We start from the raw sequence: 101,767 nt of genomic DNA on the forward strand, positions 1-101,767 counted from the left end.
GGCACTTGGTCATCATCACTCTCGCTTTCGGTTTCCACATTTCCATCAACACGTGCTATCATGACCCTCTTAGTTGGACATTGTGAAGCTATGTGACCTACCCCTAAACAACGAAAACACTTGATATCACGATTATTAGTTTGGGATTCGATTTTACCTTTGTTGACATTGGGGACTTCATCTCTCCTTTTTGGTGGTTCGGTTTTGACCTTTAAAATAGCTCCTTCGTCATTAATCCAAATTGACCTCCATGAAGTAGAGGAGCCCAAATTTTGAAATGACCGAGTTCCTTTCCTAATGATTCGTGGGAACTAACCTGCATCATATGAGCCGATGGTTCCCAAGTTTGAACCTTATAAACTACAACACAAGTCAAAAATGGGATTCAAGGAGCCTAAAATGTGGATTATGCATGTTCTTCTAAAAAACGAACTGCTGCCACCGCAATTGTAAGTAAAACAACCCATGGGAACTAAACCTGCATCAAATGCCAACGGTTCCCAAGTTTGAACCATATCATTTACAAAATGAGTCAAAATGGGGTTCAAGGTGCTCAAAACGCAGAATATGCTTATTTTTGTCACAAACTAACTACTGCCCCCGCACGCGTAAGTAAAATGATGTGTGGGAACTAAACCTACATCAAACGAGCCAATGGTTCCCATGTTTGTACCATATGAACTAAAAAATAAGTAAAAAAAAATGTGGTTCAAGGTGCCCAAAACATGGAATATGATTTTTTTTTTTTTTTGCAAACCAACCACCGCTACCATGATCGTAAGTAAAATGACCCGTGAGAGCTAAACTTGCGTCAAATGATGGTTTTCAAGTTTGAACTGTATAACCTACAAAACAAGTCAAAAATGGGGTTCAAGGTGCCTAAAACATGGAATATGCTTGTTCTTGTCACAAACCAACTACCAACGTTGTGCTCATAAGTAAAATGACTTGTGGGAACTAATCTTGCTAAAAAAAGAGCCAATGGTTCCCAAGTTTGAACTGTAGGACATAAAATTAGTCAAAAAAATGGGGTTTTAAGTGCCTAAAACGTGAAATATACATGTTTTTGTCACAAACGAACTACCACCACCATATTCTTAAATAAAATGACCCCTTGGGAACCAAACCCTACGTCAAACAAGCCAATGGTTCCCCAAAACATGGAATACGTATGTTTTTGTCACAAACAAACTACTGCCATTTTTCTAGTAAGTAAAATGACTCGTGGGAACTAAACTTACGTCAAACGAGCCAACGGTTCCTATATTTGTACCGTATGACCTACAGAACAAGTCAAAAATGGGGTTTAAGGTGCCAAAACATGGAATATGCATGTTTTATTTACAAATGAATTACTATCACCGTGCTTGTATATAAAATGACCCATGAGAACTAGTCTTGCATCAAACCAGCCAACGGTTCCCAAGTTTGAATCGTAGGACGAAAAAACAAGTTTAAAATGGCGTTTCAGGTGCTAAAAACATGAAATGTACATATTTTTGTCACAAATTAACTACCACCAACATACTCATAAGTAAAATGGCTCGTGTGAACAAACTTGCATCAGTTAAGCCAATGGTTCTCATGTTTCTACCGTGTGACCTACAAAACAAGTCAAAAATAGGGTTTAAGGTGCTCAAAACATGGAATATGCATGTTTTTGCCATAAACCAACTCTTACTGCTTTACCTATAATTAAAATGACCCGTGGGAACTAGTCCTGCATTAAAGAGCCAACGGTTCCCATGTTTGAACCGTATGACCTACAAAACAAGTCACAATGGGGTTCTATAGGTGCCCAAAATGTGAAAAATGCATGTTTTTTTCACAAATCAACTAACGCCACTGCACTCAAAGTAAAGTGACCATTGGGAACTAAACCTAGTCAAACGAACCAGCGATTCCCAAGTTTGAGCCATATTATGTAAAAAAAAAAAAAAAAAACAAATAAAAATGGGGTTTAACGTCCCCAAAATGTAGATCATGCTTGTTCTTGCAAATAACCAACTGTCGCGACTGCAATCGTAAGCAAAATGACCTGTGGAAACTAAACATAAGTCAAACAAGTCAAAAATTGGGTTCAAGGCGTCCAAAACTTGGAATATGATTATTCTTGTCACAAACCAACTACCACCACCACACTCGTAAGTAAAATGACCTGTGGGAACTAAAGTTGTGTCAAGCAAGCCAACGGATCCCATGTTTGTATCATATGACCTAAAAACAAGTCAAAAGTGGGGCAAAACATGGAATATGCATGTGTTTGTCGCAAACCAACTACCACCACCATGGGCATAAGCAAAATGACCCATGGGAACTAAACTTGAAAAAAATGAGCCAATGGTTCCCAAGTTTGTATTGTATGACCTACAAAATAAGTAAAAAATGGGGCTCAAGGTGCCCAAAATGTGAAATATGCTTGTTCTTGTCACAAACAAACTATTGTCACCATGCTCATATGTATATTGACCCATGGGAGCTAGTTCTGCATTTAATGAGCCATCAGTTCCGCAGTTTGAACCATATAACGTACAAAACAAGTCAAAAATGGGGGTTTAAGGTACCCAAAATTTGAAACATGCATATTTTTGCCAAAAACCAACAACCACCACCATACCTCATAAGTAAAATGATCTGAGGGAACAAACCTATGTGAAACGAGCTATCGATTCCCACATTTGTACTGCATGTCTTACAAACAAGTCGAAAACATGGAATATGCATGTTTTCGTCACAAACCAATCATCACCACCATGCTCATAAGGAAAATGACCCATGAGAACCAAACTTGTGTCATACGAGCCAATGGTTCCTATGTTTGAACTGTATGACCAACAAAACAAGTCAAAAATGGGGTTCACGGTGCCCAAAACAAGGAATATGCATGTTTTCTTCACAAACAAACTACCGTCACTGTGCTTGTAAGTAAAATGACCCATGGGAACTAGCCCTGCATCAAACAAGCCAACGGTACCCAATTTTGAACCACATGACTTGCAAAACAAGTAAATAAATAGGGTTTCAAGATGCCCAAAACATGGAATATACTTGTTCTTGTCACAAACAACCTACCCCCACCATACAGTAAGTAAAATAAGCAGTGGGAACTAGTCATGCATCAAACAAGCCATCGGTTCCCATGTTTGAACTGTAAAACCTAAAAACAAGTAAAAAATTGTGTTCTAGGTGCCCAAAACATGAAATATGCATATTTTTGTCACAAACCAGGTACCGCCACCATACTTGTAAGTAAAATAACTTATGGGAACTAACTTGCATCAAACGAGCCAACGGTCCCCAAATTTGAACCATTGTACTTTTGTTTGTTCTCCTTTAATATATATATCCCCAAAAAAAAAAAAAAATCTTTAGTTTGCCTGAATATTGGTAATTATCTGACCACAAAGCTTCATTTCCAAGTTCATGTGCCAAGTCTCTGCGCTGGTGTTTTGGATTCTTTGGCAATTGAATTAAAAGGGTCAAAGGATTTTTCCAAATTGTATGCAGGCATTGCAATACTTGGATACATTGCTTCAGTTTCAGACACCATTAACACCGAGGCCTTCTCTCAACTTCTCACTTTCCTTGCTCATCGTTACCCCAAGGTCTGCAATTCACACTTCTTTTGCAGAATAGTAAATGAATTAGTGCTGCTTTGTAGTTATATTTGCATCAGTTGTGCTTTGAAAGTCTTCACTTGTGTGACTGTAGTTTTGAACTCATTTTTCCGCATGGTCTAATTGGGAATTGTATTAGATTTTGTCTTAATATTCATTATCATCATCATATAACCAGTAAGACACACCATCAACATCATTGTCTTATCGCTTGCAGATTCAGAGGGCTTCTTCTGAAACTGTAGAGAAAGCACTTGAAATTGTATCTGAAACTTGGTGGAAAGGTGACATAGGAAGTGGCAAAGTACCGGAGACTACAATGGTGTGATATGGCTGGAATTGAAACATTACTACTTTCCAAAACTTACCAGCATACATCTAGCAATGATGAAAATGCATCATACTCGTTAGTCGGCTCAAAATGGCCATTTGGCTATTTTGTTCAAATATCCCATTGCTGTCTTGAATGCCCCTGGCTCAGTCCATGTTTGTAAATACCCCGGTATCCTCCAGTGTTTGGAAATTCAATTTCTCCCCTGAACTAATTCACCAGCCCCCTAAACTCCACCCCCCACACGTACTTTTCCATGTATTCCCCTGCCAATATAAAAAAACCTGCTGCACCACGTTAATGCAGGAGATTGTCGGGCCTAGTTGTGTGCCTTGGGCACTTTCATCTATCTAAATTCAAACCGGCATATTCATTGGTATCAAAACAATAATCTTGACACGTACCCAATTGTGATTATTCCTTGTTCTTCCTTTTCAGCGTTAAGTTTTGTTTAAGTTTACAATGTAAATTAAGGTTTGAAATTAATATTCTCAATGTAGCATCAGTGAGTTATAATTTAACTAAACGATAAACCTGTTTTTAAATGCCCATATAATACTAGGATTTTTTAATGTTAAGAATTAAACTTTTGAGGGTTTCTAAATCTTAATCTTAAAAGACTTTCTTCCCTAGTTCAACGAGTCATCTACATAGTACAAATACTTTGTGTAATTCTTCCCTAGTTCAACGAGTCATCTACATAGTACAAATACTTTGTGTAATTCTATTTTATCTAAAGATAATTATCCAAAATGTTCATACATACCACCAAATTTACAGTACAAATTGAAATGCTTTTATCCAAAATAATTATCTAAAGATAAGATGACTTACCATTGATTGTTTCAATGAGTTTTTTTTTTTTTTTAATGAAAAATATTTGAAAATATTATTAATTGAACTTCATTTTCAAAATTATGTATTTTGGATGAATTTGTAATTTTTAATCAAATTTCAGTGGACCAATTTAGGCAGTCGAAACTAGTATGATTTTTAAACAATTGGCTGATGGCGGCACTTCTTTCTTCTCCCTCTTGCTTCTTCTTCCTTCCCATGTCTCGTCCACTCTCCGGAGGCAACGGCAACGGCAATAGCAATTCCGACGAGTTTAGGAGTTGAAGCTCCAAGCATTTTCCAGCAAAGGAAGGCGAAAAATGACTCCCAAAAAAATGGCATACATGTCATGTGATGTATGCAAAAACGTCTTGAATTAAATTGAAGGCACGGTCCATACCCATCAGCAACATATATATTATTATTATTATTCAACACATGCAGTGGAGCTTTCATTAAGAAGCTCCGGCACCTCACCGCCTGCCATCTTCACCCTTCCTCTGCCAGTACTCGCGTCATCACCCAATTCACTGGCCATCGGCACCTTGGACCTTCTCCCCATCTCCGTTGAAAAATCCATCACTGCCGATTGAAATATGCGCGCGACTTGATATCGACAGGGCGTTGCGCAGACAGATGTAGGGAGGGAGACATGAGCAGGAAGAACTATGTGGAGGAAACAGATAAAGAAGAAGGAAAATCAAATGATCCCACCACTTAAAACTCAAGATTTGATTGTGTGAAATTTATCCACACAAATCTCACATACGATATTTGAATTCAAAATATCACAAGTCCACGTAGCATATTTTTAAGACACATTATTTTTAAAAATAAAGTTTTAATTAATATTATTTTAAAATATTTTTATTCTTTCAAATATCATGTTTCAACTAGTAATCAACTCTTCCAACAATTGCACATTAGGGGGAAAACACCATATGGACTCTGACAGGTAATTCATCAAAATTATAAATATTTATACGATGGATGTACCTCTTTGCACTTATGTTGATTCATTTGACAGTTGACACCATCAGAATTGCACCTTTCAACTTCATGTTAGAAAATCAAGAGCATCAATTAGACAAATGGCACAATTAGAAATGCACCTCCATTGGTAATGTTCTTATTCAGATTAATTTCCACATAATATTTGAATATTTCTCACCTTCACGCATTTCAAACCTACAATATCTAAGCATTTTGTTCTAAAAGAATCATATGCTCCCCCAAAGCACTCTAATATACAGCTAGAAAGTGGTTTTTTTTTTTTTTTTTGGTGCGTCCACGTGCAACAACAATAAATGAATAGTGAGGAATTAAATGTGTTCCCAAAACATCATGCATTTGTATCAAATTTTTGCTATGAAAGACACTGTCAACCTCCATGAGCTTTCAAAACAAATTAAGTCCTGAATGCAATGGAAAAATGCAGTCCAAAAAGACCATCCAAAAATTTGGAAAAAAAAAAGACCAAAAGTTAAAAAGTGTGGTTCTCAAATTTTAAAAATAAAATGTTACACCTCATGAACTTTCAAAACAGTATTGTACTACAATAATTCTTAACAAATGCATTGCAGCCTAGCTAGTAGAATAATCCATTCTACAAATCCAAACACTTCAAACTTGATTCAATAATTAATGTCATACAAAATTTAGAACATGAATTTTTTATCATCTAATGAAAGGTGTAATGCAAATGAATCCAAATGCAATAATTTGTGATCTATGTTACTCGGAGTATAGTGTTTGAATGGATAAGTGCTCTCATCCATCAGCACTAAAATAGGCAGGCTGCTCATGCATCTAGCCAGGGAAACACACTTGGGGATGAAGGAAATCGTGCTGTAAGAACCTCAACCCCAGTTTCAGTCACCTGCATGGAAATGTATTCATGAACATTGGAAAGAAATACATAGAGATGTGCATTAAAGCTGGGCAACCACCCAGTCCTGAGATACAAGAAAAGTTGAACACAAACCAAACCACCCCCTCCCCACCCTCTTTTTTCCTATAATTTTCTCACCAAGAGTTTCAAAAACAAAATATTAGAAAAAATAACGACATTCACAATTCCTAAAATGATGCATCATTTATGTGGATTGGGTCCCAAATCAATTCTAAGCATTTAGGTTGGTGTCAGAAACTTTGATGGGAAATGTTAACATAAGAAAATTGGATGGTTAATTGGTTTTGCAGTCTGTAGAGTTCACTCACAGACAAACTACTGAAAATAATCATTCCAGGACCCAAAGAAGTATAAAGAGATGCAGATAAGGATAATCCTTTCTACAAGTTGAGGAAAAGTTCAAGCACAAATTCCTCTTTACCCCCACTCTCGGCTTCTTACCTTTTTTTTCCCCACGGGAAGCTTAAAATAAAAATATGAGAAAATTATGTGAAAGCAACTTTTTTCACAGCTTCTCTACTACATGCATCATTATGGATTAGATGGATTAGATCCTACGGCAATTCTAAGATGCATTAAAGCTTCTATGGTCTTCTATATGATAAACGTTTAAACTAGATTGAACCATTAGTTAAGCAGTCTGTAGAAATTATTACACGAGTCATTGAAAAATAATTACTCCAGCACCTTCTAAGTGGTACTTTAAGTGACCACTGAAGCAGATGCTTGGCATGCCTGTTAAATTTTCATACAATAACTTCAGCAATTAAATTTGGTTATCTTATCATCACTGTAGTTTGTGGAAGTGCAGTTTTACCAGAAGGGTATGTTCAAACTGGGCACTGCGTTTGCCATCTGCAGTAACAACAGTCCATCCATCAGGCCACATCCGATCACGCCAAACCCCTATTAAGAATTTCCCATCAGAAGTAGATGGAAAAGTGAAGAAATTGTGAAGTCAATCACGTAAATCACCTAGAATACCTGCATTAATCATTGGCTCAATTGTAAAGGTCTGCCCAGCCTTCATTACACCAACTGCTTTATTTCCTGCTCTTTGAGTTAAAGCTAGCAATAAATTAATAACCAAAAAAGAACAGCTAGCAGGTTAGGTCTTGGTGATTTTGTAAAACATCAGGAAAATATGGTAGCCAATTCATGTGATATGCTGCATGATTCCATTCGTCATACATAGCATTACTTCTACATAAAAGAAATTTAGGGTTCAAAATCGACTTTCTCAAGGATACTTGCATAATGGGGGATATTTGGTGCACAATGAAAGAGCTCTCCAATACCATGACCACAATATGATCGCACCTATATATGTAAATGAGACGAGGGTAAGATTTTTCTGGAATGTTGCTAGTTAAATAAGCATAAGAATGGTCTATAATTAAAAGCATTAAAGTTGTGTTTGGGAGCAATGATTTCAGGCCATGAATTTGTAGGGATCAGGTGGAAACTCAATACAATTTGCATTAATTAATTAATTTATTCAATTTTAAATCCACACACATCCAAATCCAAGGTCCAAATCCCAAGCTCCTAAACAAATTATAAGTGACACATTACCACAGAGAACCCAGACATTAATGCATGTCGATTAATAACTTCCCCAATTTCACGAAACCGTCCTCCAGGTTTTACTGCACATGGAAAAATACGAAGCAGGAATCAAAATTTTGGTCCTAAAACTATTGAGAATTAAACAAAAACTAATCAAAAGAAATGTAATAAAGTTCTAAACAAACTAATTGTCCCTTGCAAAATCTGCAGAATCAGATCAATACAGTACTCCACATGAAATTTGATGTGCTTATTAATGAGAAATAATTTTAATGAATAAAGGATAAGAAATCTTCCTAGAAAGAAGCAGAAAACAAGAAAACTATAAAACGATTACATCAAAGCAGCCTTCAAACTTCTTGGATAACGGACAGAGTTAAAGACTCCCCAAAACCCCAAAAGAACATGCTCAAAAATAAGTGAAAAAATAAATTTTTCCCAAAGAAAATCTAGAGAAGTCTTTTGATCTTTGAAGATTCTAGCATTCCTTTCGAGCCAAAGCACCCACAGCATTGTAAAAACTGCAGTGTCCCAAAAAATCCTTTGTTGTTTATTCTTACCAAAACCTCAAAACTTCACAATCAGAAAGTAAAGAATAGTTTCCGGAGCCACCCGATCCTCTCCAAAATATGAAAACGAATTGTTCCATATATATCTCTAAAATATGGTGTACTTATGGGTATTCTTGTCTTTCAAGTATTATTAATATATAAAAGGGGAGACCTAGAGCTGAAACATAACTCCAGAAACTGCTGCATCCTCCTTCCTCTTTCTTCTTCTTCTCCTCTTCTACTCTTCTTTTCTTCTTCTCATCTCCATCTCTAACTTTACAACAGTAGTCTTGGGTGAGCAGTTCAGCAATACAATGTAGCAGCAGTCTCGCATAGAACCATGAGGGGATTTTGTTAGGTGTATCAGTAAGTGTTGCAAAAGTCTCAATATCTTCAAGAGGTCTCATGTTCAAGGATGTGGAGAATGATGTGACCCGCAGAATAATATAATTAATAACAAATAGAAAACAACAAAATAACAAGGAAGTTGTTCTCTTGGTTCATGAGAAGAAGGCATCCCCAACTACAGTCGTTACTCCTCATTTCTAATCTCTACCAGTAACTAAGGTCAGAAATACAGACACATAGTTCTCCTGGTCCATGAGAGGAAGGCATCCCCAACTAAGGGTCTCTCCACAAGGATTATCTTTACTTGTAACTAAGGTAAGAGGCAGACCCGCAGTGTACCCAGAGCTAACATATAATAAAACAAGCATATGAGAAAACTTTGAACTAATTCCATACCCACTCTAACCCAGCAATCCAATTACAACGTAACTCCAAGAATTTAAAGAAAACTATGGGTTATCGATAAGAAATTAAAGAATTTTCTAAATGACGCCAAGTATTTGGCATTAGCTTGTTTTGGATAAAAAGAGTTAGTTATATGCATGAAACTACCTTTGAAGTTATAGTTTGTTGCAAACTCTTCAATTGTTCAAGGATTCTTTTGGGAGACAAATGGAATACAATATCCACTTGAGGTCACTTCACCATAAATTTTGCATGGACATCATTGCTGAGATAATTCCTTAATAAAGCAGGCACTACCTAATTTTACCAAGATTTTAAGGGGGAATGATCAACCCTAGAGGTGGCCAACAAACACTTCCTAAAATTTAAATTCCAAAGCACAATATTTTCTTCTAAAAATATTTGGCTACAAAAAAAAAAAAAAAAAAATCCAAAGATTGTAAAATTTCCTACTCAAACATAAGATGAAATTTCTAATTATAAATCAAGAGCCTGTATTTGGAATAATTTTACCATTTTAATACATGTAAAATAGTAATCACTTGCAATGTGATTAGGTGCCAAGAAATTAGTAATTGGTGTAAAAAAAAAGTCATTCAGGAGCTATCAAGAGCCATTTTTTCTCACTGTTGGCTACTAAAAAATTCTAAATGAATAGAAAACCCAAAACTCTTAGGTATAAAAAAATTAGTGAGAAGAGAGAGAGAGAGAGATGACACAAGCACTAGCCAGACAAATCAAATACGAGGGAAATTAGTCCACCACATACCAATGGATATTGCTTTCTCCAAGCACTCGTAAGTGCATCGGACAAGGTGTCTAGATGCTTCATCAACATTTCCCACAAAGTACGTTTCGTTAAGGTCACCTGCACATTGAGTTAACATGTACAACAATAGAGATTCAAATCATGTACAAGAGGTATCCTAGTGAAATGGATAAAAGCATCTTACCATGGACACCTTTGTAGTACACAGTCACATCAATATTTACAATATCACCATCTTCTAGTTTCCTGAATCAATTAATCAGTTAGATATAATTATAAATCTTAGAGAAAAAGTACACTTTAAAATCAAACTATGGAGAATATAGGTTAATTGTCTTTTGGATAAGAAAAAAATTTATTATAGAACAAGCAACAGCAACAAAACAACAAAAGAACCCAGCCTTAAGTCTCACTAGGTGGGGTCGGCTACATGAATCCTTTTTTGCCAATTTATGCGATCATGGATAATTTCTTTCGACAAATTCAAGGCTATTAAATTCTTACTCACTATCTCATTCCAAGTTGTTTTAAGTCTACCCCTACCCCTTCTACTATCCCTCACAACAATTCACTCTTCCTCATTAGCGAACTATGCGGTCTACATTGCAAGTGCCCAAACCATCTAAGTCGTTCCTCTCTTATCTTATCTTCTACAGGAGCTACGCCTAACTTATTTTGAATATATTCATTTTTTAATTTATTTTTCAGTTATACCATTCATCCATTTAAGCATTCTCATCTCGACAACTTTCACTTTTTTGATATGTTGTTTCTTAGTTGCCCAACATTCTGATTCATATAGCATAGCTGGTCTTATAGCCATCCTATATAACTTTCTTTTAATTTTAAAGGTATTCTATGATCACAAAACACACTTGAAGCACTTCTCCATTTTATCCAACTTGCTTTAACTCTATGCATTACATCCTCTTCAATTTCTCCTTTAGTTTGCATAATAGATCCAAGTTATTGAAATCTACAAGTGTTATTTATTTCTAAATCATCAAGTTTAACTTTGTCTCCAATATTCCTCCTATTATTATTGAAATTACATTTCATATATTCTGTCTTATTTCTACTTATCCTAAAACCTATAGATTCTAAAGCTTCTCTCCATAATTCTAACTTAGCCGCTACTCCACCCCTAGTTTCATAAATCAATATAATATCATCTACAAACAACATACACCATGGAACCTCATTTTGGATACTCCCAGTCAGTTGATCCATCATTAAAGCAAAAAGATAAGGGTTCAAAGCAGATCCTTGATGTACACCTATTGTGATTGGAAATTCTCTAGTCTCTCTACTTATAGTTCTTACACTAGTCATGACACCATCATACATATCCTTAATGATATCAGTATACCTACTACATACACCATTTTTTTTTTCTAAAACCCACCATAGAACTTCTCTAGGTACCCTATCATATGATTTCTCTATATCAATAAATACCATATGCAAATCCTTCTTCTTTTCCCAAAACGTTTCCTTTAATCTTCTTAAAAACATATAAATTATGTAGTAAATCTCCTAGACATTAAACCAAATTGATATTCTGAGACCTTCGTTTCTAACTTTAATCTTTGTTTAACTACCCTTTTCCATAGTTTCATCGTATGACTCAATAAGTAAAATTCCACGACAGTTACTATAATTTTGAATACCTCATTTATTTTTGTATATAGGTATTAAAGTATTTTTTCTCCATTCATCTGGCATTTCCTAGGTTGTCGCCCCAAACCGACGTAATGTCTCGGCGTCCGGGTATGTTGTCAAATATGTGAAGGTTCCTGCATCATTCTAGGCATAGGTGGGCAAAGAAGTTAGTTCAGAAGACTAGAATTAGATTAGCAACTTTGGAATATAGGAACATTTACAGGTATAATGGAAATTGTGGGCACGATGATTAGAAGAAAAATTAATATAATTTTCCTTAAAGAAACTAAGTGGGTGGGGGAGAAAGTTAAAGAAATTGATAAATCAAGATTTAAACTTTAGTACACTAGAAAAGGAAAACATAAGAATGGGGTAGGATTTATTGTAGACAAAAACTTAAAAGATTGCGTTGTAGATGTAAATAGAGTAGGGGATAGAATTATAAAAATCAAGATGGTCTTAGGCTAAGAGATAATAAATATCATCAGTATTTATGTTCCTCAAATAAGCTTATTAGAGAATCTTAGGAGACAATTTTGGGAAGATATGAATAGTTATTATACAAGGCATATCAAAGAATGAAAAAATATACATAGGAGCATATCTGAATGGACATATTGGAAGGGATAATAAAGTTATGAGAGGATACATGGAGGATATGAATATGAAGAAAAAAATGAGTCTGGGGAGATGATCTTAGACTTTACTATGTCATATGATTTTATTACAATGAATACTTGCTTTAAGAAGAGAGAAGAACACTTATTAACCTTCAAAAGTGGACAAAATAAAAGTTAAATAATTTTTTTCTTAACTTGGAGTCTAGATCGTTTATCATGTAAGGAATGTAAAGTTACTCCAGGAGAAAGCTTAAAAATGGTAAATATAAAATGATCAAATATGGTAATTGGACTATAGAGGATGGTGTAGACACAAACACTCTTTGGAGTAGGATATCTATCTTTATTTAAAAAAACAGCAAAATAGATTTTGACTGAGTCAAGAGGAAGATTCTTGAATAGCACAGAAAGTTGGTGGTGGGATCAAAATGTTCAAAAAGCCATAATGACAAAGAATTTGATATTAAATGTAGCAAAAATGTAGAAACATGGATAAATTAGAAAAGTATAAAACGGCAAGAAAAGACACAAAAAAAGCCATTAGTGAAGCTAAACATAGAACATGTAATAATTTGTATGCTAGATTAGATACAAAAAAAGGAGAGAGAGATATATTTAAACTTGTTAGAGCTAGAGAAAGAAAAAGTAAGGACTTAGGTAATGTAAAATGTATAAAAGGTGAGGATGTTATTGTCTTAGTTAAGGAAGAAGACATAAAAGAAAGATGACACAATTACTTTAGTAAGCTATTTAATGAAAACCAAATAGAAGGCTTAAACTTAAAATTAACAAATGAGGAAAAGATTAAAAATATGAGATTAATTCTCAAGATCAGAGTTAACGAAGTTAAATTTACACTAAAAAAGATGAAAAATGGAAAAGCTATGGGACCAGATAACATCCTCATTGAAGTTTGGAAATGTTTAGGTGATAATGGAATTATAGAACAAGCAAGGTACAATAATATGAGGACAAGATGTCCTCCAAAAAGCAAAGAGCAAGAACAAAAAAACAATTACAAAAGAGCTGTCTTGCAATCCCTTTAAAGGTCGGACAGTGACAAACCCTCAAAAAATCAAAACAAATGGCTCTAGAAAGATGCCAAGAACACAGCTCTGTCCTATAATAAATTATGAGAGTTTATGCGATCCTTACGTTCCTCTCTATCCAATGGCTACACAAGATAGGGAAGGCTACTATGCCATAGTTACAACCTTTCCTACTTGTGCCAAATCCCTAATGTCTCATGAGCAAGAAATATCCCACATTCCAAGGAGCCACAGAAGCTTCACCGAAACAAGAAAAGAGAGATTCAAAATGTCGGTCGCCACTTGACGATGAAGGAAAAGGTGAGCCTTGTGATGCAAGAGCACCATCAAAAGGACCTGCAAGCATGGAAGAGAGAAGAAGAAATTGAAGAGGATGGAGAAGAGAGGAGATACAAAGGGGAATCACATGTTCAACTCAATTGAAATGCATCAACAATTGCCTACGACATGGCTTTCACACTATTTATAAGAAAGCCTCTTCACATGAAAGTACACATATACCCCTAAAACTACATTACATTACAATCATGCCCCTATAATATACAAATATTACAAACAATCCCCCAAATACACATAATACTATACTAATTACACTAAACAAAATAAGCTACTAACTAAACCCAAAGAAACCGTTAACCAAATCCTTCTTAATTATTCTCCAACAATATCTTCCCAAGGTCTCACTTCTTGTCCTACATCACCCTGTTTCATTGGGGACTTGTAGCACATCAAGCACATATCAAGACTGAGAGACTTGTAGGGTCCTTTTGTTTGTAATGAATGTGCATGTTAATTCTATTGAGAGTCAAAAGTTAAAATGAAGGTCCAAGTCTTAAAAGGAACCTCTACATTCCAAATCATGTTTTTAAGATGTGGAGGAGAAAAGATTTACGAGAAAAGAGGCCAAAGGAATCACTATCCAAAACCGTCGTCACCCTTGTTGAAAGAAAAAACTACCCAATGCAGTAATTAAAGGGGTAGGCTTGTCGATCTCTATTTCATTGATATTCCTAAAAAAATAGAAATCCTAAGCAAAAGAGCTCCCCCTTAGAATAAAAGGAGTTGATACACGCATTATGAAGAGTAGAAAGCTCAAACAAATAAGGCACTATCAACCCCAAACAATTCTCACTTACAGAAGTATCCTCCCAAAAACAAACCCTATTGACATTACCCACTCAAAAATGCCTGGGAGGAAAGAATAGACATGCAACCTTTCAAGGGCTGCTTGCATGAGAAACAATGGCTCTACCTCTCGTCTCCCACCCATTTAGATGAACTCCATATTCAATTTTTATTACCTTGTTCCATAGGCAATTAACCTACAATTTTCCAATAAAAGAGATGTTTCTAAAAACCACGTTACCAACCCTTGAGATTTAGGTCATTTAACAACCTCCCAATTAATAAGGTATCGCTCTTATTCTCCCGAAAACTTAATTAGAGAAAGTCACATTACCATTCACCAATTAGAGAGACGTTGTTGGAAACCCCATTACCAACCCTTTAGATTTAGCTCTTCTAACAACCTCCCAATTAATGAGGTGGTCTCTCTTATTCTCCCCAAAACCCAATGATAGAACGTCAAGCATCAACCTTCTCAAGAGCCCTGGCTAAACTCATGGGGCCTCTACAAAGCGATAAGAAGTGTTGATGCTTGAAAGTAGATCATCGCTTCAAAAGTCGATCAGATTGAAGGTTGGCGAAGAATCCTTCTCTCTTCTAATCTGCAAAATCAAGAATGGACTCTTGGGAGATCTCGGTGGCCTTTAGGAGATCTCTTTGATGCCTAAGTTAGGCAAGACACTCCCCAAATCAAAGTGTGAAAGGGAGAGAGAGGAAAAGATATAAGGGAATAGAGAGTGTCCATCGCCCCCCTCCGTAAACTTACCTTCCTCCTATTATTCAGCATCTTTTTCATAACTGTCTAGGAGACGATATCCCCACTTTCGACATGGTTAACTCCCCCCCTCCCTCCTAATTGTGGGGGACATGGATTACTTTGTAAAAGTGGGTAGCTAACCATTACCCTCGTGAATACATGGATTGCCTAGACAGTCAAAGTGATTAATGTGTTGGATAGATAAGATTAGCACCAAGATTGGTTAGCTTGGTTTTGAGCTTGAAGAGGGCAGCTCGGTTGGTAGGGCCTAAAAGCAACTTGATTTTGAGCTCTGTAAAGGGTGGCTCGATTGGTGGCCCATGGGCAGTTCAATTTTGAGCTTGAAAAGGGCAAATCGGTCCCGGGGGGGGGGCATAGGCAGCTCGGTTTTAACCTTAGAAGTGGTAGGTCATTCGGTCAAACAGCTTGATTTTGAGCTTACAAGGAGCAGTTCAATTGATGGGTTCCCATAGGCAGCTTGGTTTTTGACTTCGAAGGGGTAGCTTAGTCAAAACCCCAACAGATGCCCCCTCTTCTGTAGCTTAGTAACTTGAACCAATGTGTAAGCTTTTGAGTTTTCCACAAGGACATGTGTCACCTCCCCATTGTCTAGTTTTTTGCGCCAAATTTTCCCGCCAAAAAATAGTCCATGCTCTCCTATAAATTTGCCTATATTCCTCCCTTCATTTGCCACTTTCTATTTGCTCTCTCACTTAGACTCTTTGGAGTGCTCTCTTTTGAAGCTACTACTTCTTCTAGTCGTCAACTTTCCTCATCGTTGTCAACTTTTCCAATAGGTACGTCTTCTTTGTCTCCTTTGGTGTCCTTGTTGAGGGTAACGGGTTGGTATGAAGGATCATAGTTGGAGCCATCAAAGGGCTGATTTGGCTGAGCTCTCACAAGGTGGGGTTAGCTCTGTAGAGGTAAGGATTCTAGATAGAGTCTTAAGTCACCAACTTGCCCATTTTTTGTCCCACAAAGCCAATCTAAAGATGTGCACCTTGTCTAGGGAGTCTATACTCAGGCTAAAGGGGGTACTCCATATACCTTCCTCAGTTAAATTTCGGCTCCTAGGTAGCGAGGACCAAACTCACCAACAACGATCTAGGGAAATGGTCCCACATGAGGACTACTTTAGAAACGGGTTGTGGCTCCCTTTAAATCCTCTTCTATTTGAGGTATTCCAATTCTACAGGCTCGCTCCAAGTCAGTTGGCTCCTAATTCTTACTTGAGCCAAGTCAGTTTTGTTGCCCAGGTAAAGCTGATGAGGTACACACTCATTTTAAACTTGGATAGGGTTTTCTTCCAACTCAAAGCTCATTCCCAAGAGTCCAAGTTGTGTTACTTCACCTACTGTCCTAAAAAGAGTTTGGCCCATGCCAGCCCCTCACTTCATGAGTGGAGAGAGAAATATTTATGCCTCCGGAGAGCTCAGTTGGAGTGGGAACACTTGGTGGAAGGACCTTGACCTTGCTTTGAATAGGAACACTCCCTAACACGACCTTTTACAAGATAGCCATATACAAGCATTTCTTGGATTCCATGAGTAGGCATGTGGCGGTATATTATAAAGACCTCCTTGGGGAGCCCATACTAACTAGATGTGGGCTAAGCCCATGTATCCTTCCCCCTACTGGAATGATTTGTTATTGGCTGGAGTTTGTTCTTAATTAGCTTTGAATCTAATATACATTTTCCCTTTTTGCAAACATGGAAAGTTCAATTGACTTGAGCAAGTTTAGGAGGCTGAGCAAGAGTGGCTCCCAAGTCAAAATAGTAGGAAAGAATTGAGCTCAAGCGCTCCTCATGTGGCTGCTTCTCCATCCAAGGAGGACTGGTCTCCTTCAACCTAGCAGGTTCCAGCTCCCCCAAATGCCACTCCCCACGAGCCAACAAGCTCTTCTCGATCTTCCCAACCCACCTCTTGTTTGACACCTTCCCAATGCTTTGAGGGAGGCAGTGCTCTTTCAATGGAGATTGATCCTTCCCGGCATTCCAGCCTCCTATATCCTAACATAAAGTCTCCAGCTCGGTGTACATCTTTCTAGTATTCGCTTCCCCCATATAGTTCAGCTTCTCATGATGCTACTCTAGCCTGCCAGCTCACCAAAGTGCATAGTTGTTCCCGAGGACTGGTAAAGGCTAAAGGAATACTTGCCCAAGGTCCTCACCAGCAATTTGTCTCATCAAAATTATAAGGTTTTAGTTTCCCTTCCTTATTGTTTTCTCCTTTCTCACTTTCCTACTAGCACCCTAACTTCTCTTCTTCTTTTCTATCAGATGCTAGTGCTCTCCCATTTGCTAAAGGAAAGGCGGCTATTTGGAACTTAGATGACTATTATGGCAAGCTCTCCTCCACTCGAGAAGCTATTCAACAAGAAAAGGAGAAAATTCGGATGTTCCAAAGTTAGGCCCATGACAATTCCATCTAGTGCGAGAAGTTGAGTAACCAGGTAGCCAACCTCAAGTAGCAACTAGCTCTTGCTACAAGGAGGGTTGAGCAGTTGAAGAAGGAGCTAGCTAAAGTTAGGAGCACTGAGGAGAGGATGAGGGGTCAAATTGAAAAGCTCAAGGCAAAACTGAGCAGGTTGTTGAAGCTTATTGCCAATTAGAGGACTATCAAAATCATTCCTGAAGTATTAAATTGCTTTTGAAAATTGCAAGCTTCAGGTTTTGCAAAAATACCCTAACTTGGACCTAGCGAGGGATAGCTCAATTGGCCTTGGGGAGTAGAGCGATGAGAGTGAGGATTAATGATTTTCTGCTTGTTGACCTATTGAACCTTTGTTTTCTTTGTTCAGAACATTGGCCACTCGAATCTCTCTTTTTTTTTTTTTTTTGGCCATTTTGTACCTTCTTGCCATGCATCAATGAAAGGAATTTAGGCCCCAACTTTTTGAAAAATTGTCTTAGTAATGAATGATCCTTGTGTTGATTTACTTGCCCCCTAGAGGGTTTCTTTGACTAGCCTTCTTTTCCCCTTTATGGAGATGTTTAGGCCTTGTTACCTCAATCAAGTTGCCTTGGGTTAGCTTGGCCTTTTCTTCGGTTATCTTCATGTTCCTTGAAATTTTCAAGTTATCTTTAGCGGACTTGGCCTGGGGGAGGCCTTTTGTGGCTCTTGATCTTAGACGGCTACCTTAGGTGGACTTGGCCTCCACTTGGGAGGTCTTTGAGCCTCTTAAGCTTGATCAAGTTGCCATTGGCGAACTTGGCCTCCTCTTGGGAAGTCTTTGTGCCTTTTGGGCTAATCAGGTTGCCTTGGGCAAACCTAGCCTCCTCTTGGGAGGTCTTTGTGCCTCTTGGGTTGATCAGGTTTCCTTAGCCAGACCTAGCCTCCTCTTGGGAGGTATTTTTGTGTCATGGGCTCATTTGGTTGCCTTAGACAAACCTAGGCTACTCATGGGAGGTCTTCGTGCATCTTGGGCTCATTTGGTTGCCTTAGGTAGACCTAGTCTCCTCTTGGGAGGTGTTTGTGCCTCTTAGGCTATGCAGGTTGGCATGGGAAGAACTGGCCTCCTCTTGGGGGGTCTTTGTGCCTCTTAGGTTGATCAAGTTGCCTTAGGTAGACCTGACCTTCTCTTAGGAGGTCTTTGTGCTTCTTTGGCTTGTTGTTCACTACTATAAATATTCATAAGCACAGGACATTGCTGTTTATGATCATATACATACTACCAATATTTACAATGGCATCTGCAACATTGATATTTACAATTATGTATGCAACATTAATATTTACAATGCCATGCAATGCTGATATTAACAATGACATACACAACACTAATACTTACAAAGTCAAATATTCACAAAGGTACAGGCCACTCAGTTCTAATGATAGCAACTTTCTAGGAGGTATGCATTCCTGTTTTTTTCGAGCAACATGCTTTCTTCATTTTCCAATCTTTAAGTTCCCGATTTATCACATCTACAATTTCATACGGACCGTCCCATTTCATCCCTAGCTTCTTATGACCTAGTTCTACCATAGTGAAATCAACTCTATGTAGCACAAGGTCTCCCATGTCGAAGAGCCTTTCTTTGACCTTGGCGTTGCAGTATTGCGATAACTTTTGCTTGTAGACTTTAGCTCATAATCTAGGTTTGCTCACGGACTTCTTCGGGCAGGCCCAAGTTTGCTCGCCTTAACTCTTCATTTTGTTGCTCATCAAAAAATTTAATTTGATGGCTTGGCATTTTGAGCTCTACAGGTACCACTGCTTCCGTATTGAAGGCTAGGCTGAAGGGTGTCCACCCAGTTGCTATCCTTAGTGGTCATGTGGTATGCTCATAAAATGTGGGGTATCTCCTCCACCCATTTGCCATGAGCTTTCTCTATACGTGCTCTAAGGCCTTTCAAGATTATTTTTTTCATTTTTTCCACTTGCCCGTTACTCTTTGGATGAGCAATTGAGGAGAATGTCAACTATGCTCCCAGCTCTGAATAGAATGTTTTGAACTTTATACAATCAAATTGCTTACATTGGTCTATGATGACAAAATTCTCAATACCCATATCTGCAATCCGTTGATTTCAAAAAGAAGGTGGTGGTGCTTGTTTTTAGTGATGTTGGCCACTGCCTCTACCTCTACCCATTTGGTGAAGTAGTCAATTGCCAGATCAAGTACTACCTCCCTTCTGTGGCAGCTGGCAATGGTCTTAGTAGTCTAATCCCCATTGGGCAAATGACTATGGGCTCATGAGTGTTGTAAGTTTAGTAGTTGATCTCCTTGGGATATTAGAGCAACTTTGGCACCTATCACACCTCTATACAAACTGCTCGACGTCGTCTTTCATAGTTAGCCAGTAATAATCTAGCCTCATAGCTTTATGTGCTAAGGCCTTGCCTCCTTGATGGCCATCACCTACCCCTTCATGCATTTCCCGAAGGACATATTCAACCTCTATTGGTCAAAGGCACCTCAAATATGACATCGTGAAAGACTTGCGTTATAACATGTCATCTATTAGCACATATCTTGCAGATTTCTTCCTTAGGTTTAAAGCCTCTTTTGGGTTGTCTAGGATTCATAATTGGAACTCAACACCTACAAGGTTCACCCCTTCGGAAGTGAAGGTTGAGTGACTCGGACGTTCATGATATATGGTTGATTTTTCTTCACCTATCTAGTTAGATGCTATGTTTGCTACTATGTCCATCTCTTGATTGTCACCCAATTCACTTGATGTAACTCAAATTTATTAAAGTGTTTTGCTAGTTTCTTCAGTACCCTTGCATATAGGGTCATCCTCTCTTCTTTTGTTTCATAATCTCCTTTTACTTGAGCAACCACTAGCTGTGTATCACTAAGACTTTGAGGTACTTTGCTCCCATTTCTATAGCTAAAATCAGCCTAGGTATTAGGGCTTCATACTCGACATCATTGTTTGTTGCTTCAAACTCGATTTTTAGTGCACACCCAATCTTATCTCCTTCAGGCAAAGTAGTAACCCAATTCCACTACTTTGGGAATTCAACGATCCATCTACATGAAGAATCCACACCCTTTACTCATCACCTTCTGCTTTTGTAGTGGTAAACTCTGCAATAAAATGGGCCAAGACTTGGGCTTTATAGCTATTTGTGGTTGATAATGGACGTCAAATTTGTTGAGCTCTACTGATCACTTCATCAACCGACTAAGGACTTAAGGGCGAAGGAAAATCTGCCCGAGTGGTTGATCAGTCAAGACTACTACCTTGTGCGCTTGAAAATAAGGTCGTGACTTCTAAACAATGGAGATTTATATGAATAGATAATTGTGCTCGACTCCTCAAAGGACCCTACTCATATAGTATATTGGCTTTAGAGTCCCTGCTTCCTATTTCAAGAGCACCAAATCCACAACCTCATGGTTGCTACAAGGTACAAGAAAATAACGTCCTCGTGCTAAGGCTAGGTCAGGAGAGAAGTGGGGCCCATGTAATCGTTTTGGATCACAAAAAGCCTTCTTTTGTTTGTCACCCCATCCAAACTTCTTTGCGCCCCTCAGAGCCTTAAAGAAAAGTAAGAATCTCTCAACTAACCTAGCAACAAATCGGCTAAGAGTTGTGACTCTCCCTATTAACTTTTGAACATCTCCTTCAAACTTTGAGGACTTGATGTATATTAAAACTTGAATTTTATTTGGATTCACCTCAATCCCTCTTTGGGTAACCATAAAGCCCAGTAACTTCCCCAATGCTACACCAAAGGCGCACTTGGCTACATTCAATTTCATCTGGTGCTCCTTTAACACTACAAAGGTTGTTCTGAGGTTGCTGGGGTGGTCACTTGCCTCCTTGCTTTTTACTAGCATATCATCCATATAAGCTTCCATGGTTTTACTGAGCTGCTTTTTGAATATATGGTAGACCAACCTTTGGTATGTCGCACCTTCATTTTTCAGGCCAAAGAGGCATTACACAATAGCAATATAAGGCCTCAATCCGTTACAAACGCGGTTTACTCTTCATCCTCTAGGCTCATCATAATCTGATTGTAACCTGAAAAGGCATCTATGAAGCTGAGGAGTTGATGTACTGCAGTGGAATCAACCAATTAGTCTATGTGGGGCAACGAGAAGTTGTCTTTTGGGCATGCCTTGTTTAAAGATCACTGTAGTCTATACAGGTTCTCCATTTATTAGTCGACCTCATTACCAAGACTACATTTGCCACCAATTCTAGGTATTTCACCTCCTAAATAAACCCTACATTTAGAAGTTTCTTTACCTCTTCCTTTATCACCTCTGCTTGGTCAATAGCATAACTCCTTTTCTTATGCCGCATTAGTTTGAAGGTCGGTTCTACGTTCAGTCTATGTGAGATCATCTTCAGATCAATCCTAGGCATATCATCTATTGTCCAAGCAAATATGTCTCATGTTCTTTTAATAACTAGACGAGAGACTTCTTCAACTTAGGAGCCAATCCTTTTTCCTAACTTTGACCTTTTTCTCAAGATCTTCCTTCCATGGAAAGATTGATTCTAGCTCCTCTAATGGGGAGATCCCCTCTTCAGATTCTCACTATCTCAGACATCCAAATCTTCTACCACGAAATTTTCCACAACTCGAGCTTTTCCTTTCAAGGCTATCATATAACACCTCCACGTAACTACCCGATCTCCTCATACCTGGCCTACCCTTGATCGATTGGGAACTTAACCAAGAGATCGTCGATAGAGGTGACCGCTTGGATCTCATTCAAACTTGGTCTTCTGAAGATTACATTATAAACTAATGGCTTAACCACGACCTAAAAATTCACCATCTTTGTTACCTATTGAGGGCTAGAGAATACAGTCATTAGGACTTGGATGGTGCCTATTGGTGTAACAGCTCCTCCTCCAAAGCTAACTAATGGTGCCTTGGTCATTCTTAGTTGGTCTTTTGGGATTCTCATCCCCTTTAAAGTCGAAGAGAAAAAAATGTTTGCAAAACTTATGTTGTCAACGAGGACCCTTTGCACACAATAATTCACTAATATCAAGTTGATGACTAGTGCATCATCATGTAAGGTTTGGATGCCTTGAAAGTCTACCTCTGTTAAGTTGACTTCTTGCCCCCATTTTCTCCTCTACATTGGTGGCTTGTTATTGACATGAAAAAATTGCCAAGTATATCTTTTTCTAGTTGAGCTGCTTTCTCCTCCACTCGCTGCTCCACTGAATATCATAGAGATCTCCACTACTAAACTTTCTTCCATTGTTCGTACCACCTTTCTATCTTCTCAGTCTCAAGTTGCTTCCTCCTCTACATAGCTTTCTAAAGAACCTCTTTGTACCAAGTTTTCTAGAAATCTTTTGAAATAAATGTTGTCTTCAATATCGTGCCCATGATCTCTATGGTAGCTACAACTAATCTCGTTGTTCTAGGGGAGCTTTCATCGGGGTCGGCCATTGAATAAAATCTACCCTTGATCTACATTAACACCTAGGTTCGAGGCATATTCAGAGGAGTGAAAATCAAACTCACATTTGTGCCAGGTTCGGCTTTTTTACTTCTCTCCTCACGAACACCTAGTCACCTCTTTGAACTACTTTGCTCGACATTCTGACTATCTGACATCCTCCTTTTTGTTTTGCCCCTTTCCTTTCTATTAATCTATCTCTATCGGTACTTGTTTTCCTAATGATTAGAGAGACCTAGCTTTAGCGCACTAATAAGAGCAGTGAGGGCGACTCAGAAATTCGAGTTTCTTACCTCTACTACTGCGGTAATGAAGTGCTTCATGAAGTTCTTCAAGGTTTCTACATCCCCTTCGACAGAATTCATAAAGCTGGCAATGGTTTTTGTCATCTTCCTACCAAAATTCTTGCTAAACCCAGCAAAATTGCTAATTGTGTGAGGCTTCAAGCCCTGGTACCACGATCGTGCAAAAATCTTCAAGGTTGTTACAAAAGCTCTATACATGATCGGATCTAGGGCACCCTAGAGGAGCATGAGTGACCTAAAGGTGTCGAGGTGATCAATAGGGACTCCAGTTCTCTTTCCTTTCTCCTATTTCCTTAGTTATCTTCTCAAAGCATTCGTTCATCTCTATTAATTTTTCATTGATGGGTTGAAGAATGATCTATTGCCATGCTCATTTCGTCAAAAGGCTCTCCCATAGGAATAGTAGTCACCTTAGGAACTGAGCTGCCAAACAGTTCCTCTTCTCGCCCAAGGGCTATTATGGTCATGTGATGTGTTAGTCATGGTGTTTGCTGGTCATGAAGAATCTCCTTAACGATCCCTTCTATCCTCCTCTAGAATAAGGTGAATTGATCATAGGTCACTGGTTCGAGTGGTGTGGGTTACAGGAGCCCACATGTACCTTGACTTCAAGTGACTCAGCTAGAGGGCTAGTTGGCTTCTTCGGAAGCAACTCTCTTCAACTTTGTCAATGACATATCCAAGGTTGCAAGGATGGCTATGTCACCCCCGATGGAGTTGCCATTTATGTTGATGCTTGAAAGTATACCACCACTTCAATAGTCGATCAGGTTGAAGGTTGGCAAAGAATCCTTCGATCAAGTTGAAGGTCGGTGAAGAATCCTTCTCTCTCCTAATCTGCAAAATAAAAAATAGGCTCTTAGGAGGTCTCGGTGGCCTCCAGGGGATCTCTCCGATGTCTAAGTTAGCCAAGATGTTCCTCATATCAAAGTATGAAAGAGAGGGGGAGAGAGAGATACTAGAATGGAGAAAGTCCATCTCCCCCCTCTGTAAACTTACCTTCCTCCTATTATTCGGCCTCCTTTTCCATAACAGTCTAACAGACGTGGATATCCCACTTTAGACATCGTTAACTCCCCCCACTTTATTGCATGGGACATGGATCCCTTTGTAAGAGTGGAAAGCTAGCCATTATCCTCATGAATACATGGGTTGTAGATAGTGTGACTAATGTGTTGGATGGATGAGATCAGCCCAAAGATTGGTCAGCTTGGTTTTAAGCTTGAAGAGGGCAGCTTTGTTGGTGGGCTCCACAAGCAACTCAATGTTGAGCTTGAAGAAGGCAGCTTGGTTGATGGGCCCCATAAGTAGCTTGGCTTTGAGCTTAAAGAAGGCAAGTTGGTCGGTAGGCCCCATAGGCAGCTTGGTTTTGGGCTTGGAAGGGGCAAGTTGGTCAGTGAGCCCCACAAGCAGCTCAATTTTGAGCTTAAAAGGCGCATGTTGGTCGGTGGGTCCCTACAAGCAGCTCAGTTTTGGGCTTGGAAAGGGCAGCTCAGTCGAGACCCTTGCAAGAAGTAAATAGGGATGTTGGTGAAAGAGGCACCAATGAATATAACATGGTCCCAAGAGGAAAACTAAGATAAGAAGGCAGCTAGTCTAAGGAACCACAATTTGACGAGGGTCTAATATGCCACTACTACCAAGTTATATATATACATATATATAATCAATAATAATAAATTTATTAAAGGGCATCAAAGGAATGCCACCCTAAGTCAAACAAAACAAAAATCTTCCACAATATATGGTTTCGAAAAAGTCAACAAGAGAATCATTCAAAAGCACCTTACTATGCCAACTCATTATATTAGCAATTCGATGGTCTTCACTAATATATAAGGGCATAGCCAATCCTTCAAAAGCTCTGGTATCCCCCCCCCCCCCCCGACACAAACCAAATGATGGCAAGGGGAATTAGTAACAAAGCTTTCCTCCTTTCCTTGTTGGATCCAAAATGTTTCCAAGCACGCAATTCTTCCCCCATTGATATGGCTGACCTCACTATTGCCTGGTCAAAGAAGTGGGGCTAAGTCCCAAAAATTCCTAGTCTAGGAGCAGTGCAGAAGGGCATGGTCAACATATTGAAAACTACCCAAACATAAAAAGCATCTATTAACAAGGAGCATCAGCCCCCCTTCTTGCAACTTATCAATGGCTAGAATCTTCCCAAGCATCGCTTCCCATGCAAAGAAAGCAAGCTTTGTGGTGGTTTCTATTTTCTAATGAGGTTCCAAGGGAAGTTGTGGCTGGTTGTTTCCGATGGAGTAAGGTTCCTATAAAAGGATATGGCCATAAATGTACCATTTTTATCCAAGATCCACTCTGGATCATTAGTAGTGTTCCAATAATTAAACATGTCCAAGTTCCCGTGAAAGTTTCAAGATGGTCAATTTCCCAATTAGAGACTCTTGTAACCAAGGGAATGGTCCGAAAAAATTTCCAATCTATAACTCGAAGATGTATAAGGGCATCCTTATAGCAAACCAAATTGAAGACGGAAGGGAATTTCACACTAAATGGCACCAAATATCATGCCAAAAGAAAATGCTATCCCCATACACTACTTCAAAACTGATGGGGAAGAATCATCCTAATTTTTCTTGATGAATTTTCAAACTCCAACTTTATAGGATCCTCTCACAAAACTAATGATCAAAATTATTGTGTAAAAGACCATATTTATAAGAAATGATTTCCTTCTAAGGTGGTCCATTTTCTTCATGAATCTCCAAAGACTTTTCCCCAGGAGGGTTTTGTTGCAAGTAGAGAGGGATTTCCCAAGCCTCCATCTCAAATAGGCTGTTTAACGAACTCCAATTGACGAGATGATATTTGAATTCCTCCTTTTAGCTCCCCTTTGATGAATCCCCTTTGAATTCCTTCAAGCCTTCCAGCTTCTAAGCAATGTGTAGTGAAGATAAGTCTCCCACCTTTTTGACAAATAGTCCTTCTTGAGCCTTTCCATTATAGGATCCTCAAAGGGAGAAGAAGGTAGGTAATGAAAAAAGTCCCTAGTTTGCAACTCAAAAGTCCAACAAGGGGAGCCCCCCCCCCCCCCCCAACTCAAAAGTCCAACAAGGGGAGCCCCCCCCCCCCCCCCCCCCACCCAAAAAAATGCTGTCCCCAACTGGAATGACTCTTTTTTTACCAATTTCATTTTCAAACCTAAGATTGACTCGAACCCAAGCAAAATGCATCTAAGATTTAAGGATTTGCTTCCCCTTCACAGAAATTGATGGTGTTATCCAAAAAGAGAAGATGGGAAACCTATATGGAGGCATTTGAGATGGCCATCTTCAATGACTTTATTCAACAAGAGGCTCAACACTTCCATTACCCAGATAAACAGAAAGGGGGAGAGGGGATCATCCTATATTAGTCCTCTAGAAGAATAAAAAAGGTTAAGAGGGTATCCATTGATATGAACCAAAAGGTTGGGGTAGTAACACATTTCTCGATCCATCGACACCATAGCTCCCCAAAACCCAATCTTCTAAGAATATAAAGTTGAAAGTTCCAATTAACATGATTAGAAGCTTTCTACATTTCAAGGTTACCAACAACCACCTTTTTTATCCTTACAATAGGCATCCATAACTTCATAGTGATAAGGGCTGCATCCATGATTTGCTTGTCTACCATGGGTTGTCCAATAACTTCTAGAATGGCCATTTTAAGCCTCATAGCTAAGTCTTTGGACAAAATCTTGTAGATACTTCCAACTAAGCTGATTAAGTGAAAATCTTTGATGTTGCAAGCCCTATCTTTCTGGGGAATTAGGGTGACAAAGGTAGAACCAATGCAACTGATAAATCTGCCTTTTTGGAAAGTCATTAAAAATGCTTAGTACGTCCTACAAAAGAAAGCCCTAATTTTCTTGGTAAAAATCTACACAGAAACCTTCAAAAATCAGCCATATCATCTTTACCATCCACGGGAGCTTTATAAATTTCATCTCTATCATAGGGCCTTTCAAGCCACCATGCTGTGGCAGGATTAAGGGAGATGAAAGTGATGCCATCCACTACTGGCCTCTAGCTCTTCGGTAAAGGTTCTAGTAGAAATTGTAAATGATCCTTAGTTTGAGTCCTTCCTGTCGCTTGAATCATCCCAATTTGCAGGTATACACACGGCGACTCAAGGGGGGAGTGCCTCCTCTAGCTTCTACTACTGTGCCACTAGTTTCCTCGTCAAATGATCTTATTTCTCATGATGTTGATCCTCAAATAGCTGTTTGCAAAGGTAGATGCACTTGTACCTGACATCCGATCTCTAATTTTGTTTGTTATGTTTTCTTCTCAGCTCTTAATACTGTTTTGTAAGTATTATGTCTTCTATTGCTCTTCGAAGATCTATTTCTGAAGCACTATCCCATTCTGGGCGGAGGACAAGAATGGTTGAGGAGATGAGTGCAATACATGATAATGATACTTTGGATTTGGTACATCTTCCTCCTAATAAGTCTGTGGTTAGTTGTCGCTGGGTGTACAATATGAAAGTCCATCCTGATGGTTTTGTGGCTTGTCTAAAGACCTGCCTTGTTGCTAGGGGGTATACTCAAGTGTATGGTTTTGATTATTCAAACACATTCCCCTGGTTGCTAAACTTGCCTCAGTACGTTTGTTCATTTCTTTAGCAACCACTTGTCATTGGTCTATACATCAATTAGATGTGAAGAATAATTTCCTACATGATGATCTTCATGAGGAGGTATATATGGAGCAACCCCTTGGGTTTGTTGCTCAAGGGGAGTCAGACTTAGTATGTCGGCACAAGAAGTCATTGTATGGATTAAAACAATCTCCAAGAGCATGGTTTGGCGGTTTTAGTGTTGTAGTAATTGAGTTTGGCCTTCATCGGTGCCTCGAAGATCACTCTGTATTTTATGATCATGCTCCATCAGGTAGTATTTTGCTTATCATATATGTGGATGACATTGTGATCACCGGTGATCATGATCGTGACATCTAGGACCTAATTTTTTTTTCCCTACAAAGTTAGTTTCAGACCAAAGATTTGGGACAATTGAAAAACTTCTTGGGTATAGAAGTATCAAGATCTATAAAGGACCTGTCTTGTCACAAAGGAAGTATGTTCTTGATCTTTTAGAAGAGACGGGGTTGTTGGGATTCAAATCCGTTGATACACCCATGCATCCCAATAGTAAGTTAATGCCAGATATGGGTGATTTGTTGCCTAACCCAGGTTGGCACTGGAGACTTGTTGGAAAGTTGAATTATCTCACAGTCGGTCACTCGACTAGATATATCCTTCACAACAAGTGTTGTGATTCAATTTCTCGATTCCTCGAGAACAAGTCACTGGGATGGAGTAATTCGCATTTTGAGATATCGCAAAGGTTCACCAAGGAGAGGTCTCTTATACCAAGATCGAGGTCACACTCATATTCAAGGATATACAGATGCAGATTGGGTCAGATCATCATTCGACCGAAGATCCACAACCGAGTATTGTATCTTTGTCGGTGGTAATTTGGTGTCTTGGAAAAGTAAGAAACAAACTGTGGTTGCAAGGTCGAGTGCTGAGTGAGAGTATAGGGCGATGGCGCACACTACATGTGAACTTGTTTTGCTGAAAAACATGTTGAAAGAACTAGGTTTTCCACATTCTCAGCCTATGGAGTTGATGTCTGATAATTGAGCTGCTATTCATATTGCCACCAACCCTATCTTCCATGAGAGGACAAAGCACGTTGAAGTTGATTGCCACTTTATTCAAGAGAAACTTCTACAGAAGCTCATTACGACCACTTATGTGAAGTCTGAGTTTCAGCTTGCTAATTTGTTCACTAAAGCCTTGCGAGGTGCTCGTGTGAAATTCATTTGTAACAAGCTAGGAGCATATGATACATATGTGTTAAGAGTTTTGTTAGTAATAATTGTGAGTCAGTAAGGGTATTATGGTCATTCCCATTGTACTTAAAATATATATATATATTATAAATAGAGGGAGAGGGCTATCATTTAGTTTAGGTCTTTCCTTTTACCCAACTACTCAATAGTATTCACCCTTTTTTAAACTCTTTTTACTTGGAGCCCCAGCTACGGCAAGTGAGTTCAAGGGCTACGAACCTAGTTGCATGAAAGAAGAAGACTGTTTTGAAGGTCATCTTCATGAAAACCCTAAAGGAGTTTGAGCTTCATCTTCAAAGGTCATCTTCTTTGAAGGATCTTGCTCAGTTGTTCTTTAGTTATTCTTTGAGGATCATCTTCTTCAAAGCTTTAGTAAAGTTCATAGCTTCATCTTTGGAGGTCATCTCAAAGGCTCTTGCCCAGTTACTCTTTGGCCAAGTGAGTCTTCTTTCTTCTTACATTATCCAAAAGGACCCCAATTTACCATATCATAAGCTTACTCAAATTCTAGCTAAAAAGATAAGCCCCCCAACCTACCTCTCCTCCTCACATCTTCTGCTTCTTTAGCCACAAGCACATCTAAAATGGGTCTACCTCGAATAAATGCCTATTGAGCCATGGTCACTACATCCAACAAAAGCTCTCATCGCCTCTTTAGCTAAGACTTCAGAAACAATCTTGTAAAGAATAGAGACAAGACAAATGTGTTTGAAGTCCCTCACTATTATTAATTTTTTTTTTTTAAATTTTTTATAACAAAAAAATTTCATTGGTAGAAAAGAATGTACAAGGAGGGTGTAAAGCGTCTCCTTTCAACATTTTGGGTAATCCCAGGAAAATAAAGAAAGAAAAAAAAAAGGAACATTAGAGACGATCCAAAGATATCAGCAAGCCCTATCATTTCAACAAGGAAAGCCAATAACTCTTTAACATCCGAAAAAAGCATCCCCCTGAAGTTCCCATTACCCACACACCAAAGAAAAGCCAAATGTTGAATCTTCTCGCAAACAATAAAAGAGACAACTTCTTCCCAGCAAAAATGTGTGTTTCATTCCATCCACATGCCCCAATGGACCGCAATTAAGGCACAAATCCATAACTCCTAACCCTCTTTTTTCCTACCAAAACCAACAACCTGAATTGCCAAAAACTCCTCCACTATCTTTGAGAAAACCAGAGTTCCCCAAAATAATTAAATAACTCATTCCAAATCCTCTGAGCAAAATCACAACGTAAAAAAAGATGCAAAGCAATTTCAAAGCCATTAAAACAAAGCACACATATGTCCAGAGATGGAGCTTTTAAAGGTCTTCTAATCTGTAGCAAGTTATTGGTGTTGATCCTATTAAGCACGACCAGCTAGATAAAAGCTTTGATTTTAGAGGGAACTTTAGCCTTCTAGATAGTTTTATAGAGGAAAAGGAAGATCAGTGGTAGTCAAAAACTCACAAAAAGATTGTAGGAATAAAACCCCAAGGGATCCAAGGACCAAGAACAACTGCCAGCTTCCAAAGAGACTTGACAACCTATTCAATGAGACTAACAAGGAGGACCACCCAATTCCACAATGAAAGAAGAAATAGATCCATCCTATTTTCAGCTCAATCGAAATAAGTGAGGAAAAGAGGTGGACAAAACAACATTCCCCAACTAGGTCTTTCTAAAAGCGAATATTATTAGCCCCTACCCAATATAAATTTAGTATGGGGAATAAGGAGGAAATAAATCTAAGAGATGGCTTTCCACGAACTCTCCAAAGAACATCTAAGACCTGAATTGGTACCCTACCTGTCCCATCAAGTCCAAATTTATTTTTTATAACTTTATGCCACAAGGAAGAGACCTTTAAAGGAAACCCCCAAAAAGCCACTTGGCCAAGAGAGTTGTGTATTTAGAGAACAAATTACCAAGACCCAACCCGCCCTCCTATTTAGGCCTACAGACCACCCCTCAACTCACGAAATGATCCACATCCTAACCAAAGAAAATCTCTCATGATTCTTTTGACCCTACTAGCCACACCCACAAGTATTTTGAAAATAGACAAAAAACATAGTGGGAAACTAGAAAGACAGGCTTGAATGAGAGTAATCCTACCTCCTAAAGAAAAAAGTGCACCCTTCCAACCATCTAATCGCTTAGCCACGCTCTTGATAATAGGGTCCCAAAAACAAGCGAACACATCCTACCTCCAAGGCTAACTCCCTACCTTGCTCCTTTGAAAAATTAATAGTGGCAATACTGCTCTTCCCCATATTGATTGTAAGTCGAAACCCTTCCAAAAATATGAACAATCCCTAGAATATTAGAAAAGGATGACTTATGATCCTCTAACAAGAAGATACTATCGTCAGCAAACAAAAGATGTGAAACCATTACCTCCTTCCTCAATTGCAAGCCTTTCACTATACCTCTAACCACAGCTCTATCAACCATCAACCTTAAGGCATCAACCACTAAGATGAACAAAAAAGGGGAAATAAGGTCTTCTTGTCTAATCCCCCTCGTAGCTCTAAACCAAGATTTAGGTTCCCTATTCACAAACATTGAATAAAACAATTTAGACATCCAACCTTTCATCCATCTCCTCCATCTCTCACCAAAATCCTTCTTCATAAAAATCTTGTCCAAGAAATCCCAACTCACCCTATCATAGGCTTTCTCTAAATCCAACTTAAATATTAATCCCTTCTTCCTTCTCCTAATATACTCAACGAATTCATTTGCCATCAAAACCACGTACATTATCTGTCTCCCCCCCACCCCCCGGCGCCCAAGAAAGCGCTTTGGGCCTTTTTAACAGTCTTATCAAGAACCTTCTAGCTAGTACTTTAGTGATTAGTTTATAAACAATGGATACTAAACTAATAGGTCTATAATCGAAAATCTTGATAGACCTGCTTTTCTTAGGAACCAAATTTATGAAGGTAGAGTTAATACTCTTGCGAAAAATTTAGTTACAATTAAATTCATTTAAAGACCTTCATCAAGTCATCCTTAACCACTGCCCAGCAATCTTGAAAAAAAGCCAAATCAAAGCCATCGAGCTCTGGAGCTTTATCCCTATTCGTTGCAAAGACGGTAGATCTTACATCCTCTTCCTCAGAAAATCTCTCTAACCAAGCTATCTTATCAACAAACAAAGGGTCCCACTCAATCCCTTCCACCATCGATCTATAATCATCTTCCTCAAAAAACATATTATAATAAAAATTAGTGATCTTCGAAGCTATCCTACTATTATCCAAGATAATCCCCACCCCCCCCCCCAAAAAACCAACTCCAACTCCCTAATAGAATTTCACCTCAAATTCCAGCTCGCTAACCTATGAAAAAGTCTAGTGTTACAATAGCCCTTTTTACCCATTTAAGCTTTGCCTTTTGCCTCCAACTTTTCATTTCCTTTAAAATTACCTCTTCCAACTCATTCGTTAAGGATGTTCTTTTCAGCTTCTACTCCCCCGAGAGGTTCAAAGCTTCTTCCCTACCATCTAGCTTAGCCAACTCACCTAAAATACGGGTCTTTTTAAGCCTAATGTTCCTGAACACCTCCCTATTCAACCCTTTCAATTTTTCTTTCATCCTATTCAATTCCCTCATGAATTTAAAGCCTTCCCAACCCCTATCCACCTCCTCACTCCAAGACTCCTTCACCAAAGATTGAAAGGTTTCGTGTTCCAACCACATATTTTCAAATCTAAAAGGGGTAGGACCCCAAGACACCTTTCTACATTCTAGAAATAAGAAAATGGTTAGAAGTGGCTCTAGGAAGGGTGACTTGCAAAATATTACAGAACTCATCCTCCCACTCATTGGAGAAAAGGAACCTATTGAGTCAATTAGCCACAACCTGAGCCTTGCCCACCAACCAAGTAAACTTTGCGTTAATGGAATATCCCTCAAGCCACTCTCCCTAATAAATAGATCAAAATTTTGCATTGTTGGAGTAACCCTGCCTATTCCCTTCTCTTCCCGAGAATCTCACCACATTGAAATCACCCCCAACCCCCGCTACCCACTTAGGGGAACAAAAAATTTGAGACATAATTTAGCTCATCCCAAAAGGAGCTCCTTAGAGAAGGCCTAGAAGAACCATAGACTGAAGAAACCCACCATTGGCCCCTGTCTCTCACCCTTAACAAGACAAAAAGAGGAAAGAAACCCACTAGGCTGTCCACTATGGATACGGTACAAGTATCCACACCACTAGAATGCCCCCCACTGATCCCTAAGGGGGTAAAAAGACCCAATCCTCATTGCGCCCTTACCAAATCCCCCTAACGACCTTCCCATCAACTGATTCAGGCTTAGTTTCCTAAATCAAAACAATGTTAGGAGAACTCCTAAGCAAAACCTCCATTACCAAGCTTCTCTTCCTAACATCCCCAAGACCCCTAACGCTCCAACTTACAATCTTCATAATTTAACTCATTTACCCCATCTCCCTGTTCCCTTTCCACCCCCATAAATGATAGAAGAAATCATAATTTTAAGTTCTTTATGAACTTTCTTCTTCCTCGTCTCGTTAGTTTAAGACTTAAACCCAATCTAACCTTAAAACCACCAGGACTCACAAGTTTCAAACCTAGATCATAAAAGAGTTTGTTTAAATTTTTGCAGATCTTTGTTACCCCCTCTAGACCAAAAGGGTAGGCATTGCCCTTAGCAAGAACTTCCTTGTGGAAAACACCATCAAAAGAAAGAGCTAATCACCTAGAGGAATAATTACCTCTTCATCAATACCCCTCCCAGCATCGTGAGGATTTTCAACAAGGCCCACCTTTTCAACAGTATGCTTAGGAATAAGGGGCAAAGGACCCTTTTCAATCAATGCTATGCTCTGATCTAGGTCGTGCTTTATAGTGTTTACAACCTTTAGCTCAATGTCAAAAGACAAATGAAGAGTCTTATCTTCTAGATGTTGAGTGTCTTGGGAAGGAAATAAACTCATCTTTGGTAACTCCTCATCTTCAGTAGCGAGGGTTCTCTCTAAGAATTGGTCCCAATCACTCTCCTTCCATATCTAAATTAGTCCACAGCTAGTCAACTAACAAACCATTTTCAAAGCCACAAAATTTGCTCAAATCATCTTTCAAATCCGATAGCTTTTCCTCAACTTCGTCATCCCCAACTTCTTTTGCTATCTCACGCATAGAACTTGTTAAAAGGAGAATGCCTGCAACTGCAATAGCACCACCCTCAAATCCTTTACTGTAGTGTAGGACCTCTTTCGGTTGGTTGTTGTCTACCATAAGAGCCTTCGCTACCTCTTCCTCTTTGGACTCCCTACCCCACATGAAGTTGGGGACTTAGTCAAGATTACCTTTTCATTATGTGGATAGTTCTTTAGGAAACTGTTTAGTTGGTTGTCACTTTCCTTGTCTGCAATGACTAAAGGATATGAAGCGTCAATTCTATCTCCATCCACACATTGTTTCTCATTGGGCTAAGAGTTAATGGCCCCAGTTCGAACAGGAGGAGTATGCCACGCTAATGTGCTTTGGATGATCCACATCTCAGGGTCAAGCGTTGATGAGCACATTGAACTATCCATGTGGCTGAGAGCCCTCACAGCCCATGCACAATGACGCAATTATCAGGAAAGCGCTCTACCACTGAGCTAATAGCCCATCGTGCGGGCCTCCCACTGGGGCCCGCTATGCCAAAAGCCTTAATTCTAGAGATTCCTTTTGAGTAGGAGTGGACCCAACCCCCATATTTTGTTTTAACAGCCCATTTTGCCATAGTTCGGGGTGATCTACCGTACCTTGATCTGAACTTCTCCTTCCCGTGCCCAAAATTAGAATTAAGGTCAAACTAGGAAAGAAAGTTATCCTTCTCCCCTAGAAATCAGAGGAACAACCTCTCTCAGTCAATCTCCTCCACCTCGCTGGCACTATTCTAATGATGTCGGCAAAGGTCAATTTTTCCAATAACCTCCGCTCCCCACTCCACTTCTTCAGATGTGACTCATGACCAATGAGGTTCAAAGAGCCACATTTTGTGCACCAGAATGCAGCTCCCCCAGTAGGTTTAGTCGTAAGCTCCAGAATAGCTTTGAAGAATTTTTCTCTACCCTTCGTTGTTATTAACTTCTAGTACAAATAGTTATTGAAATCTTCCACCTTATCATCCCCTTCTCCATGCATAGAAAATCTCCCCATCTCATCACATCGCAGCTCAATGGAGATCCTTGCCCCCCAATTGCTGAGATTAAGACCTCCTCGAATCAACTCTTCGGTGTCTCGTGAATGTTCGTAGATTAGCCCCAAGACCTTAATGATCCAATATAACTCCACAATCTTTAGAAGAATGTAAGAGAAGCGCTTTCTGAGGAATTCCAATATCCTGACAATCAATGGGGTGAGGCCACTAGTGCAGAAGGTTTTGCGCTCCACCTTGAGAGTTGAAGGACCTTCCTATGCAAACTCTAGCATCTCTGTGGTTATTAACTCGAACTTCACTTGTGCCCCTGTTTTCGGTGCTCTCCTTAGGCAATGCTAGGTACTTTGCACTCCATAGACGGAAGTCGAACGCACCCTGATGGCTAACGATGGCTTCTTGAATGTGGGCGAGAGATTTTGATATGAAAGGACAACAATGTTTGATAGGAAGATTTGTTCGTTTCTGGTGTGCATGATAGATTCTGATACGAAAAGACGACAGTGTTTGACAGGAAGATCTTAGAAGGCTGTTGATCTCTTTTTACACCTGAGTTCCATCTTTTTTGTATGGCATTACAAAAAATAATTTCAATCATTGAAGTGAAATTTCATCTTATTCCTTACTTGCTAATAAAATTTGGGTTCCATCCAATTCAATGAGCAAGCTAGGCATGAATCGCATGATATGAACTTTGACTCCAATGGTTGAGACCACTTTTTGTGGCCTCAATGAGCCCTACAAAAAAGGTGTAACCAGACTTGGTGACAATTAGGTGTTAGTGGAGTTTTACCATATGTGTGTGCATGTGTGTGTAGTGGGCCACTGGGCATTAACTTAGGGATTATCAGATAAATAAACAAATACACACCTAGCATCTGGAATTCCATGGCAGATTACTTCATTAACTGACCTGTACAAAACAAAGTGAAATATATTTAATCAACCAACAAGCTAAAATATAAAAAACCATGTACACAGAAAAAATACCTACGTGCAGCAAGACTTAGGGAAGAAATGATAATTGAGAGGAGATGGATAACCTCCTGCAGGAAAATTCAGAGAAGAGTTAGCAATGCAACCATCTGTTATAATGGCTAATAGCACACAATACCATGACTTCAAACCCCAAAGATCTAAGTCAAACAAATAGATGCAGTGCATAGAATTATATTCAGATGGGGGGGGGGGGGCCACAGTGAATTATAAGCACAACTACAGGAGAGGAAAACTGATGTGTAACTAACAGATCTTACTAGGTAAACATAATAACAGACATGATTCATGCTCACAAGAAATCATTGAAAAGGAAACCCCAAAAAAGCCACATCATTAATTCATATCTACCAAAGTTAAGTGCAATATAAAGTCAACATCTCTATCACGAGGAGCCACTAACAAAAATAGTTTTGAACTCAGTACCATGCTCAAGGCATGCTGTTACATATTGCATTGAAAAGAATCAAACATATAAATATATAACAAGCTAAACATCAAATCAAAGTTGTGAATATCAACCCAAACTTAGCCCCTACCCCACACCCCACATAAATGATAACAATAAACACAGGAAAAAGGAGAGAACTGATGATAACACACTATCCAAAGGTTGCACCAACAGTGTAATTTAGAGGAATGCCTATAGCAGGAGTTTTTTCACACACAAAAAATTTAGTAAAAATTGGAAAAGTTCCCACTCCATTGTAGTTCAAAGCTGATTTACTGAAATAGGTTACTTGCACAAATTGAGTTTATAAACTCGATTTAGTTAAAAGAAAACTAAAATTTATCTTGTAATAACGAATATGTTAAATTTAATTTTTTAGTGGAATTTTCAGGTGGGTGTGATTCTGCTGAAAAGGACATGCACCTAATGCTTAAGCCCACTTTGGTATGTGAGCTGGGTCTGACAAAAGAAATTGCCACTTGACTCGTCGACACACAGAATCCAACATGGTTCATTTATGAGTTGCAAGTGTGGAGTGAGAAAAAGCAATGGGAATCACAATTTTCTCCTATTCCATCAGTTGGATCATTCAACTTGCAGGATGCTGTGATGCAATGCAACCATCTGTTATAATGGCTGATAGCACACAATACCATGACTTCAAACCCCAAAGATCTAAGTCAAACAAATAGATGCAGTGCATAGAATTATATTCAGATAGGGGGGGGGGGGTGGGACAGGAGGAGAGAACAACAAACAACATCAACAAGAAGCCTCAAGCCTCACTAGGTGGGGCCGGCTACATGAATCCTTTTCCGCCAATTCACTAGATAGAGAGCATTTTCCTCTAACTTAAAGAGCTATTAAATGCTTCCTCACAACCTCATTCCAAGTTATTTTATGTCTACACCTACCTTTTTTTATACTAGAAATAAACTAACTCATTCCTCCTCACAGGTGCGCTACTAGGCCTATGCTTCAAATGTCCAAACCATCTTAGCTAACCCTCCCTTATCTTATCTTTGACCAATGCTATGCCTAGTTTATTGCATATATGTTTGTTTGTTAATTTATCTTTTAATGTCATACCCACTCACCTTAACTTTTATTTTTTGTACATGTTTCAAAAAGTAGTATTGCATGGTTTTTTTTTTTTTTTAATTTCAGTCTAGCTTGGATTCACACCCAACATTGAATGCTTTAGATTTTTCAAATGCATTGTGTTGTTTGTGTGGTTTCTACTGGTTTTAGGGTGTGATTTAAAAAAATTTTATGTGAATTAAGTTTGCATTGAAAAAAAAAAAAAAACTCCCAAATATGTTCTTCGCCTGTGTAACACAAATTTTTGTACACAGCTGATCTCAAGCACAAATAAACGATTAGGGTTGTGTTAGGTAACTGACAGCCAACCTAAAATTGTGTCAGATCATAATATCATGAATTCTTACCAAATTCACATAAATAAGGGAATAGATGGGGTCAGTATAGAAGGGAGAAGGCTAATAAGTTAGCATAAGAAACTAAGATTAGATTAGCAACTTGGAATACGGGGATTCTTATGGGAAAAAGCATGCAAATAGTGGAAATAATGTTTAGAAGAAAAATTAACTTAAATTTGCCTTCAAGAGACGAAATAGGCAGGAGAGAAAGCTAGAGAAATCGAAAAAATCATGATTTAAACTTTGGTACACTGGAAAAGAGAAACGCAAAAACAGGGTGAGAATTTATTATAGACAAAGACCTAAAAGATAATATAGTAGATGTTAAAAGAATAGGGGATAGAATCATTAAAATTAGGATAGTTGTAGGCATGGAGTTAGTAAACGTCATTAGTGTGTATGCCCTAAATAGGCTTAACAAAAAATTTTAAAAGACAATTATGGAAAGTTATGAATAGTATTTTACAAGAGATACCAACGTCTTATAAGATATTCATAGGAGCTGGTTTGAATGGACACGTTGGAAAGGATAATATAGACTATTATGAGAGGATACATGGAGACCATGGATATGGAGATAAAAATGAGGCCGGTGATACAATCTTAGAATTTGCCATGTCTTATGATTTGGTTATATTAAATACTTGCTTTATAAAAAGAGAAGAACATTTAATAACTTTCAAGAGTGAGCATAACAAAAGCCAATTAGAGTTCTTCTTAACTAGGAACGCGGATTGTATATCTTGTAAGGATTGTAAAGTTATCCCAGGTAAAAGTATGGCTAGATAACATAGAGTCCCATTATTAGATATACATATTAAAAAATGGAAGTGAAACAGTGACATAAATCAACACAAGAGGACAAGATGGTGGAGCTTGAAGAGAGATAATATAGTAAAATTCAAAGATAAAATGATCAAAGAGTGAAATTGGACAATAGGGGCTAACATAGATGCAAATATTGTATGGAATAAAATGACTAATTCTACCATAAGGATAGCAAAAGAGGTTTTAGGTGATTCTAAAGGAAAATACTCAGGTAGTAGAGAAAGTTGGAAATGGAATCAAGAAGTTCAAAAAACCGTTAAGACAAAGAAATTGGTCTAAAATATGGCAAACTTGTATAAATATAGAAAATTTTGAAAAACATAAAGAGGCGAGATAAAATGCAAAAAAGAATATTAATGAAGCTAAACATAGAGCTTATGATACTTATATACTAAACTAGATACAAGAGAAGGAGAAAAAGACATTTATAAACTTGCTAGAGCTAGAAAAAGAAAATGTACAGATTTAGGTGATGTAAAATGTATAAAGGATGAGAATGATAATGTCTTAACTATAGAAGAAGACACAAAGGAAAGGCGGAAAAGATACTTTGATAAGTTCTTTAATGAAAACAAAAATGAAAGGGTGAACTTAGAAGTGACAAGTGAGTACTAAAAATAAGAGATTTATTTGCAAAATTAGAGTCCCTGAAGTTAAGATGACATTAAAAAAATGAAAAGTGGGAAATATATAGGACCAAATAAAACAAAGGCAATACTTAAAACTGTAAAAACTATCGTGGAATTAAAATTATGAACCATATTATGAAATTATGATAAAGGGTAATTAAACATAGAATAAGACTAGAAACGAGGATTTCAGAAAAATCAATTTGGTTTTATGCCTGGAAGATCCATAGCAGAAGCAATTTATCTTTCAAGAAGTTTAATGGAAATGTTTAAGAACAGAAAAGGGACTTGCATATAATTTTTATTGACCTAGAGAAAGCATATGATAGAGTATCTAGGGAAGTTCTTTGGTGGGTCTTAGAAAAGAAAGGGGTATGCAATAGATATACTGAGATCATTAAGGATATGTATGGAAGTGTAATTACTAGCATTAGGACTCTAGGAAAGGAATCTAGAGATTTTCCAATCACAATAGGTGACATCAAGGTTCTACTTTGAGTCCTTATCTTTTCACCTTAGTGATTGGTGAACTTAATAGGAATATCCAAAATGAGATCCCTTGTCTTACGATCACACAACATGCTCGACGCAATCCTCTATTTTACCTAACCTGCATCAACTCCATGTATATCCTCTTCAATTTCTCCTTCTGCTTGCATAATAGATCCAAGATATGGAAACCTATTAATGCTATTATTTTTTTTATTATCAAGTTTAATCTTCTCTCCAACACTTCCCCTTACACTATTGAAATTACATTTCATATATTATGTTTTATTCCCACGTATCTTGAAACCTTTAGACTCTAAAATGATTCTCCAAAGTTCTAACTTAAATTCCACATCACTCCTATTTTCATCAATCAAGACAATATCATCTGCAGACAACATACACTCAGGAATCTCATTTTGGATGTTCCCTCACTAAAGCAAAAATATAAGAATTCAAAGTAGAACCTTGATGTACACCTATTATGATATGAAATTCTCAGTGAAAATACCAAGGGCTGGAGAAGTCCTGCCATTCATACCATGGAACCACCTCTAGCTGCTGTGTGTTAAGAGATGAATTAAATTTCAAAAAGCAGTGAAAATCATGCTTCTGCATGCAAAAATATAACAATAATTAAGAGCAACCCAAGAGTTTGCTGCTAGTACAACTCAAATTAGAACAAACATAACTGCATGCAGAACAACATGCAGCTGCGACTCAATCTTCGGGAAGGCTGTTCTTTTTCTTCTTCAGGCTTGAGGCTCAATCCCCAATCAGAATGAAGACATAGAAGAAATTAAATTTCCTCATTCCAATCACTAAGTAATCTTTCTCAAATCAGAGGCGGTCACACTCATTACAAGTGCAGTAGGCTTATTCCAAATTCAGTTGCCTTGATTCTGCAACCAGAAATGAAAAGATCCGTATTTGATGCCATTGATGGGAAATGTTGGGTATTGATTTATGGTTGCAACCAAAAATCCCTATTCATTATATCTATGAAATTTTAGTTTTAATCACTATGAAATTCAGGCAAGGGAGAGAGAGGTTCCTGCAGTTTGATTGTAGATTTCAAAAGCTTTGAACTTCCCCATTCTGACTAGCTGCTGCTTCGGAGTCTGGACCACAATAAAGACTTAAAAAACTTGAATTTCTAAATTCCAATCTTTAATTGATCTCTCTGGAATGAGTTGTAATCAAACCCAATTAGGATTGCAATAGACTTATTCTGGAGAAAATTGTCTTGATTCTGCAACCATAAATAGAATTGGCTGTAATCTACGTAGCTGACAGGAGACCTTGGTATTGATTTATGGTTGCAACCAAACTTCTTTACTCATTATATCTGTGGAGTTATAATTATAATCATTAAAAAAACATTTGACTTCAGGCAAGGGATAGAGAAGTACGTAAAGTTTGAATGCAGTTTCAGGAGATGTATTTAGTTTTTCTATTTAAGGGTTTCAGGTAGATAAGATAAAGGAGATTTTTTTTTTAGTTCACAGCTTGAGAAAAACGAGAACTGAAAAATAGAAAACCAGAAACTATCAGACTTCATCTAAGTACATAAGAGCGGGTAAAGCATGACTCATTTCAAAGATAAATAAATAAAAAATTCAATTCTTTTAGGTTTTTTTAAAAAAAAATAAAAGAGTTCTCTAAACTACATTTCACAAAAAAGACCGAGTTCTGGAAACTTGATTTTAAGTTCCTTTTTCTTATTTTAATTAAAACTGAGTTTTTGTAGAATTCTGTTCCAACAAACAAGTTTTGAATTATGTTAGAGTTGGAATTTTCCTATAAGACTACAATTTGGGAGGAAAACTCCGTACATCTGGCATTTGCACCATTAAGACTACCATCTCTTCTGCAGTTTAAATTATGCACACTTCTATACAACTGCTGTATGTTCAAATCAAAACAAGGGGAAAAAGACCTTTTGTCATTAAACAAATCCTATCTGGTCCAGCTAAAATACCCCTGAAACTGAGTCAGCATACTGCAGATACAAACAGAAAACCTCTTTCAGCCTGCAGTGAAAAAATCTGGAAAGGCTGCAAGACAATATGGGCATCAATAACCAACTGTCCATAAATGCAAGGTGTACAAAAAGATCTCCATAACTTCAAACAGGATTTAATGACAAAGGTAGCACTGCTTCCCCTCCACTAAAATGAATACAATAAACCTATTTGTTGAATCAATAAAAACAGGAGTCTCTTTTTTGTAATTTCCTACTTCAAACAACTTTAAAATTTTAAGAAGCAAGGCAAAAACATGCAACATACCAGCAGCAATGGTTGCCTCATGAACCACTTTATCAATTTCATCAGTTGTCACACCAGGTCTAATCATTTGAGCAGCAGCATCCAGAACTTCCCTTGCAATCTTAAGGTCACAGTCGGTACAAACAAGAGAATTCAAAATCCAAACAGAGATAGGCCACAAGTATTGCTAAGGTTATACACCACATTTGATATTATGTTCATCAAGCGTATAAATCAATCATCTACACAAAAAGTAAAATTGTAAAACAAATATGTGGAGAAAACTTATAAAGCATGGACACAAACACAGGACAAAGGACATGACATGACATGGACATGGTGACACAGCAAAATCTCCAGTGTCCACACCAAGAACTGAGACATGATGAAACAACTGATATAATATTCCCTAATATCTCTGTTTAACTAACGCATGATGAAACAACTATAAAATCTTCTCCAACAAGATATCCCTCTCAGCATTTGCGGAATTCGGAACCAAGAAATGGAAAGTCACCTGTTCCTCAAAAGCTCTTTGGTCCCTTCGAAGATGTGAAAAATACCTTCAAGGACCAGGGAAGAGATTTGTTTTTTCTTTTTTTCCTGTGCATTAGATTATAGGAGTTACTTTCGATCATAATATCTCTAAATCTATCCATCTGCTCCTTCATACGCTCTTGGGAATCTCATTCCTAAGAATGGATACCTACCTTACGGGTTATTTTTGTTTGGTTTGCATTGCAAAATTATCAGGAATGTACACAGGATGCCTATGTCTACGTTTGATTCGACCAAGGAATTGTAGCAGGCATTTCAAGAAAATGACCATTATACTCTTGACCTGCGTATAAATAATATTTAAAGAATAATTACAGTTTCAACACAAATCTTCCTAAGATTTGTACCTAATTAAATCCATGTCCTAAAACTTTCAACATTCATAAATTAATAATTAACACTTAATAATCCAATTAACCAAAATATTTGGGAGCAATAAAGTTTCTAAATTTTAATTATTATAAAACAATAATCATAAATTAATATTAATATTATTATTACTATTATTGTAGTCCACCCCTTCTCATTGATGTTCAATCAGCCAAAATAAGGAGGGTGGGAATAGGGATGCCCATGTTTGGGTCCCAAAAATAGGATTTCCATGGAAATGGAATTCCATGAAATTCCACTCGCCCATAGGTGAGGGTGGGAATACAATGCCCATGTTTTGTCGAAATCTTTCATTCCCAGAATGTTAAGTAATACTCTGGAGTCCAAACAATACCACAAATCACATGCTCCCTTAAAGATAAACCAGTAACTCAAAAAAGAAAGAAATAAAAAAGCCAACAAAATGCAAATATCTGCCCATCTGGTCTATACACAACCACCAACCCTAAGCCACTCAGATTCACTGATAAGAACCCCCAAAATTAAGAGTTCGAGGGAATGACTTCAAATGAGCAGCAGCATGGAAGGTGGAAAATGAAGCAGCAGCAGGCTCTAGGAAGCTTCCTTCCATTCATTTAGAAATTTGGAGCCGCTATGGGTGTTCGATTGGAAAAAAAACTAAAAAAGTTGCCCAGTTGGAGTGGTTGGAGAGGCCTCTTGAGAAGGAAGTGAAGGAGGCAGCTTTTGGCATAGAGAGAGAGAAAGCTCCTGGGCCAAATTGGATCAATTTTTCCTTTTTTCAGAATTATTGAGATGCGGTTTGAACTGATTTGATGAAGGTGTTTCAAGAGTTCTTATGCTAAAGAAGTTATCCCTAGGAATATGAAATCCATTTTAATTACATTAGTTTCTTGCCAATACACTTAGTGTGGTGAAAAGATGCTATTCCTTGTTCTTAGTCTGCTTTGGTGGGGAGTTCAGTGTTTAAATTAGATTTTGAAAAGCCTGTTATAGGGTGAGTACAAAATTTTTCAATAGAGTTTCAGCGAGAAAGGGTTTTGATGCAAGCAGGAGTGTGTGGATTAGGGCTTGTCTTTCTACTACTACTACTATTATTATTAATTGAGAACCTGCAATTTGTTGAACTTCTTGTAGGAGTGAAACACGAGATATGTTTGTCTCCTATCCTTTTTAGATTGGCTGCAGATGTTTTGCGCAGGATGATTGAGAGGGCGCCTGATTGAAGTAATGTTCAGGGCATGGCGGTAGGGAAGGATAACCCATTCTAGATTCCTGTCACTTGGTACATTTAACTTGAGGATGGTGGTGGTAATTAGCCCTAATCTGCTTGAAAAGTAATCCTAGTTTTTAAACCTGATTTTCCAAAATAAATGATTTTATACCTAGATAAATATTTTTCAAAATTCAAAATTTTATCTTTTAAAGGGTCTTTCAAAATCTATAGAAGGAAATTTTGAATATGAACTTTTAGTGCGCCCTATCGACCGGTCCACAATGCGACATCAACATCGCAAAAAATTTGTCCATTAACCAAGCCCCTTAAAAAATACCTCATGAAATCCCATAAAATATCAATTTACATAGTCTAGAAGAAGTCAATCAACTATCTGTTCCAAGATTCTACCAAATTAGTTCTGGCAACACATTCCTGAAAATTTTTCTCCACACATTTTTCCTTTTGGCTACATTTGTGTGCACTGCAAGGTTAACGCCTGGATCTTTGATGTCCAAGGTATTGGAGGCCTTTGACTAACAGTATTCCTCAACTCCATTAGAGTTATTATCTCAACAAACCTTTTTCCGTTTTTTTCATTTTAATAATGTGGTTATTGTTAAACTGTGACCATTAAGCAGATAATGACAGTTCAGCTCGCAAATTAAAGGAGAAAAAATGAATGTGCGCAAGATGAACAGGACCATGTAGCAGTACATTCATTATAAGTTTAAAACACAGGTTTTAGAATGACTACTAAAGGAACTTACTCGGCAGGTTTCCCTCATTCTTGCAATTTGCTCTGGAGTTTTAATCTTCATGATAAACATTGCCCATTAGAAAAATAAAAATAAAAGAAAATAAAGAACTACTATAGACATCTCAAATCCAAGCCTACCTCAACAACATGTTGAAGATCACTATTGGGCTCAACTTTTGGAACTCCCTGCAAGTTGAGAAAAGACAATGATATACAAGACAATCAAAAGCTGTACCAAAATTACAGGGAAGACAAACTAAAAGCAATTCCTAGACAGGGAGTGCACATATAGAAATCAATAAATTAATAGCACAGCCAACTCTGTTTATCAACATCATCATTATTGTTGCCTCCACCACCACTACTACCGCCACCGCCACAATTATTATCATATAGGGTGGTCGCATTTGCAAATCAAGTAACTCCAATAACGTGGGTCTGTGCCATGAATCTTTTTTCTCCATTCAGATCCAGTTCGAGCAACATGAACTATATTTTTATATTATATTATATTATCATTACTTTCAACAATTTACAGTACATATAAATCAGAAAACCGAAATAAGTTTATAGGAGTGCTGTATTTGTGGATATGGATCTCTTCACAATCAATAGTCATCTGTTACTAAAATTCTCACTAAAAAAAATGTAATGAGTCAATACTTGACACTGAATTAAAAGCAAGTTCAAACAACTTACATCAGTTGCCCAGTCAGGTTGATCAATATTGGCAGGAACAATACGCTTACTTGATATGGGGTACGGCCTTAGTGTCCTGTGTAAGAACAGAAGAAATTCTGGTATCACTGCCAGCAGGAAAAGGATGTAACTCAAGCTCCCAAGAAGAAATATAATAGGAATATAGCATCATAGTTTTACACTAACTAAAAAAAAAACCAACAAAAACAAAATAAAAAACCAAAAAAAAAAGAAAAAAAAAGGGCTGATTGGGAGTCCAAGAAAAAAGGATAAAAAAAATAACAGAGAAATTATATCATGCATGTATAACATGCATACATAAACAACAACAAGAAGAAGCCTTAAGTCCCATAAGGTGGGGTTGGCTATATGAATCTTTTTCTGCCAATTCACACAATCAAGGGCATTTCACTCAACTAACTTGAGAGCTATTAAATCCTTTCTCACTATCTAATTCCAAGTTATTTTAGGTTCACCTCTACCCCTTCTACTACCAATAACAATAACTAACTCCTCCTTACTGGTGCACTACTTGGCCAGCGTTTCAAATGCCCAAACCATCTAAGCTGTCCCTCTATTATCTCATCTCCTACTGGTTCTATGCCTAACTTATTGTGAATATGTTCGTTCCTCAATTTATCCTTTAATGTTATACCACTCATCTACCCTTTTTTATAATAAAAGAAGAATTTCAACAATAGAATAAGAATATACAGCGAGGAGAAAAAGACATCTCCTTAACAAAGTCAGGAAAATCCAGATAGAAAACACAAAGAAACAACCTAAAGACTAAAAATCAAGAGAGAGAAAAACCAGCACGAACTAACAGTCCAATACATAATGCCCATCTCGCTGAATATCTGAAAAGCTCACCACCTTAATATTCCCTTGTCCCACACCCACCAAAGTGAAGCCAAATAATATATCTTTTCCCAAACCAGCAACTGAGACAACTTCTGCCCTAGAAAAATGCACGCATTGCGCTCCATCCGCAACCCCCAAAAGACTGCAAATGAAGCACATTTCCAAAGCGGAGCCCTTTCCTTTTTCCTGCTGAAGGCAGCAGAATACACTGCTAAAAAATCCTCCACTGTCTTGAAACTCACCCAACATTCGCCTAAAATACCAAATAACTTATTCCAAACCCTCGAAGCATAGTCACAATGAATGAACAAATGCAATTGCCGATTGATGATTCTGAACAATTAAGCGGAGAACACACGTCTCGAGACATAGCCTTCAACTCCTAACCTGCAGCAAGTTATTGGTATTAATTCTATCAAGCGCAACCAACTAGATAAAAGCCTTAATTTCAAAGGGGACATTGGCCTTTCAAATGAAACTATAGCGAGGAAAATATAAATTAGACCTATTCAAAAAATTACAAAAAGGTTTGCAAAAGTAAACTCCTAAAGGATCTAAAGACCACGACCACCCATCCTCCCTCCTCTCAAGAAAAACGATAGTTATCCAACAAGACTAGCTAAGAGCATAGCTCTACCATCTCCCTATCGTTTAACAATCTACGAAAGTGGAAACCCCAAGAAGGAAAAGGACCACCTGGAGCAACAACAAAAGAATAAACAGACCCATCCTTGCATGAACTCAGGCAAAATAGGCATGGACAAGAGGTGGACAAAACTACATTCCCCAACCAAGGATCTTTCCAAAAACAGATATTACTACCTCTTCCAACCAGGAATTCAATATGGGGAATGCATAAGGGATAATTCTGAGACAGCTTTTCAAAGACTCTCCAAAGAACATCTAAATTTCAAATTAGTATCTCATCCATTCTCATATAATCCACACTTACTTTTAACAACCAAATGCCACAGGGAAGAATTCTCTAGCAGAAACCTACAAAGCCATTTAGCCAAAAGAGTAGTGTTTTTAGACACTAGATTTCCAATAACCAAACCACCCACCTTTTAGACCTACCCAACTTACCAAATGATCCCTAAAACCTCCTAACCCCTACCACAAGAAATCCCTCATTATCTTCTTAATCTTATTAGCAACCCCTGCCATAATCTTGAAAATTGAAAGAAAATACAATAGGTTACTAGAAAGAAAAGCCTGGATAAGCATAATTCTACCACCAGGAGAAAAAGGCGTGCATTTCCACCCATCTAGTCTCTTAGACACAGCAACATCCCAAAAGCTAGCATATTCAGGGTTACCCCCCAAAGGAACCCCAAGATAGGACAATGGCCAATCCAAAACACTACATCCCACCTACGCAGATAACTCCCTAACACTCAACGAACATATTGATAGTTGGAATACCGCTCTTTCCCATATTAATCTTAAGCCCAAAAACCTTCTCAAAAACGAGGAGACCCAGAATATTCTTAAAGGAGGGTTCATGGTCTTCTAGGAAAAAAGATAGTATTACCAGCAAACTGAAGGTGCGTGACCCTTACCCCTCTCCCTACCTCCAAACCTTTCACTAAATCTCTAACCACAACCCTATCCACCATCCTAATCAAAGTATCAACTATTGAAACAAACAAAAATGGGGAAAGAGGGTCACCTTGCCTAATACCTCTCGCAGCCTAAAACCAAGATTTCGACTTGCCATTCACTAAAACCGAGTTGCTCACATTATGCAAACAGCCTCTAATCCAATGCTGCCATCTCTCACGAAACCACTTCCTCACAAAAATCTTATCCAAGAACTACCAGTTCAATCTATCATAAGCTTTCTCAAAGTCCAACTTAAAGATGATTTCCTTCTTCCTTCTCCTAACATCCTATACAACTTCATTATCAACCAATATGGCATCCACAATTTTTCCCCCACAAATGCTCTCTTAAAAAAGGAAAAGGACAGCCCGATGCACAAAGCTCCCGCATATCCGGGGTCCCAAGAAGGGGCGGACCATGATGGGTCTATAGTACGCAGTTTTACCTTGCATTTTTGCAAGAGGATATTTGCACGACTTGAACACATGACCTCCAGATCACACGACGACAACTTTACCATTGCGCCAAGAAAAAAGTCCTACCAAGCACCGAACTCAGCCTATTTAGCTAACACTTTAGTGATGTTTTTATAACCACTGAAAACTAAGCTAATAGGGGTAGACCTAAAATAACTTGGGAGGAGATAGTGAATAAGGATTTAATATCCTTTAATCTATCAAAAGAAATGGTTCATGATCGCATAAATTGGCGGAAAAGGATTCATATAGCTGAACCCACTTAGTGGGACTAAGGCTTGGTTTTGTTGTTGTTGTTGTTGTTGTTGTTGTTGTAGGTCTAAAGTCGAAAAATATTAATGGATTTATTCTTCTTTTGCACTAAAGTAATGGAAGTGGAATTGATACTCTTGCTTAAAATCCCATTCCCCATAAAATTCATTAATGACCTTCAGCAAATCATCCATAACCACCTTCCAACAATCTTGGAAGAAAGCCATATATAAACCATCGGGTCCCAAAGCTTTATCCCTCTCCATCCCAAAGACTGGGCCCTTACTTCCTCTTCCTCGAAAGGTCTCTCCAACCAAACCACTTCCTCACTAGATAAAGGGTCCCACTCTAGTCCTTCAACCATAGGTCTAATATAATCCTCCTCCAAAAACAAATTAGAATAAAACTTAATGATTTCAGAAGCAGTTGACTCTGATCAGATATAATGACCCCCCATCCTCATCCAACTCCCTAATCAAATTCTTCTCATTTCCCCAGTAGCTATCCTATGGAAAAATCTAGAGTTACAATCACAACCTCTGATCCATTTAAACTTCGTCTTCTACCTCCAACTTCTCATTTCGTCTTCAAAGATATGTTTTCTTATATCTTCCTCCCCTAATAGCATATTATCTTCTTCCTTCCTAACTCAGCCAACTCTCCTAAGATATTAGCCTTTCTAAACCTTAAGTCTCCAAACACCTCCCTATTCCAATATTTCAGCTTCTATTTTAACCTCTTTATTTTTTTCATGAATCTAAAGCCTTCCCATCCCCTCTCCACATTCCAAGAATTCCTTACTAAGGGCTAAAAGGAAACATGATCCAACCACATATTTTCAAACCTAAAAGGAGTAGGTCCCCAAGCAACCTTCCTCAATTCCAACGAGATGGTAAAGTGGTTAGAAGTGGGGCTAGGTAAAATAGATTGAGAGAGATTAGGGAACTCATCCTCCCACTCTGTTGGGAACGTGGCTCATATTTTGAGTGGAATGCATGCACCGGAAAAAGCATCGCAAAGCGAGGAACAAAGAGAGGTTTGCTGGATATAGGATTGAGGGCTAACCGTCGACGGTTTGGGATGTGTTGACAGTTTCAGGCAATGCTGCAGGGTGTTCTTCTCGGCCTAAACCGTCGATGATTTCACCTGTGGATGTCACAGATTTTCGGAATTAGAGATCAGTAGATTGGGAGTTTTTTGAGGATTTTCCTCCAAGGGATCGCTACAGAAGTGTTTTAGATATAGTAGAAGTCTTCTATATGCATAGGGCTAGTATATAATCATTATAATGTAACCCTAGTTGATAAGCTTGTAAGCTTCATTGAGATAGTGAAAACAACTGTTGCTCCTGTGGACGTAGGCAAATTTTTGAACCATGTAAATCTTGTGTCGTGTGTGTTCTTATTGCTTTCCTATTATGCTTTGTGATTGACTGTTAATTCCGTATTGTTCATCATTGAGTGCTACAACTGCTTGTTCCAAATTGTTTAGTGAGTTCATGTGAGGTCTTCCGCTACGCACACTTGGCATCAACAATTGGTATCAGAGCGCCAATTGTGCACAACAACTGGTATAAAAGCTATTGTTTCGCAATGACTGACATTTCTTCTACGAGGTTCGATGTTGGTAAGTTCAATGGAATGAGGAACTTTGGGCTTTGGCAGAGGAGGGCGAAGGACTTGCTAGTGCAGCAAGGGATGGTGAAGGGTCTATACGGAAAGAAGCTAAAAGGCATGGACGACACAAGTTGGAAGGAGTTGGAAGCGAGAGCTATGTCCATTATCAGGTTATGTCTAACCGATGACGTGTTGTATCACGTCATGGATGAGGAATCGCCAGTAGCAGTTTGGCTAAAACTGGAGCACCGGTATAGGTCCAAGTCATTGACGAACAAGTTGTATCTTAAGCAAAAATTATATTGGCTTAAGATGGCATAAGGTTCGTACTTGACTCAGCACATCAACACATTTAATCAAATCATTAGTGATTTGGGACGAGTTGATGTGAAGTTCGAGGAAGAGGACAGCATTGATGCTACTGAATTCCCTACCTGCGTCATCTACATACGAGAATCTGGTTACGATACTGACTTAAGAGAAAAATCTCTAGAGTTGGAGGACATCACGAGCACATTGTTGGGGTTCCATAAGAGGAAAGGACCAGCGATGAGGGTTCACATGGTGAAGGACCCGTGGCGAAGGGTAATCAAGATCACGGGAAAGGCAAGTCCTAGAGCGGATCGAGTAGTAATAAAACTCAGTCCAAGAGGAGGAAGGACGTTCGCTATTTTAAGTGCAGGAAACTAGGGCATAGAAAACCGAAATGTCTAGAGTGGGAGTAGGGTAAGGCAAAGGCTTAAGAGGGTCCGTCAAAATCTGCTAATGTAGTGGAAGAAGGGGACTTGAGGAGCAGTGATTGTGAGATGCTTTTTGTTTCATCAAGTTTAGGATGCGTCACGGATTCTTGAATCCTAGACTCAGAATGTTCTTTTCACATGACGCCCAACAAAACCTAGTTCACCTCTTACAGATTGGTGAGTTCTGGTTCCGTTCTAATGGAAAACAATGCAATCTACAAAGTTGTCGGAATAGGGGATATCAGGATCAAGATGTATGATGGTGTGGCAATGACGTTATGTGGTGTAAGGCATGCACCTGATCTACGAAAGAATGTGATATCATTGGGCACTTTGGATTGTAACGGGCATAGTTACAAGTCTAAAGGCGGGACGATGATGGTGTGTGATGGCGTATTGATGGTGATGAAGGGACAAGGGATAGCAGGGAATCTCTACACATTGCAGGGTAACATAGTTGTAGGTGGAGCTGCAACTCAGAGTTCTAAGTCAGATAATACCGTTTTGTGTAATACAACCACACACAAAACGGAGAGTATTCTTAACTACATTGTTATGGATGTTTGGGGACCGGTGAGGGTAGCATCACGAGTTGGACATGGGTACTTTGTGCGGCTATCACGAAAGGTTTGGGGGTATCTCATGTAGCACAAGTTGGAGACGTTCGCTAAGTGTAACTTATGGCTGAGGTGGAGTACCAGATCCGGAGAGAGTTCCTTAGGTCAGATATTGGAGCTAAGTACACTGGTGTTCAAGGAGTTTTGCGAGCATGGCATGGTGTATGCAGGGCTTGCAAGGAACTTCTTGGTAAAGTCAGCAATTATGGTTTGGTTGTCAATTAATCGATCGCCAAATGTATCACTGGATGGGAGAGTTGTAGAAGAGGCTTGGACAGGTTATGCAGAAGACGTCTTTGGTTTGAGAGGGATTGGAGGTCCAGCCATGCACATTTCTAGTGAGGTGGGATCTAGGCTTGGTATGATGTCTGGACAGTACATCTTTCTGGTATATAAGAAAGATGGGTTCAAGCTGGATGATCTAATGGCAAAGAGGGTGGCGATTGGTAGAAACATGGTTTTAGGTGTTAACGCCATCGGACAGCGTACTCAGGTAGATGAAGAGAAACGGGTGTCAAAAAGCTGCAGTAGCAGCAATGAGCATGTTGTGCAGGTGGAGTTGGAGACTCAGGACAGAAGTGCGGGAAGTTCTTGCTCAGACGACTTGCAGTACATAGGATAAACTGGAGCAGAAAGGAGATTGTGATGCAGGTGGAATTATAGACTCACGGCAGAGAAGGCATTGGTCATAACGCAGGGCATTTAAGCTCGGGGGACCAATAGGATCACAATGGGCTCAGAGGCACTATCAGGCCTCCACTCAGGTATAAAGATCTAATGTCTTATGCATCCATTACTAGCAGTAAGGATCCTACCACCTTTCAAGAGGCAGTGCACAGCCAAGAGAAGGGTAGGTAGATTGGCACCATGGTGGAGGTGATGGAGTTACTATATGAGAATCAGATGTGGGGGTTGGTGGAGTTCACAGATTTTTGAATCAGAGATCAATATACTGGGAGTTTTTGGAGGATTTTCCTCTAGGGGTTCGCTACAGAAGTGTTTTAGATATAGTAGAATTCTTCTATGTATGCATAAGGCTAGTATATATAATCATTATTATGTAACCTTAGTTGATGAGCTTGTAAGCTTCATGGAGATAGTGAAAATAGCCGCTACTCCCGTGGACATATGAAAATTGTTGAACCACGTAAATCTTGTGTCGTATATGTTCCTTTTATGCTTTGTAGTTCATCGTTAATTCCATATTGTTATCATTGAGTGCTTGCAATTGCTTGTTCCGGATTGTTTAGTGAGTTCGTATGAGGTCTTCCACTGCGCACACTCGGCATCAACAATTGGTATCAGAGCACCAATTGTGCACAACACACTCTAGACAAAAGGAATCTATCAAGCCTACCCACCACCACTCTAGCCCCTCTCACCGACCACATAGGATTAGCATTATCAGGAGGAATGTCTCTTAGACCACACTCCCTAATGAAGGAGTCAATACTCAGCATAGTAGCAATAACTCTATCACCTCCTTTCTTCTCTCGAGGAAGCCTCACTGCATTAAAATCACCTCCCACAATCAAATTGGGAGCACAAAAGCCATACAGATAACAAAGCTCATCCCAAAAAGAGCTCCTAAGGGTTAGTCTAGAAGGGCCATACACCGACGAAAATCACCAATGACCCTAGCCTTTCAATTCTACCAATACGGAAAGAGAGAAAAAATCTACTAGACTATTGAGAAGGTACGAGGCCCAATCCATATTACATCCTTCCCAAACCCCTCTAACAACCCCCCCCCCCCCCCCCCCCAAAAATCAAGATTCTCAAGTTTAGTCTCTTGAATCAAAATCATATCAGGAGAATATCTAAGAATGACCTCTTTTATTAACCCCCTCTTTCTAAAATCTCCCAACCCTTTAACATTCCAACTAACAATTTTCATAATTTCACTCCTTTTCCTCCCTTCCCAACTCCTCTCACCCCCATAGTTAATAGAGGAAACTAGGTTCTTAAGTTCTTTCCACACCTTTTTTTTTTTTTTTCGCTCATAAGTTCTAAGGCTACCACTCATCCACCTTAGCATTCACATTTCAACAATTTTGACTTTATGGATACGCTGTTTCTTAGTGCCTAACATTCTAATCCATAAAGCACAGTTGGTCTTATAATCATCCTATAGAACTTTCCTTTTAATTTTAAGAGTATTCACCTCCATTTTACCCAACCTGATTTAACTCTATGTATTACATCCTCTTCAATCTCTCCTTCTACTTGCATGATAGATCCAAGGTATCAAAATCTATTAGCACTACTAATTTATTGATTATCATGTTTACTCTTATTAACACCAATATTCCCCCTTGCATAGTTGAAGTTACATTTCATATATTGTTTTATTTCTACTTATCCTAAAACCTACCGAATCTAAAGTTGTTCTTCATTGTTCTAACTTATATCCTACTCTACTCCTAATTTCATCATTTAGAACAATGTCATCTACAAACAATAGACACCATGGGATCTCGTTTAAAAATATTCCTAATTAGTTCATTGATCACTAAAGTGAAAAGATAATGCCTCAAAGTAGAACCTTGATGTACCCCTATCGTGATTGGAAATTCTCTATACTCTCCTCCTAGAATCCTAAAGCTAGTCATTACTCTATCATACATATCCTTAATAACATGAGCATATCTACTGCATACTCCCTTCTTTTCAAAACACCCCAAAGGAATTCCCTAGGTACTCGTCATAGGCTTTCTCTAGGCGAATAAAAACCATATGCAAGTCCCTCTCCTTTTCCCTTCCATTAACCTTCTTAAAAACGAAGAACTTTTGTTGTCGACCTCCCAAGCATAAAACCAAATTGATTCTTTGAGAACCTCGTTTCTAATCTTATTATCTTTATTCAATTACCCTTTCCCATAGTTTCGTCGTACGGCTCATAAGTTTGATTCCACGATAGTTATTACAATTTTGAATATCACATTTGTCTTTGTATATAGGTATTAACATGTTTTTCTTCCAAACATTCAGCATTTTTTTGGTTTTATTGTGTTGAATAGATTTGTTAAGTATATACTTCCAATATATCTCCTACACAACTTCAATTGGGATGTTATTTGGTCCGATAGATTTTCCATTTTTCATTTTTTTAAAGTCAACTTTACTTCAATGACCCAATTTTGCGAATAAATCTCATTTTTTGTCTTTTCCTCATTTTTCACTTCTAAGTTCAAATTTTTCAGTTTGGTCTTCATTAAAAAGCGTATTAAAAGGATCTTTGCCACCTCTCATTTATGTTTTCTTCCTTAATCAATACATTGTCATTCTTATCCTTTATACATTTTACAACACCTAAATCTTTGCACTTTCTTTAGATCTCTAGCTCTAGTAAAGTTGTATATGTCTCTTTCTTCTTCTTTTGTTTCTAGCCTAGTAAACATATTATTATAAACTCTACATTTAGCTTCACTAATGATCTTTTTTGCATCTTTTCTCGCCTCTTTATACTTTTCAAAGTTTTCTACGCTTCTACAAATTCGCCATGTTTTATACTAAATTCTTTGTCTTTACAGCTTTTTGGACATCTTGATCCTACCACCAACTTTCATTATTGCCCAAGAATCTTTCAAAGGATTCACCTAAAATCTCTATTGCTATCTTTTAATAGAGCTAATCATCCTATTTCAAGAATGTTCCCATCTCCGTTACTTCCTATTGCCCAATCCCCCTCTTTGATCATTTTATCTCTAAAATTTACTATATTCTCTTTCTTTAAGCTCCACCACCTAGTCCTCTTGCATTGAATTATTTTGTTGTTTCTCATCCATTTTCTAGTACATATATCAAATACTAGCATTCTCTTGTGTAGTCAAACCACCTAGGATAACATTACAGTCCTTACATGATAAATGATCCCCCCTCCTAGTTAAGAAAAAATCTATATGACATTTATTTTGTTCACTCTTCAAAATTATTAAGTGTTCTTCTCTTTTTTTAAAGCATGTATTCGATATAACCAAATTGTAAGACATGGCAAAATCTAAAATTGTATCATCTGGCTCATTTTTATCTCCATATCCAGGGCCTCCATGTAACCTCTCATAGCCTTTATTACCCTTTCCAACGTGTCCATACAAATCAACTCCTATAAATGCTTTTTAAACCCTCATATCCCTTGTATAATCCTATCCATATCCTCCAAAATTTGTCTTTTAAATTTTTCTACTAATCCTAGTTGGGGAGCATATGCAGCTAATGACATTTATTATCTCTAAGCCTAGAACTATCTTTATTTTTATAATCCTATCCTCTATTCTTTGAAAATCTCCACCTTATCACCAGATCTTTGTCTACAATGATTCCCACCCCATTTTATAATTTTCCTTTGAACATACCAAAATTTAAATCTTGATTTTTAATTTCTAGCATTCTCCCCTACCCATTTAGTCTCTTGAAGACATATAAAGTCAATTTTTCTTACGATCACTGCGTCCACTATATCCATGCTTTTGCTCATAAGTGTCCCTATATTCGATATAATCTTAGTTTCCTATACTAACTTCTTAACCCTCTCCCATCTAGAATGCCCTGGCCTAGCCAACCCTTGACCATTTTTTGCTATGCCCAAGTGGGACAAGTGCAACACATCACTCATAGGGATACAAGAAGCGAACTTCTTCAAAAGTGGCGCTTGAGTGACACAAGAAACCACGTTCCATTGGAAGCACCATAGACTTGAGTTGAGAATTGGCATCAATGAACACATCAAGAATGACAAACTCAACAGTAGGAATGTTTGAAAGAATTTGGATGTCTTCAAACACATGCATTTCTTTGCTTGTAGTGCCTTTCAAGTTGAGTAACCCTAACAAATCCCTTGTCTTCGTTGGTTGGTACAGTGGGCTTCAAAACGATCTTACCATTATACTAGAAGACACGTGTTCTCGTATCCTTGAGCCAAACCCAAATCATCCAACCAAAAAGAACCAAGGAATACATGGCCAATACTCATGGGTATTATATCACACCAAACATCATCAAAATAATTACCCATGTGGATTGGAACCAAACATCTTTGACAAAGATGTAAAGTAGAGTTATCAACCCAAGATATATTTTTAAGGCTCTAGGTGAGGTTTTCGGATGAAGTTGCATACCAGTACCTCCATTTCTAGAAACCACATTCATAGGACATCTTCCATCAATGATGAATTTGCACATTTTTTCCACACTCAAGAAAGGTATGGAATGACTTAATATTGTGTCAAAAGTATGACAAAAGCCATTAATTTTACAGGAATCTGTCACCATGTTGCTCGATTTATTTATATAATACTGCAACTATAAAAAATAAAAAATAAAAAAAGGGCAGCCCGGTGCACAAAGCTCCCGCATATGCAGGGTCCGGGGAAGGAGTGGACCACAATGGGTCTATAGTACAACAAAATAAAGGATCAGAACAGAAAAGAGAGACTTCATATCTGGAAACAAAACAGGGGAAGGGAATAAAGAGAGAACAGGAATGGAGTACGAGAAGAGAGACTAGGAAAGAAGTAGAGATAATGAGGAAAAAAGAACATAAGAGGAGACCAGAGGGGAAATGGGGGATTGAAGAAAAAGAACAAAGATTGATATTGGGCTTTCATACGAAATGATGTATAATAGCATTAAGGAGATACAAGGGGGAATCACATGTTAACATCTCAATTCAAATTCAATAACCTACTTCTACATGGCTTTCACACACTACTTATAAGAAAGCCTCTATACATGGAATTACACATATACCCCTAAAAAACATGAAATTACCAACATACCCCTGGAATACACAAATATTACAAATAAGCCTCCAAATACACATAATCCTATACTAGATAATACAAAACAAACATAATAAAACTAATTAATAAACCACAACAATCCTTGTCCTATTCTTCTCCATTAATCTCCAACATCAAAGTGTTTGAAACATAAATGAATGTCTTAACATGTGTTCAATGTCAATAACATTCATCCATCTAACTTCATATTTTAGTATACATGTATGTATGCATATAGACACACACATACAAATGCATACACATATGAATACACTTGCATATGCCTCAGAAGGTAATATCTTTGTGCCTCTAGTCTGGAAGTCAGCATGTCTGAAATACATTTTAATTGAACTTGCCAAATTTACCTATACTTGTATGAGATGGTCTTGGATATATGGTCTTTAGATATGGGGTTTTCTAAATTATTTGCTACTCTTGGAATCTTTAGAAGCTTCTTTAGTAATTCTGGAATCTTTTAGAGATCCTCTATGTTTTCACTGATTATCATCTTCTACATGTCGTTCTCACAAGCTGCTCATTTGCCATCTGATGGCCCTGACTTTGATCTTACTAAGCTTTTCATAATGAAGATTGAAATATTTCGCATAAAAAATAGCTTCAAAATTTTCTGTAACATTTTTCTGAAAGGGGCACACAATTGAGTAACAGAAGTAAAATGCAAAATCAAATAAAATTCAATAAAAAATACCCTGTCCAATCAAAATGGGGGAGTTTTGAAGTTCGAGCCTGTCCTTTCTTCAAGCAATATAGCCAATCTCCAGTAAGCAAAGCTGAGTTTTGATCATCCAGATTATCTGACCTAAGTGATGACAACTTTGGTTGCAAGTGAACTGATTTATGAGAACTCCAAGATACCTTGAAACAATCTTGTGTGCTGGCGAGATAAAAAAACTCAATCAATAGAAACATAAAATTCAATAATAAAATCTCAAACAAAAAAAATAAAATAAAATAACCTAACTAATATTAATTTCAAGAGCAAATGTCATGACAGATTTCTCTTTTTTCTTGTTCGGGGGGGAAGGGGGTTGGAATCATAATGCGTCCAATATAATAACCAGACAAGGATCAGCAAATTCATAACACCATACCAGACAGAAAAAAAAAATTGTTATTGAAATCATAAGAAAAACCCTTAATCAAGGGAGAAATACAAAAATCAGGCTCATTTAGCAGATATTAAAAGACAATTGATTCATTTCAAATTCTATATAACAATTGATTCATTTCAAATTCTATGTAAAACATGATGGCCTGCTACAATTTTAATAAGGCTATCAATAGAAACATAAAATTCAATAATAAAATCTCAAACAAAAAAAATAAAATAAACTAACCTAACTAATATTAATTTCAAGAGCATATGTCATGACAGATTTCTCTTTTTACTTGTTTGGGGGGTAGGGGGGTTGGAATCATAATGCGTCCAATATAATAACCAGACAAGGATCAGCAAATTCATAACACCATACCAGACAGGAAAAAAAAAAAAAAAAAAATTGTTATTGAAATCATAAGAAAAGCCCTCAATCAAGGGAGAAATACAAGAATCAGGCTCATTTAGCAGATATTAAAAGACTGATTCATTTCAAATTCTATGTAAAACATCATGGCCTGCTACAATTTTAATAAGGCTATCAAATGCACCATAGTAATTTGACTGAAGCAAAGCCACATTTTCATAGAAGAGCTTTACTAAGAGAAGAGAGGAAGAAGATAAAAAGATGTGGACACAAGATTTTAATTTGGTCAACTATGCTGCAACAACCTACCATTTTTACATAGAATTAGTAATGACACAAAAACATTTATAATGCAACAACACTGCTACTTTACACTTATAACGTTGACAACCAAAGAATTCATATCTTTGGATAATACAGTTAATTTATTTCTTAAGCATGTCGGATTTTGGATTTTAGTCACTTTATGATTTGTATAGCTTGCATGTAAGATACAGCTATAGAATTCATGAGAGCCATTCACCAATATTATTTATCACAACATCAGGTTGGCTAAAATGTCAAAAAGTTTAGCTATTACGGCCAGTACATGTAGGAAACACGTTAAATGTTGTTTGTTATATCTTACATGTGGTTAGAACAGTCTTTAGACAAAGAACTTTCTGAAAAGTTCCCATAATTGTTCTGAGTTGTGGACCCTTTGTAGTAGAGTGCTATCCTAATAAATAGTGGAAGCTCTGATAGGTGGAATGGTTATGAGTTGTGCTTTCCTATTGCCTTCCAAAGGAAATTCACTCACTACACAAGGATTTTAAACTCCTCACCCAGACAAAGGGGGAACAAGAGCTGTGGGGAGGGTAGATAGATATTTACCCGCCCTTGCTGGTACTAGAAAAATACATGATTACAAACCTCAAGGTGTTGTCTCCCGCTCTTCAACCCTTAGATCCCATAGAGACAATTGGTAATTCTAATATGTTCCCTATCTTTTGGCAATCATACCATTTTTTTTACCTTTTATTCTTTTGGAAGTAGGAAGAGGATAGACAATGATCGATAAGTGATCTCCATCAAAAGCATTTTTTCTCCCATTTCATCATAATGTTAAAAGTTTACTCCCTGCCTACATTGTTCACAACAGGTATTGCCATTTTGGATCCCTTAATATGCCAGCGCTTTGAGACTTCCTAGGAGTTTCCACCTTCACTAGGTGCTCCTTACTTGAGTAGCTTATTAGAAACTTCACTGGGAGACTAACTGATTTTAGAATCCTTTCTAGTGGGGCAAAAATTTAATGAGAAGAAACAGTAGTGCAACTCCTAAGAGAGATGTTTCAAAATCTGTTGTTTCCCATATATAGGAAAACCAAAATATTGGGCAGGTCAGTCCTTTGGGGTGCATTTGGTTAAGTGGCTATGGTAGGCTAAGGATCCTTAGCCTATGTTTGGCGTAACAAACAAATAAAAATAGGACTGACCAAGGAATGGAGCCTTAGCCTTTTCATGTGGGATAAGGCTGGCCAGTCCTCCCCCGCCATCTAGGACCAGCTAACAAACAAATGGACGAGGATGCCCCCCCTCATCATCCCCCAAACCCCACCCAAAAAAAAACTGCTCTACAAGGCTCCTTGGCTGCTCCAACATCACTTGTGCCAAATCTGCCCATAGTCAATCCACCTCCCCCACCATCATGAAGGACGCCATCAGCGAGGCTGACAAGGCCCTCTCACACTATACACCAGGGATGTCGCCGCTCACATGCTTACAATCTGTTCTTCTCCAACTCCAAGTTTCTTTAGGGGAAGCTCAAATCCGACCACAAATTGCAAAAAAAAAAAAAATGGGGGCAGACAAACAAAATAATGGGGATGGAGAAAGTGCAAGATCTTGCATCTGCACCCAACAACACCATCCTACAGGAGTCTATAAGGTCGAAGGACAAACAACTGGTGATCACCCTGCACAAGGTGGTGCCAGGAGTGCAGACCATGGATTTCAGGAAGGCAGACAAGGAGAAGGTGATAGGAAGGGTGGTGGAGGCAAGTAGGGAGTGGAGGATATTCCAAGTGGCAAACCAGAGGAGAACTGGGGATGTCATGGCCAAATTGCTGCCTGCAGGCTGTTGAGAAGGAATTTCCACAAGAACAGAAAGAGGTGTACTATTAGAAATTAAAATTATTTTCTAATAGAATAAGACTTTTTGATTGCAAGAGTATTTTCCGGTTGAATGAGCTAGTTACTATGAGGGGCAGTAGAAAGGGTAGGGTGGACCTTAAATAACTTGGAATGAGATAGTAAGGATTTAATAGCCCTGAATTTGACAGAGTGAGTTGCCCATGATCATGTAAATTGGCAAAAAAGGATTCACTAGCTGACCCCACCTAGTGGAACTTAACGCCTTTTTAATAATTAGCCTATTTAATGGGTGTATTTCAAACATGGTATAGGATAATAAATCTTAGCTAGTCCAGTCCAAATAGTCTAGTCCTATAAGCCTTAGCCACCAAACCAAACGCACCCTTGCATTCCATTGAGACAGTTTGAAAATCTTACATATTTTCCAATTTTTTGGATAATTGCAACAAACAAATAATATCCTATAGGACAATTATGGTCCCTATGGCCACTGTATTAACACATGCCTTCATGACCTAGAACAAGTAACGGTTTCCTATACAGAAAAAATATTTACACAAAGCCAAAAAAACAGGCATTTAAAGGAAGATAACTTAAGACAAAGAAGTACTACTTCATTCGTGCATCCCTGAGAATCTTTTTATATTCAGGTTTGAATCCGGTAAAATTCAAAATCAAAAATACAATGCCATCTTCCATCCCAACCATTTTCTAACCTTGTTCTGGTGGCCGTAGTGCCTGATGGAAGTGCTCATGCTCATGTAACAATGATGAAGAATTGAAATAGTTAACTATGCATGAGTACATATTATTATCAAAATCAAGAACATGTGATAAACAAAAAGCCTCCCTATCTTCTGTTTGCCACTTCAATGAGCTTCATTTTGAAATCAGAATTTTCATTAATACATGATGGATTGCTCCACGCCAATATAAAATATAAATATATATATATATATATATATATATATATATAAAATATTTCAAGTGAGTGTTTTCTGCACCATATTTGTTCTTATCTAATTTTTCAAAGACCTTACAAAATTGTTCTTTGGATTATTTAGCTACCTCAATGGAAATAAAATTAATAAAATGCAGGAAATGGCTACAAACCAGAAATATTTCAAGTGAGTGTTTTCCGCACCATATTTGTTCTTATCTGATTTTTCAAAGACCTTACACAATTGTTCTTTGGATTATTTAGCTACCTCAATGGAAATAAAATTAATAAAATGCAGGGAATTGCTACAAACCAGAAAGCAGCACCTTCACGAGGAAGCTTCAATTCCATGCACTTAGGGCACCTACAAGACAAACATTACAACCACCTTAGCTTGGGCAGCTTAACCAATTCTGCAGAAGTCAGTACACTAATGCAAATTTGTTAGTTATTATTCCTTTAAACACAAAATGATTGCATCTTTCGTTTCCATATATGTTGACCTTATTGGTCACACCCGGTTTTGATAATGACAAATACTCAGGTATTTGATGGCTTTCAAGCATGCAAGTTCATTTTAGCAAATCAAGTAATGGCACATGAAAGCAAAGCATGAAGATCCTGAAGATTAGTTTCATGTTGTAAATTCATTTTATGTAATATGGATCTGTAATAGTAAGTAGGATATAAGGCCTGTAATAATTACCTGCATGTCATGCATATAGGATATACTGTAAGCTCAGTAAGACCCTAGTAAGACCTTAGGTCCCAACACTCATGCACAAATATCATTCATAATCAAGTGTGTAAAAAGGAATTGAATTGAACATAATAAGCATAAAATGAGTGAGGTCGGGCGACCGAATCCCAAGAGTTCAAAACTCATTGGGCACCCGAATTGCTGGAAAGTCAGCAGTTTGACTTGGGTTTGGGCTACCGAACCAAGAATAAACGCATCGCCCTCGGGCGACCGAACCCTTAGAAAGGGACTTCTCACCAACTCAGACTGCTGAACCTCTTAGTTCAAATCAGGCCTCGGGCGACCGAATTGGTAAGTTTGGGCTACCGAACATATGACCGGGCACCTGAACCGCGCACTAATGTTTCTGACTTTTGTTCAGCCAATCGAATCCAAACTTGGGCACCCAAACCATTTAAAATAAATTTTTCAACTGAATCTGTTCGGGCGACTGAACTTAAGTTCAGCCACCCGAATCTTCTCGGGTTACTTAAGTTTTTACCGAGGTTAAAAAGCTTAAAGCAGGGTTCATTTTTCTAAAACATTTTAAACCTTTTCTAATAATACCCTATAGGTCCTAAACGGTTATATTTTTGCCTTGGTCTATAAATATGAGTTCATTTGTGTGGATTGAAAAAAGATTACCAAAAATCATTAAGTGAAAATCCTCTCTACTTCCAAAAGCTCATATTGCCCAAATACTCTCAAAATTCATTCCCTTGATACATCCTAATATTGTGAGAGCTTATTGAGTGTGCTTGTGATTACTAGATATTACTAATACTCCCACTATTCTTGTTTAATTGGTTGAGTTATTCTTGGAGAGTTTTAGTTAAGTTTATCCCACAAATTTCACTATTATAAATTTTGTGTTGGGATAAACTAACAAGTTTTAGGATATTTGCATTGTTATTGCAAGTGTCATATAACTTTGTTTTTGTTGTGCAAAAATATTTCCTACAAGCTAAAATATTTTCAAACTACTCTTGTGCATATTTAATTGAAGGAAATCTTTTGAGTTAGTTTGAGTATTTGATTTGCATCTTTGAAACCTTGATTCGTTATTGAGATTTAATATAACTTACTTCAAAGATATAGCTTGTGTAGAACACTCTTGAACATTCAGGTGATAATATCTTGTTGAGTGTTGTTTGCACAAATATTCACATCACTGAGCTTACATATTCTATACCGTTGATGTGCTTTTGATTGATTACGTTTGGTACATATCTGCTTTACTGAGAAGCATAATCATTGTACCTTGTAATATTGTGAAAATACTGTTGTATTCCAGGCTTGGCCTGAGGGGGCGGTAATCCAGCTCTAAAGGATTGTTTTGGTTGAGGTCAACCCCGTTAATTGACCTAGTATATTAGGTGCCGCTCCACCCATTTAAGTGAGTCTTATAGTGGTAATCCTTGTGCTTGTTAGCCAAGGCGGGGACGTAGGCAGTTTGCCAAACCTCGATAACATTTTTGGGTGTCATCTCTTATTTACCGCTTTCTAGTGCATGCTCAATTAATTTTATTCTGCAATTTAATATCCCCTGCATATTTAAATTGATTTAACTTATCTGCATTAGATTGACCATAAGGTTATACCTAGGGCATTAATTTCACCAATTCACCCCCCCCCCCCTTTTTGGATTCACGATAAAGCTAACAATATATAAGAAACAAAACAGACACAAGTGAGTTATTTCCTAAGTCTAAAACTAATGAAATGCCAACACAATCAAACGCTACATACGCAGTACTCATATAAGACAATCTAACAATTCAACATTATGCTTCCATGCTAGCATATCAAAGGCAAAAATTAAAGAATTAAATGTATAAATATTTGAATGTCAATAATAAACTTCAAGAACTTTATCATCTGAGTGTCTTTCTTGATTCGCTCATGAATTTGATCCCACACATGACGAGCATTCTTCAACTTGACTTGAAGACCTTTGAGATCAGGCAAATCTGATCAATGATGAGATGTGGACTACAAGTACAGGTAATTGGAGAACCAATCACTTAAGCATAGCATTTATCTATGCTTCATGGATTAGTTGTGCAGATTGGCAAAGAAAAATTTTCACCAGAGGGGGGAACCGCTATGCTCCCTCCAAGTGTTTTCAAACGGGAAAGGAGCCTTCCTAGAATTGTTGTTTCACAGGGGAGGGAGAACCCTGAAGAATTAGGGGACCAGAGGTGGCAGCAATCGAAGTTAAATACTCTTTTCTAAGGCTTGTCCAGAAGTGGCAGGGATTGAAAAGAAGACCTTCCTAGATTAAAGAAAACTCCTGCGTCTCTGTTCATGAGTCAAAAACTTGAGGAGAATCTCATTTGAGGTGGAGGCATCTGATCAGATTGGGCAGGAATTGGATGCAGCCGCAGGTAGCTAGTTTTACAGAAAATGGGATTGTGCCTAAAAGGAACAAGATGCAAATGTGGCCCGAATATAACTGGAGATCTGAGTGAGGGCATGAGTACAATGCGAACGGTTCTCTTCTTTTTTGTGTTCGGTTGGAAGGGTGATGCCAAGGGAGTTCTTCAGAAACATTGAATATTCAAGGGGCTGGATATGATGATTGGTGACATCAAGTGGCCATTATGTACAAAGAGGGCTCAGGCCTTCTAATTTTTGGATTCGCTTTCTAGGTTTTTCCCGTTCACGTATGGGAAGAAAATGTTTTTTACAGAGGTCGGGGGCCCGTGTGGAAGCTTTGTGGACCTCAATAAATATATCTGACCCCACTAGAGCTCTGATAGCTGCATTGGAAAACTAAATTTGAATGGAAACATATTTCGGAAAAGGTTGCATGGTAGTCAAAGGCGCAAGGTGCACCGAGGCGCGGAGGGTATTTGGAGCCGAGGCGTGAGGCGAAGGCACACGCCTCACGAAGGTGAGGAGCACAATTATCAAAATTGTGTACAATGCCTATTTGGTGGGTAATTGATATGAAAACACATCAATAGTAATATTAAAAATTTAAAATGCCAAAATATTCAATAGTAATTATGACAACCGAGTACCAAATTCCAAGTGAAACATAGTTCAACATAAGTAATCAGGCATGCAAGATTTCAGGCTTTAAATTTGAAATGAAATAAAATTGCTAGGTTGAAGACCCAAAAGCATCTTCAATATCAAAAGAAAAGAGTACAATAAAACAGCAGTTAAATTCGGTAAAAAATGTTATATATTAATATATTTCAGAAAAATGTATAGTTTGTATACTGCATTTCCAAACAAATTACAAAACAGTAGCTAAATTCAGTAAAAAAGAGTAGTATATATTAGTTATAAACTTGCATTAAACTACATAGTTAACATATAATATTATAAGAAGCAGCAGCAGGCAGCAGGCAGCAGGCAGAAGAAGAAGAAGAAGAAGAAGAAGAACTGACGACTTATGAAGGCTCAAGGCGAACTCAGTCAACTCACAAAGCTTCTGCTGGTTCGAAGACTGGAAGAGAAGCTTCTGCTGGTTTGAAGGCTGGAAGACGAGCTCGCGAAGGGCTCTTGGTGGTTTGAAGGCTCGAAGACGAGCTCGCAAGGGATCCTGCTGGTTTGAAATGTCAAAGACGAACTCACGCTGCTGGTTCGAACGCTCGCAGACGAACTCGCGAAGGGTCGTGGGGCTTCGAGGGGTCAAAGAAGAAGGATTTTGTGCTGGCTCCTGTTGGTTCGAGTCAAATGAGGGCCTAGGGCTCGTTCTGCTCCGGCTATTTCTTTATTTAACAGGTTCAAAAAGTTCAAGGCGCGACTCACATCGCCTGGCGCCCCTCTGCGCCTCATCGCGCCTCTTGCAGGCCACTTTGCCTCACCTGGGATGAGGCGCTGGACTCCTCGCCCCTCTGCACCTCGCACCTAGGTGTGCCTCAGGCACACTTTTAACTACTATGTAAGGTCGAAGTGAGATGGTGACAGTGGAGCTGCTTTGTCCTACTCTTACCAGAATCTGATCCTTTGGTCCCTGCATGTGAGGGGCTGCAGGAGGAGAGAGGAGCCCTGACATAGGTTCGGAAGCAGATGATTGGATGGATCATTCCGAATCCAATTTAGGGACCAAGTAAAAAGAATTGAGTCAGAGGATCATTGGGTTCTAAACCGAAATGTGTTTAGCTTAATTGTTAGTTAGGCTTATCTGTTTTTGAGGTTTATAAACAAATGTCTTTAAGGGTTCACCAGTTAACCCAAACAAAGCCCCCTTCAATCTGACTCCATCTACACCATCATTGTCCATCACTGCTACCATTGTTGTCACAGAACAGATAGCCGTAACCAGAACAAACCAGTCACTTCATTAACTTTGAATCTTTTTTATCAGAGCACCAGTTCACTCTCAGAAACTGCTGAGACTGTTCATCAACTTCCGGCTAGAATTACAGCTGCTGTCCCTGTTTTTGAACACCACAACTGCCACCACCAATAGAAATAGAAACTCCTCAACAACACCCGCTCACCAAAATTTTCCTTGCCCTCTGATTACATGGGTGGTGCCACATGCCATCTGATTTTTTTCCAGCTGCCATCCCTTTGATTTCCCACACGTGCCAGACTTTTCCCATCACACCACTACCATCACTAGAATCGTGATCCTTTACCTTTGCTCTGCACATTCTGCACATGTCTTCCAGGATTCCGAGAGCAGTGTTCTAGCCACAAATTTTTTAGTTTCTGCATGATATTTGAAGTTGTTCAGTAGAAATTTGACTGTTCATGTTCAATCCACATTTCGGAGTATTGTTGCTGCCAGCATCAAGAATCAGATTTTATTGCTGCCTTTTGTGGTTATTTACAAGAATTTGTTGAATTTCTGCAAGCTATTAAATATTAAAAGTGAATATGAAGATAGATCAGGAGAAAATGGAAGTCAAGTTTGCGAAAACTGCATGAATAAACTATGATTAGTTGAAAGTTGTGCTTTGGTGAGGTAACAAATTCTCCCATCCACTTCGATTGGTGTTTAAATGATTAGGAAATTTAGTGAACTTGCATAATTCCAAGTTTCTTATTTCCATCTTAAAAAAAAACAAAACAAAACCGAAAAGAAAAAAAACAAAAACAAAACAACAACAACAACATGGTGATTGACGTTGAATTGTCGGAAAAGGTGGAATTGTTGTCCAATAGGATACAAAACATAGAAAATGATTTGGAGACCATCACTAATATTTTGAACAAGCTAACAACTGAAGTTGCATCCTTGGGGTAAGAGGCCAATTCATTCTCCAACCAAACAAGGAAGTGGCACAGCTACTATTGTTCCCCACACATTTTTTTGATAGAAAAAGAAACTCATTAGATAGAGAAAGAATTTACAATAAGGCGCCTAAACGAAATCTGGGAATCCCCAGGAAAAAAAAAACAAAAAAGAAAAACACAAAATGTAAAAGACAGCAAAAGAAAATCAGCACACCCTAAGAAGAGACAGCCAATCATGCTGAACATCTGAAATACACATCCCCTTGAAATTCCCATTGCCCACACACCATAAAGAAGCCATAAAAGGAACCTTTTCCCACACCATCCAATGTGGTAACTTCTTCCCCTAAAAATATACGCAAGTTACGTTCCTTCCACAACCCCCAGAACACTGCAAATAAAGCACAATTCCATAATGCAATTCCTTCCTTCTTCCTACCAAACCCCACAAAACTGTTGCCAAGAACTCCTCCACTGTTCTAGGACAAACCCAGCTTTCTCCAAAATAATTGAATAGCTTGTTTCAAACCTTCCATGCAAAATCACAATGCAAGAAAAGATGTGAGATGTGAAACAGATTCTGAACAATCAAAACAAAGCATAAATATATCAGGAGAGAGAGCCTTTAAAATTCTCCTCATCTGCAGCAAGTCATTAGTATTTATCCTGTAAAGCACAACCAACCAAAGAAATGCTTTGGTTATAGTGGGGGATTTTGACCTTCCAAATAACTTTGTAGAGTGGAAAGGAGAAATTGGTACCAACCAAGAACTCACTGAAAGATTCACAGGACTCGTCGACGAACACAGGGGTTTCGTCGACAAGGGCTCTTTAGAATCTCATCGACGAAGTCCAGTTTCGTCGACGAGAAGATACCAAATAGGGTTTAAAGCAGACTGAAACTCGTTGACAAGGGTGTAGGTTCGTCGACGAACTTTCTACAGGACACGTCGAAGAGGTGACGTGCCTTGTCGACGAATCCCGACCTATAAATAGCTGAAACTCGGATTTTTGGCAGATTATTGGCGCAATAAACCCCTCTCTCTCTCTCTCTAAAACGCACCCCTCCCCTTCTCTCTTCGATCCTGGCCCCATTTCTCGCCAAATTGAAGATCTGAGGTCACCACGACGCTCCTGACGAAGTTCTCTGCAAGTCTGCCAGAGCTGATCATGGGAAAAGTTGATTTGAAATTCATCACAAACTCAAGGTCAGGTGTTTATTTAGAATATGTTTTCCCTGCAGTTACAGGAAATGTTGTATGCGGGAAAATACTGATGTTTTGTTCTGGGGGATGTTGTTTTCAGGGTGTTGAGTGGAGAACCTATGGCTATAGGGCCAGAATTTAATAGGAGTTTTTAAGATTTAAGGTAAGGGAAATATGCTATGCTAGCAGTTTTAATATGTATACAGAATATTATGAATGTGTATTTACAAGCATGCAAATCAGATTATTTTTCCAGAGAATTATGAATATTATCTTTATAGCAGAATTACAGAGATTAAGCATGAGATTGTGTTTACTCAAATGTGTGGCATGAGTTTATTACAGTACAATATATAGATTTTACAGTATTACAGATATTCAGATATTTCAGATTATTAGCAATGAATGAGACTTACAGTATTTTTCAGAAAAAACATGATTTCTAAACCAAAACACTCAGACAGATTATGCAGTTATAGCATCAAGATGTTATAGTAGATTATTCAAAGTATACAGATATTATATACAAAGTATACAGATATTATATGCAAATATTACAAATAGTACAGATAGAAAGCATAGATTTACAAACAGATAATATATATATATTTCAATTAGATATCTCAGATAATACAGCTCAGAATTATAGTGTTATGGTTGTTTTGAAATCATGTTAAAAGCAGCAACATGATTATATATTTACATATGTATACAGTATTACATGATATCAGATCCCTGTGGAAATTACAGACCGATAAATACAGCAGAGCACGGTACCGTTGCTAGTTTCAGAGACGTGCAACCACATGACTCAGATAGTAGGTGGATTCCGTCTAACCGTGCTAGGAGAGATTTGCAGTCTCCTCAGCATGCTGAGTTAAGGTAGCCGGTTAGACGATGACAGAGGTTTGAGATGGCCCGGAGTGATTGCAGTGGGCTAAGATCTACATAGATCGATACAGATTGGCAGATGATAGAGATTGACTTACATGGAAGGCCGACCAAAGTAAGTCAAGCCTACGGGCCGCACAACCCTATCATGAGGGGATATATCATGATATACAGATCCCACGGTATAGCAGAAATTCCTATGTACAGACATATCACACAGCACCAGTTTATGCTATTATATTAGCAGTACCTTCAGATAGCAAACTCAAATACACAGTTATATTCTAAGGATTACATGAAAGATATATATTTTGTACAGTTTATCAGTTTTCTCATATTACAGTATTATTACGGTATTTTAAATGATTAACTCAACCGCCACATACTAGTAATAGCATGTTTCCACTTACTAAGCGTTGTCTCATCCCAGTGACTTATTATTTTTTAGGGGATCCTGTTAGGCGAGCAGATCAGGCTCATGGGTAGAGATTGCCTTGAGCTGCCATAGTTGGAAGGGTAGGTGTATTTTTTATGCCAGTGATTTGGGGTAGATTGTTTTTTATGTTGTCACTGGGTATTTTGTGTTGTAATTATATTTCAAAGCTTTATAGTTTTATGGTATTGTATATAGTAGTTCCCAACTTTGTACACCACTGCTTAGTTATGTATGACAGACAGAGTTTCTTCAGTGCTCTTTTGAGCCTGAATTATTTTCAGTTCTATTTCAGATAGATGATATTTACAAAAAAAAAATGTTTAGTAAGTAGCAGGTCGTTACAGCCTGGATCTACATTGAAAAAAGAAATGGGATCATTTTGCCCCGAGCTCAAATTAAATAGGCAAGGAAAATGGGTGACAAAACAACATTCCCCATCCAAAGGTCTTTCCAAAAATGAATATTACAACCCTTGCCCAAAACAAATTTGGTATGGGGAATAAAAAGAGGGTAAGTCTGGGAAATAACTTTCCACGGGCTTTCTGAAGAACATCTAGAATCCGAATTAGTATCCCGCCCATTCCCATCAACTCCAAATTTACTTTTGATAACTTTACACCACAAGGAAGAAACCTCTAGCACGAACTGCCAAAGCCATTTAGCCAAAAGAGTCATGTTCTTAGACACCAAATTCCCAAGACCCAAACCACCCTCCCTATTAGTCCTACAAACCACCTCCCAACTCACCAAATGATCCTTAAAACCCCCTACCCCTGACCAAAGAAAATCTCCCATAATTCTCTCAATTCGCCTATTGAAATTTTAAAAATAGAAGAAAATAAAATGGAATACTAGAAAGACAAGCTTGAATTAGAGTAATCCTCCCTCCCAACGAAAAAAGGGCTCCCTTCCACCCATCTAAATGCTTGGACACTCTCTCCACCACCAAATCCCAAAAACTAACTTATCTAGGATTACCCCCCCCCTAGAAAGGACACCGGCCACCCCAACTCAGTGCACCCAACATCCAAGGTTAATTCCCTAACACTCTCTGCAGGCACATTAATAGTTGTCATACCACTCTTTCCCAATCTTAAGCACAGAGACCCTTTCAAAATTTGAAGAAGCCCCCATATATTTAGGAAAGAAAGCTTATGATCCTCTAGGAAAAAGATAGTATCATACACAAACTGAAAGTGTGACACCATGATCTCCTCCCTACCCACTCCTAGACCTTTCACTAAACCTCTATCCCCCACCCTATCATTTGAATAGGGGAATTAAATTAGGAGTTTCAGATTTCAATGGTGATCATCCTCTCAAGGATTTGATGGTTAGACATACTCATTGGAGCATTATTTTCAATGGTATGACATGAATGAACTCTGAAGTTATCTTTCGATGAATCCAAATTAAAGGAAACTACTCAAATTTGTTGGCTTATAATTGGAGATCCTTAAAGGAAGAAGATATTGCGAGTATAAAGCATGGATGAGACAAAGTGAACCAAGCAGGAATAGAGGATGACGCCAAGCAAGTAATTTAAGCTGGGACAAGAGCCTCAAGTGACTTGGATGAAGATGATGAGATTGAAGGAAATGAAGATTGGAAACAAACTAACATTTTTCAAGCTCAGGTGATTTGTCACAAGCATTTTTGTACTTTGGTTATAGATTTTGGTAGTTGTGCAAATAAAAAGTTGTAGGTAATTTGAATTTGAAGGTTGAGTTGAGTCACATCCTAATCCATACAAGATTCCTTAAGAATACCAACTTGAAGGCCCATGATTGTTGCTTGCTTAACATCCAGAGTGGATCAATTATGGTGACAGTGCAGTGTAACATCCTTCCTCTGAAGATTGCCACATTCTTTTAGCATGTCCACAATTGTTTGATAACAAGGCTTAAGCATGATGCCTTAAAAATTCACATACCAACTTATACTCTATAACAAGAGTTTAAGTTGATGCCATGTTAAGCTCTTCTGCTAACATAGTTAAAGCGCACTGCAAGTTTCTTTCTTATGTAGCAATATATTTCCTTTCATGGTAATGGACTCCTTGAAGCTTCCCACAATTAAATGGAATAGAGTTCTTTTTTGGCAGGGGGAACTTACTTAGGACGGGAAACAGGTTATTAGATGAATCATTTTGACCCATTTTGGAGCCAATTTCATAAAATAGGGCCAAAAGATTGTTCAGCCCTAAACTCTGATGTGTTTAGTTAGACTTATGTGTATGTGGGTTTTGTTTGCTAATGAAGGAGCCTTTTAGGATTTCATTTGCAATGTTCATATATTTTAGTCTTTCCTATAAGTTAAGAGTGTTGAAATCATGTACAGATAGTTTTTATGAATTTGAGATTGAAAAGTTAGGTGTGTTTACACCTTGAATCTTTTTTTCCTCTTCCTCAGCTTCTTCTTTTCCCTGTTTTCTTCTCCTCCTTCCTTCTTCTTCCAAACTCCCTTTTCTTCTCTCTCTCTCTCTCTCTCTCTCTCTCTCTCTCTCTCTCTCTCTCTCTCTCTCTCTGTTTCTCTTTCCATTTAAACCCCAACTATTCTGTATCAAGCTCTCAACCTCATCCATAAAGAGAAATGTCAGGAGAAGAGATGTCAAGAACATGCAGGACAGTGGACATGTGGATGGTAGGGATGAAATTGTGGGGAAAGCACATAACTAAAATGAGGGATTTTTTGAAGTGGGCTGGGATGCTGTAGATTATGTGACTAGGAGTTCAAGCCAGTGGACTCTTTCGCAGTTTTAAGGTCAGGCCTCAGGAGGTTAGAGGACAAGAGCTTTAGGATTTCTCATACTCTTTTTGGTGACGGCACTATCAACTTATGTGATACAGAGGAGTATATTTTCAATCCGTGGTGTATTCTTCTAGCCTTTTAAGTTGTCTTAGCTCTGTCAATGAATTTAGGAAATAGATACATTGTTCCAGCAGGAAATGTCAGTAGGTGCAGAGCCTTACAAGATTTTGGGATGCGGACTGGATTCTCTACCTTTCCAATATTTGGGTCTCATGTTGGGGGCTAGATTCACAGTGAAAAGATATAGGTTTGAAACAAGGTTAGATAGACAGCTGGAAGGATCTTCTTCTCTCTAATAGGGCATTTGGTCCGTGGCAATGTGGCATCAAAAAACATTCCCACGGAATGACATTTCTTGGAATCTAATTCCTGGGAATGGGATGCCTGGTCTCATGGGAGCATTTTTGTTTGGTCCGTGCTTAAGATTCCCAGGAATGTATACAGGATGCCTATGTCAGTATTTGGTTCAATATGGGAATCTTAGCAAGAAAGAAGATGACCATTATACCCTAGACCTCTGTATAAACAATAAATGAAAGATAATTAAATTTCCAACACAAGAACCTACTAAGGATTGCACATACTTAAATCCATGTCCTAAAACTTTCAACAATCCTAATTTAAAAAATTCAACGCTTAATAATCCAATTAACCAAAATAACTGGGGGCAATATGGTCTCCAAATTTTGACCATTACAGATATTCTTATAACATAATAATAAGGGTTAGTTTCAATTTTCCCCACCTAAAGTTTAAGGTCATTTTCAATGTCCCCCAACCCCCATCCACCACCATCCAAATTGGAATTAACTTTAATGACTAAATGATTTAATTTGTCGCAAAATTTTACTCAAGGATCATTTTTACTGTCCCTGCAGCTTATACTAGAGAAAAATGTTTTAAATACCAGTGTTATTAAAGTTGAGCCAATCTAAAATAAATGAACCGGCCTAAAATTGAGTTGGGTTTAGGTTAGACTGAAAATGCATACAACCTGATCAAATATAACTCCAGTGGGACATTGAAAATAATCCCAAACTTATGGAAAAAAAATTGAAAAGAAATCATTTAAACAATTAAATAACACTAATTTGGACAGTGGGGGGAGGGGGAATCTGGCAATTAATTTAAAATTGGGGTTGATATTGCTTAATTTGAAACCTTATGGTGGACATTGAAAATGACTAAACTTCAGGGGGCAGAATGAAATTAACCCTAATAGTAATACAATAACAATAGATAAATTTTTATTAAAAATTTATTATTTCAAATATAATAATAGCATGGAATAATATTATATCACATGGGCATTGATGTCCAGATGGCCAAAATAAGAACGGTAATTTGATCCCAAAAGTAAGATTCCTGGAATGATATTCCATGAAACTTACCCATAGGAGAAGGTGGTGATGGGAGGCCCATGTTTTGTGCTAAACTTTCATTCCCAGGAATATTAAGATGCCTGCGCGTCATATTCCGATATCCAAACAAACGCGGGAATGAGAGGGGCCATGGGCACTGCATTAAAGATTCCACAAACCAAATGCCCCCTATGGATGAGGGATGACATTGCTTGAAGCAATTTTAACAATTCACTTGTTTACTTCATGTCTGTTTTTTCCCATCTAAGTTCGATTGCTAATAGGCTAGAATATCCAAAAGATTCTTTGGGCAGGTAGTGAGGATGTTCCCAAACCAAATCTGCTCATATGGGGCTTGATGGAGATGCCAAACAAGAAAGTGGCTTTAGGAGTTCTGGGCATTTAAACTATGAATCAGGCTTGGGAATTGGTTGTGGAAAATATATGTTGGTGAGGATAATTAATGGAGGACAAATTGATGCTGAAGAAATAAGAAATAGATCAAATAAATATGGGCCAATGAGATAGAAATAATGAAGCGCACATAAATAGAGTTCAAGTTTGAACTCCACAGGTAATATAAAAATTATCTGCTCAAAATACGGTGAAAGCTACAATTGGTGCACGACAAAAGACAGCTAGAAACCTCATGGAATTGGTCTGTGGAAGGATATTGGTTGGTGGATTGTTTTTTTTTCTTTTACTAGAATCATTCGAAGGAGGAGCTAGGAATTTTGTGTACTTGGTGCAGGCAATTTTGCATTAAGGAAAAGCAAGTTTAAGGGCAGTACTAGTATCTTAATTTTAGTGGGGCTGTTTGTAGAGCAGCAAATCTTTGAGGCAGAGATAGTTTTTCAACTTTCGAAGGCAAAGGTGCTCTTTTTGTTTTAAGTCATTTTCACTGGTTATTTTAAGAGTCCCTTAGTGAGCCTAATTCGCAAATTATATGCTTGGAAGTTCAGTTACGGGTTAGAAGGTCTTTGCTTGCAATTTTCCAGCATAGTGCTTTCTCTTGGCCATAGGTGTAATTCCCCGGCATAGTAGTCAAAGGCACAAGGTGCACCGAGGCGCAGAGCGTACTTGGAGCCGAGGGGCGCGCCTCACGAAGGTGAGGCACACAATTATTAAAATTGTGTACAATGCCTATTTGGTGGGTAATTGATATAAAAACACATCAATAGTCATATTAGAATTTAAAATACCAAAATATTCAATAGTAATTATAAGAACCAAGTTCCAAGTAAAACAAACATAGTTCAACATAAGTAATACGCATGCAAGATTTCAAGCTTCAAATTAGAAATGAAATAAAATTGCCAGCTGAAGGCCCAAAAGCATCTTAAATATCAAAAGAAAGGAGTACAATAAAACAGCAGCTAAATTCAGTAAAAAATGTTATATATTAATATATTTCAGAAAAATGTATAGTTTGTACCCTGCATTTCCAAACAAATTACAAAACAGCAGCAAAATTCAGTAAAAAATGTTCTAAATTTATTATAAAGTATAAACTTGCATTAAACTACGTAATTAATTACACATTACATAATATTAACTTAGAGGCTTAATGCAAGTTAATATTATAAAAAGAAGCAGACGGCAGGAGGCAGCAGGAACTGAAGAAAAACTGAAAAAGAAGAAGAAGCAGAAGAAGAATAAGAAGAAGGACTGAAGAAGATGAAGCAGAAGAAGAACTGAAGAAAATGAAGGAGAAGAAGACGAGACGAATTACTAGTTTGAAAATCGAAGCAGGCTGATGACTCACGAAGGCTTGAACCTCCACAACGAAGGACTCCTGCTGGTTCGAGGGCTCGAAGATGAACTGACTAAGGGCTCCTGCTGGTTTGAAGGCTCGAAGACGAAGAGCTCCTGCTGGTTCGAAGGGTCAAAGACGAAAGCCTCATGCTGGTTCGAACTTCAAAGGATCGAGGAAGAAGGGCTCCTTCTGGTTTCGTACTGCTTCGAAGGATCGATTGGTCAAATAGGAACTTCTCCTGCTGGTTTCGTGCCACTTCAAAGGGTTGAAGACGAAGGGCTAGGGCTGGGGGTGGCACTGGCTACGTTTTATTTCTTAACAGCTTCAAAAATTTCAAGGCGCGACTCACTGCGCCTGAAGAATCAGTGGGCCTACCTGCACCTCTGGCAGGTCGCCTCGCCTCGCCTCTGTAGTGATGAGGCACTGATCTTGTCGCCTCTATGCACCTCGCACCTAGGCGCGCCTACTACTATGTTCCCAGGTTATATACTTCTTGTTCTTCTCAAGCAAACTGTTCAACTTGTCCTTTTCCTGCCCTCTGAAACTTCAGTTCCTTTATCTTTCACCCAATAAAAGCCCTAAAACATAAGAAATTTTTCTTGCTTTTCCCACCGTAAACCCTAATCTTAGCAGGCTTAAATCCTAGTTTTTTTGCTGCACTTAATTTCAAGCTACAGCTCTATCTCGACCACCATTTTGTGATGAACTCCCAATTAAATCTATAGCCCTAGTTTACCCCTAATCCAGATCCAACTTTCTACCACAACTGCAAATCCTAAAAAAATACCTACTTCCCAAACCCAAACACTGGAATGCCATGTAGACAGATCTTACCCTAATCTGTTCTGCGTCTGTTTGATATCAAATCTTCTGTTCCTCCATGATGTTTTAACAGCATATAGATCCTGTGATGTGGATCAATGCATATGAGACCTCAAAATCTTTTGATGAGACAATTATTTTTATAGAAGGTGATTTGTACGTTCTTGACCATGCTCAGAAATTTGATTATTTCACTGCAAGAAGTGAAGCTGTGTGAAGTTGCGAAAATTGCAGGATGACCATGACTTGATCAAAAATGGATCAACTTCAAAAATTCTACAGAAGATGGCAGGTGCTAAATAATGCATTTCCCAAGAAATCGTGCAGAGCTTGTACGTAGGAGTTATACTTGAAGTCAAGAACCCTAATAGATAAGTCAAAGCAAGCACTTCCAGACCACAACAACTAGTACAAAGATCAGAAAAAGAACCATAACGCCATGCAAGCCTAAGCCAGAGTACAAAGATCAGAAAGAAAAAAAAACCATAACTCCATGCAAGCCTAAGCCAGCCAGTGAAACAGCCAAATCTGCTAGTAAAAGAGCAAGATACTTTTAAGAACCCTCACAATATTTTCCAAAATAGACCTTGAACGTGCTAGCAATGAAGCAAAGTTCCCGTGCAATATGGCTCCAAAAGAACATTATGCAGATGCAAATTAGGCAGGTAAAGTGGCAATTGGACCTGAATTTTTTAACATCTCTTCTTAGGTATCTCACAAAGCTGACATATAACTCAGGAAGAAAGCAAGCCCTCCATATCCCAGAAGGGAATCAGAATGAAGGATTTGCTGGAAGGCTTGATGAAGTTGTCTATCAACCTTGAAGAAAACTGTAGCATGAGCTGTGCAAATTGTGGCTCCACAAAAATCATTTGTCATGAGCAGAAGCTGGAGAAGCTGGATGTTTTTCAGAGGCTCATTCACCAAAGTTGTCATAGATTTCCCAATAAAGGAAAGGAGAAATTCTGGGAGGATCCTTGGCTGAGATTATAACCCCTCATGTAATGAGCTCCCATGATTTGGAAGCAGCTCCTTTCTAACGTTGGTAATGGGGATCAAAGACTTGAGCCTCTCTATAATGGGCTGACCAGCTGAGAAGGGCTGTTAGTAAACGGGTTGATAACGGTAAAAATATTGTGGTCTCAAATTCTATCCAAGAGGTGGATCCGAGGCCTTCTGGCACTGAGGGAAGGGGTATAAATGATTCAAGTCCCTTTCCTAGTGGCCAAGCGGGTAAGCATGATGAATTAGAATTTTTTTTTGGGGGGGGGGGGGGGGGGGAGATGATTTAGTAAGAGATGTCAGAAAAAGTTCTCAAGAAAAAAAAAATGAAGGGAGAGGATTCAAAAGCACAATGTTTGGGAAACTTGAAGGTGATGGAGGAGAATATGAGGAATGCATCATATACTACTAACCCACAGCCATCTCTCAGTTCATCCAGTTGGGGAATCAAGAAGAGAGTCGGAGATTCCTGATGGTAGAGGGGAGGAAGCTTTTGCATCAAACTCAAAGGAAGGGAAAGGTGAAGTAATCAAATGGAATGATGGGCAGAGAGCTAAAGATAATTTGACCAGTGGTGGTGAAGAGGAGGTCTTTGATAGGGAAGATCGAGTAGCTTTTGCGATCCTACGAAAGAATTTTTGGTGGATTAATTGAGAACTGATTTAGATTTGTATGAAGAGGATGCCTTGGCACAACTTACAAAGGACTTTCTGAAGGTGAGCGAGTGGAAGCCTTTGGGCAGTACAATGATCGCACACAAAATTTGCAACTATATAGGGAAGAGTTTGCTCAATTGTTTTTTGACACTGTGCAAGGCAATACAAATGATATTAAACACAACTTAAGCCAAATGAAAGATTAGATTGGTATGGGGTATTTGTCCCCTATCCCTAAGCCTAATTCTAATACAGTGGTCTTTGTTGATATTAATTTTGTTAGTGGGCCGGGGGGGTGGTATTAATGAAGAGGTAATTATTCCTATGTTTGATCCGAATTTGTCAAACCTAGAAAAGGTATTCTTCTCCTTCTTGTTTAATCCTTTTTTTTTTTTTTTTGACACTTTATGCCACGGGGAGGGTTTATTGGGGGTAGCACTTCTAGTGTTGGCTGGGGGATCAGCGAAAGAGACTTTCCATATCCAAATAAACTCCTTGAGAACCAATGTCTAAAGTTAGTCGGTTGGGGCCTAGGTGAAATTGACTTTGAGTTCTAGAACATATAAGCGGAAAAAGACAAAGGTTCAAAAAGAACTTACAAACTTGGTTTCTTCTATCAGTTATGGGGCAGTGGAAAAAATTTGCAGATTCTAAACGTCTTGAGGACCTGTGCCTTAAATTAGTCAGTCCATTTCAGGGTGGGATGAAATTGTCGTTGAGGTCTAAAACGTACGAGTGGGAAAGAAAGAATAAAATAAAATTAAAAAATAAAATTAAAAATAAATAAAACCATAAGAACCTAATTTCTTCTATCAAAGAAGAGGGAAGGAAGTTGGGAAGGGAGGGAAACAAGTAAAATTATGAAAATTTTCAATTGGAACAATAAAGGCTTGGGGGACAGAGGGGGTTAATCAAAGAGGTCCACTTAAAGATTCTCTTTATATTGTTTTGATTCAAGAGACTAGGCTTGAGAATGTTGATGGGAAGGTTGTTAGGAGGGTTTGGAAGGACGTCATAAGGAATGGGCTTTTGTACCTTCTCAGGGGCTCGCTCTACTTTTAGAGTGGTTAGACTAGAAGGTTTTTTCTTTCTTTCTATTTTGGTAGAAGTGAAAGATCAAGGCCAATAGTGGGTGTCATCAATGTAAGGTCCTTCTAGACCAACCCTTAGGAGTTCTTTTTGGGATGAGATTCATTATGTGTTTGGAATTTGTGCTCCTAATTGGATTTGGGACGTGATTTTAATGCTATGAAGCTTCCTTAAGAGAAGAAAGGGGGTTATATGGTTACTGCTACAATGAAGAGTTTTGATTCACTTATTAGAGATCGTGGTTTGGGAGATCTCCCCTTAGATAATGCTAATTTTACGTGATCAGTGGGAAGTGCTAGAGTGGTGGTAAGCAAGCCCAATAGATTCCTATTTTGCATTGAGTGGGAGTATGAATTCCCTAATCTCTCTCAATCCATCTTATTAGACCTACTTCTAACCACTTTCCTATCACGTTGGAATCAAGGAAAGTTTCTTGGGGTCCTACTCCTTTTAATTTTGAAAATATATGGTTGGATCATGATTCCTTACAGCCTTTGTGAGGAAGTTTTGGAATGAGGATGCGAAAAAGGGGTGGGAAGCCTTTTAGATTCATGAAAAAATTGTAGAGGTTAAAAGAGAAGTTGAAAGAATGGGATAAGGAGGTGTTTGGAGATTTAAGGTTTTGAAAGGCTAGTATTTTCAGAGAGTTGGTTGAGTTAGATAGGAAGGAACAAGATGGTATTCTCTTAGGGGAGGAAAAGATGAAAAGGATATCTATGAAGAATGAATTGGAGGAGGTGATTTTTCAAAGAAATGAGAAGTTGGAAGCAGTAGACAAAGTTTAAATGGATCAGAGACAGAAAATGAAATTCTAGACTTTTTTCATAGGATAGCTAGTGGGAAAATGAGGAAGAATTTGATAAAGGAGTTGGACATGGGCAGGGGGGGTTATTATCTCCAATCAAAGTCAAATTGCTTCTAAAATCACTAAGTTTTATTCTAATTTGTATTCTAATAAGGATGATAGTAGACAATTGTTGAAGGTTTAGATTGGGACCCTTTGTCTGGTGATGAGGTTGCATGGTTGGAGAGACCTATTGAGGAAAAGGAAGTGAGGGTCATGGTTTTTGGGATGGAGAGGGATAAAACTCTAAGGTTTGACAAGTATAATATGGTTTTTTTTCAAGATTGTTGGGAGGTGGTTAAGGATAACTTACGGTTTTTAATGAATTTTATGGAAATGGGATTTTAAGCAGCAACGGCAACAACAAACCTTAAGTCCCACTAGGTGGGGTTGGCTACATGAATCCTTTCCGCCAATTTACCCGATGAGAATGTTTTCCTCTATTAGATTAAGGGCTATTAAATCCTTCCTCGCTACCTCATTCCAAGTTATTTTAGGCCTACCCATACCTCTTTTCATGCAAGAAACAATAACTGACTCACTACTCCTCACAAGTGTTCTACTAGGCCTACATTTCAAATGCCCAAACCATCTAAGCCACCTCCCTTATTTTATTTTCAACAGATGCTATGCTTAAATTATTGCGTATATGTTCATTTCTTACTTTATCTTTTAATGTTAAACCACTCATCAACCTTGACATTCGCATTTTAGGAACTTTTACTTTTTGTACATGTTGTTTCTTAATTGCCCAACATTTTGAACCATAAAGCATAGCTGGCCTTATAGTCATCTTATAAAACTTCCCTTTTAATTTTAAGGTATTCTAAGATCACACAACACACATGACATACTCCTCCATGTTACCCAACCTGTTTAAATTCTATATACTAGGGTTATAGACCTATTAGTTTATTTTCTAGCATTTATAAAGTCATCACTAAAGTTTTAGCTAATAGGTTGAGTGCAATGCTTGATAGGACTATCTCTACAGCTCAAAGTGCATTTGGGGGGGCAGGTGGGTAGGCAGATTGTAGATGCCATTTTGGTGCCAATGAGGATGTTGAGGATATCCAAAGAAGGAAGAAGAAGGGGCTCATTTCCAAGTTTGATTTTGAGAAAGCTTATGATAGAGTGAATTGGAATTTCTTGGATAAGATTTTTGTGAGAAATAGGTTTGGTGTGAGATGGCAGCTTTGTATTAGAGGTTCTTTGCATAATGTGAGCTACTCAGTTATAGTGATTGGTGAGTATAAATATTGGTTCAAGGCTACAAGGGAGATTAGGCAAGGTGACCCTCTTTCCCATTTTTTTTTTTTTTTTTCAATGGTTGATATTTTGAGTAGGATGGTGAATAGGGTTGTGGATATAAAGCTATAGTGAAAGGGTTGGACGTGGGGAAGGAGGGGGTCAAGGTCGCGACCTTCAGTTTGCTAATGATACTATCATCTTTTTAAAGGGTCATTAACCCTCCTTTTTTAATACTTTGGCAAGTTCTGGGCTTAAGAGTAATATCGGAAATAGCATTATCGCTGCTATCAATATGCCTGATGAGAGTGTTAGGGAGTAGTCTGTGGGATGGGTTGTACTGTTTTGGATTGGGCGTTGTCCTATCTAGGGGTTCCTTTGGGGGGTAACGGGTAACCCTAGATCTGTCAATTTTCAAAATCCTATTGTAGTAAGAGAATAGATAGGTGGAAATGAGTTCTTTTTTCTCTTCGTGTTACAATTACGTTCATTTAATCTTGTCTTTCTAGTATCCCTTAATACTTTCTTTCTATTTTTAAGATTTCGACGGAGGTTGCTAGCAAGATTGAGAAGATAATAAGGGACTTCTTTTGGTTAGGAGTAGGGGGCTTCAGAGATCATTTCGTAAGTTGGGAAGTGGTGGGCAAGTCTAAATGAGAGGGTGGTTTGGGTCTTGGAAACTTGATGTCTATAAACATAGCTCTTCTGGCTAAATGGCTTGGGCGGTTTCTGCTAGAGAATTCCTCCTTGTGGCATAAAGTTGTTAAAAGTATAGATTAGACGAGAATGGGTGAGATACTAACATGAGATTTAGATGTTTTTCAAATAGTCTGTGGTAAGCTATCTCTAAGAGGTATTCCCTCTTCATTCCCCATATCAAATTCCTAGTGGGAAGAGGCAGTTATATCTGCTTTTGCAAAAATCCTTGGTTGGGGAATGTAGTTTTGTCCACCTCTTCTCCTTGCCTCTTTTGCTTGAGCTTAGAGCTAAATGGTTTCTTTTCATCTTTTGGTGCAGATCTAGGTAATCCTCTACCTTCTTGGGATTTGCATACGTCGTTGAACGATAGAGAGTCAATCTTTGCTAGTCTTGTTGAATAACTGTCAATTTTCTCTGGAAAGAGGATAGTCGGTCTTGGTTTTTGGATCCTTCCGGGATTTATTCTTGCAAATCTTTTTTTGATTTTCTGACTAGATTTAATTCATCTTTTCCTCTCTATAGATCCATTTTGAAGGCCTAAGTTCCCTCTAAAATCAAGGCTTTATTTGGTTGGTGGATAGAATTAATATCAATAACTTGTTGCAAGTCAAAAGACCTTTGTAGGCTCTCTCTCCATACATCTGTGTTCTTTGTTTTAATTGTTCAGAATCTGCATCGAATTTTTTTATACATTGTGATTATGCTTCCAGGGTATGGAATAAGTTATTGGTTTTTTAGGCAAATGTTGAGTGAGTTCAGAGGCAACAGAGGACTTTTTGGCAGTTTCTTTTGTTGGTAATGGCATAGGAAAAAGGAAAGGGCAGTGCTTTGGATTGCAGTATTTTGGAGGTTGTGGATGGAGTGTAATGCATGTATTTTTTCAGGGAAGAAGTCGTCACATTTGCTGGTTTGGAAGAGCTTTTATGATATTCAGCACAATTGGCGTTATGTGTTGGATTGTTAGTTTACGCTGGTTTTATTTTCTCTTTTTAGTTTTCTGGTTTTTTTGTATGTTTTTTTATCTGGATTTTTCTAGAGTTTGCTAAGAATATGTCTTATTCTACAAGTTATACATTCATAATCTATTATTGATTTTCTTCTTTTGCTAAAAAAAAAAAACAAATCACTCAAGATTCAAGAAGATAGCAGTGAAAAAATTAGAACTGTTTTTTACTCATGCAATGTCTATGGCTTAGTTGGTGATGAAGTGATTTGCCCATGAAAAGATGAAGGGGAATAGCACAGAACAGTAAAGAACCCAAGAAAAGGACTAGTTAGACGAGTGATTCTGCCATTCAAGAAATTCAGCAAGGTACTCCAGCAACAGCACTCATAGAGATGAAGAGAGGTAAAATAGATCAAAATAAAAGCATGAGTTTACAAAATGTTTCAACTCATCAAAATTGATGTTTGAGCTAAGTTCAAACAAGTGGTAGCAGTACCAAAGATCTATTTCTCTAAAGTTAAGGAATAAATCAAGACAAATGGTTTGTTACTACTTCACACTTAAAAACAGGAGGAGGATTTTTTTCCCTACCAGAAGAGAATTATGGAGGCAATAAAAGCATCGGACAAACAAGTTTGTGCTGAAAACTTTATTCTTGGTATAGCTGTTTGTTGTCTATGACTCACTGCTTAGAGGCAGATTTGTAATTTTCTAATTTTTAAGTTTCTTTAAAGGTCATTGGTAGGGTAAATTTTCAGAGTCTTTTGGTGAGTCCAAGTTTCAAATTACATGCTTGCCAGTTGAATGACAGAAAACCACATTTGACATCTTTTAAACAACTATATAAAAGGCGTAGGTTAAGAAATTAAGGATTTTAGATTAGTTATAAAGATGTTTACTTCAAGATCACTCTCTCTTTCTTTCTCCTTTTAAATTTTATGTTTCTAACTCAGCTTCACTCTTAGTCCATCAATTCAAGCAGCATATGTGGAGTGGAGAATGGCAGCTTCTCCAATGTTTTGACTTTCATTTTCTAGGATACATCTTGTATACATGAGTTATACACTTATACTCTATTGGTGTTTTTTATAGTGCACTGTGCTTATCCAAAAACAAAACTGAAAAAAAAAAAAACACACACACACACACAAAGCAAAAAATGGAAAAAAAAAAATGCATTACTTTCTTCATCAAGACCCACATCTTTGAATAAAACCAACCATGTGCTTTTCCTGTATCAATGAACCATATGAAAATATTCTTCACAGTTGCTGAAACTTTCACCCAAGACCCATGCAAGGGCCTGATGGGGACAAAAATTATTCCACTCGATGGCATAAAATTACTTTACTTCAACAAAAATGTATAAGAAATCGGCTGGAAAAGTAATCACTGATCTAAAAATAAATTTCAAAAACGCTTCAAAAAATAATTTCCTCCAAAAATGATACACCAAGCAAGTTTCTGAACAAGCAACTTCTGCACTATAAATTTACTTTTAAATTTTTTGATTGAAAGGTTATCTTAGAGGGGTACTAAGACACTGTTTCTCATTTAGCAGCTAAAACCTTTTCAAAGTTGCAGCTACAATCGTTCACAGCCCATCAAGTTCACCATACGTGTCAGAAAATCTAAATTTATAAAGAACCCAAAGACCTGATGTAACTACAACTTGTCACCAAATTTCAAGCACTTTCTACGACAAGGAGTCAAAAGGTTTCCATTGGCAGTTGGCACTACTATACAAGAGCAGGCATGCTTACAGGTGCCTCAACCGCATATGGAAAAGATAAAGAAGATCTACAATTTTACATAAAAAAGATAAGCGTATAAACTAAATTGAAGGCAGCAAAAATAAATAAATAACAATGATTAACATACTGAAGATGTGCAGGTTTGCCGCACCGAGCACAGGATAAGGTAGATTCTGCCACATCTGAACCACCAGCCATGACAATAATATCTCTCTCTCTCTCTCTCTCTCTCTCTCTGCGCACAGCAAGAACTTATTCATTAGCAGCAGCAGCAACACACAGACACACATTTGAGGACCTAATTGAATTGATATGCGAAGTTATACTTACCGTTTGATTAAAGGTCTGAGTAGGAGAAAAGAGGTCTGCAGTAATGATCAAAGGAAGTTGATATTGTGTGCGGGTGGGTCTGCGTCTGTATATGTAGGAGGAGAGGGTGGTTAGGGTTGCAGAAGGGAAGGGGAAGGAGTTGGAACGTGACGGAAATGGCGGCTTGGTTTGAAACAAGCTTGAAGCCGGCAGCTGATTGAAATTTTGGCCTCGAATTTAGATTTTACATTTGTAGGTAGTTTACTTAGGATAAAATACGTATGTGTATTTTTTAAAAATAATAATAATTTAACCATATTTGGTAACATTAAACAAAATACTTATAAGATATGAAAAAGTGACATTTAACTTATACTACAATAAATACTTATTGTAAAAAATATTTTTAAAAAATTATTTTTTTATAACTATTGAAGTAAATTTTGAGAAACAATCTTATATAATTTTTTGACTACTTATAAGTGACGTTATTTATAGGGGGTCAATTTTATAAATATAAAAAAATTTAATAACTATTTTATAATTTAAAAAATACATTAGAAGATAATATTAAATTTTTATTACGTATTATAATATAATAATTACTAATTAAACATAATTCAATTATGAAATAAAGAAGAATCATCTATTAGTTTAAATTAATATTAAAAAATAAAAATACTAATTTAATTAATAATATTATTTTAACAAAAATTAATATGATAATCATATGTTATAAATTAATAACAAAATTATTATTAATCAAAAATCATACAATATTATTTTTACTTAATAAAATTATTTAAATATTAATTTAAAACCATAGCTAACATAATTATTAATTAGTAATTAATCATATATTATTTTATTATGCATTATAACATATTAATTATTATTAGAATATAATTAAATTCTGAAATGAATAAAAAAAATCATTTATAAATTTAAATTGATATTAAATAAACTAAAATGTTTTTTATTAATACTATTTTTAACGTAAATTAATGTGATACTCATATGTTGTAAATATACATTAATAACATGATTATTGTTAACTAATAAATAATATTATATTATTTTAGTTGATAAAAAATTAATATAATTGTCATTTAAATTTTTAATTATTAAAATATTAATATTTTTATTTAAAATATATTTAAAAATAAATATTAATTATTATGAATCAATTATTGATTAAAAAAACTATTTCTTAATTTAAATTAGTATTGAATAAATTAAAATTTTAAATTTAATTTAAAATATTATTTTTATCATAATTTAATATGATGGTAATATATTATAATATATTATAAATATACAAATCATTATTAATTAAAAATAATATTATATTATTTTTTAATAGAAAAATATTTAAATTTTGAACAAGCGGCATAGGCAAGTATAATTCCTTGAACAATCTTAACTCGTGGCATTCTCTCGCACTTATGCTATTGACATCCTTATAGACTTAGAAGTTAGGTATTCTTCAACTTTGTCTAGGAACAACTCCATGGGGTAGTCTTTCATATTTGTAAAGTAGAGTCCTATCTTTTTTTTTGGATTACGCACCGGGTTTTTGCGCCCCTTGAAATTGACCCCACAACTCCAAAGGGAAGGTAAATTTCAGGAATCCAGGGGCGGAAACGAGCCCAGGAGGGTTTAACAAACACCAAGTCACCCATGTTGAATGTTGACTTTAATGTAAACCCAAGGGGGGTGAATTGGATATTTAAAATTTTTCTGCCTAGGTCAACTATCCAGCTACAGTATTTCATAAACTTAGAGTCAATCTAATGCAAGACAGATAGATGCAGTTGCAATTAAATTACTTCAGATAAATTTAAACAAGCAAGCACAATATAGCAAAGTAGGTAAAGTAAAATTAAATTACTTCAGATAAATTTAAACAACCAAGCACAATTAAATTGCTCACGTGGGTCATGCTCAATGGGCCTCCACGAATTTGCTTGAGTCCATGCTTCTTGAATCAGTTCATTGAGTACATCCTTAAACTTCCTTGCTTATGCTCTCGTAACCGGCCCAATTGAGACTTGAATTAGTTCTTTTGAAGTTGTGCTATGATTTGCATCATTCCCCTCCTTTTGAAGAGGATTTGCCCTCAAATCATCACCTACATCAAAAGGACTCAGATTAGTAACATTAAAAGTAGCACTTACATTGTACTCACTAAGTAAATCTAGCTAGTAAACATTGTCATTAATGCACTCTAGGACTTGGAAAGGTCCATCTCCTCTTGGAAGCAATGTGGAACGTCTTTGCACTGGAAATCTCTCTATTCTCATATGCAGCCAAACCCAATCTCCGGGTTCAAAAAGCAGCTTGTAACGCCCCTTGTTGGCTTGTTTTGCATACTGCTTCGTTCTTCGCTCAATGCTGAGTCGTGTTTTCTCATGAATCTGCTTGACAAAGTCAACTTTCTTCTTGCCATCTATATTAAATGTTCAGTCAAAGGTAAAGGAGATAAATCCAATGGAGTTAAAGGATTAAATCCATACACAATTTCAATGGTGAAAATTTAGTAGCAGAATAAACAAATCTGTTATAAACAAACTCAACATGTGGTAAACATTCTTCTTATGTTTTGATGTTCTTTTTAATAATTGCCCTCAATAAGGTAGACAATGTCCTATTTACTACTTCAGTTTGACCATCAGTTTGTGGATGACAAGTAGTAGAAAACAATAGCTTAGTACCTAACTTACACCACAAAGTCTTCTAAAAATAACTCAAGAACTTAGCATCTCTATCTGAAACAATTGTTCTAGCATGTCATGTAATTTCACAAACTCTCTAAAGAACAAATCAGCAACATGCAAGGCATCATCCGTTTTGTGACACGGAATAAAGCGTGCCATCTTAGAAAATCTATCCACAACCAAAAAAATTGAATCTCTCTCACGTTTAGTTCTAGGAAATCCTAACACAAAGTCCATTGAAATATCAATCCAAGGCTCACTAGGAATTGGTAAAGGAGTATACAAACCGTTGGACCTCACTCTGGATTTAGCTTGCCTACATGTTACATATCTACCACAAATCCTCTCAACATCTCTTTTCATGTGAGGCCAATAGAAGTGTTCTTGCAAAATAGTTAAAATCTTTGCAACTCCAAAATGTCCCATTAATCCCCCACCATGAGATTTCTACACTAACAACTCCCTCAAGGAACAATTAGGTACGCATAACTTATTCTCTCGAAACAGGAATCCATTAAGCCTAAAGAACTTACCACAACCGATTTTCTCACAAGCCCAGTATGTCTCACAAAATTCGTGGTCATCAACATATAAGTTTTTAATGTGCTCAAAACCAAGCAAATTTGCATCAAGTGTGGAGAGTAATGCATACCTAAGAAAGTGCATCGACGACCACATTCTCCTTACCTTGCTTATATCGAATGACGTATGGAAACGTCCCAATGAACTCCACCCAACATGCATGCCTTTTGTTTAGCTTGTGTTGGCACTTCAAGTGTTTCAAGGACTCATGACCGGTGTGAATCACAAATTCCTTAGGCAATAGGTAGTGTTGCCACGTCTCTAAAGCTCGAACCAATGCATACAACTCCTTATCATAAGTTGGGTAATTTAAGGTTACCTCGCTTAGTTTCTTGCTAAAGTAAGCAATTGGTCGTCCTTCCTACATAAGAACTGTGCCTATGCCAATACCTGAAGCATCACATTCAATCTCAAATGTTTCAAAAAGTTAGGTAAAGACAATAAGCAGGCATTGGTCAGCTTCGCTTTGATTAATTGGAACACCTTTTCTTGTTCTTCTCCCCATCTAAATCCAATGTTATTTTTTATCACTTCGATAAGTGGTGCAGCTATGCTACTAAAGTCCTTCATGAACCGCTGGTAAAAACTAGCAAGTTCATGAAAACTACGAACATTACCTACACTTATGGGACTCGGTCACTCTTGGATTGCACGTACCTTCTCTTCATCAACCTGTATACCTTGTGCACTAATGTAATGCCTCAAACCCTTAAACCAAGTTCGGCATGTTATTCCTGAAAATCCTGATATTCCATAAACAAATAAATACATTTGCAGCGGAGAACATAACCATAATCTTCCATCCATAAAATAAAATACCAGAGTTTACTATTTTTATCCATAATCCATAATAATCATTCATCACCTGTAATCTCATATATACACATATCTCCAAATACATTCTGTATTCACAAACACTAGTATATTCTACAAGACTTTAAAACATAAACATAAAACATACTTATTTACATTCTCAAAATATCATCAAAATGTTTATACCCTTTCTCTTCCTATAATGCTATCTACCTCGAGCTTCTCTAAGCTCGTTTATGCAGTGATCCTGAAAAGATGACACATCTCAGTAAGGGAAAGAAACAATATATATTAAAACAGCGTGTGGTCAACATGAGATTATAATCAACATTTTAATATCATTTGCAAATCATTAACATAGTTTCTGAAATCATTTCCTGATCCTATTCATACACATGTAAAATATTTACCCACGAGACTACCCAAAGATAAGGGTGATTACCCGCCCATACATGTAGCACCCCTATGCCCTAATACATTAGGCATACTAGGGCACTCACCTTATTCAGTAAGCCTTCAAGTAATAAATTAATCTCGTACTCACACAATTCATACAAATTTTACCAGCGAAGGCCCCCAAGAATAAGGAAATCTACCTGCCCATATAAGTAGTTTTCCTCTGCCCTAGTACATTATGCAGCCTACTGCTACATCTGATACTACTAATGCACTCGCCTTTCTCAGCAAACCCTCAAGCGAAGAGTTTGCCTTGCCCTAACGTAACATGTTCTACTAGCATACATACCTGATAATACCATAATACATTATTTTGTTTGTCGTTATTCAATCATCCATAACTTTTCATGTTCATCATAACTTTAGCATTTCATAACATTTCACTTTATGTAACCTTTCACCTTTTATATCGTTCACATTTCATATTTCACATCCACTTCATTCACATTTCCATTTCATTCATTCGTACTATAACTCCTTTTAGCTATACATCAGTTAGTCCACATAGATATGCGCTAGACTTTGCTAACACAACTCCTTTTAGCCGTCATCAATTAAACTACAACTCCTTTTCGCTGTCATTGCATACATGGTTGCATTATCAAACACAAACAACATGGTCCTTATAACATTTCCTTAACAGTGCATTTCTTACATAGTCTGCATCTCATACAAATAACATATGTTCAAACGGCATTACTATCCACTTATGCCACACATTTTAGCAGAAAAGTTCATACATTGCATGTAAAATAAGTCAACCAACATTTAACGTTTATTTACTGAAAATATACCTTCGTTTCTTATATAATTATCCTGAAATACTTTCTACTTTCATCAGTTCATTTTCACATATACGTAACTAGATAAGCAGTCTAAAGCTCAGAAAACATAATTTACATGGTTAGCATTTTATACCCATATGAAAACATATATACATAAATAAAACATAATCTATTTTAATTCATGAAAAATTGATTTAATATATAAATTTGTCCCTTACTTGAATCCTTGAAATTCACCAACAAGTATCCCAAAGTGACGCCTGTGATGCTCACTCGGACCTTGGTTCAAAAACTCTAGTTCAATTAAATAAACCCCAAATAAGCTATTATTTCTACATTTTTTCAACTTATAAACCTTAAATAAACTTATAAAAAACCCAAAACTGAGAATCCAGACCCTTACCTCAACTTAGGAGCGTTTCCCAAAAAGCTCAGTTTAAGAAACTGATCTGCTAGATGTGTAGAGAATCTTCCCTAGAACACCGTAGCGACTTCCGTTTAGCGATTCAGGTTGAATCCGGGCTAGATTCTTAGAGAGAAGGGAGAGAGACACGTTTAGAGAGAGAGAGAGTTGAAGGAAAAATGTTTTCCTTCACAAGAAAGTAACCTTAGATCTTTATATACTTGTCCTTGCCACGTGAACTCGTTGACGTGAAGATAAGACTCATCGACAAACTGCTGAAGAACACTTGTCAACAAGGCCGTGAGCACGTCGATGAGTTTCAGAACAACCCAAACCCTCTCGGTTAATCCTCGTCGACGAGACATACATACTCGGCGACGCGGCTCACAAGATCTCTCATTGACAAAAAAATCCATCTCGTTGACGAGAACCTGCTTCTTCCTTTTACAATTTCTTTTTCCCTTCTTCTATTTCCCCTTTTCCTTTTATTCCTTATTTATCTTTTTCATCTATTATTTTTCCTAATTATTTCATCATTAAAATTTTTTGGGTCCTCACAACTAACAAAAAATCCCAGAAAATACAAGCTTATCGGTGTAAAAAGTACACTTCTTCAGATTAGCAAACAACCTTTCTTTCCTAAGCACATCTAAAATAGATTTCAAATGTACTACATGATCGTCCACGTTTTTGCTATAAATGAGTATATCATCAAAGTAGACAACAACAAATCTGCCTATAAATGCACGTGAAACATGATTCATAAGTCTTATAAAGGTGCTCAAAGCATTAGTCAATCCAAAAGGCATGACTAACCATTTATACAAACCATACTTTGTTTTAAAGGCATTTTCCCATTCATCTTCTTCTTTTATTCTAATTTGATGATAACCACTCTTTAAATCAATCTTAGAACATACACAAGAACCATGCAGCTCGTCTAACATATCATCTAAGCGAGGAATAGGATGACGATACTTTACCGTTATGTTGTTGATGGCCCAACAATCAATGCACATTCTCCACGTCTCATCCTTCTTAGGTACAAGTAAAATCAGAATGACGCATGGACTCATGCTCTCCCTCACGTGCCCTTTCTCCAATAACTCACTTACCTGTCATTGAAGATCCTTTGTCTCCTCGAGATTGCTCCTATAAGCTGGTCGGATTGGAATTGTCACACTGGGAAAAAAATCAATTTGATGTTCAATCCCTCGAATTGGAGGTAACCCTGAAATTAGGAATAGCTTCCCAAGAGGGGGTGAATTGGATTCTTTTCGTTTTTAATATTTTTAATGCTTATGACACCAAAATAATAAAGTAATTAACTAACAATCACACTTTAAGATACTAAAATTTAGATTCACAAACCAATCAACCAAAATAAACAATTCAATCAATCATGTAAGAATTTTAGAATTTTTATCAGCTACCCTATAGACGTTCTCAACCTTCTTTGGACAAAACCTTTGTATGCACTTCTCTTGATTAAGATTTCCGCAGATTAAACAACGTACTCCCTTTTGGGTTTCCGCAAAAGGTTAATCGAAATGTACTTTCTAAATATCAAGAGTCTTCCTTTGATTCTAACTTTAGATCCTGCAATCTGCACTTTAAAACATACAACAACAGATTGTACGGAAAGTAATAAGTAAATAAGAAAGAAAGACACAAGATTTTTATGAGGTTCGGCTTCAACACAGCTTACGTCCTCGCCCTTGGCAAAATACCGAAGGGTTCCACTATAACAGTTCCGTTACCGGGTGGAACAACACCTGTTTACAATCACTCCTTTGCAAAGGCTAGAGCCCGCTTTCTCCAAACAATATACTCTTGTTTGGTCAACGATCCAACAACCTGAAATTGCCCAAAATCTACAAGAGAAACAATAAGAAGATTGTGTACAAGAAAAGCTCACACAAAGAGCAGGTTAGTACAATTTAAAACTATGTACTTCAAAAGATAGATATCAAGAATGAAATACACTTTTGAAGCTTAACAAGAATTTCACCAAATTCCTTTTCTCTAGATGAGAAATCAACAATCTAACTTCAGGAATTTATGAACAAGACTTTCAGAATCACAGCACTTTCAGTTTGCAAGAGATGATCAAGATGAGACTTTGAGAGCAAGAGAGCTTATAAGAGATTTTCAATACTTGGTGTCTTTTGATTTACAAAAACCATGTATTTATAGGCTTTCAAACAAGTTTCCTTGTTACTAAAGTTTCCTTAAATAATTTCCCAAGTTTTTAGAAAGTTTGAAGACCAAGCAACTATTATTTAAAATAATAAATTTTTTAAAAAAAAATTCCTGTTGAACAGTGTTCAGATGACTGAAGAGTCGAGTTCAGTCATCTGAAGTTCCTGAGACCCTTTAAAAAATGAACTGGACACAGGGTCGGATGACTGAAGAGAGGGTTTAGACGACTGAAGAGTCGAGTTCAGATGACTGAAGTCCAGGTTTAGTCATCTGAACAGCTACTGCTTGTTTCTGTTTCTTCCCAGAAAATCTTCAGACGTCTGATCTTATTCTTCAGATGTCTGAAGTAATTCTTCAGACATCTAAACAGTGAGTTCAGTCATCTGAACAGCCAAAAAACTGCTTGAAAATAGTTTCCATTAAAAAATGATTTGCTCTCTTATTCTGATTTTTTACAAAACTTGTTTTAATTATCCTAAATAGGTTTTTAAGTCCTCATAATCTCCTGGAAAAGCTTCAAAACATATTTCAATTGATATTTAACTTTGAAATACTTACAATGAATTTCCTAAAAACTTTATATGCCATGTTTGAAATCATTCTCATTCTTTTTTGCTTTTGAAGTCCTTTGGATATGTGCTCGAACTTGCTTTATCTGCCAATGCTTTAGTTTCTCTTTGGATCACTATTTGGTTTAACTTCCTTGATGACCAACACTTGATCCATACTTGATCTACACTTGATTCATACTTGATCTATACTTAATCTATACTTGATCCTTGGTTTTCTGAAACACAAAAATTCAACCTTTCCACATTAAAATATCCTTTGTTTGTTATCACCAAAACTGATTGAAAGACCTTATTAGGCCAACAAACCCATGTAGTGTTTCCTCGGGAAAGACATCCTCATACTCCTGCAAAAGAGAAACAACATAACTAGGCAAACCAAGGTCAAGTTCTTTAGTGTTTAGACATGCCTCTTTATACAAAAGTACAATTATCGACTGATTTGAAAACATTACTCGCTTAATTTCACTCACTTTTGCATAGAAATTCTTTTGTTTTCTCTCTGATTTTCTCTCAATGGCCGAATTTGATTTTCTTTTTCTCTCTCATTTTTCTCAATCTCTCTCTGATTTTCACTCTTTTTCTTTTGTTCACTCTTTTTCTTTTGATTACTTTTTTTTTTTTTTTTGCAGTCTCACTTGATCCTCACATACTTGCTGTGGTGTCAATGGTACAAGAGTGATTGATCTTTGATTAAGTACAAAGGAGTATTTGTTCGTAAAGCCATATGCTTTACATGCCTATCAAACTGCCAGGGACGCCCTAGCAATACGTGTCCCGCTTGCATCGGTACTACATCACACAACACTTCATCTTCGTATTTACCGATTTGAAATGCAACTAACACCTGCTTGTTCACCCTTATCTCACCACTATCATTTAAACATTGCAACAAGAACGGTCTAGGGTGCTTCAACACGAGTAGTCCCAATTTTTCCACCATAATTGTGCTTGCAACATTGGTACAACTACCACGATCAATAATCACACTGCATACCTTGTCTTTGACGTAGCACCTAGTGTGAAAGATGTTCTCTTGCTGCACTTCATCAACTTATTTTTCTTGCAAGCTCAATGCTCTCCTCACCACCCATGTCAATGCATCAGGGGCTAAATATTCCTCCTTGGAAACGTCCTCCAATGGTGGCATGTTGTCGGTGTCGGATTCTTCATTGTCGGTCACAATTTCACCATTGTCTTACAACACCATGACCTGCTTGTTTGGACATTGACTTGCTATTTGTCTCCTGCCTTGACATTTAAAACATTTAATGTCACATTTCCTAGAGGTAGAAGTGTCGGTTTTACCTTGAGGAACGTGGCGGGTGTTCGCGAACTTGGGCTCAGATTTGGACATTTGTGACTTGTCCATCTGCTTGGTATGACTCGATTTCCAAGAGGTAGAACCGGAGTTTTGGGCTACACATGACCTACCCCCTTCTTGAGTTGTTGCTGCACTTTGATTGTCATGTGCACCATATCTTCAAACTCCACCTAATGCTACATCTGTACCTTATCTTGGATTTCCCAATTTAATCCAAATAAAAACCTAGCCATTGTAGTCTCTCGATCTTCCTCTACATTAGCCTAAATCATAGCAATCTCCATCTCCTTGTAGTAATCCTATACGCTCCGGCTTCCCTGTCTAAGACCTTGTAGCTTTTTGTACAACTCTCGGTAGTAGTAACTTGGAACGAGCTGCTTTCTCATCACTGTTTTCATCTCCTCCTATGTCTCTATTGGTCGTTCTCTATTCCGCCTCCTGTTTATAACAAGCTAATCCCACCAAGTAATAGCATAGTCAGAAATTTTAATTATAGCTAATTTTACCTTCTTTGCTTTGGAATAGTTGTGGTGGTCAAATACAAAATCCATCTTCTTCTCCCACTTAAGGTATGCTTCGGGGTCGGATCTACCTTGAAATGATGTAATCTTCATCTTAATACTACCCAAGTTGTTATCTTCTAGGATCCTAACTTCTCTAAATCACCCTCTATGTCTCCTATTACTAAAAACAGAATCCCGATCATCTTCTTCATCAAAACTAGCCCCGTAAGGCTCTTCATCTTCAACCCTCACTTCCTTTGGTTAAACTCTTTCCCTTCTACGCACATTAGGGGCATTTTGTGGCTGTTACTCATGTGTATTCTCCATCAGATTTATCCGTTTGTGAACCTGCTCCAATTCCAACTTCATCTCACTCATAATGGCCTCCATAAACAATTTCGGATTAGCCAGTTTGTTGATTTAGGTGTAATCCCAAGAGGAGGGGTGAATTGGGTATTTTAAAATTCTTTGAAGCTATTTACCACTTAATCCCTATTTGTATATTTGACAAATCAATTGCAGGGATTTAAGACTAAATTAAATTTATTTTATCAGTGAGTTCTTTTAATAAAAAACTTAATTTTTAAGTTCTCCTGCAAGTTTAGGCGACTGAAGTAGGGTTCAGGCTCCTAAAGTGACCAGTTCAGGCACCTGAAGTTCCATGTTCAGGCGACCAAAGTGCCTTGGCTAGGTTCTGTTTTTCCCATTAATTCTTTAGGTGACTGCACTTAATCTTCAGGCTTCTAAAGAAATTCTTCAGGCGACTGAGGATGAGTTCAAGCTACTAAAATCCCTATTTTCTGAATTTTTTCTTTCTAGTTTAAAAATCTGCTTTGCTTTCTTTCTTGGGTTTTTTTTTATAAAATACTTTCTATGGTTTTAAAAATATTTCTAAGTCCATGAAAGTCCCCTAATGATGTTCATGAAATTCATGAGTCCTAAAGTCATTCTAGTTTATGATTTGAGCCTCAAATTAAATCATATGACGATGTAAATACATGAGTTCTAAGTACCCACTCCCATGACGCTCTTGAACTTGGTGCTTGCATCTTCATTCTTATACTCTTTGAGTTCCATGGATTTGCCAAGTTGTGTATGCGTTACTCTTCATGGCTTCCATGACTTGTTATTATTCTGTGCATGCTTAATATAGTTCCTGTTCACCATCTCAATGCACATTTCAAATACCAAGTGATTTATCATTATCAAAGAGGATTGGACTCATAAAGTCAACAATCTCTCCCTTTTTGATGATGACAAATACACAAGCAAAAATATAGAATAAAATGGGTCATGCTTAACAAGGCTCCCCCTCAATTAATGCATCAAATATTCAGTGTGAAATATGCTCATGTCAAATACAATATGTTCATGTTCATACACAAGTTGTTTAGCCTGATTCCAAATAAAATATTCTCATATTCATACACACGTTGTTTAGCCTGAATCTTCTTCTATAATTTGAATTTTCTCCCCTTTACACAATTAGATTTGCCAACAAATTTTGCTCCTGATTTTTCAAACAATTTTTTCTAGTATCCATCTTTCTCCCCCTTTTGCACTATTAGTTTTGCCAACAGTTTTTGCTCTTTTTGCTCCTGACATTTCTCCCCCTTTTAACATCAACAAAAAGGTAGATAACAATTATATATGAGTAGACATAACCTTATGTTCTTCTCTCATTTGAAATCTTAAAGTTTTAAACTTGTTCAACCATCAGATTTGACCAAAAAAAAAAAAAATTTACTTCTTCCTCTTTTGACAGCAACCATCCCCTTGCTAATGCATAAATCTGTGTTGTGGAATGTAAAGTTCATTGTGAGCATACACAGTGTGCCAAATTTCAAAGATTATGTGAGAGTATCAATGTTAATTAATGAGATATCAAATATTTGCATCTTAAAAACTCGATACCGAATGTTGATTAATGTGATATCAAATGAGGACATGTGAGCTAAATACGAAACTTTTGACAAATTGTGAATATTAAGTGACGTTGCTCCTCCTGAATTATGTCATTTATTATAATTCTAGGCAACCTCTCGAATATGTATCAAGCCTAATTCTCGCCTAATTTGGATAAACCTATCCTCCACAAGTGGTTTTGTGAATATATTTGCCCATTGTTCATTTGTGCATACAAACTCAAGTGTCACATCCCCTTTTTGCACTTGATCACGAAGAAAATGATGTCTTATCTCTATATGTTTAGTTCGTGAGTGTAATACAAGATTCTTTGAGATGTTTATTGCACTCGTATTGTCGCATCTTATAGGAATTGTTTCATAACTTAATCCAAAATCCTTCAGTTGTTGTTTCATGTATAGCATTTGAGCACAACAACTACTTGCCGCTATGTATTCAACCTCAGTTGTGGAAAGAACTACTGAATTTTGTTTCTTGAAAACCAAGAGATTAAAGAATGTCCTAAGAAATGACAAGTACCACTACTACTCTTCCTATCCACTTTACTACCCGCAAAATTAGCATCTGAATAGCTGATAATCTCAAAAGATGTGTACTTAGGATATCATAATCAAATTTCCAAGGTTCCTATTAGGTATCTAAGTATTCGTTTAACAGCTAGCAAATGTGACTCTTTTGGTGTAGACTGAAATCTTACGCACAAACATACGCTAAACATTATGTTAGGTCTGCTGGCAGTTAGATAAAGTAAGCTACCTATCATTCCACGATAAAAGCTTGACATCTACTGGTATACCTTGTTCATCTTTGTCTAATTTCAATGAAGTGCTCATAGGTGTACCTAGTATTTTTCCATCTTCCATATTAAACTTTTTAAGCAGATCTCTAATGTACTTCGATTGATTTATAAATATTCCATGTTTTGCTTGTTTGATCTGAAGTCCTAGGAAGAAATTTAGTTCATCCATCATGCTCATCTCAAATTCATTTTGCATAGTATTAGCAAATTCATTACAACATTCTTTGTTTGTAGCTCCAAATATGATGTCATCTACATATACTTGCACTAGGAGCAAGTCATCTTTCTTATACTTTATGAACAGTGTTGTATCTATCTTTCCTCTTATAAATCCATTTTCAAGTAGAAAATCACTTAGCCTTTCATACCAAGCTCTAGGAGCTTGTGTTAGCTTTACCATGATCCCAAGAGAGGGGGTGAATTGGTATTTTCAAAATTTAATCCCTAAGTAATCTACCTAACAGCAGTATGTTCACAACCCTATGGTCAATTTAGTACAAGTAATGTAAATATACTAGAAATTAAATGACACAATTTAATTAACAAGACATGCACCAGAAAGTAGTAAAATAAGAGTGACACACAGAAATGTCATCGAGGTTCGGCCAATTGCCTACGTCCCCGCCTTGGCTAACAAGCACAAGGATTATCACTATAATTGCTCACTTAAGCGGATGGAGCGGCACCTATACAAACCAGGTCAATTAGCACAGTGCTGACCTCAACCTTTACAAACAATCCTTATCGGGCTGGATTACCGCCCCTTCAGGCCACGCCTGGAAACACTCAAATTTTACAATCAAGTGGTACAGTAATTGTGCTTTCATGTAAAGCTAATATGTACCCAAATACGCATATTCACATACACATCAATAACATGAATATAGTGTAAGCTTAGTGATGTAGGTTTTGTGCAATCAACACTCAATACAATATAATCAGTATGATGCTTAAGAGTATTCAACACAAGCAATATCTTAGAATAAACACAAAGTATTTCAATAGCATATCAATATTCCAAGTATACGAATAAGATAATCAAACTAGTTTACAAAGTGTTTTCTTCAATGAAAGATGCACAACACTAGTTTGAAAATACTTGCTTGTTTGAGAAATCTTTGCACAATAAAAATCAAGCTATTGGACACTTGCAACAAATATACAAATATCTTAAGCTTACTTGGTTAATCCCCACACAAGATTTATAATAAGTAAATCTGTGGGATAAACCTAAACTAAAATTCCCCAAAAGAAATATAATAATCAATCACTCAAATGGGAGTTTCTAGCAAACTATAGCAATCTTAAGCACTCTAGAAATGTTCACACAATCTCAGAAGATATCAAATGAATGGAGATTTGAGAGTATTTGGCCAAAAGATGTATTTTCAAGAGAGAGGATATTTTTACTAATTTGTTTGCTAACCACCTTTTAATCTCGCAAATGAATTCATATTTATAGTTAGGGGTAAAAATATAACTGTTTGATATATGATGGGAATAATTAAAAAAGTCCCAAATGATTAAAATGTTTCTAACCCAAGTTAACCTTGATTTACCACGGTTAAAATAATTTTAATCGGCTGAGGTTCGGGTGGTTGAACCTAAGTTCAGTCGCCCAATCAGAGACATGCTAAAAAGATCTTTAAACAAGTTCAGTCGCCTGTGTAGAGCTTCGGCAGCCTGAATCAAAGTTAGTAGCATTTGTTCGTGACTTCGGGTGCCCGGTCCAATGTTCGGTGGCCCGAACTCTAGTGTTCGGTTGCTTGAGATATGATTTGAACTGAAATGGTCGGCAGCCCGAGTTGGTGAACAGTCCCTTTCGAGTGGTTCGGGCGCTCGGGGAATATATATGTATTTGTAGGTCGGTCGCCCGAGAGCCTGGTCAATTGTTGACTCAACAACAGTTCGGGCGCCTGAGGAGTTTTGAACTCCAGGGGTTCGGT

At 37.5% G+C, this 101,767-nt stretch overlaps 1 protein-coding gene across 2 annotated transcripts; it reads right to left on the bottom strand.

The window, feature by feature from the left end:
• Nucleotides 1-6,265: 6,265 nt before the first annotated feature.
• LOC131165884 (methionine aminopeptidase 1A) lies at nt 6,266-86,975 on the bottom strand. Of its 2 annotated transcripts, none has more exons than XM_058124029.1 (17): nt 86,764-86,975; nt 86,561-86,668; nt 63,286-63,336; nt 59,123-59,308; nt 46,464-46,539; nt 45,903-45,950; nt 45,775-45,819; nt 42,904-43,003; nt 36,775-36,826; nt 36,652-36,693; nt 10,521-10,582; nt 10,337-10,435; nt 8,270-8,343; nt 7,945-8,014; nt 7,679-7,744; nt 7,512-7,549; nt 6,266-6,661 (listed from the first exon to the last, which is right to left on the bottom strand). In XM_058124029.1, the coding sequence occupies exons 2-17, from the start codon at nt 86,629-86,631 to the stop codon at nt 6,584-6,586; spliced, it is 1,158 nt and encodes a 385-aa protein (XP_057980012.1). In that variant the 5' UTR covers nt 86,632-86,668; nt 86,764-86,975; the 3' UTR covers nt 6,266-6,583. The 2 variants fall into 2 exon arrangements, with proteins under 2 accessions (XP_057980012.1, XP_057980011.1); XM_058124028.1 differs by having other exon boundaries at nt 7,512-7,600.
• Nucleotides 86,976-101,767: the final 14,792 nt, after the last annotated feature.

The sequence above is a fragment of the Malania oleifera genome, chromosome 10 (assembly GCF_029873635.1).
Source record: "Malania oleifera isolate guangnan ecotype guangnan chromosome 10, ASM2987363v1, whole genome shotgun sequence".
Taxonomy (NCBI): domain Eukaryota; kingdom Viridiplantae; phylum Streptophyta; class Magnoliopsida; order Santalales; family Ximeniaceae; genus Malania; species Malania oleifera.

Excerpts from the sequence above, each read along its gene's own strand:
- LOC131165884 (XM_058124028.1), bottom strand. The coding sequence starts at position 86,631 with ATGGCTGGTGGTTCAGATGTGGCAGAATCTACCTTATCCTGTGCTCGG. Across the intron at positions 63,337-86,560 it reads GGCAAACCTGCACATCTTCA|GTGCCCTAAGTGCATGGAAT; the intron begins GTATGTTAATCA and ends TTTGTCTTGTAG. Across the intron at positions 36,694-36,774 it reads TTCCCTAAGTCTTGCTGCAC|GTCAGTTAATGAAGTAATCT; the intron begins GTAGGTATTTTT and ends TGTTTTGTACAG.